This window comes from Embiotoca jacksoni, unplaced genomic scaffold (assembly GCF_022577435.1).
Source record: "Embiotoca jacksoni isolate LCO1_2020_lvr unplaced genomic scaffold, fEmbJac1.0.p SCAF_44, whole genome shotgun sequence".
NCBI classification, from domain to species: Eukaryota; Metazoa; Chordata; class Actinopteri; family Embiotocidae; genus Embiotoca; species Embiotoca jacksoni.
Window position 1 is genome coordinate 660,578 of NW_027185397.1, and position 144,179 is coordinate 804,756.

The window sequence follows — 144,179 nt, forward strand, 5'->3', positions numbered from 1 at the left end:
CGGGGGAGCACCGGCGGGGCACCGGGGGGAGCACCGGGGCACCGGGGCGCTCCCGCCACGCAGAGCCGGCTCTCCACGCGTCCAGATCGGCTGGGCACCCTGGGAAGTCTCCCAGCGGGTCTCTGCTGCTGCTGCTGTCCTGTCTGTACTGTGTTCAGGCTCATTTAGGGGGCGCCAGTGTATAATGAGCACTGAATGAACGGCTGATAATCTGAAGGAAAGGAGAGCTACAGGTCCAGCACTGATGTGGGGAGGTGGTTTATGGCTGTTTTGTTTAATTACAGCGCTCTTTGCACACACAAATGGCCAAATGAGAATAAAATCTTAACACTGAATTGCTACATTAAATGTATTTTTAATTTTTTTTTAAACGTAAGACAAAAAATGATGTGTTGAGAGGCTGTTTTAGTCAGTTTTGCTGTTGTTCACAACGTTTTTGATATATAATACAAATAAAGACCTGACATTTATATATCAAATCATGAATCAGCCAATAAAAGTGTCAGTATCCTGTCCCCAGTGTCAACATGTTTATAACCAGTAGTGTTTTTTTGTCTTCCTGCATTATGACAGATTGAACTCTTCATTTTTTCAAACTAACATTGAAACCAAAACACTGAATAAATGACCTCCAAATAAAATCAATTATTATGTTAAACTAAACACAATTTCTTTCATGCAGATTGAATTTTAACTAAAAAACAATCTGTGATATATCTGTGATCTATTTCTGTCAAATACAGTGACCGACTTCAGTGTCAGAAACAAGGAAGTTCTGATCTTCAAATTCACATTTTTCTAATTCTGAGTGAAACACAAGTAATTCCTACACCTTCAAAAATAAAAGAACATAACGTCCAATTTCAGTGAAAAGATCTGCTGATCTTTTTGTTTGGTTGCAGAGCAAACGAAGCTCCATCATGTCTGTAAATCACTTAGGAGGAGAAAAAAATAAGAGGATAAAAGGACTGATGGTGAGAGGCCACCGAACAAATCAGCTCCTCTTAACTTTCCATTGGTTTAAGTAAAAACATGCTGAATGGTGAATTTTTTTAAAACCAAATATAAAAGTTAAAATATAATATTTAAAGGTCCAATCAGCATTTTAAATAAGAATCTGTTCTGATTGCTTTGGCTCTCCTTTTTCATTAAAAGTCCTCCTTCAGACCTTAAGAGATCATTTACCTCTCATACTGTCTCGTTAGGATGTTTTTTTTTTTTACAGATGGCACAAGACTACAGTGTGTGTTACAGATAAATTTGAGCACAGATCAGCTCCAGCATCCAGTCATGGACTCAGTGATCAGTGGTGCACCCACATTTTTGGGAGGAAAATAAATGCACACACACTACAAACCCAAGACGGATAGAAGACAGTTGTCACAGTTTGCAGAGCGCTGCTGCTTTTCTGGCCTCGCACTCCATGTTTGTGAAAAATCTTACATTTAACTTCTTCTGGGTTTTCATCTAGTTTGGTGAAAATCGTCGTGAGCGCTAAAAAAAAATGTGTTTGTGTGCACACTTCAGTGGAAAATGAAGTGTGCTACAGTGTTTATTACAAAATAAAATGAACATAAAAATGAGGAGGTTTTTGTATTATTTATTTTATTCTTATTTTAAGGCATTTTTATTGATTACTTATTGAAAACAAAAACAAAAAAAAATCTGCCATCAATCCATTTTTGATTCAGATCAATTTCTGCCTTTTACCGTGAAATCAGTTTTCAGTTCTGATGCTGATAATTAGGTTTAAATTTAATTTCAGTTTTTTCCCCATTGAAATCTTGAGAAAGAAAAGACAAGCTGAAAACAACAAAAGATATTTGTCGAGTAAGAAATTTAAGAGAAGAAAGATGTGTGTGTGTGTGTGTGTGTGTGTGTGTGTGTGTGTGCATGCGTGCGTGCGTGCGTGCGTGCGTGCGTGTGTGTGTGTGTGTGTGTGTGTGCGTGCATGTCTGTGTGTGTGCGTGTGTGCGTGTGTGTGTGTGTGTGTGTGTATGTATTTAAAGACAGAAATTCACAGCTGATGCAGCATTGTGTCTGAGTAACATCTGGATAATTCGACAGCTGTATTGTTTCCTGAACAGCACTCCCTTTAGTCCATATTCACATTTTATTTTACAGTTATCTCATATTCACATGCTGAAATAAAGACAGATTTGATGTCTGAAACAAAAATAATGCAGATTTTATCCGACAGTAGAGACGCACAAATGCTTCTACAGTCAGTGATGATACAGTATCATCACTGAGATGATTCAACACATGAAAAGTGCAGCAGATACTGAGAAATATGACTGCTGCAGGTGCACAATTATTATTGTCCTAATGGTGACTATTTTCACGTTAACGTTTAAATCTCAGATCGACACTTTCAGACTTCGCTCGGCTTTCTCGCTGATTTAATCTATGAATAATCTGAACATGGTCTAGATGCTAATGACATTTTACTATTTAAATACAAGCGTATTTGGTGTGTGTGTTTATCTTGTGTTTTTTAACAGGCTATTATTTAGTAAAAACATTTCCATGTTAATATCTTAACATAATAATATTAGAAGACATACTCAGTGTCTCAATCCACCTACTTCCATACTTACACTTGCTACTTTGAGTGCATAAGTGTGCTCACACGTCAAAAGATGCTCTGCCTTCCAGTATCCATACTAACATACCATTTAGCACACCAGAGAAAGGTTTAGTACGTCCCAGTACTCAGTATGTTAAACGCAGTATTCCAAAAGTACCAGGATGTTCTACTACATCCGGTTGTATTCTGCAGTCTGCAGGTCAGCGTGATACTCTGGATGTTCTGACCCACAATCCTCTGCAGCGGGAGATTCGTCACATCGACTGAACCGCAGAGACAGTTGGTGGCGCTGAAGCTCCGCCCACAAAAGGAAGAAGAAGAAGGAGGAGAAGAAGAAGAAGAAGAAGAGTAAGGAGAAGAAGAAGAAGAAGAAGAAGAAGAAGAAGAAGAAGAAGAAGAAGAAGAAGAAGAAGAAGAAGAAGAAGAGTAAGGAGAAGAGTAAGAAGAAGAAGAAGAAGAAGAAGAAGAAGAAGAAGAAGAAGAAGAAGAAGAAGAAGAAGGAGAAGAAGGAGAAGAAGAAGAAGAAGAAGAAGAAGAAGAAGAAGAAGGAGAAGGAGAAGAAGGAGAAGAAGAAGAAGAAGAAGGAGAAGGAGAAGAAGGAGAAGAAGGAGAAGAGTAAGGAGAAGAGTAAGAAGAAGAAGAAGAAGAAGAAGAAGAAGAAGAAGAAGAAGAAGAAGAAGAAGAAGGAGAAGAAGAGTAAGGAGAAGAGTAAGAAGAAGAAGAAGAAGAAGAAGAAGAAGAAGAAGAAGAAGAAGAAGAAGAAGGAGAAGGAGAAGAAGGAGAAGAAGGAGAAGAAGAAGAAGAAGAAGAAGAAGAAGAAGAAGGAGAAGAAGGAGAAGAAGAAGAAGAAGAAGAAGAAGAAGAAGAAGAAGAAGAAGAAGGAGAAGGAGAAGAAGGAGAAGAAGAAGAAGAAGAAGGAGAAGGAGAAGAAGGAGAAGAAGGAGAAGAGTAAGGAGAAGAGTAAGAAGAAGAAGAAGAAGAAGAAGAAGAAGAAGAAGAAGAAGAAGAAGAAGGAGAAGAAGAGTAAGGAGAAGAGTAAGAAGAAGAAGAAGAAGAAGAAGAAGAAGAAGAAGAAGAAGAAGAAGAAGAAGAAGAAGGAGAAGGAGAAGAAGGAGAAGAAGGAGAAGAAGAAGAAGAAGAAGGAGAAGGAGAAGAAGGAGAAGAAGGAGAAGAAGAGTAAGGAGAAGAAAGAGAAGAAGAAGAAGAAGGAGAAGAAAGAGAAGAAGAAGAAGAAGAAGAAGAAGAAGAAGAAGAAGAAGAAGAAGAAGAAGAAGAAGAAGAAGAAGAAGGAGAAGGAGAAGAAGGAGAAGAAGGAGAAGAAGGAGAAGAAGAAGAAGAAGAAGAAGAAGAAGAAGAAGAAGAAGAAGAAGAAGAAGAAGAAGGAGAAGGAGAAGAAGGAGAAGAAGGAGAAGAAGAGTAAGGAGAAGAAAGAGAAGAAGAAGAAGGAGAAAAAAGAGAAGAAGAAGAAGAAGAAGAAGAAGAAGAAGAAGAAGAAGAAGAAGAAGAAGAAGAAGAAGAAGAAGAAGAAGGAGAAGGAGAAGAAGGAGAAGAAGGAGAAGAAGAGTAAGGAGAAGAAAGAGAAGAAGAAGAAGAAGGAGAAGAAAGAGAAGAAGAAGAAGAAGAAGGAGAAGAAGGAGAAGAAGAAGGAGAAGAAGGAGAAGAAGGAGAAGAAGAAGGAGAAGAAGGAGAAGAAGGAGAAGGAGAAGAAGAAGGAGAAGAAGGAGAAGAGTTATTAAAAGGAAGCGTACTCATTCCAAATCACATCATTTTTCTTTTTACTACAGACGGATAGGACAAAGAGGGTCAAAATATTTTCCACAAAGTACCAGGATAGTGTTGTTGGAAAGAAGCCATCAGTTTGTTTATTGAAACAGAACACGTGAAAACACGCTCACTTCTTTAGAAAAGTGAACAAACAAAGCCGGCAGGTATTTTGGTCGATGATGTATTTAAAATGTTGCCGTCATAATTCATAAGTGTGAAAAGATTGAAAACATCCCTGTTAAAATTAGCATGTTGATATACTTGTGAAAAAGGCCACTTAGATACGAAGACCACAGCGGTGGAATATAACAAAATAAAGTACATATATGATCTGATTTCCACTCTTAGTTATCATCTGACGACATTTATCTGCTGTCCCTGGATACAAAATTGGATGTGAATCGGTTCAAACCAGCTCCAACAGTCCTTAAGTCCTTAAAATGACGTCTACACTTTCTTCCCCATTAACAATAAGCAGATCTATGAATATGCAAATATATTTCATTTCTAAAATTCAACTGCTGAACACATGATGTCTCGTACTTTTCACTAAAGTCCATTCTCAGTGTTTGTGCGCTGGAGGCTTCAAGCTTCCACATCACACTCGTCTAAATTGGAGCTTCCAAAGTATTTGGGATGTTAGAAATCATGCTTGTCGTCCCACAATGAGCTCAGAGGAACTTTCAGAAGATGAATGTGAAAACAGTTTTCTTTGAACTCTGCACAATCAAGCTCAAACATTGAACTGTAGGAACAAGAAGAGAAATATATTTTTGAGAGTAGGGGACTTTCAGTGAAGGATTTGAATACTTCTTCCACCACCAGTTGTAGTCCTTTTTGTGTTGAATTGTATGCTCTTTTATTGCACCTTTTCACCTTAAAGCGCTTCACAAATTGCCTCCTGTTCATTCTTTCATACATTAGTAATGACAGAGCTGCAGTTCAAGGTTCCTTTCTGCCATCATGAAAAACTCCAGGTTCAGTGTCTTTCCTTAAGACACTTCGGTATGTTGACGCCAACTTTACGATTAGAGGGAAACCCGCTCCACCATCTGAGCCACCGTTGCTCCATGTTGCCACATCCTGCCACGCAGGACAATGAGGCTCCAATGTTTTTCTTGAGTTGTTTTTTTTCCCCCTAACCCAAAGCATGTTCATATTCAATAACCCCAACCATGTGTTTTAGCTATAACTATCATTTCCCTGTAAGTCACATGGCTCGACGCATGCAGTACGTTTCATTTTCTTTCATTACATGAAAACGTATATCTGTCACGCCTCGACCGGCCAAAGCGTGTCTATTTCACATTGTGCCGTGATACCATGTTGGAAGTTCAGGGTCACTGCAGGAAGCGGCGTCACCTTCAAAATAAAAGGTACAAATTTGTATTCCCATCCAACTTTCAAGCATCCTCTCACAAACTTGCGATTAATGTTTGTCTTTTTAAAAAACTGTAACCACAATGTTTCCCTAATCTTAACCAAGTGTTGTATAGTAAACAACTATACATGATGTAACTGTGGTGTTTTTGGAACCTTAACTGTCAGTTGCCACATCTTGATTTTGGAAGCACTGGGACCTGATACATAATAATAATAATAATAATAATAATAATAATAATAATAATAATAATAATAATAAACTTTATTTATTTATAGCACCTTTCATACAAGAAATGCAGCTCAAAGTGCTTCACAGCAAGATAATTACATCCAGTGTTTCACATGAAACCCGTTCGTACACCACTGAAATTCCCTTTTCACTTACATATCAGTGTTTTTAAGTTTTATCAAAATATATAGTTCAAATATAAAATGAGCAATATGCATTTCAAAGGCGCGGTAGTTCAAGAGCATGGCAGGTGCAGGAGAGCTTCAAGCATTACTAGTTACAGGCTGATGTAAAGAGATATGTGTTGAGCTTTCTTTTAAATGATAATGATACATGCTTGTATTCAGAGTCTTGTCTGATGATGGATATCGACAACAATGCCGAATGGTTCTCGGCTTGTGAAGAGTCAAAAAACAAGCAAGCCAACAGGCTTTATCACAACAGACATTTCACTGCATCAACGACTGGAGGTGAGCTTCAGTAGCTCCAGGCTGCATCACTGCAGTAGTTCACTGGGACACTTCAGGGAACTGTTCGTGCTTGTGAAATCAGGTTGACCTGTCATAACGTCTACTTTGAAAAAGGTCAATCAGAGCTTTGTAAGTGGAAATAACATTGTGCACATCCTTTTCCTGCTGGAGCACAAAAAATAGTGACAATAAACAAAAGCCACAAAATTGGGGACACTTGTGGATGAAACTGATGAAGCTTTACAGGATGTTGCCATTCAAATTACAGAAATAACAACTCAACTTGTCACACCTCATCCATCGACATGACAGGAACTAGGTTAACTGGGCTTCACTGAGTGACTGGTACGACTGCTTCTGTGTCAGCTGAAGATGGCCGACTGTGTGCACCAGCAGGAACGATGGAAAGAAGACGTCCAACCTGGTAAATTAGTACAAAACCTACGAAATGAAAACGGACATTATGAATAGTTGCTGACGTTTCCCTGCTTCGTCTGTCCAACTGAAGCTTCTTTCAGGCCAAATTACCTGAAGAATAAATAGATAGAGACGAACAGGATGATCATCAGCAGCATCATTAATTCACCGTCATCATGTGGGAACAATCTTGTGCCCGTCGATGCCCCGCCATCAATTATACAAGTCTGTTACAGGATCACATTTTTATCATGCATCAACCGGCGTTCCTGAATATTTCCTCACAAAACCCCAAACAACTTTAGAACCAAACTTTATCTTTAATCTTCTTGTTTTTTAATCCAAAATTCTCTGGTAATGATAAGTTAATTCACCTCCCTTTCATCCAGCACATCACCAGGATGACAACAGAAGCTTTTGCGAAACGGATTTGAGCAGACAGAAACTGGCAGCGCTGCGTCCCGTCCCCGCTGTCTTCCTGTCACAGCAGCTCATCAAATATTAGGCGTGTTTTGTGCTTTGGAGAGAAGAAAAAAAAAGCAGCTCGAGAGACTAATGCATTGATCTTCGATGGGTAAACACATCGCAGGACAAAAAGCAGTTATTCACCCAGACGTCAGAGTCCTCCGCGGCCAACATGTTGACAGTTATTGTTTGCAACAAAACTGTTTAATAAATCTCCCTCGGCTTTGATACGCTGAGTCGAATATGTTTTTTTAATACGCTCACACACACACACACACACACACACACACACACACACACACACACACACACACACACACACACACACACACGCACACATGCACAAGTTAAGGGAACACAGAAATATTTCACCTCACAGGTTTACTATGACATTACATCACACCCTCCTCCTCTGCTGTGGATCTTTCTGACATCTTTTTGCTGAGCTGCCTTTTAGCAAGGCATTAACTCACATTCAATGCTACTCGGACATAAATCTGTTGCTGCGGTTTTGTTTACATTTTACATTCCTCCTCTATCAGTGTGGAGGATGGTGAGGAGGATGAATGTTTGCTGTAGAAACTCAGATGAACTTTATCATTGATACTTTTCTCTTTTTTTGTTTTGGACTGACGGTCTGAGTGTGAGATGGAGAAAAGAAAGAAATAATGTCTTGTAAAAAAGTAAAAATATTTCCACATCAGAACAACGTTGTTGTATTTAACGCCACGTTTGAAATAATTCATCTTCTACCTATAGTGAAGTTGAACTTTTGTTTTATCGCCATTTTATTTGACTATTAAACTCAGGATGAGACTAGTGCTCAGCATGTAACATCATCATGCACTGGAATACTTGCACTCATAATAACAATAGTCCATGTGTAGCATGGCCATGAATACAGGTTCAGTCTTTCTGTTCATGTAAAATACCTTAAAGATGCTGCAACCAGAACTCCCTTTTCTCAATAATAATAATAATTATATTTTTCTTATATAACACTTTTCTTTGCAACAATGTTACAATGTCCTTTACAAAAAGTCAGATGAAAGGAGAGTAAGCCCGGAGGACGTGAGCACAAGGAAAGTAATGCAATAAAATAAACAAGACAAAAACGCATTATTTAATAGAATTAATAAGACAATTGAAATAAAGACAAACAAAGAAAATTATGAAAAAAAGAAACATTGTACATAAAAACATATATGAATCTCAAGACTTATGTCTGACTTCAGTGACGATTTCCAAAGCGTAGTGGCTCTAAAAAGCCCGTTTCACCCTTATAGTCAATAACTGCTCCATATGTACATGTGTCACATACCAGCTCAATAAATCATCAGTTTATTTATGATTAAAGCCATTTAAGGCCTTAAAAGTGAGCAATACAACATAAAACCAAACAGTTTCATGCTGGTGCACCTTTAACTAAAAAACTGTAAAAAAGGAGTCCAGAGGGAGTTTAACGAAAAGAAAAGTAGGTTAATGTGTTATTAAGTTGTTTTTAATATTTTTCTGTCTCATTTTGTTGCATGTTTTATGCCTTATGAAGCACCTCGGGGGTCATGTTCTACGTACGTCAATAAATACATGAAATCAAATCAAAACCATTTTCATTTCACAACACACCTCTCCGTGATGGCACAAATATTTAAGATATATATAAATTTGTGCAACATATAACTCCTCTAAAAATGACTGAAATGAAAACAGTCCAAAAAGGGAAATAAGTAAGTGGCTCGCAGATAAAAACACATGATGACTTCAGTCTGAGGAGACATGAACAAAAAGCCAGTGGAATAAACTGAAGCGTGTTCATTGTGATGACTGAGTGAAACAGGGAGTCACTTTGGCCCCAGTCCTTCAATCTCCTGATTATCTATTAGTGACATCATCCTTGTTTGAGTCAACAACGGGACCCTGGCTCTGAACCGAGTTGTTGTTAACACGGTCCAGATGCAACGAAGAAGATCCAAATCCGTAACTGACACGGCGACGGAGGAACAGCAACACTGTGAGCGTCGCAGGCGTGCAGACCTTCCAGCGTCTTTCCAAAGGAGGGCAGAAGAGGAGAAGGAAGAGAGGCGGCGACTCGCTGGGAGAATCAGAGACCAGTTTGTGTGTCACAGAAAGATGGAGAGATATGAGGAAACAATTCCTGTGACAGAGAGGGATGTGAAAGCAGCTCAGGTCAGACGGAGGAGGAAGAACTGAAAGGCAGGAAGGCTTCTGTGTGTCCACCAGGTTTTGGCTCATGTAGACACTAGTTTATATAAATAAAAGTCAATCTGGCTTCTCACTCTCAGTGATATAACAGTGACTCAACCTCCAGCCAGTTCAGGGGAGCTCTTCAAACGAAGTCCTCCTCCGTTACAAGGGATGTAACGCCTTTTTAATGTTTTGGCTCGTGGAATAAAGACAATAAACTGTGTGGTCAAATAACTGCTAAACAAAGAAAGCGAGAATGATAATGTTACTGCCCACCTCCTTTGATTGGCAGCCGGGAAACAGCAAAGAGCATTTACCACCAAAAAAACGGAGGAAAAGCTTCATTCAAGAATTTGACAAAAAAGCATTTTCTTGAAATAAGTAAAAACAGAAGATAGTCCCCAGCAAACACAACATTTCATCCTGTTGACTAACTTTTGCTAAAATGCGAATCACTGAGCCTTTTTTAAGAAATAATAAAACCATATCTTTGTGAAGTGCTTTTAAAGATGCACCTCTTCAGTAGCAACCGTTTGGCTTTGAGCTGCGAGCAACAGACAGAGGAATCAGAACAGAAACTGAGATGGACCCATCGATTGTTGGTTTAGGTCTTCTGTTGACAATAGGAAAATAAAGACCACCTGCCCAATCCGTTCACAAACGCTGTGTTCAATCCACGAGGTAAATTACTTCAAGAAAGAAAAATACACATCACACATCAGATGTCACAAGAGTTGTGTTCTTTGTTGCAGTAAACCAATTTAGTCCCGATGTAAAGCATTTATAAAACAAATTTGAGCTGCATCAGAGCAGCATAAAAACAAGACGACAGCACGGAGACGGACGTCCGCACCACAAATAATCCCACATTTAGCTTTGAGTTAACCAAACGCTTTAATCCTCACGCAGTACGTCGAATTAACTTAACCTTCCCGTCGTCACAGACATCAAACAAACCTGGAAAAAAATGAAAGAAAAGGAGGAAAAAAGAGAAAACACACACACACACACACACACACACACACACACACACACACACACACACACACACACACACACACACACAAGGGAACTAAAAAGAAAAAAAAAAAACTGGGAAGGAATGAATTAATAATGAGCCACTTTTATACCGGATCCAGCGATTATACAAATGGGGGAAACGGCCAAGAAATATTCTGTATGGCATATGGCACTTCAGCTGCCATATGTGCCAGTTTTCACAAAAATTGGCAATGACGTCCATGATGGTCAGTAGTAACTGCCAAAAACACAGCAAGGCCTGAACAGAGGGAGAGAGAGAGGGAGAGGAAGAGAGAGGAAGAGGAGAGGAGGGGGGGGGGGGGGGTAATGCTTCAATAGCTTTGTTGGCCGGCGTGGACTCTTCTCTCCACAGCTTCTGGTGTTCTCACTACAAAGAGAAAGTGACAGAGAGAAAGAAAGAAAGAGTGAAAAGGACAGAAGAGGGGAAGAAAGAGAGACAAAGAGAAACTCAGTGTTCCTATCAAGCAGCCTTTTCTCCTGTTCTCCCTCTGTTCCATTAGTCTGGTCAAGTGTGAACAAAACCACCACGTACTTCAGGGTCTATCCTTTTTAAATTCACTTGTGATCTTCAACTCACGTTGAATAGATAATAAAGGTTATTGTTTATTATTTAACTACTTAGAGAAAGTTTTTGGAGATACAGGAAAACAAATGACGCACTTCCCTGAGTACACTAACAAAGAGGACGCTTACTTGTTTCCTGCAGGAATTTTCTAAACAACACCCTGCTGTTCTGCACTGACGGGAAATGACCTCATCATGTGAACACATCAGCCTCCACAATATCTGCAGCTTTCATTATTTTACCCAGAATTCAGTGTGTTTTTGTGTCCTCTGTTTAACACTCAATAAACACTCTGATTCTTCTGTCCAGCAGCAGTGGAGAACAAACACGTTGTGTTCAGGAACAGCTGCAGCTTCCTCACACGCTTTTAATTTGAAAATCCTTTACATCGGTGGCCCCGCCCCCTTCCTCTACAGAGCCAAGATGGCGACCGTTTAGTGTGGAAAGTGTTCAGAGTTTCACACTTCTTCTTCTCTGGAGTGTTCTGAGTGGGAAAATGTCCTTCGAGTCGTTCAATTTGTGTTTGACTTGTTTAAGTTCTCACAAACTAACCAGTGATTTAGACAAATGCAGACTCTGAAGAGTTTAGGTGCCCCGTTGTTCCAGATCTGCAACAACCAGACAGCAGAGCCAAAAAACAACTTTTCATGTCAACGCATGGAGATATGGTCTCACCTTCTTTTGGGAAATGAGTTACCAAACAAATGTCTCTTGGTGCAAAATGTGCAAATGTCAAGATTTATCAGCTGAAATAGTAAATAGTGTTCAGTACAAGTGCACTAAATCCTCGGCTGGTTAACCTGGAAGAGGACTCGTGTTTTGACCAGCCGAGGTTTAAATAAGACAACACAGCCCACAGAGTCTCTTTTCTAATGGAAGATATTTCAAAGGAGCTTCTGGGATTTACTTTCATTCTTGAGTGTTTCTCTCTGGTCAAACACAAAGTTTGTGGCAGCTACAACTTGTGTACAGTTTAATTTAGTACGGGGAGGTTGTGTTCAGTGTGATTTAGTTTAATTTGGCTGACAGCTTGCTGCTCGATAAACGGTGGCGAGGGCAGGGAAACCACTTTAGTGGAATTCCTCTGAAAGCGAATAAAAAAAAGTAGAGGTTGACTACAGCTCTCCCTTGCTATGATAAACCTTCATTTGAACTTTTCACACAAATTTGACATATTGTACTTTACTTGAGTGTTTCTGTTTGATGCTACTTTAAATTTTTTTTACAGCTTTAGTTCCTTTTCAGATGAATGTTTGACTTAATAGATCATATAAAAACTATTTAAAGATTAAACCCATTGGTTTTCTGACATCTTACAAAAAGCAGGGTGTCGTAGGCTCACAGTTCAAATGTCTGAGTTGTTAACACCAAACGGGGATTTTTCCCTCTAAATGTGTGACATGGTTTCATGTCAATAAGTGTTCAAATGATCCAAATGTCTCAGCAAAGTTCAGGTTCTGAATCAGAACTTTGTGTTTTCTTCTTCCCTTTCCTAACGCTATCGTAACTCTGTCCTCACCCTAATCATCTGACCACCCCTCATATGTATCTGCTATCTCTGGATTTAAAACTGGAAATAAACTAACAGCAGCTCCAACTGCTGCTGGCAAACTGATACTGCACCATTAATAATCTTATTATGGCATATTTAAATAATTTACGACAAAAACCTGTCTTAAAACACCAGCTTTTAATAAATGTCAAAGTGAACAAAGAACATTTATCTGATACAGTGAAATCAGGAGCTGGAACAGAAATACATTATTCACACGTAAAGTTCCCGATGCAATTTATTTATTAACACCGATAAAGAGAAATGTGCTCCAAACGTCAACGATGCTGTTGTGTTAATAAATAAAGTGATGTTGAGGTGTTAATGAATAAAGTGATGTTGAGGTGTTAATAAATAAAGTGATGTTAATAAATAAAGTGATGTTGTGGTGTTAATAAATAAAGTGATGTTGTGGTGTTAATAAATAAAGTGATGTTGTGGTGTTAATAAATAAACTGATGTTGAGGTGTTAATAAATAAAGTGATGTTGAGGTGTTAATAAATAAAGTGATGTTGTGGTGTTAATAAATAAAGTGATGTTGTGGTGTTAATGAATAAAGTGATGTTGTGGTGTTAATAAATAAAGTGATGTTGTGGTGTTAATAAATAAAGTGATGTTGAGGTGTTAATAAATAAAGTGATGTTGAGGTGTTAATAAATAAAGTGATGTTGTGGTGTTAATAAATAAACTGATGTTGAGGTGTTAATAAATAAAGTGATGTTGAGGTGTTAATAAATAAAGTGATGTTGTGGTGTTAATGAATAAAGTGATGTTGTGGTGTTAATAAATAAAGTGATGTTGAGGTGTTAATAAATAAAGTGATGTTGAGGTGTTAATAAATAAAGTGATGTTGTGGTGTTAATAAATAAAGTGATGTTGTGGTGTAATAAATAAACTGATGTTGAGGTGTTAATAAATAAAGTGATGTTGTGGTGTTAATAAATAAACTGATGTTGAGGTGTTAATAAATAAACTGATGTTGAGGTGTTAATAAATAAAGTGATGTTGTGGTGTTAATAAATAAAGTGATGTTGAGGTGTTAATAAATAAAGTGATGTTGTGGTGTTAATAAATAAACTGATGTTGAGGTGTTAATAAATAAAGTGATGTTGTGGTGTTAATAAATAAAGTGATGTTGTGGTGTTAATAAATAAACTGACGTTGAGGTGTTAATAAATAAACTGACGTTGTGGTGTTAATAAATAAACTGACGTTGAGGTGTTAATAAATAAACTGACGTTGAGGTGTTAATAAATAAACTGAAGTTGAGGTGTTAATAAATAAAGTGATGTTGTGGTGTTAATGAATAAAGTGATGTTGTGGTGTTAATAAATAAAGTGATGTTGTGGTGTTAATAAATAAAGTGATGTTGAGGTGTTAATAAATAAAGTGATGTTGTGGTGTTAATAAATAAAGTGATGTTGTGGTGTTAATAAATAAACTGATGTTGAGGTGTTAATAAATAAACTGATGTTGTGGTGTTAATAAATAAACTGATGTTGAGGTGTTAATAAATAAACTGATGTTGAGGTGTTAATAAATAAAGTGATGTTGAGGTGTTAATAAATAAAGTGATGTTGTGGTGTTAATGAATAAAGTGATGTTGTGGTGTTAATAAATAAAGTGATGTTGTGGTGTTAATAAATAAAGTGATGTTGAGGTGTTAATAAATAAAGTGATGTTGAGGTGTTAATAAATAAAGTGATGTTGTGGTGTTAATAAATAAAGTGATGTTGAGGTGTTAATAAATAAAGTGATGCTGAGGTGTTAATAAATAAAGTGATGTTGTGGTGTTAATAAATAAAGTGATGTTGTGGTGTTAATAAATAAAGTGATGTTGTGGTGTTAATAAATAAAGTGATGTTGTGGTGTTAATAAATAAAGTGATGTTGTGGTGTTAATAAATAAACTGATGTTGAGGTGTTAATAAATAAACTGATGTTGTGGTGTTAATAAATAAACTGATGTTGAGGTGTTAATAAATAAAGTGATGCTGAGGTGTTAATAAATAAAGTGATGTTGTGGTGTTAATAAATAAAGTGATGTTGTGGTGTTAATAAATAAAGTGATGTTGTGGTGTTAATAAATAAAGTGATGTTGTGGTGTTAATAAATAAAGTGATGTATGTTAATAAATAAAGTGATGTTGAGGTGTTAATAAATAAACTGATGTGTGTTAATAAATAAAGTGATGTTGTGTGTTAATAAATAAAGTGATGTTGTGTGTTAATAAATTAACTGATTTTTTTGGTGTTAATAAATAAAGTGATGTTGAGGTGTTAATAAATAAAGTGATGTTGAGGTGTTAATAAATAAAGTGATGTTGTGGTGTTAATAAATAAAGTGATGTTGTGGTGTTAATAAATAAATGGATGTTGTGATGTTTATAAATAAAGTGATGTTAATAAATAAAGTGATGTTAATAAATAAACTGCATCGGGTGCGTTGGGTAGGGATAATTGATTTTCCAGTCATTGAATGTTGTGTGTTCTTATAAAGAAAATATTAGCGATTGGTTTATTCTCTCGTTATGTCTGTGGTCTTTCTTTTTAAAGTTGGTTAAGTTTTAAAAATTGTGAACACCAGACATTAAATATTTTCAAAGTATGGAGGCAGGACAGCGTTTCAAAAATAACTAACTCTGACTGCAGATTTAAGCAGAGTTGAACTGAACAGTTACCGTTTTTATCCGCTGGTCACCAGGACAGTAACCTGGTAACCATTACCCTCATTTATCTGGGTGTGATTGGTCAGCGACACGTACAAGCGTGAACACACCCAGGATCTGATCTGCTCAGACCGCATTCGGAGTAGGTCTGGGATGCTAGTGGGAACATTCATTAAGCAGTTTGTATGTGACGTGTCTTCAATGCCACACTGGAAAACCGCCTACTCAGCTGCATCCTGAGTAAGCAATAAAGATAAAAATCAGTTCCCCGTCCTGTTTTTTTCTGACCCGGTGCTTCTACGTGTTACCATCACGTTACATGAGGTTCGTTAGTTTTGGGCTCCGACACTCGTCAGACCGACGGCTGTGGGAGAGCCGCTGCTCCCTCGCGCTAACCCTAACCCTAACCCTAACCCTTATCCACAGCAGGGCAACTTGACAAGCTGGAACAATCAACTAATCCAAACTAATCAGGTCTTGGTGGTTCAGGTTGTGAATTACAAATTGTGTTTAGACATTTACAAACATGAACTACATCATCACTTTCTCTTCCACAGTGGGTAAAGAACAGATGTTTACAAAAACTAGATATTGAAGATTTTCAAGAAAAGGACTTGGCCAGTGGAGAAGTCTTCCTCCTGATCGCTGCTGTTTCAGTCATCAAACAGATCTCTCAAACAGCCCGCGTTGGTGCAGATCATGAAGCTGGTAAATACAGCGCTGACCTTCTGAAGACTTTCTGTCATGTAGACAGAAAACACAGGAAATCCTGTTTGTTCGTGACTTTTGAGCTCAGTTCGAAGAACTAACTGTCCTCTGCTCCAAAGGTGATTATTTTGGGAAATTTTCAAGGCAGGGTGACACACTTTCTGTCTGCACCATAAAAGGCTGCCCGGCCTCTGAACGCAGCCTAGTAATTTGCATCGGTCTTCCAGAATGTTTATAATTCTTGCTGCTCTCTGTTCTGGATGATCAAACAAAGGCCACGCAGGCCAACTTTCCCTTCTGTGGTGTACGTGTTTCCAAAAATAAAGTGACAAAAACATTTCCACCGACTGCGACAGGGACTGGGTTGTGTGTCCCAGAAGAGTGAGGAGGAGCGAGCTGGGGGTCCTTTTCCAAACCTGTGCCACCCCCGCTGCCACCTCCACCCCAGGCAAGCTGCCAGAGCAGCTCAAGGCTCAGAGCTACGCTGAGCCGCCATGGCAAGGCTTAATGTTCCAGGTTCCTCTGCCCTCGGGGCGTCCTCCCATACACAACCCAACACACAAAAACACACTTCAGGGAGGGAGCTGCACGTCTGCCTCTGTCAGGGCAGGCTAACGTCCTCCAAGCTCTTCAAATGGGCCACTCGGCTTTGCTCTCCGTGTCTCACATAACTGGGACAATTCAAACAGACCGAATTCCCCAATTTAAAAAGTTTGATCTGAAAAAACTAATTTAATCCCATTCAGATGTGATTTGAGAGCAAATTCATAGAAATATTGAATTAGCACTTGGAAGTAAAACTATTCATTTCTTTAAACTATGGATGTAAAAAAAAAAAGTTTAATTAATGAACTATTACCTATGTCTGTAGAGAATTACCATCATTTTTCTATTTTTCAGAATAACAGTATTTTGTGAGTCACAAATTGTTTTATGAGGTAAAAATTCTGGCGCAGCTTTTCTTCTGTATGGTGCTGCAATTACTGAACTCTTTAAATAATATTAAAATTCAGAGAATAAATCAGAGATTTCAAATTCAAAAAGAAAAATAGTTTGAAATAAATTTAGAAAAGATCTTTAGTTTGTCTGTTTTTGAGGTTGGTGTATTAAAAAACATTTAGAAGTGCAACACAGGTATGATTTTGAAAAAGTGGAAAATGTTATAAGGTTTTAAGAACCAAAGTCACTTTTTCTATTAAATCTCCTACAAAATTCTGAATGAAAGTTTTGTAACCACGAGAAATCAAAAATAATTGTATAATTTTGCTTCCTTATTTGTTATTTTCTGAATCATTTGAAATGAACTCAGATATTCTAAGTGTGGCCCAGCACTGTTTCACATTGAGTACAGATGTCAAGAAGCAGTGGGAAATGATTCAGTGCTTCGTTTAGGTTTGTGATTTGTGTCTCCTTCCTGTCGTGGTTATTAATGACAGTTATGGAAACAGAAATCCAAACCGGAGAATTTCAAGAAACAAAGACTAAAATCTTTATTTTTCTTTACGTTACTGTGCGTACATGTGTGGTTGAACACAGACTGCAGTGTTGTAGAGTAGGAGGTCTACACACAGTACCAGTCCTGTGTGAGTAAAGCTCGGTCACCACTTTGTTGTTAAACCTCTGTTGGAGGCGTCGGCCCGTTTGGATGTAGCACAGAGCAAAAAAAGGAAATACGTGTGGAGTGAAAATGACAAATGATGTGGGATGCCTTGAGGAGGGCTTGTCGGCAGCTCCAGCACCATACGCCCCGTCTCCACCCCTCCGAACCCGCGGTGGCCCGGGATGGCTGCAGGACCGCCGCACAGAACAGCAAATCAAAGGCAACAGCAGCAAACACACAGACGGGCCCCAACGGGCAACGAGGCGGACGCCGGCAGCAAACAGAGCAGGCCGTGTGTGTGTGTGTGTGTGTGTGTGTGTGTGTGTGTGTGTGTGTGTGTGTGTGTGTGTGTGTGTGTGTGTGTATGCGTGTGTGTGTGTGTGTGTGTGTGTGAGAGAGAGAGGGAGGGCTTCCTTTAAAGCAGCGGGACACAGCTGCTGAGCGGAGGGCATCCTGGGTGTAATCTGTGTGTGGTTGAGGGGGGGGGTGGTGCCCTCTCAGACTCCCTGAACGGGGAGAGCACTCTGGCTCCATAAGTGCATCAAAGTTCCCTTTCAGAGACAAAAACACACAGAGACAGAGAAGAGGAGGGGGGAGGGGGGTCTAGATAGTTGACTGACAGACTAGAAAAATTGAAACAAAACAAAAAGTGAATCCAGTGCAGACTCCCAGGACGATCACCTGGCGGTGGAGTTTTTTTTGGAAGCCGTCCAGTGAGGAATATTCAAAAGAAGAGTTCAAAAAGTTCCCGTTTCTGGGAGCTAACGAGTTGTTTTGACAGTGACATTAAAGAGGCCTCGTGACGAGGACCTCCATCGTGGACATTCATGAGCAGCAGCAAGTGCAAATTAAAGCAGCGCAAACGTACGTGTCCCCAGAGATGTGCAGCACAGATGCAGCGGCGGTGGAAATGACACTTATTTGCCACATTGCAGCTTTGGCTTCAGTTCCAACGGAAAAACTCACGGAAGGAAATGATGTGTGTGAAGAGCAGGAAATAAACTGCAAACGGGTTCATATCCTCAAGATGTACTTAAAATTAGCAAACACTAAAAGTATATTTTTATTTATATCATTTTAAATTATATTTCTAACAGATTCATCAGATGAAATAATGCTGCTTTGTGTTTCTTGCTGCAGCTGTAAAAATGTTAACATTCAGGACCGTTTTTGTTTTTTTACTTGCAGCTTTATGAATAATAATAATAATAATAATAATAATAATAAACAACTTCATTTAACACCTTTCATACAAAAAAATGCAGCTCGAAAATGACAAGGTGTGTCACATAAAAACACATATAAATGAACATTTAGAAATACAGAAAAGAAGTAAAGTGCATAGAATTAAACACAAATAGACTTAAAATATAAAATAAAGCATTAAACATTTGTAGGTAAATCAAGTGCATGAAATCTTCCGGAGTAGTTTGTTAAAGGCTAAAGAAAAGAGGTGTTTTGAGTTTTTTTCCCTTCCCTGTGAGGCTGCAAATATGTTTTACCTCACTTTTATTGAAGTGTATATTTGAGCATTAAGTACTTTTTCAGGTCTTATAATTAATTTTATGACTCCGCGGGGTCCCGAAACCTTCAGGTGAGAAGCCGAATAAAATCTTAACTCACTCCTTTCTTATAAATTGATTTAGTAACATATGGCTGGAAGGATTTGAGTGGTGGCACTAATGAAAAAGAAAATCAATCCTTCGGGACCTGCAGAGGAGCCTCACAGGGAGCCCGGGGGGGGGGGACTTCATGCCGGCAGTCACCAGGGATCCTTTAACTTCTGACCCTGGTCGACATGGATAACCGTGTCTGACCATAATTGCTTTGAAGCCCCCTCTTCTCCAAGACAGGGGAGCCGAGGGAAGGACGGAGGCCTTAATGAGTGACCTCTGGTTTTAACGAAGCGCTGCCATCGCCCCCGGCACCTTATTCCCTCAACTGGCTCAGGGGTCACGCACTCCGGCTACATCGACCTCATTCTTGTCACGTCAGTGCGGAGCAGAAAGCGTCGTCCTGCACACTTTCTACGTGGGGGAGATTTCACAGCAGATTTACCTCATGATCCTCCCTCTGTTCTCCGGGGAATCCCTCTAATTCCCACCGTGATCTCCTTTGTCTTTGTTGCTGCGCGCCGGAGCCTGGCACGCACCCCGAGCCACCAGCTCCCTTTTGTCTTATGTGTTTTTTGGGGGGAAATGGGGCGGAGAGCGCGAGGCTTTCTGGAGCAAAGAATGTGCAACGTGTTAGGAGGCTGCCTGCCAGGTGGGAGGACGACTGTCGGACCCTGCTCCCACTTTTAATTGGTCTCATATTCTTGGCCTTCAACATGCAAAGACGGAAAGCAAGCGAGTAAAAACATCTAAGTGGGGAACTGGATGTGGCACAACTCAATTGGAATCCTGATTGTTTTATACAAGAAATGTAGTTGGCATAAAGTGTTTGGAATTAAACCCGACACAATATCACATAAAATAATTACACAACGCAAGACAGATGTTCAAATCAGAGAGGGAGTCTGTTAATGCAGGACGAGGCAACTCCTGCAGAATAGTTGTTTCACTGCAGGCAGGCAGGCTTTTCTAATTTCATGTGCAAATTAAGCACTCTTCTTTACTCGCAGCAGGGATGAATGAATCTGGTTGTTTAACTCCAGGATTTAGAAAACCGAAGCAGCGCTCAGGTGTAGCCGCTCAAACCGCCGGAGGAAGTTGGAGCGACTTTGGTGAAGCAGCAAATGTTTTACTGCTCAGCCAAGTATGTGAAGTGTTTTGAGAGCGCTGCTAACAGAGCGTCACACACCTCCCCACCCTCTCGAGATTTGAGTGGCGTTTGGTGTTAAGCTAACATGACTTGAGGCTCAGGCACTGCAGCTCAATGTCCGGCTAAATATTGCTGAGATTGGCCCGAGTTTACTGGTATTGTAAGCGCCCATTTAATCCCGCAGCCCTGGACCGCACATCCACGGCACTCATTACTGTCACAGTCCTTTAATATTAGATTAGTGACCCTTTGGAAATAAGAGGCTGACCAGAGAAGGAGGCTGGATTGATTGCCAGGAGGGATGTGCAGGGGTATTTGCCCACCGTCCATCCAAACCTCTTATGTTCGCTCTGGGAAAACGGACGCCGTGGCCTGGACTCGTGTCATCCGATGTGGCCCGTAATCGCATTAAAAGTTCACACAGTAGTCGTAGATGAAAAAACTGTGCTGTGCTGTGGCTGTCCTCGAAGGGATCCCATGTGAGGAGAGACGATGCGGCTCTCTGGTGTACATTACAGGGACATGGCTCCGGGCTGAGATGGAGCCGGCTGGCTGATGGTCCTATAGATGCTCCCAGAGCGCTGTGAAGACACAGAGGGGACTTTAACAGAAGATACAGCTGCCTGCTCAACTGAAAACGGATCTGACAGCATCAAAGTTTGCTTCACTGGATTTGGCTTTCTTACAAATGGCTACGACCTCACAGAGTGCCGAAAAAGCACAATTTAACGACTTTTATACCCCACAAGGCATCAGTGCTTCAGGGTGAATACAAATGAACTAACCTAAACTTGTAGGTGTAAATACAGGATGAAAAATAAATATAACAACAATATTAATAAAGTTAAATCTTTGGATTTACTTTGTGTTATAACACGTCCTCTGACCAGAGAAAGCATCTTTTCTAAAAGCATCGCAGAAGCTTCCTGGTGCTTTGGTGCAATTTTGCATCAAAGCAAAACGTGAGACACTTTGGCCTCTCTGGGCGTGACAGTTTCACGTTTTCCTGTCGTGGACAAAAATGAAACGTACTGCATGCATACAGCCAGGTGATTTACAGGAAAATTGAACTTTTAGAAAAAGCACACGGTTGGGGTTACAACAAAAAAAAGATGCTTGGGGTTAGGAAACAAAAAACAACTCAAGAACAACGTTGTCACCTCCTGGATTCTAACCACTGCCTCCCACATGGCAGTCTAGTTCATGAAACCAGGCCACTCTTCCTACCTCCGAATCCTAAAAGTGTGCTTTGTACTTGGTCACATGATCCTCCGGTTGTTTGATGTCCCTTCAGTCCTCTGTGGAGCTTCACTGAGGTCAACATGTGCACTCACTGACTTAAAGGCTCTTCTAATGTCATAATCAGGTCAAAATGAAATACACTGCACTTTGCAACAATGAACAGATAGCATAGCATATACACATATTACTGATGGGTAAAAATATGGAAAAGGAACTTCTACAATAGCTACAACATATTTGTAAGAGAAACCCATTGAACTGCAGTCTGTATCTGAGTCATCGCCACAACATGTAGAGAATCCAAGTTGAATTCCAGAGAGGAAAAACTGTTTCATGGTGTTGAAGTTGAAAAAACCCCAAAAACTTCCCATTAGAAACAAACAAGATGATTTGTGTCACGCCTTCTCTTCAGTAACTCCACACGCTGGCTGAAAGAAGCTTCAGTTTGTCTTTGTGTTTTCTGTGGTTTGGATCCTTTCTAGGTTACAAGAGTTTATGTTGGATAAATCTTTGTGTTCTCTGTCTTCCAAACAATGGCTGAGTTCACTTGTGCGACCCGGTCAGACATAATCATGAATGCTCTGACACAATACCTGGCATGTTTCCTCTTGCTCATGAGGAGGAGGGAATGTGCAGATGTTACTGATTGCACATTGGAGAACTGCAGGAAGCAGAGATTCAGTCGTGTCTCAGTGGATCTCCGCTCACACTGAGTGACTCTCCTAAACAGCAACCGTCATTCTGTCACAGAAGGGACATTTTTTGTAATCAAATTTAGTCCAGTGAACACATATGTTGCATAACTTTTTGATTGCTATTTTATTTTGTTAAACCAGACAAGAGTGCAGCCTTAGCAGCCCTGTGAATGACAGAGGGAACTGAGGAAACCAGTTTCTGGAGTTTTGAAAGTGAACTGTGGTCCCATGCCTGATAGAGGATTTCAGCTGCTCAACAGTTCAGGGTCTCCTTTGTTGTATTGTTCATGTCCTGATGCTCCAGATGTTTTCAATGTTTGACAGGTCTGGACTGCAGGAGGCCAGTTTATCAGCGGACTCTTCTACTAGAGAACCATGCTGTTGGAATACGTGCAGAATGTGGTTGGACGTTGTTCTGCTGAAATAAACAAGACCTTCCCTGAAAGAGACGTTGTCTGGATGGCAGCATATGTTGCTCCAAAACCTGAATATATCATTCAGCATTAATGCTTCCTTCCAGATGTTCAAGCTACCCATGCCATGTGCACTAATGCATCCTGTACCATCACAGATGCTGGCTTTAGAACTGAGCTGATAACAAGCTGGATGGTCCCTCTCCTCTTTAACCTGGAGGATGCCGTTTTTTGTTTTTGTTTTTTTTCAATTAAATATGGGTCTATGTGATTTGTAAATCATTGCATTCTGTTTTTATTTACATTTTACACAGCATCCCAACTTTTTTGGAAATGGGGTTTTACAATAAAAGTCATATTACAGTTTTAAAAACGACTTCTGAAGTAATATCTGAACTAAATTTGACAAAACACACACATTGTCCGTCTGTTACATTTCAGTTCTGCACTCCATGTTTTTGAAACCTTGGTGCCAGCCGTCATCTCTTCGGCATCAGGCGGAACATCCTCTCTTCAGCCTCACCTCCAAGTCTTTGCTAAGTTCAGGATGTTTCTTGTTTCATTTTTCTGTCTTCTCCAGCTTTCAGTCCTGCTCGGGTGGAGGCCTGCTGGCCTGCTGGCCTTCAAGCCCTCAAGCCCTCGTAGCTAATTTGTGGCGACACTGCACCAAGTCCGTCCGCTGTCGCCAGTCTGTGCTGCGGAAACCCGGGCAGGAAAAGGCGGCGAAAAAGCAAAGTTGATGGGGACGTGGCGGTCGGCTGGCGACGGGGATGAGGCGCGGCACTGAAAATGGCAGCTGTCAAGAGATGTGATGCTGAGGGGGAGCAGGCGAGGTCCCTCCCCTCCCCATCCGCCCCGCCGCCGACGCGGTCTGTCTGAGGACTTTGTCACATGCGTTAGATAGTCCTGGTCGTCACAGTAAATGCAGACCGGCGTGCTTGTCAAGTTGAGTGAGGAGGTACGTCCGTGTGTGAAGTCAAGTGTGACTGCTTAGGTAAATCCATTACAGTGCTGAGAACAGGAGGGGGGGAATGAATTTCTTCATTGATTCAGCCAAAACTGGGGGAGCAGATGATATTAATATTTCATCACATTTAACATCACACTGCAGCTCATAGTTCAGAATACAAATAAATATGTAACAGCACAATAAACTCTGAGACTGCAGACTTGGCCAGAGATTCACTTTTCAAACAGCAGAGGTGTTTTTGACGAAGCGGGAAGGTGACTGCAGGAGGAATCTCTAAACAACATCACAAAATGAAGAAAGTACAAAAAAATGGAAGATTATCCTACAATGCATAGATCAACAAGAATGCAATCCAACCAAAAATAATACTATTAGAAGAACATGCAATGTTTTTAAGTCACGGAAGAAAAAAGGTCACAACTCCACCAAGATTATACAGTCCTCAAAATGTATTTTCTTAATACTAAACATATTTAAACCAACAGAATAATAGAAAATAGTGTGAATATGTGATCATGTAAAAAAGAAACATACACCAGGTCCATTATTAGCTATTGTGGAGCTTCCACTTATGTCAGAGCATCACCATTAGCAGAAGGAGGTAACATTTTTATTTCTTTAGAATAATTTAACATCCTCTTTACCGACATTAGGTTTAATGTAAAAGCACTTCGATCTCAAGTTCTGTTAAATTTCATTTAATGCAAAGTTGTTGTGATTCCACTAAAACACACGGGACTGAAAATATAACTCTTTAAAAAGAGGAAAAGGATTTTACCAAGTTAGAAATATTTTCTGCACACTAATGAGAGAAAGACAATCAGGGTCACCAGACCCACAATACAATCTGACTTCACTCAATAAAATAAAAAAACAACCAGAAGGAACACCAGATTGATAAAGATGATTCTCTGCCTACAGATGTTCAAACAGGTCAATGAAAGGTTATGCATGATCAAACCAAGACTGCGGTATAGTCATGCATGACATCCTCATGTACATGCATTTTACTAATATTAAATTTTAATGCAGCATGTTGTGCAGCGATACATCCACTCAAGCATCTTTTCCCACTGCGAGGTCACGTGAGGTCGATCGCTCTCCTGAGCCACGACCAAACAACAATGTGCCAGCAAGTTCTCTTATGATGCCTGAAAAGTGCAAAGACTCCTGTGACAGGCTGGAAAAAACATCGGCAAGATGAACTGTGAACGCGGCAATTGTTCTTCACTCTCCTGCTCGGAGCGCCCGGGGCGGTTTGAACTGGGACTGGTGGAACGCGGGGGGAGAGGATGTGGGTTGCACGGGAGGTGATGGGGTTGGACGGATTATTTGTTGCCAACTTAAGCGACAGCAAGGCTTTGTGGACTTCCTGCTTCTTTAAAAAGTGTTTTCCCCGGAGGGACAGGGTGCTGTGCGACAATCATTAAGCTGTAACGGGATGGGCCGCAGCAATCAGCCCCCGTCAGTGTTCAGCCGCGTCGCAGCCTGACATGTGAAGCAACAGCTACTGGAGAGCCTCGTCCACTTTGGTTTCACATCAGCGGCTGCGCTCTGGCTGTTCGTTCTCTTTGTCTTTCTTTGTTCCACTCACTGCTCCTCGGCCTCTTATGTACTCACTCTGTTGAACACACTCGGATATGTGTGAACTGACCCTAGTTTTCCATTGACAACTTTTTCTGAACTCCGAGATATTTTTTTTTAACTCTAAACACCACATTTATACCACCAACCTTCAGTTTATTTATAGTTTTGACTTTAAATCTAAAGAGGCAGGAGCTCGATCTTTGCTATCTAAAACAGCATTGACTGCAAAACGTGAAATAGACACGCTTTGGATCTGCCCAGGCATGAAAGTTACACGTTTTCCTGTAGTGGACAAAAATAAAACCTACTGCATATGTAGAGCCATGTAATTTACAGGAAAATGAAATTTATAGCTAAACAAGTTAGGAAACGCTTAGACTAGCCGAAGTGTGGCTATCTCACGTTTCGCTGAAGCGGACAGGCGTGTCTATTTCACGCTTTACCGTATCACTGGGTTGGTATTTGCACACGGGCTATTTTGTTCAGTTCATCTGTCAGAATTCATTTTAAATCCTGGACTCTCCTCTGGGAATTACACGTCTTTCTGAATATCACTTTGATTAGTTCACTGTGATTTTATTCTACTGATTTTAATAATCAGGTGTTTCTCTTCATTTGAAGAAGTGAAACTTTGTGAATACACTTTAATACACAGATAAATAGACTCATCATATACGTGCAGCAGCTGCATGCAACATTGTTCACCAAAAGATCCTGTCAAAAGAGGAAATAAGAAGTTCAGGCACCACAAAGTTGAGCAACTTTATGTTTTGCTTGAGTGTATTTTGCTTTCCCACCACATCTCAAGAACTGCAATGATTAGGTCATCGTTGTCATCAATGTCATTATCACGGTGATCTGTTCTTTGAATTTCTGATGACAGTCTGGGCCTTGTGACTGCTTAATGTGGAAGAAAAGAACAAAAGTCAGGAACTTCTTTTGGGTCGGAAACTCTTTTTAAGAAACCCAAATTTAAAGCCTGATGCTCCGGTAGAAAACTGACTTAAATTCCGTTTTATCATACCAACAGTTAATTTAATCAGAGACAAACATCAAGGAAATGACATTTATTGGAAATAATTATAAAATTAGATTTATCAGAAAAGGTTCAACTCAAAGATTCTGATAATAAACATATTTGAACATAAATCTACAGATTAAAATTTGCATTTGTAAAATATTAGCACAGGTGAAAGTTGAGGTGGCGGAGGGAGCTCAGCAGCAGCTGGTGTTGGAGGGTCAGTCGACTGTTAGGAAGAAGTGTGAGGCTGAAATTGCTGCATGATTGGACATTACAAGTCAGCTGGTGAAGCAGGACGGAAGCAGCTGATGCAAATCATCTAATGTGAGTACCGGTACATCTAATGCTACCGACCTATTCTACTTCCAAGACCCTTATAGATATATTTTACTCTTTTCTGGTGTTTTATTTCCAGAGAACAGACACATGACATCAGCAGGAGTTTGTGACACCACAAACTTCAGAAAGTATTGTGACGCTTTCACAGAATTTATACTGCACCCAGATCTGCTTTATAAAAAAAAAAAAAATAAAATAAAAATCTGGATTTATGCAATATGAGGCCTTTAAATGCAACTGCCAACCCAACAATTACACCACAGGCCTGTAATGAGAAGGTGCAATTATCATAATCTGGATTTGTTTCATGGAGAGCAGCGCCTTGAGCAGAGAAAAGTTTAACGTCTGTCTTGTTCCTGGAAGTTTACAGGAACCGTCGCTGCATTAATAAATGAAGTGTCAATCAAGAGTCACTCATTTTGTAATGGCCTTGAGCAAGACACTGAATTCCCAGTTAACACTCATGCAAGGAGTCTCAACAAAATGCCTCCCTTCCCCCCCATTAAAAAACGTGGTAAATGTAATGTAGTTTTTGCAGAGACAGGCAGCCGTCGGCCTCCGAGACATTTCATCAGAGTGGAAAAAATAACAAAAAGGTGGTGAGAGGAAAAGACTGCTGACATTCATGAGCAGCGCTGTGGACAGGAAGGTGAGCAAACAATCACCAGGAGCAGGTGCCTTTTGATGGACGAAGCTGCCAGCGTGAAGGCTGCATGTCAGCCAAGTAAATAAAACACAGGAGGGGGGGGCAGTAGGAGTGTGAGATGTAGCAACGAGATGGATGCAAACTGATGGTTGGTTTTTTTTTTACACACCAGCGGCAACGTCTGAACCGAGAGAGGAAGCAGGTTTGAAACCACGGTGCTCCAAATCATCATGCTAATAAAATGAAAACAGAAACATACGAGAATCTTTATGAGCTTGTTTGATTTACAGTATTTCAATATAACCCTGTATCGCTGTGCTTTCAAGTTGTTTCAGATGAAAAGCTTCAGTTTGTTTGGTACGGTTGGTTAAAGACATCGTTTTTGGCACATTTTTGTGTATTTGAAAAAAAAAAAGTATGTGTGCTTGGAACATGCTGAGCATGTATAGACAGCAGAGGAGTAGATTGTGCTGCAGGAGTGATGTGAGAACTTGTTTTATTGATTTTGATATGTTTAGATGTGCTCATTTGCCATCTGTATCCTTTACAAACAAACGAGTACTTTTCAGAGCCTCCAAGTGTAACTGTGACTGTAAAGTTTAGGTGAGTGAAATGACTTCGTCTAAACTACAGACTGGATATAAAAGAGTTCGTAGCTTCAGGTCTGTAAAATGGTTCTGATCCAGAAGTGTCTTCAGCTGCAATACCAGCGAGTGCCACTAGAGGTCGGCTCCAAACAGCCTCCGGCTCCATAGACTCCCATTCAACTTCTCTCATCAAATCCAAAGTGAATAAAATGTGTCCATCAGTTATCTCGGTGTTGTTAGCTAAAGTCACTCCTTCTTATTAGTTTTCTGGAGGTCCATCTGAAAATAATCCCTCATTCATTAGAAAAGAAGATTCAAGAAGACCTGTTTTTGGGGGCGTGTCTGTTTGATTGACAGGCCTGTGGTACAGTCAGGTTACAGCTATCGGTGGGCGGGACGTAGTATCGTCAGGTTTCCAATCAGATCAGTCAGTGACTTTGATATCTCCTTCCATGAGAGTGTTTCTTCAATTTTGTGTGGAAAAATTTCACCGCAACAACTCACAGATGAGGAAACAAGATGGGAGCACGGTTACGATAAGAAATGCTAAAAAAGGCAGAATACCTAATATTTAATATTTTATTGGAACGGACGCGTTTCAGCCATCAGCCATGATGACGAATGCTCTGCGTGTGCTAGTATTCTGCTGTTTTTGCATTATTTCTTCAAATTTCGTCCAAACCTTCACTCGACAATAAAATGAATTGAGTTTGATGGTCAAAGATTTGTGGCCAGATCTGAAGAATTCCTACACTAATTATAAAAAAATGTCACACAAATCTTTGTGATGACATGCAGTTGTTCAACATGCCTCCCATTCACCCGCTCACACACACATTCACCCGCTCACACACACTTTCACCCGCTCACACACACTTTCACCCGCTCACACACACTTTCACCCACTCACACACACTTTCACCCACTCACACACACATTCACCCGCTCACACACACATTCACCCGCTCACACACACTTTCACCCGCTCACACACACTTTCACCCGCTCACACACACATTCACCCGCTCACACACACTTTCACCCGCTCACACACACATTCACCCGCTCACACACACTTTCACCCGCTCACACACACTTTCACCCGCTCACACACACATTCACCCGCTCACACACACTTTCACCCGCTCACACACACATTCACCCGCTCACACACACTTTCACCCGCTCACACACACATTCACCCGCTCACACACACTTTCACCCGCTCACACACACTTTCACCCGCTCACACACACATTCACCCGCTCACACACACATTCACCCGCTCACACACACATCCTCCCACCGAGGGCAGCGTGTTGACAGGACACCTGCTGACAGCTCCACCGAAGCTCTCCTGCGCTGTCGGGTTGAACGTGTGTGAAACATCCACCTTTTAGAATTTGTAGCTTCTTTGCAGCAACATCCACATTTGAAGCATCGTCTGTTGTCATGGGAACAACTTTGTGTTCTATCAGAATCAGATTTATCGGACAAATTCCTTCAAAGTCTTCACTATATATTTTAAATGAGTCTGGAAACAAACAACGGTTCCTTGACTAGTTGACACAGGTAATTATGATTGATAAAAATATCTTCCAGACTCAGTGGGATTTATTGTATGGACATCACCGATGTCTGTCACTGTCGCTTCTGTTGCTAAAAACCGTCACACAGCAACATGGACGTGATCAGAATCGAAAGACTTTCGTGAAAAAACATCCCATCATGTTCAGACCTGGACACTAGAGACTTTAATGGAGGTTTTCAGTGTCCCATCCCAACTGCTGAACATCAGGAAATGTTCCTGCTTTGATATTAATCGGTTCAGCCTAATGTTTCCCCAAATTAATCCACATGCCCTCACACAGGCTTTCAAAGCCTCCCATGATACTCCACGCCAAACAAATCCTCCACGTCTCCGCAGCGCAGTAAAAGAAGTTGATAAGGTAATTCTGAGACGACCTCATCACCTGTTTTCCCCTCATCCAGCCTCCCCGATGCGCCGTCTGAGACTGTATTAATCCCGACTTCCCTCTAATCCAATTAAATATGGGAGCAGAGGTGCTGTCATTGCCAAACATGTTTCTGCAGAAGCCAGCTGAAAAAAAAAAGCCTCGAGACAGATCAAGGCAAAGAAGATCCTTAATTTGTTAATCACTGAACTCTGCTGTCACTGATAGGGGGAACGAGCACATCTTCATACACGGACCCTGATATGAGCGGCGAGTCAAGCGTGAAACACAAAGGGGGAATCAAGAACAATTACCAGGAGATGACGAGAGGATCAGGCGTGGATTCATTTCATTATCTGGACAACGCCTCGCTGCCTGTCTTCCTCTAAACGCCAACGTCTGCCTCTAAGGAGCTCCGAGTCGGAGAGGATGTGCGCTTTAACTAAGGCCTGTTGTGAGGGGAGGTAGAGGAGGGTGAACCCACAGGAAGCTGCTTCAAAGATACCTCTTAAAGACGTACATTTACAGTCTGATGCATCGATCCTGTGGTAAAAGGACAGCTATGGTTTTAATCAGACCTGTAACTGGCAATAGTGCCATTTACCGTGAACCTTTTTCATAACTGCCTCAACAGAGAACTCACAGCTGATGAGGAAGTTACTGGCCGTAAAACGACCTCCTCATGGTGAAAATTGTGATAGTAAAGAGTCAGAATCTTCAGTCCTGGTTGAACACAATGAATATAAACTAAATAAAACAAGGTTTCAGTGTGGTGTCTCCGTCCTGATTGACAGGTTTAGATTACCTGGAGCCGACGCTGCTTAAAGTGCCATGTACACGTTACTATGACAACACCGGAAGTTAACCTGCGCGAGTTTCCTCCCGTTCATTTTGTATTGTCGAGTATTTTTTCTCTTCGGCGTAGTTGAATTACATCTTACTTGGTGTCATTTCGAGTTAGTGAAGTAAAACTGGTTGTTACGTTGCCTTGTTATATTCATGTAGATGAAAAAGTTGTTTTGTAATTCACATATCACAATGTGACCAGGACGTTTTTCTACAGAGCACCAGAAAGTGCGAGACGACGGGCAAAACCTTATTAAGTAGTTCTACTTAGATTAACAGGCTTAATACTGCTCTCATTTGTTTCATGTTACATCAGCAAAATAAACGTGAATATGGACATCAGTAAGAAATGTGGACTCTTTTATGAGTAGGTACTCAGTAGGTAAATGTGTTAAACATGACATTTTTTAACAAAAAGAAGTATGTTCGAAGATACCCATGTGATCTGTCAAACTCAGATAACTGTAGTTGATTTGAAGCATTGCAGCTTGACTTGTAAACCGGTGATGAAGATGTGTGACTGGATTTGGGCTTTCCCTGAAAATATGTTCAACAAGATCAAATCTTCCATCGTCAAAATGTCCCCACAGAGTCAGATAAAGACGGCGATGTGTGGTGAAACGACGCCTGAGCGTTACGTCTTCAGTCATCTTTCACTCAGCCAACCTGCAAACTTCCAGCAGCAACTGATGAAGGTGATGTGGAGCAGCTGAGTTTTCCTGTTAGTATGGAATGAAAAATGGCTTGTTAAAAACAACTCAAGATGGTCACTGTGTGCATAATTATCTCTCTCTCTCACACACACACACACACACACACACACACACACACACACACACACACACACACACACACACACGCACACACACACAAGTGGCTCTTGTGTGTTTTGACACTTGGCCTCAAGTCATGATTGATAGATGCTGTTTACTTCTGGGCAAGGTACTCAATTTCAACTTAAGATGCCATTAGTGACAAACAATGCTTTCTCAAAGGAGGAAAAACAAGCTAAAATAACAGTTATTAAGGTAATTATGAGTTATAGATGCTATTAGGGCTCAATGGATCTCTGTTATTGTGACTAATACTTCTTTGGTTGCTTTTCTTGAGGTGCCTTGATTTTCTGACGCCTCTCCAATTATCGATAACGAGTTTTTTTTCTCCTGATGAAGAATCATAAACACGTAGCAGTTCTGAACTTCAAGGACCTTCGAGAGGGCAAAGCTGCACGTCTCCTTCCTGCAGGACAGGAAGTACGCTGATTTACAGAGAGCAGGAAGCTGAAAACGTCATAGGTGGAGCTCCGAAACCTTTTTTCTGAACATATCAAACCCTCCTCTGTATCACAGCCACATGTGGAACAGTCCTCAATTAAACCAGGAGAGTAACGTGGTGGTGATTGGCCTCGGTGCAAATCATTTTCCCGGGCCCCACCCACGCCCGAAATACCAGCACATCCTGTGTGTGCACCCACAACCAGAGACACACAATGCAGCTCCCGTCCTGCACACCAGCCTGTGAGCCGATCAAGGTGCTGTCCGTGGTGCTGATCAAGGCCGACCCACACGCCCACTTTATCAGCGCCAGTCTAACAACCCTCCCTGGACCCAAACCACCACAACCTCCTCAAACGACCAGATATCTGAATATCTGTCGATAAGCAGAGAACAAAAAGCCATCGAAGCACAACAGCTTTTGACCTGATGGCCCCTGATCACATTAGCTATCAATCACGTTGATTAAATTCCTCTTTCAAAGTGGCCATATATGTGAAGAGGGAACGACCATCCTTTAACAAAGGAGGAGGATTAAGAGAACATCTCTCCTCATCCTACGATTCCTCAATGCTCTGAGAATAATGTATTGTAATTAATGGTCACGGCTATTTGCATGTGAAGGAGGTTATTCAACCATGCTGGTTCTGGTCGTTATGTATCTGTGCTGTTTATGAGGTTGGGAACACTTGAATGAGTGAGGAAACATTTGTTTGGGTCCACAGCGATGAGTCCTCTGAACAGGAAGTTACCAGTTTCCCCTTGTTCCCAGTGTTGGTGCTAAGCTAAGCTAGACACATGCTGGACATTTCTCTGTCCTGAACACAGAGAAGCTGAAACTGGACATCAGACATGGAACAAGAAAACATCTGCTCTCCAAAAATAATCTGCATTCAGCTGTTCGTGTCTGAAACCGCAGCCGTTCTTTCATCTGAATCAGAGCAGTAAATACTCACAACTCTCAGTAGTATTGTCTTTGTAGTTTTCTCTTTGAATATTAAGGCAGTTCTGGTGGAAGGTTGATAACATCAAGAGTTATTTACTTTTAATTGTTTAATTGCGTTAAAGTAATTCACCAGTTCAGTGGATTTTTTCTTGGTCGGAGGTGTTTTGACTTTAACAAACCATTTTATTTCCACATTATAGACCAACTATATCAGTTTTCTTGTGTGACTGTTTAATCTTCCCTCGTGTTTTTTTCCCTGTGAAATCATTTTACCTAAGACATCTGCATCTGAATTATTTATTCACAGGGGTCAAAGGTCATGACTGCTGTTTCAGATTCTTCTTTGTTGAACCCCAAATAATTGAGCTGACCTCTCTTTAGAAGATGTTCATTAGTTTAGTTTGAATCTCCTCATTTAATCCAAATTAAAAGGCTTACAGACTTCTTTCTCAACTATCAGAAATACTTGTTGGTTCTTGTACTTTTGCTGTTTGTCATGGTTTTATCTGCTGATTAGCTTCCACACCTCGCTGCTTACATAAATTAGCGTTGTTGTTTTAACTGTCACTTTTGATTTCTGCCTCCAGCCTTAAAAGCTCCGTGACAAATTGATGCGCTGCAACTATTTTCTCAATTCACTGGATTCTCATGTGCGCTTGCGTTCCCCCAGCGATGGTAAATACATGCTTATTGTCTTTTTTGTTTTGTTTTCTTTGTTTGGAGGAACCCCGTGCAGGATACACCAAGTTAGCTAGCATATACTGAAACCAAATGATGTGCAAAAGAATTAAAATTCTAATTAAAATCTAATTAGACTTTGATTTGCCAGATAATTATACTCGTGTGTTGCTGTTCTCTGGACTATTCAGACTTGATGAGGTGTGTTATGGTAATTACCTCGCTGATATGGAGTTGTGTGACAGCGTCGTTTTTACAATGAAGCAAAACAAAAGAAAATAGATATAGATTGTTGGTGTAATCCGTGTTGTAGAAGCTCCGGAGTGATTATTTTTGCTCTCATACTTAATGAAGTGATAGTATTTCATGAAAGCAGAGAGAAATAAGAGCTTAAAATTATCAGGATTTTTTATAATAATGCATTCCAATTAAACAAAAAAAAAAGATCTTATAGGACATGTAATGGCATTAAAACAGGATGAACCCTTTCTAAGGTACAGAAACTGAGCAAAATATCAAAAGAAAACATAGTATAGACGTATAGACATAATGTCATCTTTAATGTTGTTAGATAGTATAAATGCACACTATTTTTTAAAATGTTGCTGTGTGTTTAGAGCTGTTGTGTTAACATGTCCATTAATAACACCCTGCGTTTAGGATCACGTACTATTTATTCTTACTTTTAGTACGTACTGCAACTCCCCGTAAAAAGTACGTACTGTTGCATGTAGTATGTGTACAACTGGGTCATACTACTTCATCATAAAGATGTGTCTTGACCTTTGAGCCTCTTGGTCACATCTGTTGTGATTCATAGTGCGACATATGAAAGAAAAAGAAAAAGGATGCGATTTGGAACGAGTACGCTTCCTTTTACTGCCTCTTCTTCTTCTTCCTTTTGTGGGCGGAGCTTTAGCGCCAACAACTGTCTCAGCAACTCGGTCGATGTGACGTATCTCCCGCTGCAGAGGATTGTGGGTCAGAACATCCAGAGCATCATGTTGACCTGCAGACTGCAGAATACAACCGGATGTGTTAGTGTTAGTGTGGTAGTATGTTAGTATGGTAGTATGTTAGTATGGTAGTACGTTAGTATGGTAGTATGTTAGTATGGTAGTATGTTAGTGTGGTAGTCTGGTATTACGTTAGTATGGTAGTACGTTAGTGTGGTAGTATGTTAGTATGTTAGTATGGTAGTGTGGTAGTATGGTAGTATGTTAGTATGGTAGTACGTTAGTGTGGTAGTATGTTAGTATGTTAGTATGTTAGTATGGTAGTATGGTAGTATGTTAGTATGGTAGTATGTTAGTATGTTAGTATGTTAGTACGTTAGTGTGGTAGTTTGTTAGTATGTTAGTATGGTAGTATGTTAGTATGTTAGTATGTTAGTATGGTAATATAGTAATATGGTAGTATGGTAGTATGGTAGTATGGATACTAGAACGCAGGGACAGACTAACACATGCAAAACATGCTGCTGAAATATCAGAATCGCTTGTTGTTGCATCATGGGATTTAAACACTGTTTAAACCCTGTGTGCTTTTAAATGTTGTATGAAATAAAAAAAAATTATTGATTATTTCAGTACATTTTGTCATTTTTACACAGTTTCTATGTAAATTCATTAAGGGAAGTCACTAATTTTAGAACAAGGGACTTGACTTACTTGTGACTCAGTGAACGAGTCGATGACTTTTTCCAACCGCTGCAATTAAACGTAGTTCAGTATGTTGTGACACGATTACAGTGAAAAATGCTTACGGAAAAAAATAGGTGTTGATTTCATAAAAAGAACAAACGGCAACACCTCTGAATGATCGTGGACTTCAGACTGGATTTACTGCACACGGCTCTCACTGATGATGCCAGCTGTTGTGACATACCTGCAAATGTAAAACCAGAAACTGCAGTAAATATATAAAACCAGTTAATTCTGCCTGTACTGAGGACATGTGTTGCAGAAGATACAGGTAAACCAGGTAGAGCTCAGGAGCAGCTGTGACATCACAGCACAGCCAGTGAAATACACTGTGTTCAAACAGCAGACATGACGAAATAAGACCAAACCTACAGTTTCCTGGAAAACACCAGCTGATGAAAGGCGTCATTAACGTAACCTGAGGGGATGTTAGTCAGACACACCGGACTCATTACTCACGGAGAGTCAACAGATACAAATGTAAAAACATTTTCATTATCTGCCTTGAAGACTTGGTTTTGGACTGCTCCTTGGCCACATGTTCACATTGCATTCGGTTAAATGGTGCTGTGGAGCTCGGTGGGCGGAGCCTGGCTTTGGTTTCGTGCATACAGCTCCGTGCTGCACTGCCAGATTTCAGGTTTCAGCTCCCGCTGTAGATCAATGTGTAGAGCAGTGCACTAAGTCGTCCAGGTTTGGGGATTTAAATCGCACAATGAGCCATCCATGCTGAAGATGGAGGCACCTGTGGTTCTGAATAGAAAGGGAAATTTAATTAAATGTTAAACAGAGAATTCCCAGTGCTCCGGCACTGTTACACATCCTATCTGGGAGGCTCAGTGCTGCTCGCACACCTTCAAAATGTACGACAAGAAACCAAAGATCAGCTGCTCAGCTGTATTAAACTGCAGTTAATCATATTAGACTGGTATGTTACCAGTTGGCTTTAAGGAATTGATCAAGAGTTCGACACACCTGTGTCTATTTGTATAGTTATTCAATTTTGTATTCAGCAATACATAAATGGATGAGCAATAATTTTCTAAAATCAAACGACGATTAAACAGAAATCCTCCCAATCGGCCCCAAAACAAAGAGAGAAATCTTGGTAAGTAATCTGGTGCAACTGACTGTGAGGATCAAATCAGAGGTAACAAGTCTTTTTGTTATCTTAGACTCAGATCAAAGTCTCAAGTCCCACATTAACAATGACGAAAACGTCTTTCTTCCATCTTAGAAACAGCCGTCTGTTTATAAATCAGACAAATGCTGAAAAAGCCGATTTGTGCCTTCATTTTTTCAGTGATGCACTTTTTACTGGCCTTCAAAAGAAAACAACAGAGAGACTTCAGCTCATCCAGAACTCTGCAGCTCGAGTGTTTAACCAGAACCAAGAGGAGAGAACATCAGTCCAGTTCTGGCTGCTGTGTAACACACAGGACGGACTTTAAGCTCCTCCTCCTCCTCACGTACGAAGCTCTTCGTGGGCTCGGACCGAGTTACATCTCCAACTCTCTGGTGAACTGTGAGCCTTCAGGAACACGGAGATCATCTGCTGCTGGTTTACTGGAGGTTCAGCAGGTTCTGTCGGTTCTGCTCAGAATCTGTGGAACAAACTAGCTGCAGATATCAGACAGGAAAGTTCAGTAAACACCTTTAAATGAACATATCTGTCTACTTTAGCCTTTAACTATTTACTCCTGAAGATCTCCTGCACTTTGAACTGTCTTTGAAATGCATGTTGCCTTATTTCATTTTTAGATTTTTTTTTTTCTATATTTTTAAATGTTCCTTTTGATCTGTTTTTATGTGAAACACTGCATGTCATTTTCTTGCTGTGAATCACTTTGAACTGCATGTCTTGAATGAAAGGTGCTAAATAAAGTTTATTATTATTGTTATTATTATTATGTACAGTATGATGATTTTCACCCTCTTTGAACATGAGAGCTATAAGAGAAGGAATGAAGATATGAACTGGATGAAACACACAACACATAAAACAGCTTATGAAGACACTTCACCCTTCATCACAAATACTTTGACAGGAACTTCTTTGTCCTGAAACATGTTTGATGTCACACGTGGCAGACCTCACATCTGCAGCCTCGTCCTCTCCACCAGACGTTCTGTTTCCTCTCGTCTCTCTGTGTTGGGAGAGTTTTGGATGCTTTGTTTGCCACATGTTCATACTGTTTGAGATGAAGTGTGCTGCTGTCATCGTTCGAGCTGAGCTGATTTCAATGAGAAGCTCTCAACCAACTATATTTAAAAACCACACAAAGTCAGGCATGACAACATTCATCTTCCCCTTTTCTCATGATAGCATAATTTCCCCAAATTCTTGTGGATTTGAATTTGGGGAAATTATGCTATCATGAGAAAAGGGGAAGATGAATGTTGTCATGCCTGACTTTGTGTGGTTTTTAAATATAGTGTAAAAGCTTGGACATAATTGAACCGTTTCTTTTAGTATCCGGGATTCTTTTTGTGTGTTAAATGCTACTGTGCAACAGGAAGTATCATTGTTTGCAAGTCAAATATGGTTTTAACAGCAACACAAATGCATTTTTCACGAAGAATGTTAATTCTGTCTCACCCTTGTTTTGGAACAAGCTTCTGAAAAAAAAAAAATCCCTCACATGTTTTTGAGATATATATTATAAATAATTTCAGTGGAACATAAAGAAAATACTTACTTTTTGTAACTTTCATACCAAACGTGAATTCCAGCATTAGTTGTCCAGAACGCTGTTTTGAACTACGAAGAGAAAACGTAATTATTTGTGCTTTGTGAATATTTTAATGTGTCATTATCATGTAGCCTGAATCAGAGGTTGATACAGATGTTGTTGGGTGTGCGCAGAGTGTGTGCGCAATGGGAACTCCAGCATTGCCTCAGTAAAACAGCTGGTTCCATCTCAGGCATGCGCACTGGACTGGAAACTGAAGATGCCTTTGAGTGATGTCGAAATATTAGAATTCCAATTTGGGTAAACGTTTATAACACAACAATATGGGGTACTTTTTTTTTTAAAGAATATATTTTGCTGGGTGATGTGTTCAGAACCCAGTGGGTGTTAAGACTTTAAATAAGTTTGTCAGAATGACTGCAGTAAATTCGGCCTGGAGCTTTGCGTAATCCGAGCCATGAAGGTGCACCTGAAGGCAGCCTAACTTTTCGCCTTGGTGTGTACTTCAGCAGAGATAAGTTTGCTCCTCGGAGTGATTCGGGTTATCTGCTAAACAGTGAGGACGAGCCAGGGGGCCGGGCTGGTTTATACGGAGGATGTGAGTGAACGAGCCGTGACTCAGGACGATGTAGAAATCACCGCTGATGACGTCGGCGCGTGCTTTCCTTTATTTTGCAGGTCGATCGGTTAACTTGTGTTGTTGTGGAGGAGTTGGGCATGTAGCTGCTGTCTCCTACCAAACCGTCTCTGCACTCTTGTCAACAGTTCAACAGTGTTTCGTTTTGACCTCGTACCGGTTCGTTTGAGGCCGTAAATGATGGAAAAGTTGTATCGTCATTTCCCCGCGGAGGAGAAGCGTCCTCCCGGGAAGAGTCGGTGGACTTCGGCGGCGGCTGCTGTGCTCCTGCTGGGGCTGTTGGCCTCGTCCTGCTGGGCGGAGGAAGCGTCCTGTCACGCAGCCTACGACCTCTACTTCGTTCTCGACAAGTAAGTAAAAAGAAACGAGCTGAGGAAGTTCCTCCAGAGACGGTAACATGATGAGTTCAACTGGTGTTTGTTCCGACCTGCTGCTGTGGCCTGCGGAGGAGGACGAGATGCTGCTGGAGAGTTTTGGGGAGTTTGGTGCGCTTTGGTGCGCGCGTCACCGTTTCCTGTGATAACTTCTGATTCCAGTTATTCCTTCTGAACATTTTCTACGCAGCCTAGTGTTTGAGGAAACGGGTGACACCATTGAAGTCAGATGTGGTACTTAATTCGGCCTCGTGGTGACCCGCGGTGTCACAGCATCCAATGACGGTCAATAGAAAAGCTGCAGGAGTCTGTTGGGCTCCTTCCTGCTTCATCATTACATCATTGATTCAGGCCTGCACAGCCCTGACCACAACCCAACCTGCACCTGTTGATGGGACGTTGAGCTGCTGCTCAGCTTTCATTGTTTCAACATGGGAGGAGATGGAAATAAATATCTGCCTGAACAGTGAAGCAGGGTTCATTAAAAATGTAATCTCTGTAATCAATGTTACATCCCATTTTTTAATACTCTCAATCCAAGGAGGTCAACTTGTGGGAATTTCAACACTGTCACATATTCCTTGAACATATGTGACCATTTAATCCTCGAACATTCCCAAAAACAAACCGTGAAGTGTATGACACGTCCTCCAATGTTGCGCGTGAGTCATGCAAACAAAACAAAAAGAACTGTATCAGCATTAGAAACAGATTTTGGGACTGCATCGCTCCCCGAGTCTTCAGACATCATGCAGATCCTTCACAGCCACATTCAGTCAAGTCAGCAGAGCTCTGCAGTGCTGCAGCAGCGTCATGCAAAAATACCTCCAGTATATCACACAGAGTTTACAGCCTTGACAGCAACTGTTTTTAATCCTGTCCCCCCCGGCCTGGAGCGGTGCCATCGCTCAGGACCGGGGAGCTGAACCACTGCTCCCCTGACCCATTTTCAAAGCACCCCGCCCTCATCTAAATTACTAAATTACAGGATGATGACCAAGATTATTGGCACAAGTTTCACGAAGTGCAACGATCTTAGTTTGATCTGCATTTTTGTGTGCATTTGCAAGTTGTGTGTTCGGTTTGGTTCAGATATAAAAGTTTATATATGAAATGTATATCTGGTGTTCGGCACTTTACCAGTTTGCCAGAATGTTGAATGAGTGGTGAGTTTACTTTATCCCTGCAGATAAAATATCTCTACTGTTGGACTTCCTGATGGGACTGATAAGTGTAAATTCTTCATGCCAGCAGTTTGTGCTGAAAGATTTGCTGCAAGCAGTCATCAACATCTCAGTGCAAATAAATGTCTGTTTTCTTGTACTCTAACTACAGACTGGATATAAAACTACAGACTGGATATAAAAGTGTTCGTAGCTTCAGGTCTGAAAAACGGTTCTGATCCAGAAGTGTCTTCAGCTTCAATACCAGCGAGTGCCACTAGAGGTCGGCTCCAAAAAGCCTCCGGCTCCATAGACTCCCATTCAACTTCTCTCATCAAATCCAAAGTGAATAAAATGTGTCCATCAGTTATCTCGGTGTTGTTAGCTAAAGTCACTCCTTCTTATTAGTTTTCTGGAGGTCCATCTGAAAATAATCCCTCATTCATTAGAAAAGAAGATTCAAGAAGACCTGTTTTTGGGGGCGTGTCTGTTTGATTGACAGGCCTGTGGTGCAGTCAGGTTACAGCTATCGGTGGGCGGGACGTAGTATCGTCAGGTTTCCGATCAGGTCGGTCAGATCCACCGCTGGCTCCTCCCCCAGCTCGTCCAAATATGGTCACTTCCTGCTCCGAACCGCTCTGAACTAGTAAAGATGGTGACGGACAGAATCTGAACTGGAGGATTCACAACGTTCACAAACCAACGATGACATCACTGATGGATGATGACATCACTGCTGGTTGATGACATCACTGCTGGTTGATGACATCACTGATGGTTGATTGTAACACGAAGATATGATGTTTCTATCTGAGGTTAAAGGTCAGGGAAGTTTTTGCTGTTTGGTTTGTTGCTCTTTCCAAGGACACCTCCTGTGAAGTGATACTTCTAATGTCACTGTAAGCTTTATTTATTTAGGTTTTACTGATAGTCGAGTTCTGAGTCTGTGATCCAGGTCTGGAGGTGGCAGGTGGAGTCACCTCAGGACAGTAAACGAGTGAAGTCTTTCACTTTTCAACCCCATATTTATTCTGCTAACTCAAGTATGTAACTGACAACTACTGGGCCAGAATAAAATCCTCTAGCTTCATATAATTTAATATCAAAGTAGCAGCCAGTAAGACACTGGTATTGATCAGGTAGTCTCACTAGATGAACTGACAAATAAAAAAAACCTCGTATTTTGTAAAAGAAATACCTCCATATCGATATCTGTAAGAATTTAATGAGAAGATCATTCCTGATAAATTAGAAAACTCCCCATAAACAGGTCGATTTATCAACTCTGAGCCTCCACATGTAAATGAGAGAGCCAGTAAATCTTTCCACTGAGATCGTGCAGATGTAGTCAGGAACACTTAACCACAATTAAGCGCTGCTAATTGCCGCTGATACTCGGGTTATTGTCAAAGGTTGGTGGAAGTTTCCTTTCCGCTGTGTGACCTTGTCTTTGGGCAGCGGGGGAGGAGGAAGAGGAGCCATGAAAGATGAGCCCCCTAATGGTCAAACTCTTCTGTTTTATGTTCTCCGCACATACAGAGAATTGTAATTATTGGTTTAATTACCTCTTTGTCGTTACATCAAGGGCACATTTTACACGCTGTGTTCATTGTAGTAGGATTTGACTTATTGAGGGGCGAGAGGGGCCGAGGGGCCACAGGTTGACTCCCACCTCACACCGATGTGTCCTTGTGACAAAATGTATGCTTCGTCTTCTGCAATCACCTCGTCCTCATTAGTTTTAATGAGTCTGAAGACAGTGGAAGAAGTACTAATACCGTATGCCATCTTTCTCGGTGTTGTTAGCTAAAGTCACTCCTTCTTATTAGTTTTCTGGAGGTCCATCTGAAAATAATCCCTCATTCATTAGAAAAGAAGATTCAAGAAGACCTGTTTTTGGGGGCGTGTCTGTTTGATTGACAGGTCTGTGGTGCAGTCAGGCTACAGCTATCGGTGGGCGGGACGTAGTATCGTCAGGTTTCCGATCAGATCGGTCAGATCCACCGCTGGCTCCTCCCCCAGCTCGGGGGGGGGGGGGGGCGTTTCTGTTTGATTGACAGGGAGTTCCCCCAGCAGCCTGGGCCTATAACAGCATACCTGCAGGATGGTTCAGGGTCACTCCAAACTAAAAGCTTTTAAAAAGGAAACTATTAGCCGAATCTTAAAAGTAGAGGGCGTGTCTGTCTCCTGATCCAGAACGGGTTCATGGAGCTGGTTCCTGAGATGGGACTGAATCATGAAGTCAGCAAAGCACTTTGTTTGGATGGTAGAGTACTATGAGGTCTTTGAGATATAAATCTTTGTCATTAAGGGATTCGTAAATAAAGACAAGGACTTTAAGTTTTATTCCCATTGAACCTATTTTATAGGGAGCCAGTGAAGAGAAGCTAACATGGGAGAAATACGAGCTCCTGTCAAATCTCTCTGCAGAATTTCGGATCAGCGGGAGGCTTTGAGTTTTGAGAGCTCGCATGTGTTACTAAACTGAACAAATGAACTTGAACTGACTCGTAGTTTGTTTCCTGAACCTCTTTCTAATGACATCCTGCTCATAAAATAAATCCCTATAGTGATTCTTCTATTCCTATTTTGGAAACAAACTCTTATCGGCCAACTAGATTTGTAGAGAGAGAAAGCTCCTGTGAACATTTGAGGGATCTAACAGCTGAGGTGGCTGCTATAGTACACAGACTTAACAGTGCAATCATCCAGCATGTGGCTGGTGTTAATGTCCAACTGTGGTTATGGTACAAAGCACAAATAGTGTACAGTATTTTACTCCCCAGCACACAATCTGCTGCCACCGATGAGCTGCGAGCTGACTGTTGTTTTCTTCTCTCAGGTCTGGAAGCGTCGCCACCGACTGGTTCGAGATTTACTCCTTTGTGAAGAATCTTACTGACCGATTTGTGAGGCAAGTATGAAGTTACTCGTGTCAAAGTCGTGTATTGTCTTTGGAAATTTGAAAAAATAATGTGGGTTTCATAATCCTTATATATTGAAAGACCTGCACGGAGTGAAGGTTTGCAAGGAGGAAATGCTGCTAACAACATGGATTCAGATAGAAATGTTTGTCGTAAATCGATAAAATCACAAGTACCAGAATTTATTTTACAAAGTCCTCTCTACAACAACTGATCGCAGGAAATTGAAACAAAGATTTATGAGTTGGGAAAACAGAAGAACACTTTCTGCTGCATCCCTTTATTTTACATCTGCTTGATATCAGCACGGCGGTTTTCTGGGATAAATGTCCACACCGTCATTTTCGGCCTGCTGCACAGATTTAAAGGACTTCCCATCTGTTTTTCAAACTATCATTTTGCAAAATCCACGACATCCTTTTTGCTCATAATTCATTAAAAAAACCAAAAACCAAAACGTTAGAAAGCGGCTTGAAGCGTTCAGCTTGCATAACGTTTGAGTCAAACTGCGCCTGCCAGCACAGTACAGACGGCGGCGACCCAGCCAGAATGAAGTGGTTGGTTGAAGAAAATAGCAAAGGCACCAGGTGGGAGTGGGTGGCAGAGAGGAGCAGTCTTCTGGGCTGTGAGAATGGCCATTTGCACCGGGGGGGTCCGGCTCCACACTTATCCCGCTTCCACCGGCGAGCGGCTGACAGGCAGACAATGTACAGTAAAGCAAAAGAACACTGGAAGGCGACGAGGACAATCTGCTAAACAATGCTCGCTCACCAAGAGCACTTCTGTTCCGCCATGTGGAGCAAACTGGACTCCTTCATCACCCCCCTCCCCCTCCTTCTCTTCCTCCTCCTCCTCCTCCTCGAAGAGAAAAAAAAATCCCACCACCACCCTCTGATTTGTCCTTGGCACCAGCGCCTCTTTATCCCAAGTCTTCCTTAGTGATAGAAAATATCTCCATGTACATAAGCTCTCCTGAAAAGCTAAAGTTTGACGTGAAGTCGCCACCCACCACTTCTCCCTCCGTGGTGAGTTTTTAGTCCACATATGACTGTGGAAGTTGCAGACAGGATGTGGATGTATACGGCTGCTACCGCTCCCTTTGCCAAATCTGCCCGTGTGGCTTAAAGATTGCGCTATGTTTGCGGGGGAGGATCGCGACTGGGCCATGTGTCATGTGGGTGAGAAATATCAGCACCTCTCCTTATGCTGCGAAGGCTTCGGATCTCTGAAGGAAACACTTGTGCGCTTAATTATCTGAAGTTTAACTCGCTCTGTGGGACGGCATCCGCTGAGGTGGGAAGTAACTAAAGTACATTTACTGGAGTACTTGCTGTACTCGAGTATTGATTCATCTGGTACTTCGTTTTTATTTTTTATTTTTATGATCTCCCATTTTCCCCTCAGATTGTGTCGAGCTGATTGGAAACCAATAATAACAAAGTTATAATTACACATTACTTCCTAACTGGGTGTTAAAAGGTTGGTCATGTTGCATTGTTCCCTCAGAGTGTTTAATGTGGATCAGTCATCATTTTATTAAACTACCGATGTTAGTCTTCAATTGAAAAACAGCCTCGTGGATATTATCTGAAGAGTTTATCGAATTTTTAATTAACATGTAGGAGCATTTCATCTGAATGCTAAAAGCACAACATTATTTGAAAGTGTTTGAAAAGATGTGAAAAACTTCATCCTCCTTTATGAAGTTAAAGTGGAGCAGCAGTAACGACGCGTGTTGGAGAAGTTTTAATCATCACGTACATGGATTTGGTTAAAAGGAAATTTATTAATTCAAATGTTTTACTTTTTATTTTTGATACGAAACTCAGATATTGTATTGGCAATGACATCAGAAATATTCAATTAATATTCATCGTCGCAAATTGTGGATCTTGTGAATTTCTGTCTGGTTGTATTTGCACTTTTTCGTTCCCGTGTGGAAGATGATTTGGCTGAATTAGAGGCGCTTTGAAAGAGTTTTCAGATGTATTCTCACATCCTCGTCTCTGTTTCTACTAACTGAAGCTGGATATTTACCCAGAAACCAGCTGTGTTTGTTAAAATAATCAGTTAATATTTGTGAGCTGGATATTTCTGAGTGCTCTGATGTGACTGAAGGTTACTGAATGTAAACATCAGAGAAGACTAAACTTCAGAGACACATCAGAGCTTCTGGTGACAGTTAACGCCCTTAAAGACACAGGTCCAAAACATACAGTGTGTGTGTGTGTGTGTGTGTGTGTGTGTGTGTGTGTGTGTGTGTGTGTGTGTGTGTGTGTGTGTGTTTATGTATGCCTCCTCACCACAACATGCTTCCTGTCTGAATAATCACTTCCTCGAGCCCACAGAAGCTGCTTTAAGTCATCCACTAATATTAGTTGACATTAAGACAGCGCCTTCTGTTTGCTTCATTATTTATGTGTTTTTTAATTTTTTTTTAACTGAACTGAACTCATGTGAAATCTTTATATGAACCTGTCAGTCACAGCGAGTAGTTTTCATGTTTGTCTGAGGGGGAGGCGGTTTGAAAAACAGCTCAATGGACAGAAGTGATGCTTTTATGCACTAAGTAAATAAAAATGCTAAAAATAATGTCAGAAACTGATTCTGCTGCTCTAAAACAGGATCCAGCTCTGCGTGGGACGTTGTGAAGAAATGCCGTGTTTTCTATTAACTTTTGTTTTTCTCTTCAGCCCGAGAATGAGAGTCTCCTTCATCGTTTTCTCAGCACAAGCAGAAGTCCTGCTGCCTCTGACCGGAAACAGGTACTGACCTCTGAACTTTGACCTCACGCTCAACTCATGACACTCAAACATAAAACGTCTTCACAGGTTTTACATTTTGTGTTAAAAGCAGCCATGAGATTACAAATGGTTTAAACCTTCTTCAGGTGTTTGTGGTGGTCAGAGATCAGCAGAGTTTTATGGTTTTATTTATCTGAGTTCTGAACTGGGATCATTTGCAGATAATTAATTTGCAGGGTTAACATAAACATAAACAGATCATCATGTCAGATTCTCACCAACATTTCCTGTAAAACATGACACATATGATTAGATGAATATTTAAACAACATCTCGTATATATTTCCTCATGCTGATATATTTGTCTGTTACATAATTCGGACTTTGTCTTCATGATGAACTCAGAGCAGCAACAAAGAATAGAAAATGAAAAATGGACCCCAGAGAATCAGATCTGTTTAAAATGAACTGATGTTTATGAAAGAAACATGTTTCAGGTCATCATAAGGTCATCTTTCTTTCTTTCTTTCTTTCTTTCTTTCTTTCTTTCTTTCTTTCTTTCTTTCTTTCTTTCTTTCTTTTATGTGTTTTAGGTGCCATTTATCAAAATATTCTATTTTCGACGTGGTCTGATATTTCACGTTTTTCCACTACTGCGTCAGGAAAATGTAAATTCCTGACGAGCTTTGACTACAAGATGATGAATTCAAAGACTGGGTGATAAAAATAGCTGACAGAACAGCTGAATGTAAAGTACTATAGATCTGTAAATACAGGAGAGGGAACCGTTCGCTGCCACGCCAGCGATAAGAAACATGCTCCCATTTGATAAATATTTTGCTCAAGAGTCAGTGTGTTTCTAAGGGTGATAATAATTGTGCAGAATATTTAATTCGTGAAAAGCTTTGTACCAAAAACACCTATGAGCTTAAAAATTCATGGGGAACAGAAAAGTGAACAGAAAGGGTAATGCTAGAAATATAAAACAAAAGTCAGGCGCCTCAACATCTGAACCTTCTGTTCAGTATAATGTTTGCATGGTGACATGAGGTCGAGGTCAGAGGTCAAATCTCCACTCAGGCTCTATATCCTGAAAAAGACTGAGATTCAGTGAATAAACAACTCTTCTTCTCTCGTTAACATGTTTTCTTGCGTTGATTCATCAGCGCGGTCGTGACTGCAGATTTAAAGCACATCAAGAAGCTTCAGTACAGAAAGTGATTATCAATGAAGTTTAACTTCCTGTTTTTCAAGAACCAAAACGTTCAACCAGAGCGCAGAGAAATAAACATATCTGGAAATGTTATGATATATTTTTAGCACTGTGAAGACCAAGTGGATGACCTTTAATCTGATGTGTGTTTTAAGATACGAGATCGAAGAAGGTCTGAAGCGCCTGCGAGCTGTTAATCCAGCAGGTGAAACATACATGCACGAAGGAATCAAAGAGGTCAGTTCACCCTCTCCAATAATTAAAGACATTTGATCGTGAACAATGTTTGCGATATCTGGACCAATGTTTGTCCTCGCTGTGACCCCGAAGGCTTCAGTTCAGATCCAGAAACAGTCGACCAAGTCGTCGAGCATCATCCTGGCTCTGACGGACGGGAAGCTGGTGGTCTACGTGCACGAGCTCACCGTGAAGGAGGTGAGCTTCACTCTGACTTTCATATTTATTCATTTAATCACTGAACTCTGTCCGGCATGTATTCACTTTCATAGCGTCTTATTTTGATCTCTTTCCATTCAACCTGTTGCACATCATCCACACTTTCATTTTGAACCGCAGGCCGATGAAGCAAGGAAATACGGCGCTCGCGTTTACTGTGTGGGCATCAAGGACTTTGACGAGCAGCAGGTAAGAGAGCTCCTGTTTTAATCTGCAGCAGCTGAATGTGTGCTCGGTGATTAGGCTTTCTGTGTAACACACGTCTTCATGTTGGAAGAGTGACAAGAAAGGTAAACAACATCAGTGTTATCACCTGAGTGGGGAAGACGTGCGGAGTGATGTTCCACCTGCAAACTCTCCCTTTGTGTTCCCGCAACGGACAACAGAGGCTTCAGCTTAAATTCATGTCACTAACAATGGATTAAAAAATACTAACTGACTCACGGCAGAGAAAAAGCATTTCATCTGCATATTTAGTTTGAAATCCTCTTTTTTTGTTTGTTGCTAAAATAAGGTGGAGTCCTGTGAATCCAGGGGAGTTCTGGAGTTTGCAGGACTGCAGTTTCTGTATATTATTATAGTTTCAGGTCTCTCGCTGTCTGCAGTGATTCACAGATATACTTTGGCTGTTTTATTGAAGATATGTTTGGCATTATTTATTTATGAATTACAGAGAGAGATATGACATGCAACAAAGACAAGAGAAAGTGCATATTTGAACCAATCGCTGGTATTTTTTGCACTCGATTGGCTGTGAAAATGTATTTTACACTCCTCATGATACAACAGTATATGATAAATAAGTGAAAAAGGGAACAGACACTAAAACAAAACAGAAGAATTACAGAAAAAGTGTCCCTCATCATGTATTTCTCCTTAAAGTGCATATTTATTAATTTCTTAAGACATGAGAAGTGAATTCTTTGGTGTTGTATGATTTGTTTTCTCTGTTAATGACATTGTGTTTTAATTAAGTTACTCTCTTAGAAGTGGAACAAGTGAGTAAATAGACTTTACATGTGCACAGACCAGCGGGGTCATGTGACCATCAGTAGATTCTGTTAAACACAATGTATTGGGGCTGTAACTATTAATAATAATAATTAGAAACTGTGGAGAAGAAGCATCGTTTTTTTTGGCTGTGAAATCTTTAATTGGCCAACGACACCGTTCACATTGTTTTTATTGTCTTCAGTATTTGTCTCCTCCTCAACATTTAATCTGAGCTCGGATAATAATAACAATGATGATGATGATGATGATGATGATGTCAGGCTGTCCGAGCTTCAGCTCCTCAAGTCACTTTACTGTCCCTCCTCCAACATGGTCCCCGGTAACCATTGGTAACCCTTGGTAACCATTGGTAACCATCCCGTGATGAGTGCTTATTAAGTCAAAAACAAAGACAATGTTGCTCCCAGTTTGTGGCGCAGTGATATTTTTTTTTTTTTTTTTTTTGAATAGTTGAGGAAAGTGTTTGCCACAGTCATGCCATCTGCTCCGTCTCCTCCTGCCTGTGATATGAAAGGAAAAGACAGTGCTCAGTCATAAAGAGGAAAAGAGGAAAGCAGTGTTAAACCAGCAGCACGCCTTGTTTACTCCACTCTCTCATCGTACCAACAGCTTGCTGAAATTGCGGACACCAAAGACCATGTGTTTCCTGTCAAAGATGGCTTCCACGCTCTCAAAGGCATCGTCAACTCGGTAAGTTTGTGACTCCGTGTTTCCCTCTGAGTGTGTTGATCCGTTGGTTTGTGTCTGTGTGTGTGTGTGTCTGTGTGTGTGTGTGTCTGTGTGTGTGTGTGTGTGTGTGTGTGTGTGTGTGTGTGTGTGTGTGTGTGTGTGTGTCTGTGTGTGTGTGTGTGGTCGATGCGGGAGATTAACAGGTGAGTTCCAGCTGAATGTCTCATCTCAACATCTGGACATGTCGGTGTCCACTAAGGTGGTAAAGTCGTGCAGATTATTGGTAAATTGGAGTAAATGGCCGGACGAGTTGTTTCTTTTGGCTTCGTTAAAGTTTGTCACGAATGAAAGCTCAGTGAAGTTGCTGCATGGAAAATGTCTGTGGAAATAATGGCTCGTTGTGGAGAAAATGTCTCCGCAGCAAATTACACGCTGGAACGGGAACAGCTTTACGAACAGTTAGTGTCCGGATGACATCCTGTTCACTCTGTTTTAATGTGTTCAGCATCTAAACTTTTCTTTTCCTAATTATAGTTGTGACTGAATGCCGGCATCATACAGCGATCACATCCTGTCAGAGTGACGTTACTATCAGAGTCGGAGCCCTTTTAACTGTGTTTATATGAAGTTTCCCGTGCAGCCTCGTCCTCCGCTGCCAACCACTTACTGATACTTTCCATTTGCTGTCAGCAGAGGTGGGGTTGTATGGCACCGTCATTCAGCAGAGCTCTCTGACCCGGGCCGGACTTACATCTGTGTCAGAGCCGACAAGGCCAGCAGTGTTCAGAGAAAAGAGAGCAGAAGGAGATGGAGGGACACGAAGCCAAAGGGCGGGACTCGTTTGTAGTTAGGAGGGAGTGTGAAGGAAGATTGATGAGGCTGTCTGCTACAGGAGGATCATGTAAAACCTGCGGCTCTCAATCTTTGCAAAACATGAAATGGGAACGATGCCTGGCTGCAAAAAGAAAATGGGAAAAATGGAGATTTGTCATGTCAATCTATTTGAACAAAAAAATGTATTGATAACAAATATACTATGTATGCAATTGCAGAAATTATACGACCTCCAAGTATCTTCTCGAGTCTTTTAAACTGAATCTAGGTTATCTATATTCCATATATTTTGTGCAAAATGAGTAAATAAATATGCGAGTCATTGAAAACAAGTGTAATACCAAGAATTAAGTGTGTCTAAAGCCTCTTAAAGATGCACACAGTCTTTGCCGTTAACGTCACATATGTGTTATTGCACGCTTTCAACACACCAATTATTCCCCAAACTGTTGGAGTGGCTGCGTGAGGAAGCCCAGGACAACAACAGAAAGCCGAGGCGCTGAGCGCGGTGACGCTTCCAGCATCCAAATGAAACCCGGAGCATTCCTCTCTGATTAGTAATACTGGATTCCTGACTACTTGGCCTCCTTTCTTCTCTGTTGGATTTGGAGGATTTGAGATCATCTGTGCAGCCTCTTGCTGCAGGATCCTCGCTGCCGCTGTGATCGAATGACAAAACTCACAGAAAGAGAAGTTGGCTTTTCTGGACCGTGTCGGGACGTTTATTCTTCCTCTTTGTTGTCTGAGCTGCAGGCCCTTTTGGGAAAACCCCAAATTGCAATTGCACGGCATCGTTATCATTAACTTCCCTCAGCTACTGAACACAGCTGAATTTAACAGCCTGTGCAGATATTTGGATGTTAAATAACGAGACAGAAAGTTCCCTCCCTCGTCAACGTTCCCACTTAATTATTTCCACTAAGGGAATAAAAGCATCCTCATCCTCTCCGGCAGTTACAACACTGGCTGAGACATTTGGACGACTGCCTCCGTCCCGTAAATCATATTTGTCACTCGATCCCGGATAAATTAATGAACTGAACCAAACAAAGGATCTGATCTCAGTGTTCAAAGCTTCTATTTAAATATCTCAAACACTGAGGATGTAGTTTGTAGCTCTTCTAACCCTAATAAATCACTTCTCGCCTTAAAAACTTCTGTATTTTTGCTGTAAGAGTGAGAGGCAGTTTTCCTCTCAGGGGGAGAACCTCGTCTTTCCCGGGGTCTTCCCACCATCTCCAGCTCAAACAGGCAAACACTCAGTTTTGTTTTATTTCCCTTTTTTCTTATTTCCTGTGCGCTGCCAAGGAAGTAATTAGACGGGGAGAATAGTGGCTCAGAGGAGCAGCAGCAGATCCGTTTCCTCCCAGCTGTCATCGTCAGCCCTCGCCCCTTTTAACAGTTCCATATCAAATCATCATATTTAATAAGGCTGCTGTAAACACTTCCATCTCCCAGTCCTCAGATTGAAGCTTCGCCCAACATCAAATGAAAGGTTCAAGTGTCCCATATTCCTCTTAATATGCTTCTTTCTTACTCGCTGTGTTCTGGGATTTGCATAGTTTGTCCTCTGTTGATTTATTGAATCGCAGCGGATCGTGCGGCTCCATGACAGTGGGCTCACACGGCCCTCTTTATATGATAATGCAGGATCCCGGAGGTTTTTAATAGAACTGAGGAACAGTAATAGTCTTGCCTTTCCCCATAAAGGCTGACACAGCTGCTGTTGTACCTCCTGTTCTCCTCGCCGCTGACACTCGGCGCTCTCCGTTAGCCGCCAGGCCGCGGTCGGCAGCGAGACGTCTCTCAGGTGTTGCTCCCTAATCTGTTTTCTAAACTTGACAGAGCTGATAACGGCGGGGTCTTGATGTATTTATTCTCGGCCCTCCAGCAGTAATGTACCCATTTCATTTATTTTTCCTCACCCTGCAGATATTAAAGCGATCGTGCACGGAGATCCTGAGCGTGGAGCCGTCCAGTGTCTGTGTGAACGGTAAGAGATCCTCCTGCTGAAGATTCATCCTTTTTTTTTTTTTCCTGCATGCTTACTGAACTTCTGCCATCTTTCCAAGAGATATTGGAGATACTGTATTTGTCAGATTCAAGCAGTGGAGAGTCTGCTCACAGAGGAGGAGTAGATCCATGTTGGCAGCGTAAAAATCACATGACGGAGCACCAAACTCTCCACCGAACATAAGAAAACTGAAATCATCTCAGCTTTTTGCAGTTTTTTGCCCTAAAGTCGAACTGTTTATGGTTCCTCATCTCCACAGAGTCCTTCGACATCGTCCTCCGAGGGAACGGCTTCGCCCTCGGACGCAGCAACGAGGGCGTCGTCTGCAGCTTCATAGTCGACCAGCAAACCTTCAGTAAGTAGTGGATACGGGTGGAGGCTGGTCACATCTCTGAACCGCAGAGGTCAAAGTTCAAACCGCGGCACGAAATGCTCCTCCGGCACCGCTCACAGGAAAAAAGACAAATCAAATCAAAATGGAATTTAAAAAAAAAAAAATTTATGTACTTTATTTTACTAAAGAAACAAAAAACATTTACCCAAGATGCAACATTATGAAACATGCGGTTGATCAGACATTACAATGATGGAAATGCATGTCAGTTCATTCATTAAGGAGCCAGTAGTCATCTCTTTGGGTTACATGCACCATTTTTTTTTCCCAGTATTTCACAAATTTATCAACCTGCAGATTTAATAAAAAAATTACCCATTCTCTCCATATCTTGAATGTTAGTCGTGATATCTATCCAGTCAGACTTTGTTGGAGGTTCAGGCTGTTGCCTGTTTTGATGTTACAGCCTTCTTACTAGCTGCTAGCAATATCTTTAGAAGATATTTGTCTTGCGCTAACCGGTGAGCTGGAATAATAATACAATAAATCTCAGAGAAAGAAGAGTGCAGTTCCTCACTGAAAACATGCTGTGATGCCTGTATGACCTGGACGGCTCCAAAATATATGGACATGGTTTCCTCCAACACAGACCGCTTCCTAACTCACCCGTCTGTTTACGATGGTTCACTGCAGCCAGATCTTCAGGTGGAGTTCACACTTCATATGAATGAAGAAAGACTTGAAACACACACTCCCGTCGAAACTGCACACATTTTCTGGCAAACTGATTTTACTCTGCAGACTTTTTGTAGCGTCTTAATTAAAAACAAATATAAAAAAATGCTTGTGCTGTTAAAAATACCAGACAGGAAAGTCCAAAATCATAAAAAGTAACATTAAAAAAGCTGTTAAGAACACACACACACACACACACACACACACACACACACACACACACACACACACACACACACACACACACACACACACACACACACACACACAAAATCAAGAGCTAAAGTTGCTCTGTGAAGGTATATGAATATAAAAAGGATGTTATTTTATAGAAACATGATTTATTTGCTTGACAACAAAATCTTCTCTTTTTATTTTCGTAAACTTCCACATCTCTCAGTCGAAAGATGAGAAAAACATGATTAATTGGACTTTGAGTAAAACCAGTTTTTCCCTGACGGTGTAAACACAGTCTGGGCTGGAAGCACATCTGGGCCACCGAAACTCTGCAAATTGTCCTCCATGAATTTATACGTTGCATCCTGTGATCTGATCAAAGGTTTCCCTGGAGACACTAACTTGCTAACTCAGCAGTAACAGACCCTCCACCCTCTTTACCCCCGTTGACCCGGTCTGCGAAGGCGTCGTCGTTTCTAATCAGGAACTTTGGTCACTGAACATCTCAGCAGTCAGGAAGTCCTGTTGTTCAGCTCGCTGTAATGTGAATCATCCAGAGGTTGAAGGCGGTAAACGGAGCGCGGTCCGGACATGTCTGTTATCTCCCAGCAGCGTCTTATCGATACGCTCTGAATACAAAGGAAAGGAGGCTATGTAGGTCACCGTGCGCCTTATTTTGAGCTCGCAGTCTGTTCCGTTCAGAAATCCTTTTTCAGGAAGGAAACGGGATTTGGCATCGAGAGCCAATCTTTTAAAGCTCTCATTTGGCCGTGGGATCTGTGGGATCGGCGACTGCCAATGACAACACTTCCATCCCTGACAAGTTATTTTTGATTTTCAACATTTCAACTAGACTAAAATACTTGAGCATATTTTTTTTCCTCTTTTAAAAAAGAACCTCATCTGAAATTAGGAAGTGGCCATTAGCAGATGTCTTCCTGTTAGTCCTTTCTCAGTTTAGGCTGTCTCACATTCGCCCACTTGGGGCTATTTATTCCCTCATTGGCTTTTGCATGTGTTCAGTGCAGACCTTTTTAACAGTGGGGCACCTCCATAATTATGGACAAGCGTCATGGCAACTATGGAGCTCACACAGCTCATATGTGAAACAGATGCTTCGATCGTCTCCGTCACCGAAACCGTCGGAGCCTCTTTGAGACAAACAGAAAAAATATCAGTAATCTGACTGACCTCCACGACTGAAGACGGGTCAGACCTTTATCAAAGTGTTCTGATCAACACACACACACACACACACACACACACACACACACACACACACACACACACACACACACACACACACACACACAGAGATTATAATCCAATCTGTGATCTATTTATTTTTTTTTATCCTCATGCAGAATTACATTTCTGAAATATTAAAAATAAGACTATTTATTTTACGTTCCTGAATTCAACAGAAACGTGTACATAAAAAAGAAATGAAGTTTACAATATAAGTGGTATTTAATTCATTAAACTGAGTGCTTGTGCTCATGAAACAAAAAAAGTTATTTCCAAATTAAGTTGCTAATGATGTTTGAAAATGATTTCTAACGCAAGAACTTATAATATATTTTTATTTCATATGAACAAATGTTTCAGGGTTTAGTTGTGATGACAAAGATGTGATGCTCAGTCTGTTTTAAAGATTTTAAGGCACACATGAGAATAAAATACATTTACACGGTTTTTATGCTGATTTAATTCATATCTTGGCGTGTTTCTAAAGCAGCGTTTATGGAGAATAAATTCTGCCTCAGGATCATTCAGTGTGCCTTTTATTGCAGTTACCACGTCTGTCCACAGGGGCCGCTGTTGTGCAAATTGCATAGGCTCGTTTTACAGAAAAGAAAATATAAAATGACAACAACTAATAGAATATAAACTCAGATGCAGACACACACTGGAAATATACACCGTTATAATAACTACAGTTTATGCAATCTGTTTTATTTATCGTATGATATAATCTGTGAGGTTAATGTCAATCTTTTTTGAAATGTTTTTGCAGATCACAAGCCGAGCACTGTGCGTAATGATTATCTGCTGTGTCCTGCCCCGAAGCTGCATGAAGTTGGACAGTAAGTAGCGAGTGGGATTTTTGTTGGAGGGAAGAGCTGGCAGAATATTTCAGTGTTGCATATGGTGCAAATATTGACTTTATAATTAAATATTGGTATATCACTGTCACATATTTCTTAATTATGTGGCAGGTTTCTCAATTACCAGAACACAGTAAAAACTAAAAAGCTGTTCTACTTCCTTATCACCTTTCATTTTTTTCTTTTACCTGATTCAAATCATTTTATGAATTAATTTAAATACCATTTAATATGTTAAATGAACATGTCACTAGTGTCTCTTGACGAGGGTTTTCTAGCGTGACCTGATCAGAGGTTCAGTCTGCAGGAGTTTTGGAGGATCTATTGGCAAAACATGAAATATAATATTCATTATTGTATTTTCTTTTGGGTAAAATCACCTGAATCTAAAGATTCTTGTGGTTTTGTTACCTTTAAATGAGCCCCTTTAGGGAGCGGGTCCTCTTCCTGGGAGCAGCCATGTTGCACTGCCATGTTTTCTACAGTAGCCCAGATGGGACAAACCAAACACTGCTTATAGAGCGAGACTTGTGAATTGATCTGCGAGTTTCACAGCCTGCATAGATTCTCTTACACATTTGGAAGGAGAAAGGGAAGCAAGGGATGTTCAGGGTGGTTGCAATCTGAAACTTCACCAATAGATGCCGCTAAATCCTCCTTTAAAATTTGGACTTACGTTTTTTTGTTTGGACGAAAACTTAAAAGCGAACGTCTTTTTCTTACTTGCAGTCGAATTCCACGGTTTCCTACATCTGTTTCAAGGTTGAATCTACAGTGAATACTGAGTTTTAACCAAGTCTTGTTGTGAAGGAAGGAGAAAAGAAGGGAGCACACTTCACATGTTATAATTTTACAGTAACACAAAACTACCATGTAATCTGCAGTTATTGAATATTTAAGTAGTTTTTTTAGAAGTTATTATTAAAGTCCTTTAGAGCCGCTTGAAACAAAATTGGCCAGTGAGTGTAAGAACTGTTCTGTTTTTGTTTTGTAAAAAAAAAAAAAAATGAGCACAAGAAATTAAACTACATCCTAGTAAAAACAATATGGTAGTGAAAACCAGATTTAAATCATTGCCATAAATCAGAAAAAATATTGCTAATAAATAAACATAAAAATGTAACTTTCTCGAGTAAAGGACTGAAAATATTCACAGCATGCATGAAAATTCTAGCAACATTTCCAGGAAGTATGTTTTCCAAAACAACCCATATGTAGCTCATCTGCTGAGGATTTAAGTTTAGCTCTCTGCATGATGAAGGCATCACATCGCATCTATAAATGGGACCATCGAAATACATATAATATGTTATCAAATGAATAGTTCTGTTTCCAATAATAGTGAAGGAAAGAAAAAGAATAAATCTAGAAGTTTATCTTTCAGTCGGCTCAGTGAATCCTGTCAGATTATTCATCTTTGACTCTGACGGTTTTCTTTCTGTTTTTCTTTCTGCGTCTCTGAGCGGCTTTCCTGCGTTCAGTTCTGCTGTTGGTTTGTTTCCTTTTTTTGATTTAAATTACCGTGTCTCTCTTAAGTTTAGCAAAGATGTTTCTCGCCTCTTGGTTTGTCTTGGTTTTACGTGCATGGTATTTTTTCCTGCTTGTTGTTTTTTATGTCTGTTTTAGTGCGAATAAGCAACGACTAAGTCTATAAATCAGCTGTATGTTAAAAGTCTAGTGTGAAGACGCAGTAAACAGAAAAACACTCCATACATCCATCTCGCGAAGACTGAAGTAAAAACAGTGTAAATATGTGTTTATTCCAGGCTGCATCACTATTGTTTGATTTAACGGCATCTCTTATAATCCCAAACCGTAACAGATGATCGCTAAGGCATTCTAGATGGAACAACAGATTTTAATGTCCTTGCTGACTTCAATCCAATCAAAAATGTATGATTATGAATGCCGCCGGCTCCTGAAGGTCTTCCAGCTCTAAAAGAGATTATGTATCATATGATGCTGTAACTACTGCAAATCAACTCGAACCTCACGTCAGTGCGTCTTCTCATGATAACATATTTTTGTAGCCACGAGCTGCAGAAGGAGGCATGTGTATATGTGCATGTGATTTCTATTAAAACTAAATAATCTTTTATACAGAAGTGAAACCGCGGCCGAAACAACAAGGAGGAATCACTTTGAATCATTTGTAGACCTATAACAAGTAGAAACTACATCATATTACATGTTGTATGATATTCAGTTCTAACTCTATTTTCCCATTGAGGAGGTGGAGCGATATTTGTAGTGATGGGCAGGATGTGATGTCATAGTGATTTGACCAATCAGATCTCTGGGTCGGAACTACTGGTTGTAGAATTTGGTAGAAATAGCATTAAATCCCATTAATAGTCTTGCTGCCGCTTTTTGGATCAACTGGAGGTTTTTCAGAAAGTCACTGAAACATCCTGAGAATAAACAACCATCCAGCAGGGTTTCAATCCTTCATGGATGATTTCATAACTAAAGCCAGAGATGTTTAAAAGAAGGAACTGAAAATACGGTTTGAATCACTGATTTACGTTTAAAGTTTTTTCTGCACAATAACCTGACATAAAGTCAAAGCATTCCTAACCAACCAGATAAATCCTCCTTTGTGCTTTTATTCAGATATTTTCTCCTGAATAGAAACCAGGAAATCCAAACAGAATCTGATGTCTTTCAACCAGCTTGTGGAGGTTTGGGTAAAAAGAGGAACTTGAGTGACTACATGTGTAAACCTCAGGCCGATGGAACGTGCCCACCATTTGCAAAAGGCCTGCTTAATTAACTCTTGGCTGCCGACGGTGACCCATTAAGTAGTTAGCTGGTACGGGCGGTGAGTAAACACATCTGCTGGAGGGGCTTTAAAAGGATGTGCGACAGATGCAGCCGTTCCCTCTTCCGCGCTCTCCATTTAAATAATTCACCATGCGCCGCCTATCCCTGCACCCGGACCACCTGCATGGAGCGCCGGCGCTCGGGAAACTTCCGTCTCCATCCATCTGTCTGCTTGTGCTCCATCACGGCGGCCGGCGCTCCTCCAGCGGCTCCACCCAGCCGGAGGAGAGTTGCCGTTTCACTGCACATTCCTGCGGCCTCTTTCCTCTTTTATAACCGTGTTTTCTTACACATGGGGCCTCCTCAGCGCATGAATCTCTGCTTTAGGCCAGGTCACATATTTCAGATACGGCGGTTATTGGAGTGGAGATGCTCATCTGCAGCCCCCCCCCCCCCCTCCCCCACCCACACACACACACACACACACACACCTCGTCCCACCGGGGTCCCGCCGCACACGGCTCCACATCCGTCCTCGGTGTCCAGGAACCACCGTGTCCTCCGTCGGTCATCGAGCTGTACAGGAGCACTCACGGCGGAGGCATCATCTGCGCTGACAGCTGTGGCATCAGGCCTGAAACGCTGGCATCTGCTCCCCCCACCCCTCGCCCCCTCCAGCCCCCCACCCCACCAGTATATCCCCATTAGGAGACCCAGCGCACCCTGCTGGGGCGCCGATCGGGAGGTTAAGTGGCTACGCTCTTGCAGCAGCATGTCCTCACCTGGTGTTTTCACAATAATGATGGAGGGCAGAAAATAACTGAGGTGGGGGGGCGACACCTGCTTTACAAAGCAGGTACAATAGCTAATGTTAATGCTGGTTAATAATTAAGCAGGTTGTCCCGGAGCTTCTGCGTGGCTCCATCTGCTCCAGAGGGGGATGAGGATGTTTATGACAGAGATGTCCTGTCGTCTGATTGTCCTCCATGTTGTGGCGCTGACATGCTGCGTGTGCATGGATCTGTCACGTGATTGAAACGTGCGATGAGCTGGAACCACCGCTGGAGTGGAGCTCAGCCTCGGACACGTCAGGACCAGTTTATTTACTGATTGCGCTGTTTTTTTGAGAGTGCACGTTTCACTCTGGATACACAACTTCTCATCTGGTGTGCAGGCTTCACGAGGCGTTCCTCAGAACTTCTGCCACGCAAACTCCTGCCGAGCGATGACTCCCGGATGCCGAGTGACAGGCCTCACATATGCTCCGCCCTCAATTATTCAGCTTCCTCAATTTTCACGTGTTTAAGAGAAGTTTGAAAGCCATTAGCGTCACCGTCGTCAGGCGCTCCAGCCGCGTGGCTTCACCAAAGCTTAGCGTCACAGCGGGACTACTTTCTGACAGGTCGTAACGAGCCGGGGGACGAACTTTCCACGACGTGGAGCCGGAGACGCACGGCGAGGAGAAGCCTTCTGCATTCAACTGGTGTCCTCGGGAGCCCGTCTCTCTCTCGGCCTACATTTTGACTGATCCCTCGGCCCGGTGACGATCTGCCCTCTCATCTCTCATTTATTCAAACATAAGCGCCGACCCACCGAGCAGCTGCATCTCGCTCCTCCGTGTCACTCACTGGCTTTTACCCCACAAAGTTAAATGACAGCCGAAGATGCTCTGAATTATTCATCCAGCTTTTTTAAAAGTCACTCAGTTGCCTTTTGTGATTCTTTTGAACCCTTTTCCCCCCATCGTAATCTTATTTTTGTCTGCACATCACCAAAGATGCACACGTTTGTTTGTAGGACTAAAAAAACAAAAGCAACTGAAGTTTTCTGTTATAAATTGAGGTTTTTTATTTTTTTTTAATTTAGCAATTAAACTAAAATATCGTGTAAAATGACCATCACAAGGTTTGTCTGCCTGTCAGACCCACAGACTGGATATAAAAGAGTTCGTAGCTTCAGGTCTGTAAAATGGTTCTGATCCAGAAGTGTCTTCAGCTTCAATACCAGCGAGTGCCACTAGAGGTCGGCTCCAAAAAGCCTCCGGCTCCATAGACTCCCATTCAACTTCTCTCATCAAATCCAAAGTGAATAAAATGTGTCCATCAGTTATCTCGGTGTTGTTAGCTAAAGTCACTCCTTCTTATTAGTTTTCTGGAGGTCCATCTGAAAATAATCCCTCATTCATTAGAAAAGAAGATTCAAGAAGACCTGTTTTTGGGGGCGTGTCTGTTTGATTGACAGGTCTGTGGTGCAGTCAGGTTACAGCTATCGGTGGGCGGGACGTAGTATCGTCAGGTTTCCAATCAGATCGGTCAGATCCACCGCTGGCTCCTCCCCCAGCTCGTCCAAATATGGTCACTTCCTGCTCCAAACCGCTCCGAACTAACAAAGATGGTGACGGACAGAATCTGAACTGGAGGCATATATATATATATATATATATATAAATATATATATAATATATATATATATATTTATATATATATATATACATATACATTTCTATGTATATATATGACTTATGCTGCGGTGTCGGAGCAGATTCTGGCTGCTCAACAGGAACTTTGTAAATTAGCCGTCGGTGTCTCTGCGAGCAAGAAGAGATGCCGTGCTCACTATGGTTGGGTTGTGGTGCGTTAAGGATGTCCAGCGTTGTCAGGCGAGCAGGGGAGGGGGGCGAGGGGGGGTGGGGAGTGGGGGAGGAAGTGGATTCGTCAGTGCAACTCGCCTGGGAGCTTTCCTCCTTCACACGGCCGAGTCCGCGCCTCCAGCTTGATTAACAACCTGCCCACCATTATCAGGAATGGAGGGTGTCATCTGAATTAGCCCCCCCGCCCCCACTCTGCACCAGTACCTAGTTAACATGCACAAACCCAGAAGAGCGTCAGCGAGCTGCTGAGGCTCACAGTGTCTCAGCAATCGGACACAAAGAGACGTTTCTGATGGAAGTAACTGATGCCGTGTTCCAGATGACGTTCTTCACTTCGTACACGAACACACTCCTCTTACATACTGGTGTTGTGCAGGAGTTTACACATTGCTGCTCTGCACTGACAGGAAATTACCTCACCATGTGAACACATCAGCCTCCACAATATCTGCAGCTTTAAATTCTTCTGTCCAGCAGCAGCAGTGGAAAAGAGCGCTTTTAATTTGAAAATGCTTCACATCGTGGCCCCGCCCCTTCCTCTACGGAGCCAAGATGGCGACCGTTTAAGTATCCAGAGTTTCACACTTCTTCTCTGGAGCGTTCGTTCTGAGTGATTCATCCTGGAACTTGTAGTGTTCTGATGTTTCTGTACTGACAGTGAGAACACCGATGCACTCAGAGTAGAGAGTTAGAACAAGTACAACATCTGGAACACAAGTACAACATTTAAAACACATCTGGAGTCTCACTTGAATTTGAGAAGGAAGTTTGTGTTTTTTTTGTTTTTTATTGTACTTATATTTGCGTTGTCTCGTGTAGGTTACAGCTGTCATTCTTTCAATCTTTTCTGACGTTGGGTTTTTACAGATTTGTTTTGAATCCAGGCAGGAATTATAATTTATTCAGCCTTTGACTTCTTTAGTTGAGCCTATATATTGTTTGTTTGTGTTTTCTGTTTCCAGTCTGTTGCTTTAAGAGAGCCGATAATATCCAATGTACATACAGGTTAAATGAAGAAGTAATCTTGTTCGTAAGGACGTTACCTGATTTAAAGAAGCTTCTTAAATGTGAAGGATCAGCACCACATAGAGTATCTAATGAATCAAAGATCAAATAAAAGCAATTGTATTAAATACAAAATTAATTAAGAAGAAGCATGAAGAAGTTGGGTTCGGTGTCAAAGTGCATCCGGTTTTAAAGCTCCATGAATCGTAGTTCAGATATGTAGTGTGGTAAAAAAGGTAAAGGTGCAAAGAAGTCAGTTCAGAATATTTGGAATGAACTGCATAGTAATGGACACATGGTCGGGTTGCTCATCTGTTCAGAACCACAGGAGAATTAGTGGCCCGAGGCAGCGCCGGGGGCCTCATCCGCAGCAAAGAGAGCGGTCCTGTTATTATTCCTGGGCAGCGCTGTGAATGCAGCCTCCCCTGGACGCCAGCGTGATCCCACAGCCGGCCGCTCACACACAACGCCACTCTTTCTTCTCTGCTGGGTTGGAGGGAGGATTGTTGGAGGGAGGATTTCAGGCGTTTCATTCGTTCCATATCCCGAATTCTCATTAAACCTGCCGTAATTGGATTGGGCATAATAGACATATGGAAATTGCGGTGCCGTTCATCATTAGGGTTTTTAATTGCGCCCATTTTTGCCTCTGCATTTTTTTCCCTCTAAATAAGTCATAGGAGTTCACGAGCCTTGTTACCTCGAGTCAAGTTACTTCATCCACACACACTGACGGCTGTGATAATGAGAGATGCCCCCCCACCCCCCTCACCCCACCCCCCGAGTTTCACAAGTTATTTTACTCCTATTGTGTTCTTTATTGAGCATCGTGCTAATGTGACCGATCCACTCGTTTCCTTTTTTAGGTGAAACAAAATAATTTCTCTCTGAATTCTGCAGCTGGAAATCACAGCTGGATCTCTGAGGAAGATTTTAATGTTCCATTTTACAATAACACTTGCAGTATATATGTAGTCAGATTCACTTTTAAACATGATGTAAATGTTTGATTATTTAATTATCCCTCATGTTTGGGTTTTATGGAGTTGTTGAAAAACACAGAACCTTCCTTATTCTTCATCAGTTTTTTTATGTCCTTCTGTGTCCACCGATGTTGGACAGTGATGTCATGCCAATCCAAAAGACAAAGTAGTCTGCAGATAATTTGTTGTAAAACACCCACAAACTGCAAAGCTGTAGGAGCATCTAATGTCCATTATTTCACTTGTATATAACTTAATCAGACATGTTATCGTGACACTAATTAAACTTTTGTCTCCGCAGGACGATGGATGTTCTCATCAGCCTCAACAATGGGAAGTCCTTCATCTCCAGCGCCTACACCATCACCGCGTCCACATGCGTGAGTCTCAACTACCTTCATTTTCTGAAGGACCTCTGACCTTCTTTATTTTATTATAATAATACGCTTTATTTCACAACATGAAGCTGCTCCGGATTTATTTTCTCAGATTGTGGTTTGAGTACGTGATGCTCACAGCTCTCCTGCTACATTTAAGCAGAAGTCCTTCGTCCGCTTCTCCGTGTTTCTCACGTGAAATTCCTCCAAACAGACTCCATGGTTTCACACGGTCTTTGTGCCTATTATTGGAATGAGAAATTGAATTTTCTGATGTTGAAAAAAGTCAGATTCTTGATGCAAACTCAGATAAAATAAGTGTAGCCCGTTTTATGTCATAATAATAGTAATAATAATCTGATTGAAGGGTTGTGCATGTTGCTCTTGTTCTGCATTTTGTCTTTGCTTTCTATCAAACCTGTGATGTTCGGTGGTTTCTCCTGCAGTCCAATGGGCTGGTGGTGGTGATCGTCTTCCTGGTGCTGCTGCTCCTCGTGGCTCTGGCCCTCATGTGGTGGTTCTTTCCTCTCTGCTGCAAAGTGGTGAGTTTTATTGCACCACTTATGACCAACACATTCATCTTTGGTCAAACAGAGCTGATCATTTGTTCAGACTGGGTTTGTGTGGAGATGGCTGCTGGCTCTGGGCTGAAACCCTCCAAAATGTTGCCTGCAATCCAAAACAATGAAAAAGTGTTCACCTGCTGCCTTTTCTAAAGGATCTGAAGATGACAGCAGTGAGAAACCTTCTTCTCTGGAGGTTTTCTTTCTGTTCTCTGACAGCTGCAAACATCCTGTTGTTGCAAACGCAGCCTCTTCCTCTTCAAGTCTTCCTGAAAGTTCAACTGAAATCTGTTTTGAAATCAGACATAAGTTGGGTGAGCGGTGATGAGCAGCAGGTCAGGGCCGGTTCAGTGCTGAAGGGAAGTGGAGCTGAACATCTGCTCAACCTTGTTCAGCCGCAGCGGTTTAGCATCACCACCGAGGAAGAGCCTCAAACAGGAAGTGGAGAAGCCACATGCTGCCGACGATGGAGTCACGTGATCAAGTTCTCCGAAGCGTTAAAATCATTTTATACAAACAGACCGTTAAAAACAAAACAAGGGAAAGGATGTGAGTGACAGATTGCATGAAAGTCAAAATCTAAATCTGTGTTTGTGGAAGACTTATAAGAAGCCTACCTGGGGACTGAAGTGATTAATAATAATCACAGTCAATTCTCTGCTTTAATCACACTAGAGTCTACTTCAAGTACTTTTACTGACCTCCTCAGTCACTGTTTCAGTTCAGCTTCACTTTGTTTTTGTTACATCTTCTTCTTCTTATCGTCTTCGTCTTCTTATTATTAATTGGAGAATGATAACTTCCTTTTTATCTTTACAAAAACAGGAAAGAGCAAAGACTTCTGCATGTCATCCATCACTTGTACTTTAGAACGTGAGGCACCAAACACATTGACCTGAGGAATACAATGACCAGTGGACATCCAGGGAGACATTCAAATGAAGCTCAATAAACTCTAATTATAAGTGAATAGAACATGAAGCTCCCCCTACTACAGTGACTACATGTTAGAACATAGAAGAATTCACAAAAAAAGTACATCATTCAGACAAAACATGAAAAAAAAAGTTACTGAGACTTTTTTGATGATGCCCACAAATATTACTAAACCAGTATTAATGAGTTATTTGACATCTGATTTTCCAACTTTAGGCCTCAGGTCAATAGAAAAAATGAGGAAAACAGCACAGACCAAACTGTCCTGTGTAAAATAATTCTGAATTAATGAACCTACAATCTCCCAATTAATTTCTGAGCTGTTCTTTACTGTTTCCCTTTCAACAATGTTCATGGAGGAATTTTTTTGCATTTTCATCCAGAGTTGAAACTTTATTTTCATTCTGGATATTCATGAAAAGCTCCATTTTTAAATTCCCAGCCTGCCTAACCTGCTTTGGAAGAAGTCTCACCCACTTAACCGTTTACAAAAATCCACAGCAGATTATCGTTCGGGGCGACGAGAGAGGGGATGCAGATGGTGCACACCCATCTCTCTTTCTCTGCCTCTTTTTTAATTTTTTTTTTATTGAGATCTGATAAATTCACTCCCTACCCCCACACCTCCGCTCCCCGCTCCCCCACTCCGCCCCCTTAAATGATATACGTCACCTGGCTTTGTGGACCTGAAGGGATCCCATCCAGGATGAGATGGAAGCATATTTTGGAAAACCAACAAAGGCATTAAAATGTAAACCCCCTGCAGCATGTCTGGCCGCGGACGTGTTTGTCTTGGTGGAGAGAGCTGCTGTTGCCTGCCATCGAGGGACGCAGCAGAGGAGGAGGGCCATGTGTGGCTTGTTAATATTTAAACCCCCAGTCTGCCAGGTTTCAGCAGTCGGGATGAGGCCACACACACACACACACACACACACACACACACACACACACACACACACACACACACACACACACACACACACACACACACACACAAAACCCAGCCTCTTTCCCACAATCCCTCTCTCCCACATGGACCGATGCCAGCAGAGAGGTCATACAAGCTGTGGAGTGGTAATTTCTTTGTTTATGATTTGTTTGGAAATTAAACTCGGAACGGCGTCGCCTTTAGTTCAAATCACAGGATTCAGAGTTGGAGACGTAGTTTTGAATCACGTCAACACTTTATCCGAATTACCAACGATTCTCTGCTGAACCGGATGCACTCTCGGACCGATTTCAACCTGATCGGTGCTTCGTTTGTTAATAATCTCAAATTATTTCATGTTATTTTATATGACAAGTTTCCAGCGACGCTGCTGCACTAATACGTAACTTTTGTCTTCATTTCTGTTCTCTTCAAACTGATTTTTATTGCCTACTAACAGGTTAGTTTCTCCATAGTGAGAAGCGCAAATCATTTTTAAACTTCCAAATATGCTACCTGCCACCGATCCATCACGATAAACCTCCCGAAACAGCTTGACACAACACGGTTTGAGCTGGAGGTCGGGAACGAACGGATTATCAGGTCCAGTTGGACAATTACGGAGACAGCCATATGGGGACGCCGCCTGTGATTGGTCCGATTCCCCTCCGGTGTCGTGGCTGCAGCGGCGAGCCGCCGGGGCTGATGTCAGATGGCAAACTGTCCTGCAGTTTAGTTTTTAATTATGCCGCCGTGTTGCAGGGCTCTCCTCCTCACATCTGTCCATCAGGTAGCTGGGAGAGAGCAGCGCAGCCCCGTCATCTGTGGAAGGGTTTAGGCCTATTTATCCCACAACATGTGCAGGAAATCTGCTGCATAATTACTTAATAAAAAGAGATAATCCTGCAAACGTAAGGTGCCGCTGAAATAATGTTAATCAGCGTATGGAGAGGCTACCAGTAGACCTTCACTGGATTTGCTGACAGCCAGTTGTGTGTCAAAGAGCAATTAATTAACCCTAATTGATTATTTTTCATTATTCTAATGACAACAGTATGCAGAGATTGCGATGGTGTCTCTGAGCCCAGCAGCTGTTGGGACCTATGATATGCCATAATTACATTGCTCCTTTTTCGCCTCCAAAACCACTTTAGCAAATGCACAAGCAGCGATGACGCTGTAGTATATCTGTGATGACTGATGAACAAAGGTCAGTTTTCCACTTTAAAGCACACCTCAAGTCCAGATATGTCCTCAGAGGGATTGTATGTTCAGTATTTCTGTGTAGAGCGGAGGTCGGTGGTTCTGTAAGAGGGGCGGCCGTGAGATGATCTCAGAGCAGCATCAGGAACATCTGGGTGGAGAAGTGAACAGGAAACTCTCCTTTCTTCCTTATCAACGTCTGCTGATGAGCTTTGAAGCAAAAACCTCATTTTCATTATCATTCAATTTTGAATAAATGTCCCAGAAATGCCATCAATCAGGAAAAATGCCCCCATCAGAAGTCCTCAGTGTGATGTGATGTTTTTAGATTGATGGACATGCAATGGTTTACAGCAGATCAGAAAAAAAGAACAAAGCAATACCAGCGAGTGCCACTAGAGGTCGGCTCCAAAAAGCCTCCGGCTCCATAGACTCCCATTCAACTTCTCTCATCAAATCCAAAGTGAATCAAATGTGTCCATCAGTTATCTCGGTGTTGTTAGCTAAAGTCACTCCTTCTTATTAGTTTTCTGGAGGTCCATCTGAAAATAATCCCTCATTCATTAGAAAAGAAGATTCAAGAAGACCTGTTTTTGGGGGCGTGTCTGTTTGATTGACAGGCCTGTGGTGCAGTCAGGTTACAGCTATCGGTGGGCGGGACGTAGTATCGTCAGGTTTCCGATCAGATCGGTCAGATCCACCGCTGGCTCCTCCCCCAGCTCGTCCAAATATGGTCACTTCCTGCTCCAAACCGCTCCGAACTAGCAAGATGGTGACGGACAGAATCTGAACTGGAGGATTCATAACGTTCACAAACCAACGATGACATCACTGATGGTTGATGACATCACTGATGGTTGCTGATTGGTCCTGACGTTGCTAGCAACCCAAACATTAACAGCGCTGCAGCCGGCTGAATCTTTACGGCTTACGTTTTTTTTTTTTTGCTGTTTTGTTTTTTAAACCCTGATAAATTGATTGATAAATTCAGCGGCAGAAATTCCGCAATGACCAATCAGCAGCCTTCGATGTTTTTGCTTCACATTGTTTGTGAGAATTACTAAGTTCTGTTGTTGTCATGAGACCTTTAATTTAGAGAAATGCTGGTGTATGCCTTTTAAAAATCAACAAATATATTACAAACATCATACTGTTTAACGTGTAAACTGCATCACAGTTGTGCCTCAGCAGCAGCCACAGCCCTCCTCTCAAACACAGGACAACAACATGCATCCTTCCAGCCTCCATGTTTTGACCGATGTGTGAGTGGCAGCGGTGTCTTCAGCGATCCTGCAGTAAAAAGTTGGACATCAGTATGTGCAGCGTCTGACTGACACCTGACAAATGTCCCTGTCAGGCTTCTCTTTGCTTTGCCATGCACATCTGAAAAACCCCAGTGAAGGCATCTTGTCCTTGAGTGGTTTCGCATTGTGGACAACCTGCTCCTCAGGTGCCATGTCATCCGGTGTTGTCGTGAACAATGCTGCCGGGCCGGTCACTCTGCAGCCGGAGAGGTGTGTCACGGCCGCGTCTGGCTTTTTCTTCTACTTTTTCTGTGTGTGTTTGCCGCCACTCATCCTCCCTGCAGACAGCGCTTGGAGCCGAGCCCGAGCCTCCTCCTCTGTATCTCATTGGAGCTAATTAACTCCTTAGGACTTTATGATTGGGGGGATTGCTTGGGAGCACTGAACCCCATCCAATTAATTAAGAGCTAAACGGGCAGCCGCGCTCGCCCCAAAGACTTCCCTGTCAACAAGTTGATTTTCATCTTTTCTTTATTTTGCACGGGGGGCCCCTGATGTTGGTTTACAAGCAGGATCCTTGTAATCAGTAGTCAGCAGCGCGACGGGGCCCCGTGTTGCAGCTACAAAACAGCCTGGCAGCGCCGGCGTCTCCACCGTGAGACGAGCTCGGGGACGTCTCTGTTTGACTCAGTCACCTGTCACGAACGGCCTCCGTCAGCCTCGTCTCAGCCTGTGTGTGTGTGTGTGTGTGTGTGTGTGTGTGTGTGTGTGTGTGTGTGTGTGTGTGTGTGTGTGTGTGTGTGTGTGTGTGTGTGTGTGTGCGTCTCCTGATTGACTGTGCTGACACTCTTTTGCTTTTTCTGTTTATCCAGGTCATCAAAGACCCGCCGCCGCCTCCCCCCCCCCTCCCGCCCTCCACCACCTGTGAGTACACCATAATAACAGGATGACGATATTGTTTCCATGTTCAAAAATAGTCACAGTTCATTAGAAAAGAGGGAAATAAAAAACACAAGTCACAGAACAAATACTTTATTTTCAATACAACCACATTGACATTGACATGAATATGAATATCATTAAGTGCATCATATAGGACAGATGTCACAAACAAAATGTCACTATAACCAGTGATCTTTAGAGGTGCTCTGGTCTGTGTTCTTCTGACTACGTTGTTATTGGGAGTCGTTGCATCCTGAAGGACGTAAACCGTCTTCATTTAGAAACTATGAGAGCATCCTTTGACCAATCAGCACTGACCACCATATGTAAACAACAGAGCCCCTCCCCCTTTGTCAACAGAGTGCGACCTCATGTCTGTGACCTGTGTAGATGATCTTTTCTTTAATTTTAGAAATCGTTCTTGCTGCAGTTTCAATTCCTCAATAACTGCCAGTGTTGCTACGACTGTTCATGTCACTTCATCACCACCACGCTAGACTTCAATGCCATCACACTTGGCCACGCCCACTGGTCACTGATTGGTCCACCATTCAGACTGGTTGGGCAGAACTTCCTGTGAACAGAGTTTCAGACTATAATCAGTGATGACTGAAGCTGAGTGACAGGTGGGCGGAGCCAGAGAGGCAGTTTGACCTAATTGCACAGTTGTTTAGCTGTATATGTTTTGTAGGTATATATATATATATATATATATATATATATATGTCTATTTATGTTTGTTTCTGTGTTCGTACATTGAGAGAGAGGTTACAACCACATGTGTAAACATGAGGCCAATAAAGCTGATTCTGATTTAAATGGATATGCTAAGCTAGGCTAATTCTGGCTCCAGCTCTGTAGTTGTTCTCTGAAAGCGCAGATATCAGAGTGAAACTTAAAACTAGAAGAGATACGTTTTTTTTCTTCTTTCATTCCTAGAAAATGATTTAATCAAATCATAAAAATCTGATTCATATCTCTGTAATCACAAAATGCATACATTTTTTTAATAAGTGTTCTGAAAGGATTAATTTGAAGAGGAAATATAAGAAAGCGATATTTAAAGACATACTAGTTATTTTAGTTGATTATTTTCTTGAAATTCCCCGAACACACACAGTCGAGTTTTTATTGAAGGAAATACTGTTCATTCAAATCTTGAAATGCTTCATTGTATTTAAGGAAATGACCTTCCCTTTGTGATGGAAGTAAAGTTGATCAATGTTGTCATAAAGAGAAACAGATTTAGCATCTGGCTCCAGCTGCAGTTAATAGTTTCATACCGGACATCGATCAGGGTTTCCTCATTTTCCTCCCACCTGTCTGTCTCAGGAGCCCGAGCCGCTATCCAAGAAGAAATGGCCGACTGTGGACGCCTCATACTATGGAGGACGAGGAGCTGGAGGGATCAGCCGTATGGAGGTCAGAACACAAACATGTTGCTTTCATTTAAAAAAAAAAAAAAAGGAGCAGCCAAACTCTTATTTTTCAGATTTAACCTGAAAAATACAAAAAAAGAAGTGAAATCCCACAACGGTAACCACGTAAACCTTCCTCATCAGAGGAAACCTGCTGACGCTCTGGGTTTTCCGAGAGGTTAGAAGTTTGTGGAGTTACACAGGCATGAGGAGGAGGAGGAGGAGGAGGAGGAGGAGGAGGAGGAGGAAGAGGAGGAGGAACCGACGGAGTGACCGGCCGGACCGCCGTCCTCGTCAGTGTGCTGATGCCTCTGACATGACAGGCCCTGCCATCTCATCCTTGGCTGTCCGGCTCTGATTGGATCAAGTGGTTGCCAGGATGAAAGATTGAGGGCTGCTGTCAGCTCGACCCCCCTCCCCCTCCCTCCCCCCCCAACCCCACCCCTCCCCGTCCCTCCCTCTCAACTCCCAAACCTCGGCAGCTCTCCTTTGTTATCCGCCTCCTCCGAAGGGACTCCAGGTTTAAAGGCATGCTCCTCCCCTCCTCCCCCTGCCCCCTCGCTGCCGTGCACCCCCCCCCCCCCCCCATCCCCAACGCTTCCCAGCCCCGAGGAAGTTGGTGGCATCGCAGGGATTTCCCAGCATCCTCTGGGAGCTCCTACCTCTTGACTTTTTTCCCCCCACGAGTGTCCCGCCCGTCTTCCTCCTGCAGCAGGTTGATTCCCGTCGACAGGCCCGTCTCCACATCTGAAGCTTTCCCCCCCGCCGATGCCGTGCGAGGTGCTTGTTAAGATCAACCTGTCCTCTCCTCTGCATCCACATTTAAGACATCACGCTGAGAAACAACCACCTCCACTGCTCTGCTGCTGCCAATATTTCCACCCCGCACCGAGGCGGCGGAGGTGACAACAGATCTTTTATTCATCTCCTTTCTTGATGATGCGGCAGGCCGGCGATGCATCCCGGAGATGATTCTGAAAAGCTGTTCTATATTGTCACGGCTTAACCTACAGCTTGAAAACTGTGTCGCTAATTAATCACCTCTCCCCATTCATGTTACGGTGGATTTTTTTTTTTTATCTCCTCCTTGCAACAGATGTGATGAATTCAATTAAAAAGCAGGACAGCTTAACGGACACGCAGGCTTTCATTCACACGCTCACACTCACACAATAACTCATTACACCACATGTATATGTGGTTATTAATAAAATAATGAAACTGGTTCAAACCTTATGGATATGCAGTGATGGAGTTGTTCTCTGGCTGCAGGTGTGTTTGGTCTTCCTGCTGCTGAACGCCTGTTAAAAATGTTATTTTGTGATTTATGGATTTTTCCAACTCGTGTTAATTAATGATTGTTTACATCATCGTTTAATTCCACTGATTTTACTCACTATGATGTATTTACTTATGCTGCATCAGGGGTGTTGTGCTATTTGTTGAAGTACAGCAGCGTGCATATGAGGCGCGTGCACGAGCGCAAATACATAAACACAACAGCCACCACATTACATACAGGAAGGGTTGAGTTTGTATTACAGTAACTTTGACAGCGCAAATGTCAGCGGATCATGTCAATGAATTATTCTCAAATGTAATTAGAACAAGTTTGACCATTTGTTTAGTTTTTATTGGCTCTCTTGGATGAAACCCTTTAAATCTTGAAACGCTCAAAACATGTAAATGAATCTCAACCAGATCAAGAAAAATGTGGACATTTCATTTCCTCACTTGAAGAAGAAAAGTGTTGGAGCTCTGTTGCATTGCGCTCCGGCCACATTACACAACTGCCTGCCATATTACTCAACCTGTGGAAACCTCTTTGGCACTGAACAATGTTAGTCTGAGAAAATAAATAAAAAGGCCCCGTCCTCATGATTCCTGCGTATCGGGCCCATAAAGCATGCTCAGTCCGTCTCCAGCCATGCCAGTTCAGGACATCTGTTGGCTGAGCTGGCTGACTTCCTCCGCCTCCACCCATGAAGGGGAAAACATAATTTAATCACACTGCTCCTCCACACGCTCCACATGTTATTCTGCAGGGTTTGTGATGATGAAAAATGTATTCATTGTTTTATTACACCAGCTCTTCTTCGAACCGTTATGTCCAGAACTTAAAGCGCAATACCATCTGTGGCCACTAGGCCATAATCCTGAGGCTTTACTTTGTAAAGATGATTTAAATCAACACTGCAATCCAAATATTTTCATATTCTGCCCAACTAATCAGGTGTTTGACTGATAATTCATTAACTTCTGTGTTTCTGGTCACCTATCCAGGTGCGCTGGGGGGAGAAGGGCTCAACTGAAGAGGGGGCACGACTGGAGAAGGCCAAGAATGCCAAAGTGTCCATACCAGAGGATGTAGAGGAACCAATGATCAAACGTCCCAACCCGAAGCGCGCCACCTCCAACCGCCAGGCCGAGAACAAGTGGTACACTCCCATCAAGGTGAGTGATGAATGAATGTTTTATTTTTTTATTTTTTTGACTGTAGTTGCAACTACTTAATGATGTTTATTATATATTACTGTATATGATGTAAACAAAAATAATGAGGTCAAAAGGTCCATTTACTTGTGTTTCATCCACAGATTGGATATAAAAGTGTTCATAGCTTCCAGGTCTGAATAATGAGGCAAATGCAGAAGTGCTTCAGCTGCAATACCAGCGAGTGCCACTAGAGGTCGGCTCCAAAAAGCCTCCGGCTCCATAGACTCCCATTCAACTTCTCTCATCAAATCCAAAGTGAATAAAATGTGTCCATCAGTTATCTCGGTGTTGTTAGCTAAAGTCACTCCTTCTTATTAGTTTTCTGGAGGTCCATCTGAAAATAATCCCTCATTCATTAGAAAAGAAGATTCAAGAAGACCTGTTTTTGGGGGCGTGTCTGTTTGATTGACAGGCCTGTGGTGCAGTCAGGTTACAGCTATTGGTGGGCGGGACGTAGTATCGTCAGGTTTCCAATCAGATCGGTCAGATCCACCGCTGGCTCCTCCCCCAGCTCGTCCAAATATGGTCACTTCCTGCTCCAAACCGCTCCGAACTAGTAAAGATGGTGACGGACAGAATCTGAACTGGAGGATTCATAATGTTCACAAACCAACGATGACATCACTGATGGATGATGACATCACTGATGGTTGATGACATCAATGATGGTTGCCGTTTGGTTTCTAGACTCTCATTGTCTTCATCGTGTAAATGAAGATGGTCAGGTTTCTTCACGTTACCAAAATATAGAATTTAAGTCAAGTGATAAACATGGCAAATATGGAAGTGGATTTGTTGACCTCGAAGGTAAGGCCTCAAGGTCACTTGATGATACATGAGACTTCTCCAGTAATATTTATTTTAATGTTTTGTTACAAAGGTCAAACCATGACTTTGAGTGCAGTTTCCTGTGAGGATGTTTATTTAAAACAAAAAAAGATTTTGCAAATAATGTGAACTAACATGTTGCAAAACTACATCTTTGTGTTTCCTCAGGGTCGTCTGGATGCTGTGTGGGCTCTGTTGCGGCGGCAGTACAACCGAGTGTCCCTCATGCGTCCCAACTCGGCAGACAAAGTAAGTCCATTAAAGATATATCCCTGACTTCCTGTTGACCGTGAAACAAACGAACGGCTTCCATCACCGACACTTTGTTCTCAGTGGAGAATTTATCTGCAGAAAATACAAACCATCATATACAGAGGCATTTAAGATTGTGGTTGCCGACAGTATTAATGGAGACTGTGTGAATGGGCGCCAGTGTTGTGTTGGTTTTAGTTGTGCAAACCTGCAGCCTGAGTGGAATGACTCAGTCTCATCACAGGACATCACTGCTGTTCATAGTAGTCAGGGACTAAAATAGAAAATATCCTGCATCACTCAGCAGTGTGGACGATCTTCTTCTTTTTTTATTTTACTGTTTAAGGTTCCTGTAACTGCTCTGTAAAATCCCTTATCCCCAGGATGACTTCCTTTGAGGTTTGTTTTATCCCATCAACTCTTTAGAGAAGTTATTGTTTGTGTTGTACTGGAGCTGTGGCGGCTGTGTGTAATCTGCCTGTCAGAGGAGGAAGCTGTGTGTTGTAGCTGTGAGCTGCAGCTGCAGAGACTCAGCGGAGGAAGCGTAACAGAGACGTCCTAATATGGTCAAACTCTGGACCTTTTCTCAACCTCCGTCAGAGAACAGGAAACATATGAACTCCACAAACTGACACACTGAAACCCGACGCCCCGCGGGCGGTTAAAGGAGCACGCTGCTCGCAAACCGCCACCGAGGCCGAGTTAACCAGATGTTTTGATGTGTTTTAAGTTTCTAACACCAAGTCATCCAACAAACCGCGACACCTGCTGTGCACACGGAGCCATATTCCTAATCTCAAAAGGAGTTGTATAGATTAGACAAGTGGAAAAATTCAGAAAGCTGTCATTTGTTTTTGTCATCGGCCTCTTTTAATTTAGTCTCTATGCGGTTTTGTAACTTTAGAAATCCCTCGTGTCCCACATGAACTCTGACTACTTCTCTTTTTTTATCGATACAGTAAAACCACATTAGTATCTAAAAATGAAGCACAAATCTTAAAGGTAAACGAGAGCTAACGTTTTTGGAGCACTTCTCATTTCCCAGTAAAATGTTGCACAAGCTGTGACGGCATCATCTGCGTACCTGATGCCTCTTATTTACTGAGGTGGACACTTCTGCTCATCATCACAGAGGTCTGACAACAGCAACCGTCCGAGTTTATAATGATGTCACACTGTAAATCTCAAGTGGAAAAACAAGGAAAAACATGGAAGCAAGCTGAGCCGGTGAGCCAGCTGTGAGTCTGCCAGCTCCTCCTCAGAGTCACACTGCTGTTTAGAAAATCTCAGAAAGCCCAAAAATGGACAGTTAAGAATAGATGTTATCAAATCTCATCGTCTGAATTCCAGTAAAATGTGATGTTTTGATTTATATTTAACAAAACATTGGAGCTATTGTGGTTCAAGTTCAGCTAAATCAGGTTGAATATGAGCAATTTGGGGCCTCCAGATTATTTATAACTGTATTATTAATGACTATAAATCAGCATATAGTTAGGACCTGCTTACCAACTAAATAAAATATGTAATTTAAATGTTTTCATATTGTGGAGCAATTCACTCTCAAAATATAAAACCCGATTTCACCAAATGGGTCATTTAATAGATCTACAACAAGTAGAAACTACATTATATTACATATTATATAATATTCTATTCTAATTCTATTTTCCCATTGAGGAGGTGGAGTGATATTTCTAGTGATGAGCAGGATGTGATGTCATGATGATTTGTTCCAAATGTTCAGTTGACCAATCAGATCTCTGGGGGCGGAGCTGCTGGTTGTATAAACTAGTAACTAAAGTGCTGTAATTACATGTAAAAATTACAACTTGAACTGAATCAGTGCAGACGAGGACTCCTGAAGTTTAATGTGAGCTGGTTTTCCTGTTTTAGTGAGTTGTTTAGACAAAGTTGTTAAATGTCCTGTTGCTGTTTGTGTTCTGTTCAAAGCTGTCAGGTTTTCATTAGATGACCAAACCTGCATATTTTCCTGCAGTACGCTCATAGTTACGACTGCTGTTTGCATGAAATGACAACAATTCCCCTGCAAATATTATCCATCCAGCTGTCAGCAGAAAGAGTCTGAATGTGGAAACGGCTGCAGCTGTGTGAAACGATAGATGTTCCCTCGCGAGGCGTCACCTCAGTCGCTCTGTTTGGAGGTAGAAAACCGAGAGTGAAGTAAACAAGTTGTGTCAAAGCACTCGGCCTGCAGCCGAGTCTCGTCATTCTCATGCCGGTCGCCGCGCCAACCGCAGCTTTAAAGTCTGTGATCAAGATGGGACGCAGGAGAGAATCAAACCCACGAAGACTGTGTGTGTTTGAAGTGACTTCACTGAACTGCAGTGGACACGGAGTCCAAACTGGATCTCAGTGAAAGCACAATTCATTTTTAAACGAATGCTGACGAGTTTCAACCCTCCGGTGTCTTACAGGTGAATTTGAGAGCAGCGTTCGCAGCATCACTGTTTTCTTTTGATTTAATCCAGATTTATTTCAACCCTGATTCTTACTGCAAAGATTAAAATAACTGTATAAAAGTGTTTGTAGCTTCCAGGTCTTAAAAATGGTTCCGATCCAGAAGTGTGTTCAGCTGCAATACCAGCGAGTGCCACTAGAGGTCGGCTCCAAAAAGCCTCCGGCTCCATAGACTCCCATTCAACTTCTCTCATCAAATCCAAAGTGAATAAAATGTGTCCATCAGTTATCTCGGTGTTGTTAGCTAAAGTCACTCCTTCTTATTAGTTTTCTGGAGGTCCATCTGAAAATAATCCCTCATTCATTAGAAAAGAAGATTCAAGAAGACCTGTTTTTGGGGGCGTGTCTGTTTGATTGACAGGCCTGTGGTGCAGTCAGGTTACAGCTATCGGTGGGCGGGACGTAGTATCGTCAGGTTTCCGATCAGATCGGACAGATCCACCGCTGGCTCCTCCCCCAGCTCGTCCAAATATGGTCACTTCCTGCTCCAAACCGCTCAGAACGAGTAAAGATGGTGACGGACAGAATCTGAACTGGAGGATTCATAACGTTCACAAACCAACGATGATGTCACTGCTTGGTCACTACAGTAGAAACACTTTTGTAATGATGGTTTGACCTAGTTGGCATAAAAATGTCAAACAATTTTAAAATCAACACAACAAAAATGAACTGATTACTGTTACCATGGTTACATGCGTATCAAATATAGCCTGGGTTACATGGAAACTGTCCATCTGCTACCAAACTCTACAATAATTTACTATACATGTACACAATCATCTTTAAACTGTGGCGGTGGAGAATAAATCTGAGCTGTCTGATGATGTAAGACTGACAGTTCTGTCAGCAGGTCCCCCCTCCCCCCATGGTTCTGTAGTTATGTTGCCATGACATCACACATCCATCTATTAGACCCTCACTGTGTTTTGGTTTCGGAGAGCTGATGTTGAGTCACTAGCTGCTGCTGCTGCTGCTGTTGGCCTTTTCACTGAGAACAGACTCATCAGTGAAGGACTCTGAAGGGTCCGATGGCAGGTGAGGTGCAGGTGGAGGAGTGGGCAGCGAGACTGTGGAGAGGAGAGGAGCAGCAGAGTGAGGGGGAGATGGGAGGGGGGGGTCTTTGATGGCGGACAGGAAACCCCCAGGGTCATGAATATTTCAGCCGGGTTACAAGGACTCGTACAGGTGTAAGGAAGCAGGTTGTCGCAGACATCTGTTCAGCATGGGGACCTGGGTGTCCATGCCACCCCCCAAACCCCCCTCACTGAGCAGTATCCTTCCCTGACCCCCCCCACCCCACCCCTCCGTCAGTGCTGCCGCCCGCAGCCAGACTGCTGGATTGTCAGCAGATGCAGAAGAGAGAGAGAAAATGAGAGTGAAAGAGTTTTTTTTTTTTTTTTTTTTTTGTGGTCTCACATTTAGCGCCCGAGGGCCTTCAACACCAAAGGTAGAGCGGGGGTGGACACAGCTGCAGTGCCGAACTTGCCCCAGGCACAAATAAAGAGATCTAATGTGGTTTGACTGTGTTGTCGGTGAGACCGGGGAGCCGGGGAGGCACTTCAGAGCCAACTTAGCACAGCAACATCTGCCGCCAAGTTCTGCCGGGGAGCGACTGGGGACAGCAGGTAGGGAAGGTGGCGGGGGAGGGTGGGGGGTGGAGGGTGGGGGGTTATTCTGGAGCTCACTCCGGCTCCGTTTGAAGAGGCCTGCACGCATGTGAGGCTCTTTCCTTTTTCCCCTTCACTCCCTCCACCCCCACCTTCACGTTATCGGTATTGTTTTCTGAACGCAGCTGTCCAGAATGTCCCAACAAGGTTCTCGATGAATGATGCATCACGAGACATTCAACCCTCCGCGTCCTACCCAACGAGACCAGGACACATTCAACCCTCCGCGTCCTACAGAACGAGACCAGGACACATTCAACCCTCCGCGTCCTACAGAATGAGACCAGGACACATTCAACCCTCCGCGTCCTACAGAACGAGACCAGGACACATTCAACCCTCCGCGTCCTACCCAACGAGACCAGGACACATTCAACCCTCCGCGTCCTACAGAACGAGACCAGGACACATTCAACCCTCCGCGTCCTACAGAACGAGACCAGGACACATTCAACTCTCCGCGTCCTACAGAATGAGACCAGGACACATTCAACCCTCCGCGTCCTACAGAATGAGACCAGGACACATTCAACCCTCCGCGTCCTACAGAACGAGACCAGGACACATTCAACCCTCCGCGTCCTACAGAACGAGACCAGGACACATTCAACCCTCCGCGTCCTACAGAACGAGGCCAGGACACATTCAACCCTCCGCGTCCTACAGAACGAGACCAGGACACATTCAACCCTCCGCGTCCTACAGAACGAAACCAGGACACATTCAACCCTCCGCGTCCTACAGAACGAGACCAGGACACATTCAACCCTCCGCGTCCTACAGAACGAGACCAGGACACATTCAACCCTCCGCGTCCTACAGAACGAGACCAGGACACATTCAACCCTCCGCGTCCTACCCAACGAGACCAGGACACATTCAACCCTCCGCGTCCTACAGAACGAGACCAGGACACATTCAACCCTCCGCGTCCTACAGAATGAGACCAGGACACATTCAACCCTCCGCGTCCTACAGAACGAGACCAGGACACATTCAACCCTCTGCGTCCTACAGAACGAGACCAGGACACATTCAACCCTCTGCGTCCTACAGAACGAGACCAGGACACATTCAACCCTCTGCGTCCTACAGAATGAGACCAGGACACTAACACAGGGAGTGAGGCTGTTTCAGTGGCTGTGAGTCTGCTGCGTGGATTTCCGGTTGGATTTTGAGTCGTTCCTTTCTTCTGCTCCTCACCAGGTGGGCTGACAGTGCTGCGTGTGCGTGTGCGTGTGCGTGTGCGTGCGTGTATAGAGGTTAATCGTATTATCTCACGGACATCCAGACTATTGCTAAAGAATATTTGTCATTGCGTTTATATAAAATATAGTTTTAGTGTTTTTTTGTATTTTCTTAAATCTTGAAATTGAAGATTGGAAGTAGAAATGAGGTGATGGTTGCTGATCTGAAGGGTGAAAAGAGGACGCAGAAGGGAAACAAGCATCCTGGAAGTTTCTCAAGATCTCAAAAAAACTCTCCAAACGTTCATCCTCCCTTTAAAAGAAAATGGAGACTGGAGACTTTTTTTTTTCCCCTCTGGTTCTTTTCTTGTTTCAATCCATTTTAATATCTTACTATTACTTCTCTTAAATTGAAGGCCACGTCAGCTAAGTTGTTTATTTAAAACAAATATTGAGTAGATGTTTACAGCTACATAATCTTCTGCAAAAGTAAAATGTGCATCAGAAGAAAGACTGTAATTATCTGTATGACTGAACTATAATGAAATGAATGGAGGAGAATGAAGGATGTAAAGCTGCAGCTCTCTGATAGTGCAATGATTTATTGATGGGTTCATGAATGGAAAATTTAATTTTGAATGTCTTTAAAAAAAATACAGTCACTGTTTGCAGCCTGTGCAGATTTGCTGCCTTTCTCTTATTTTGGTGGTTAAATTGCTTCACTTTGAGTTTAGATCATTGCAATTTGAAGACAACACTTTTTCATTATTTTATGACGTTTGAAAGAATGAAAAACAATAATTGAATTAATAATAAATATTAGGGACAGCAAAGTATTCCAATGACAAAGAAATCCTTCTGTAAGCGGTACAAAGTGAAACAGGAAGTGATGACGGAAGGGAAGACCTTTTATACGGAGAGCAGATTGATGAGAAGACAATCTGTGCTGTCGACTGAATAAAAGTGAGACGGTTGAGATTCCCGCTCTGAAAAGCCTCCTCAAATCCGCGCTGAAGAACACGTGTGATGTCGTCCTCCTCGGCCGGTTCTTCTCCTCCTCATCCGGTATCGTCTCTCAGTGTCTCAGGACTCAATGTAGACGCTGCGAGGTTATTGTTTGCATGGAAGTAGAGCCAAGTGAAACATTCGACTGGAAATTGGATGAAGATATTTGCTTTTCAGTTTCAATATTTGACTGGCATGAAGGTGTGACATGTAGCCTTTTTTTTTTTACATCAGTAAGTCATCAGTAATTACTGCATTCATTTTGAGACATGAGTATAATTACTGTAAACAAACAAGCCCATGGCCGAGAGGCTTGGCAGCCTCCTTCTGGCCTCTACGCTGCATTTTTTACATTGTGAGCCACCGGGTCACATTTTGTGGGAAATGTTCTTCCAATGCAAATGAAGCTCAAGTTTCTCCGAGAGTTTCACTCAATGGCAGATGGTGGAAGGAGTGAACGAGTGGTGGAGGAAAAAAAAAATCATTTTCCAATATGTTTACTATCTTCGGAGAAGCCACAGAGGAAAGCTTTGATCGTCTCATGATCTCTGGAACAACAACCAGGAGGTTCTGCACATTCTTTAAGAACAGTGCTCTGATTTTTGTTGTAGTTTAATTTCTATCATTGATTCAGCACCGATTAAAGTCCTGCTGACAGCATTCATTTCTATTCAGTCAGTGTCATATTTGTGATGCATCTGTTGCTTTGATGGTTAAAGTAATTTATCAGTAAAGAAATGTGAAAGTAGGGAATTTTGAAAACCTTTTTTTTTGTTTTTTAGCATGCTTCCAAAGACCCGTTTTTTAAATTGATAACATCGTTGTCAGGTTGAAGCAGCGTTGCACAAACCGCTGAAAGATAAACGGTCCAGTGACAACGCGGTTCTCATAAAATACAACTGAAATGAAAATAACGGCGTCACTGTGAGGGACAAGTTTTGGTAATCTTAATACAGCTGAAAACTTCACAGACATGAACTAAAACCACCGGATCACTCGTAACAAGTCCATTTTATGGTAAACGTAGGAGATCTCCAGTAATGTGCACATATTCAGACTGTATTGTAGTAATGTAGTGTGATTGTTGTGATCAAAAATATTTGATTTTGCAGCGAATTTTCTCAAAAATTGCAACGTAATTTGCAGAGTTTTGGGAATTTTTTTTTAAATTGCATGCCGAGAAAGAAAAAAATATTTTAAGCACGACCTGATTAAGGAATAAATATGTAATCACTTCCTTTGATAATAATCCTGCTGCACATCACAGAAATATTTCTAATATTCCTTTATTTTATTCAAATTGAATTATTGATAAACCATTAAAGAGAAAGCTAAAAGGTCCTAAAAGGTCCTAAAAGCTGCGTATGTTTCCAGAACAGAGCGTCTGTGACTGGAATATAGAAACAAGGACTACATCAGCTGTCAAAATAAGAGCTTTAGATGCTGTTTAATTCATGTTCATTCAACACATAGACCTGCTGGATGAAACAAACAAAGAGACGTCTCTGACAACTGGACGTGTGGAGAAAACTCATTTAACATCCAGTAATATGGAATCACTTCCTTTGATCACAAACATTTAATCACATCATTTTAGAGAGTTTTATCTGGTGATGAAAACAGGAGCAGAACCTTTCTGATTGTACATGGAGTTATTTTTGTTCATAAAGTGAGTTTTGCTGGAAAATATTTACTTTATGTCGTTAATACGTTCAGCACAGATTCTGCTGATGATGTTTTTGCGTAAAAATGCTGGAATTTCCGTTCATTATTGTGATTGCAAGATCCCGATGTTCTAGATGGACTTCTCAATGCTCTGAACATACAGCACTACTGATAGGAATATTTAATTTGGAGAAACTAAAGTAATACCATTTGTGACGTAGAGCATGGTGTCATCTGCAAAATGATAATTTATCAAAGATATACCGGCTTATTTATGATACTGATGTTCAGCTGATGACAGTCAAAGATGTCTCATTGTTCCACCAGCAGAAACAGATGACATTTAAAACAACACAAAGATGTTTTTGTCACATAGAAAAGCTCCATGTAGGGACGTCTGCCCAAAACTGGTATTGATCTGTCGACACGGAAACAAAGTGGGTGAACAGTGATACTCTGCAGCAGTGAATGATGTGGACGCTGGACCGTAGCCACTCCATAGGATCAGCAGCGAACTGGCTGCCATATTGGATGCACTGGTGTATCAGTATGTGCTGGGCAAGCTGGTCACATGGAAGTAATCCAGGAGAGGAAGTGGCTGTCTCACTATAGCAATCGAACTGGCTGGTTCAGGCTTGAAGAAACACAATGACCCATTTAGATTAAAAAAAGAAAGGGAAAAAAAAAAAGCGCCTGTCACCACCAGAAAAGATGACGTTGAAAAATGTAGCAGAGAAAGGTTCCTTCAGCAGACTGTTTGTTCAGTCTTACACATACAGGACGCGTTCAGCAGCTTCTTTCTTTGCATCTTTTGTCGCCTGATCTCCGAATGTAAAGCGGAGCAAACAAAAAAAAAGCAAACAGATGCACACGCACTCATCCTCTCACGCATCCGCTGCTTTTATCTTGTTGCATTACAACGCCACACTGAATATGGTGCGAACATCTTTCTGGAAACTAATAAAAGCCGACAAACTGTATTGTTCAGTGTTAAAGTAAACGCCTGATGAGACCCGATACCCGACGCCGAGGAACGTTTCCCTCCACAGACGTTAACGGGAGGATTCGCTACCTAAACGTCTGACAGCGTTCTCACATGCTACTAAAACACGTCTAAAGAAAGAGTTGACATTAATGCAGAATAAACATGGAAGTGATGCATGTGGGAGGACGCGTACATGTTGACATCAGTCAGGATGTTTACCATCACACCGCCGAAACAAATGCAACACTTCATTTCCCAATAAAAGCCTTTAATCGAAAGTAAACAACCTGGCAAATGACATTAAGTTGAAACAAGCCTCCAGATCAGAGAGCATGAGATTTCCCAATTAACTGGGCTAATTGGAATTAAACCAGAGCTTCACAAATAATGAGGCGTTGGGAGAGGAGACGAGGCAAAAAAAACAAAGCTCCCGAATAACAGCCACGCTCGACATTTAACCCCCAGTCAGCGCTACGTTCATCTCTGCACTCCAACTGGGAGGAATTTATTTGGTGGCGTTTCGCTGCTGTTTCTTTGTTCCACTGCGTACGAGTTGAGGAGGAGGAGGAGGAGAAGGAGGAGGAGGAGGAGGAGGAGAAGGAGGAGGAGGAGGAGGAGAAGGAGAAGGAGGAGGAGGAGGAGGAGAAGGAGAAGGAGAAGGAGGAGGAGGAGGAGGAGGAGGAGAAGGACAACAGGCGACGTCACTGCCAACTCCGTGAAATCCAACTGATCTGGGAAACTTGCATCAGCGTTTAGTCACCGGGGAAGTCCTTCTTATTCTTCAGAGTTCGTTGGCTCTGCTCGGCCTTCGAAGAAATGTATTCAAAATGAATGTGATCGTTTGACTTTTTATTTTATTTCGAGGAATGTTTCTATTTGCTGCTTCGTCATCAGTTTAATATTTTTTATTTATTCCAAACAAAAATCCTTCGTTGCTGCTAAAACTAGAAAATACGCTGAGATTTAAAACTGTAGAAACAAAAGCTTTGGTGGCGAGATGTTCTGCAGATGAGTTCGGACTCTCAGCTGTAAAGATTTAAAACAAAATTAATTTGTTTATAATTCAAAAATTAATCCAAACAATTGTACACGGCAGAAAAAAAATCTGACCGACATGACAAAACAAGAAAAACCTCATTTCAACAGTTTTCCAGCTTTTTCTATGTTGTTGTTTCTCATAGAATAAAATGCACTTTACACTAAACTAGCAAAATTGTATTATTTAAATATATATATACATATATATATATATATATATATATATTTTTTTTTTTTTAAATGAAGATAAACTCTGCCAGTAAGATGAGAGTTTTTATATCTTCAAATAAAATCAACAGTCAGGTGTGATTTTCTTGCTTCCTCATTGTGTTGCATCTCAAAATACTAAAAGTCATTGAATAAAAACATAAAAAAAAGAAATGGAAACTGTTTGGGGAATAAGATATTGAACCCGGCAGATTTTTTTTTTCTCAAATTTTCAGTATGACACTACAAGCTGCGTTCAGACACACGATGTTGCTGCACTCGTAGTTTTTTTCCTTTTATTTGTATCTTTAAAAAAAAAAGGCGATTGATGTTTTTATTTTTTTCTCGGAGCTCTTCACGCAGCAGCGAGTGCAGCGGCGGCGGGCTGCAGCGAGCCCTGGGCCTCATTAGTCCTATCAGTGGACGGCCTTGTTAGCCTTAACAAGTAGCCAGCTGACAGCTCCATTCACTGCAACCCTCCCTCCCCCCTTTCCTCTCCCCCCTCTCCTCCCCCCACCAGAGAAGTGACAGATTTAACGATGGCGGAGAGCGCCGCCGATTTACGAGGCGCGCCCGTGCTCTCTTAACCAGATTAGTTCTTTTTACATTAACCGAGGAAAAGTAGGGCAGATGTCTGTATGACTGGTTGTAAATTTGATAATGACCACCATGTTAATCCCCCCCTCCCCCTCCACCCCCCTCTCCCTCCCCGTCCCTGTCCACGACCTGGCTGGTAACAAGATCACCGACGAAGGGAGTGTGTGTGTGTGTGTGTGTGTGAGTGTGTGTGTGTGTGTGTGTGAGTGTGAGTGTGTGTGTGTGTGTGTGTGTGTGTGTGTGTGTGTGAGTGTGTGTGTGTGTGTGTGTGTGTGTGTGTGTGTGAGAGTGTTTCTTGGACCAATAAAAAGGAAGCTAATTGTTGTTGGTGGCGTCTGGTTGGAGCTGTAAAGTGAAAAGAGGCCTAACGTGGGAAAAAGAGAGGAATGATGAGAAAATGACTCGTCACAAATCTGTTCAAAACCATTCAGGTTTTATTAATAACAAAAAAAAGAAGTCCTGTAAGAACTATTTCAAACATTTTAAATTAAAAATCCTTTCATTTATTTAACTTAAATTCTTAACACAACACAATAGTGTTAAAAGGGTTTAAAAGAGCAGCGGTTTGATAAGTGCATAAATATATATATATATTTATTTATACGCATATATGTATATACATATATGTACATACTGTACGTATATAAACACATATCAATACTCGTGTTTTTATAGTCCAGGATTAAAGTGTGTCTGTGAGGTCATTAAAACATATTAAGACAAATCTGACAGAACAGATTATTTTCTGTTGTGTTGTTTTATTATTATTATTATTATTATTATTATTATCATCATTACTATGATGATGATAATGATGAAGATGTTAGAGATGGATTTCCAATAACAAAAAAAAAAAAAAAAAAAAGCAGTTTCTCGAGCAGCGTGTCGCCAAAAACAGGAAAAAAAAAAAAAAAAAAAAAAAAAAACGAGACCAAAACAAAGGTTTGTTGGATATTTTAATATTCCTCCAGATTTAATGTGAAGATCGGGCCTCTGACCTTTGACCTCTCCTCGCTGCCTTTGGATTAGCTCTTGTTTTTCTGTTTCCTTTAAATCTGGTTGTGCAGTGAAATCCACTCTGAAGTGTTCTGTGATTGGATCCAGTGTTTCCGGTGTTGTTGATGGAGGTGTTGTTTTGTGGGACGGTCCGGCACCCTTGTGTCTGGGTGGGGAGGTGGAGGTGGAGGTGGGGAGGGGGGGGGGGTCCCCCTCTCTTCCTCTCCATTAGCTGATCGGTGTTGTTGTATTTGGGTGGCCGGGGCTGGTACCTGCACCCCCCTCCCCCTCCCCCTCCCCCTCCCCCTCCTCTGCATGATACAATGTGAACTGATGTCCTGCCGGTGCCTTTTTTCCCAGAAGCCCTCAGACTGGTAGGGGCGGCGGCGGCGGCGCCGAGCCGTTTCTTCATCACCTATTAAAATCAAAGCGGCGTGTTGGGAGGAGACCGCTGGGATCTGGGCTTTAATTAAATTACATTATTGTTAACGTCAGCTTCGCCGAGGCCAGCGTTGTCGCGTGCACTTTGCCCTCCTCCTCCTCCTCCTCCTCCTCCTCCTCCTCAGCTCACCTCCTGACAGACATATAGAGGGGGGGGGGGATCACGCATACATGCAGTGATGTATTCTAATGCTCGCCTCCTCTGCTGCCATCCATTTGAATTGTTAAAAGCACAGAAGCAGGGAGTCATGTTATGCAGGGAATATGTTCACAGTGAATATTCAATTAGCCTCTTCGTACTTTGTATACATAAATGCAACCTTGTGACAGCGGCGGCTAATATGTAGTGAAAGGCCCTCGCATGGAGCCGGTGTAATATGATCCACTCTAAAATGTTTGTGTTTGATAACAGACGTAGTTTATGAATAAACATGTAAACATGTGCCTCTGAGCCTCGCATGCTAATTCTCACTCCGAAGGTACGACACGACACTCCGGAAGTTCATTCTCTTCTTCTTCTTCTTCTTCTTCTTCTTCTTCTTCTTCTTCTTCTTCTTCTTCTTTCATCGGGGAGCTTTTCCACCATTGATGACGTATCCGTGCTGTCAATCATTGTCTTCATTCTCATTATTTGGATCTGAGAACAACCTGAATGTCTCTGTTGTGAACGGAGCGCTGAACTGTCACTAATGTGGCTCCTATTCATGACCGCAAACTCCCCGGAAACCTCCTCCTTTCTCCTCTCTTCTCCTCCTCCTCTCCTCCTCTCCCCCTCTCTCCTCCTCTCTCCTCCTCTCCCCCTCTCTCCTCCTCTCTTCTCCTCCTCCTCTCTCCTCTCTCCTCCTCTCCCCCTCTCTCCTCCTCTCTCCTCCTCTCCCCCTCTCTCCTCCTCTCTTCTCCTCCTCCTCTCTCCTCCTTTCTCCTCCCCCTCTCTCCTCCTCTCCTCCTCTCCCCCTCTCTCCTCCTCTCTCCTCCTCTCCCCCTCTCTTCTCCTCCTCCTCTCTCCTCTCTCCTCCTCTCCTCCTCTCCCCCTCTCTCCTCCTCTCTCCTTCTCTCTCCTCTCTCCTCCTCCTCTCTCCTCTCTCCTCCTCTCTCCTCCTCTCTCCTCTCTCCTCCTCCTCTCTCCTCCTCTCTCCTCTCTCCTCCTCTCTCCTCCTCATCCTGTTGCTCTGCTATCATCTACCAGAGATGATTCAACACGTCTTTAAGTGCTGAAAGCAGCTTTGAAGAACTTTCTCTGTAAAAACAGACTTTTATAAAACAGTAATAATTTGAAGAATTTACTTTTTAAATTATTAGATTATTTAGATTTTATTGATCACAATATGGCAAATCTATGCAAAATCTCACATTTACTAATCAAACTGATGTAGTACGATGTAAAACATGGATTAAAGTCTTCACACATGAAGAGTGTATGTTGTAGAAGTTTTACTTGTTCAGATACAAAAAAAAAACTCTAGAAATATCAGAAATATTAGATACCAACTTCATGATCGACTTAATTGACGAGCAGTCAGCTAACAGAAATGAGAAATGAAATGTTGCTGCTAAAACTGACCAGAAGCATCTTTTTTTTTTTCTTTGTGCTTATTGGATGTTTTTAAAACTTCACTCCACAGAAACCGAACTTTCAGACAACGTCAGCTTTTTCCGGGTTCGGTGGATCATTGAAAGCGTTTCCTGTCAAAAGTAAAAACAGCCCGTTGGAGTTAAAGATCAACTGACTGACAGAAATAAACAGAAACAGACGATTGTGATTAAAATGAAAGAAAATGCACTTTTTTTCCAGTCACTATTGTAATAGATCTGACAAAACTAGGATATCGGTCGGAGACACGTCGTGCCGACGTCCCACATGTGGTCCTTCTTTTTTCTTTTCTTTTGGTAACAATGCTAATTGTGTCTCTCCGGATGTAAACTTTTGGCTCCCAGTGACCATTTAAGTGAATTAGCGGCGTCCCTGTCAGCGCTGTGAAGGGGTCGCTCCTCATCCAATTACCGGCTCCACCTCGTTAACTCCTTCAACGCCACGTCTCTGCCACTTTTTAACATGAGCTTAATTATGCTAATGAGCTCAAGCGTTTCCTCTTTCATCGTAAACTGCGGGCTCAACGGCTATTCAAAGACATTTTAATTCACATCTGACCTTTTAATTAATTTTGTGTTAAATGGCTTCGCATGAGAGGAAAGAGAGGTTTGACTGGTCAGAGGTGTAAATGACTTTTTTAAATTTAAATGGATGTTATATTGATGTATTTAAAGTATTTTCTCGTAACGACTTGTGGCTGATTTAAAAAAGACTCGATCTGAAATTTGTGCTTCAGCAGTCATTTTATTTACTGAAAACTGTCTCCTGTGATTCACACAGATGTCTTCTTGAAGCTCGTCTTGCTGTCAGTCCGGGGGTTGAAGTCTTCGTACATTCTCACAACTGCAGCCTGAACGTCCCATGAATAAATTACTGCGTTTCATAATTGATTGAGAGAAAAGATGCAGATGTGACAATAGTTGGCAAAAACAGCTCAGCGGCTAATTGAAGACAGTGTTGAAGGGCTTCCAGATGTAGTTGTCACTGCTTTCTTCTGCTCCCTCGTGAAACACTCTTTCTTTTTTTTTCCTTGGCTCACCTCTCAGTCTCCTTCGTCTCACCTCATCTTCACCACCGCAAGATGCCGGTTTTACCACATATTTCATCAGTATGTCATTCATCATGATAATAGATGTATCTGATGGTAATGACAATAGTTTATAAAACAGCTTATTAACCTTAATGACAGTGTGATCTTTTACAATTGATAGGATGTCTCCCGCTTCAATTATACTGACTAATGATGATACAGATTTAATTAATGTTTAAGTGCTCTAATGGCTCTTTTCATGGCCGTACAGCAGCTCAGCAGCTTCACTGGCCTTTTCTTTCTCTGTTTCTTGTTTATTTATATCACTGCCACAAAAGGAGATATTCAGCCGGGCGGACGAGACAGAAGAAACGTGTTAGAGCTTGAAAGGTGCACAAAAAAATACAAGATTTACAGTATGGAAAAAAAAAAGGAAGATAAACCGGACAAAAAGATGGAGAGAGAAAAAAAAAAGAAAAGCAGCAATAGGTACATTTAACCAGAACAAACTGTGATAATAAACCTTCACGTGATCAATTATTTAATTCATCTTGAAGCTGTCTTTGTTGACGAGCTCCCAAAACAAAAGATAAAGCCGTCATAGAAGAGCAGAAACCAAACCAGAAGAAGAATGTGTGTCGCTGAGCTGCTCTGTGGTCCGTCTGTCTGTGTGTCTGCGTCTCAGAGAAACGCTCCTTCAATCCCACTGTTGGGGTGCACAGATGCACATTCAGTCCTGTGTTCTCTGCAGTCTTAATAGTGTTAACCCGTCAGCTGTCCACAAACCGAGGACACAAGCGTCTCCAGTGTTTTCGCCACTAAGCCGGATTTTCACTCGTTCTCGCCGAACAAGTCGCCAACACAACTTCCACTTTCTCCTGCTCGTCTTCCACTAAATCTTCCTCCTCCTTCTTTGTCTGCTTCTACTGAAAGAGTTTTTACTAAATCTACATTCAAGTGTACATATATTTTTTCGTCATTTTATAACACTTGAAAAATAAATCAGCCAGAAGTAGAAAAATGTTTTAGTTTGGCAGCAGCTTATTGGTTTAAATGCTGATAGTTTTTGACCTAATCGTCATTTTTGTTTTACTCCACGAGCATCTTTATGATCCTCTACTTTGTCCTGACGACTCTGACGAAGCACCTGACCTCTAGCTTCTAGTTGTTCTGTGTTTTCCAGTGTCTTCCTCTTTTTTTTCTACTTTTTTCACGTCTTTTTTCGTCCTCAAAAAACTGGTGAAGACCTGAAAGTGGAAATCAAATGATTTGCTCATTCTTTGATCAAATATTTCCTCATTCGAAAGAGAAATTCTGTTCATCTTGATGTGTTACGACAACATTTCCACGTATCGGTGTGTATTTTCTGCCTCGCAGGACGAACATCTTTCTGCATCTCTCTTCTCGTCTGTTTTACAAGACTAAACTTTGCTTCACCAAAAATCCTTCGCCTACTTCCTCTCATTTCATTTCCTGTCAACTTGCAGCCTCTCCCCCGGCCTCCTCGCCCTCCAGACCCTCCGTCCTCCCTCCTCTTTCCCCAGCCTGCCTCTCTCCTTCTCCCCCGCTCTACATCTCCTCCTTCCGTCTCTCTCGCCGCCTTTGTCTGCTGCCTCGGTGTCTGACTTTGTCCTCCTCTCCGTCTTTCACACTCCCTCTCCGTCTCCATCGCTCTCTGTCCGTTCACATCGAGACGTGGGGCGCTGGCTGCCTCTGACAGTGCTCCTAATTAAGACGTAAAACTGTGGGCAGCAGGTTTCTGAAGGTTACACTGTCTGTACCGCAGGAAGTGATAAAGAATGGAGTCACTGATGACATGTGACGTTTTCACCGGGGATGATGCAAACCGCTGCTAATGAAGCCGGAGCTGCTGAGGAGCCGAGAGGACAGGGGGCCTCTGTGTGTCTCTGTGTCTCTGTGTCTCTGTGTGTGTGTGTCTCTGTGTGTGTGTGTGTGTGTGTCTCTGTGTGTGTGTGTGTGTGTGTGTGTGTGTGTGCGCGCGCAGGACTTTGCTCCAGAGGCCTCTGGGATTTCAGGGCAGAATATTTGAGTCAATTAGACAGGTCAAGTAGGCGAGTTCCTGCGCTGCACTCGGACTTGGTACAGTGTACGATCGTCCTGCTGTCTGCTGCTCGTATGACGTAAGATCCTCCCTCAGGCCGGGCCATCATCAGGCGTTTATTGATATGATAATAATTTGTCATCACATTTGATAGAATTTCGTTATCAAGAATAATCATTGAAATAAACTCATCAAAAATATCATTTAAAGTGCATGTAGGTGAAGAGTAGTTTTGTTTTTTGAGCTTTTAGAGTCGTAAATTAAAAAAAAAAAGTTTCCCATAAATTCTTAAACATGAAACTTTTTGTCTCATTCTTTGGACTTTATCATCTAAAACTTTTCCATGAAGCAGGTCTGTTGTTGACAAATTGTCCATAAAAATTAAAAAAATTAAAAAAAAAAAATTCTGGATTTAATTACAGAAAAACTGTCTCTCCACAAAACAGAAGGATTCAGAAAGATTCAGTTTCACACACTTACTGTCGTCATTTTTATATTCAGTATTAGTTTGTTTTTTATGAAGATAAATGAATAAATAATGAAATAATATCCGTTCCTGACCAAATGAACAGTTGAGTCACAATTGTTTCAAACAGATAAAGATGAAATTATTCTATATCCAAACGCATCCCCGTCCAGATGCTACATGGGGTCGGGTCCCATCACCGCTGCAGCGCTCCAGTCTGCTGGCATCCAATCAACACCGGAGCATCTGCACTGAGTGCATGAAACCTGGATGCTGTGAGATATAAAAGCTGAAGCAGGAGTCAAGCTTCATCTTCCCACAGCGACATGGAAGTGAAACTGAACTGAAAAGTGAATGCATAAAACATGACAGCTGGCGTTTTCCCTCAAACAAAATCATCTCGACACGCTGTGTTGAAAAGCGCATAATGAAAGAGTGCAGGATGCGGCGCTGCTGATTTGCATGCGTGTCGCCCCAACAGTCCAGCTTGACTCCCCAAAAAACTTGGAAACTTGCAATGAAATGCTTTCGGCCAGTTAGTGTAACATCATATGTGGCTCTTTCTGCTGAAATATCCTCTTGAGACTTTCAGTATGCACATAGTGATGAATTTCATGGCCACCAACCTCGCCATTAGGAAAACAGCAGTGATATTAGCCTTTTTAATGCTGCGCAGTAGAAGAACGGAGCCGCTCGACGCTGCTGAATAATTACACGTAGAGTGTTTGAGATGAGGCTTCAGGCAACTGTGAATGTCTGTAGTCTCCAACATATGCAAATAAATTAACATAATGCAGATCGCGCTCCGGTTTGTGCTCATGGCAGCAGCAGAAGTTGATACGAGTGTTGACCCACTGCAGAGCCTGAAAACTGCTTCATTAACCGGCGTGTGTGCAGATTTAACTCGTGAAAAGAGCAGCGGCACAAACTTCTTCTTCACATGTGCAACTTGACATTTGGTGGTTTTGAGTTGCCAACAAAACACTGACTGATAGAACAGCAGCTCAGCACGAATAACTGATACTGACTTATTTTTATGGAGAAAAGTTTCTAAATTAATAAACCTTTTTCCAAAGTTAACCAAAACTCCAGCAAGCATATGTTATTTTGAATTTAATATGAATTTAATTACTTTTGTTTTTTTAATTAATTTATAATTTTGTCTATAAAAGACAACACGTTTACATTGCAATTTCCCAAATTGTGCAAACGGCAGATTTGTATCTTTTCTGCCTGACAAATGATTGAAATTAGAAATGAGAAGTTAGAATTTGTTGTTATTCTACAGGATACAGTGAGATTAATGCTTCTCGTGATCAGTGCATTTAAAAAAAACAACAGCAACCACAAGACACATCCAGAATACAGACAAAAAAAACAAAAAACAAAAAACAAAACACAAAAAAGCACCAAAGTGGAGAGCAAAGAGCCGCCATCTTGGATTTCTGGTCCTAAATGAACACAACAGGTTGTCTGATGTCTGATTAATTCATCGATTCAATGTGATTACGACTTTCTAACACGATTAAAACTACGTTTACATTCTTAAACTCTTGTTTCTATCAGGCAGATTTAGAGTTTCTTTGTTATCAGCGCTGAAAAACTTCCCGTGGAAGAAGTTGAACTGTGCTGCCTCCCACTCGTCTGTTTCACTCTTTGGAAAGAGAAACATCGCTTTAAATATTCCCCACAATGCACCAGTCAAAGTCATCCAAATGCTTTCCTCCTTCACTACTCAAACACCCATCTGCGCACTTTTAAAGAGAGAAAAGGGACGTCAGACATGTTGCAGAGTGATAACTGTCTTGTTTTTTGATGTAAAGTGGAGATGATAAAGGCTCCGTCACCTGAGAAATCACATGTTGCTCCGTCGATGTACGTTATTATTCATCTGGACGGGATCCGAGCGCGATGAGTGACAGACGTGAAGCAATAATACGTCCTGCGGAAAAATATTCAGGTTTGACCTTTTCGATGTAAACAAAACGTGTCTGTTCTCACTGAACATGGAGGCTTGTTTTCTGCGTGTACAATCTAGAATTAAAACCTCGTTTAGTGAACGCTGATATCTGAACAGGTCACCTCACACATTTCTTCCTCTTCTCTCTTGCAAACAATGCTGATTCCACAGAGTCAGAAAATGGTTCTCAGTTTATTCATTTGAAAGTGGAGCGATTTGAATTTCTTGCGCAACGTAAGTTTAAAGCGTGGTGTGGTGTAGTCAGAATAAAGACATCCAGTTGGACTTCACTGGTGGATTCCCGCAGCACAGTTCTCCACCCGCTGCTCCTAAGCTGCTAAATCTCAAACACGACAGCAGTGCTGCAGCTCGACAATCCTCTCGAGTTCATTGGTGTGAGCATCTGAGCCCAATGTGAACTCAGGCCCAAATGTGACACACTGGCTCTGGCCATATGCAAGCTTTTCACCCCTCCTCTCCGCTCGTACTGGTGTTGTGAGTACACGAGTCATGACTGTTGGCTGTGGCAACACTCTGACTCACATAACCCCTCACAAAAGATCGGGCCAAGCTCCTTCAGCCCGGGCCAAGCCAGGCTGTCTCTGCATCGCACTCTAATTGATTTGATGGACTCGTGTGCCGTTCACACCCCTTCCCCAAACAAACAGTCCGCCCAGCATCCGTCTCCATTGAGACAAAGAGGCAGAGCCCTCCCTCCTCCTGTAAGGCGGCGCAGTGCGAGCGCCTGAGACGGAGGCCGGCCTGCCAAACCTGCTAATTTCACTGCCGGGCCTCGGGGGAGCTTTGAGCGTGCAAATCAGGGCTCTCACCCATCGTTGTGAAAAACTCCAGGTCAACCAGAGTCGACTCAAGTTCACAGCCTCCTCTTTTTTTTCTCGGTGATCTTCGCCACGAGCGCTGACTAAAGGACGGTCGTGAGAACTGTAGCGCAGCTGAAAAAAGAAGACGACAGTTGTTTCCATCTGGACTGATTTAGGTGTAACACACTGAAAGACCTCCTCAAAGTAGGAACCATGTGGCTTTATTGAGATGCTCTCCCTAATTTTACACCGTGTAACTCAACACTTCTGTCTCATTGGGTGAGGTGGAAGGAGATTAAAGGCCTTCGACGGGCTGTTGGCTAATATTTAAAAATAAAGAGGAAGAAATAACGGAAAATAGTCAGAAAATAAACCAGATGAAACCATTTTTGAAATGCGGCTCATTATGAACGATGCTTGAGACCAACAGCAGATTAACTTCAGTTTAGATGGAAGGAACTGAAACTAAAAGTTGGATGTTGAGGAAAAAAAAAAAACTGAACGGATGCCGTTTAATAATAAACTGGAGGGTGTGCTTTAACGACCGCATCGCTGTCGATCCAGGAATCACATTAAAACACCCTCGAGTGTAATACTGTGATCATACAACAAGTCACCAACTAAATAAAACATGGAATCTAAATGTTTTCATATTCTGGAGAAATTCACTCTAAAATATCAAACGTTTTGTTCGTGTGATCTCCGTTTCCATGGCAACAAACTGGGTATGACTCAGAACTAGAAAACAATCAGTCGCCTCAGTAGACTCTCATGTAACGTAGGTAATGTTTCCTACTCCAGGAAGTAGTCCGACCCTTAGCAACCGCCTAGCAACAGAGAGGATTTCTAGTCTCCAACTGAATAAATACAGAAAAATAAACTAAACTAAACTGCTCAGCTAGCTCAGTCTGGTTGGAACAAAGATATCTGACAAACAAAGATATCTGACGAACAAAGATATCTGACGAACAAAGATATCTGACAAACAAAGATATCTGACGAACAAAGATATCTGATGAACAAAGATATCCATGGACTCGTGTTTTTAACGTTTTGGCACCGTGTCTTTTTTGTGTTCCGGATGTGTTTGAACACTTTGATTGGATTTGTAAATGATGCCTGATGACGCTGAAGTGTAACACGTGTGTTAACTGTTAACGAAGGAGATTCTCGCGGTGTTGATCAGCTCGTGTCGTGGTTTGTGCTCGTTCCTTCAGAGAGGAAGAGCTCATAACACGATGAAGGTCACCGGCGAGTGCTGAAGCTCGGCGTGACGACCACCCCGGCACACCGAGCAGGGAACAATGAGCAAACGAGGCATGTTGGCGATAGAAGACAGGAAGTAGAGATATTTGAATCCGTTGTTTTCCATCCTTTTTATTCTGTGATCGTTCCTCTTGAGTGAGACTTTGAGAAAGCTGAGTTAAACACGGCATGATGAAAAAAACAGTTTCTTTCTGCAGGAAGTTCTCCACAATTCAGTTCCCTTTATAACCTGTAAAAATGAACATCCAGCAGCAGCTCTGTGGAAACTTGTTGCCGCTTCTGCCTCCTTGTTTTGTGGCTGCGGCTCCAAACAGACTGAAGTTAGACAGTCGGAATCTAAGAGGAACATTAAGAGTCATTTTCCTTCTCAAACTTTGATGGAGACCAAACTAAACGTAAAAGGAGAATGAATAACGTGGCGGCCGGCACGATAAATCAGCAGTGATTTTTCTGTTATGTAGTTGTGCAGTTGTTCCACCGAATGATCAAAAATAAATGTAATACTATTTTTTTATTATCCATGTATTTATCATAAATATTTGGGCAGGTAGTCATACTGGGATTCATTCTTGAGGCATTAATAACCTTTATTTAATTGAGGATAAATTGACTAACACATACTATTACATACAAAATATTTAATCATACAGGTTTTTAGTTAAATTTTTAAAGTTAAATATTTAAAATCACTTAATAAAACATGATATCCACATTTTAAAGAGTGAGTTTTTGAAACCTGTTTTAATGATCTTTATTTTGACAAGATTCCTCTGAAAGAAGATTAATAGTAACTTCATTATTTCCTGGCCATAATCAGCCGCTGCAGGATTTCACAGAATTTGTTTGTGGTTGTTGTGATCTAAAACGTTTGATTTTTTTGGGGGAGATTTTCTCAAAAATTGCAATGTAATTTTTTGAGTTTTGAGTGTTTTGCGTTAAAATTTTGGGAATTAGGAAAAATTGCAAAAGGAGAAAAATGCTGCACATCACTGAAATATTTGAGTTCTAATCTTTATTTATGCATTTATTGATTGAACTTAGAGAACCGTGGAGATCAAAGCTCCTGAAAGCTCCTGAAAGGTCCTAAAAGCTCCTAAAAGGTCCTAAAAGGTCCTAACAGCTGCGTATGTTTCCAGAACAGAGCGTCTGTGACTGGAATATAGAAACAAGGACTACATCAGCTGTCAAAATAAGAGCTTTAGATGCTGTTTAATTCATGTTCATTCAACACATAGACCTGCTGGATGAAACCAACAAAGAGACGTCTCTGACAACTGGACGTGTGGAGAAAACTCATTTAACATCCAGTAATATGGAATCACTTCCTTTGATCACAAACATTTAATCATCATTTTAATGTGAAGAACACATTTCCCACAAACCCCGTCACTTCCTGTTTCTCCTCTCGTTCCTGTTCCTCCGGTGAACAGAGTTTTATTTGGAGATGAAAACAGGAGCAGAGACTTTCTGGTTGAAATGAGGAGTTCTTGTTGTTAATGAAGAGAGTTTTGTTTGAAAAGATTTACTTTATGTTTTAATACTTTTAGCACAGATTAAATTTTTGCAGAAAAATCGCAGGAATTTATAAAAACTCCGAGCTCCCGCAAATATTACTTGAATTTGCGTTAATTATTGCAATTGCAAGATTTCCTGGAGGGACTGATTAATAGTAACACCTCATTATTGCCTGGTCTTAACATATACAGTTGATCCAAAATATGTCCCACAACTCGATATTAAATCATTCAGATTCAGAAATCTCACAGTGGAACCAAACGATTCGTTTATTAAGTTTAGTTTTCTGGCATCAGAACACGTAATCATGTTTTGATTTGTATTCATGTGTCCTGCCTGTTTGAGGTGTGTGTGTGTGTGTGTGTGTGTGTGTGTGTGTGTGTGTGTGTGTGTGTGTGTGTGTGTTGCAGCTCATGTCTTGTGTGCTCAGGTCACATTAACCCAGTTCTCACACTTTGTAGCCCAGTTTCCAAAAGGACGGAGAGAAAAGGCGTCGCTGCAGCCAGCGTGGCTTCAGGCTCCGCCACGCTGTTATATTTCCAGCATCACTGGCCGATGATCACATTATTTACTGCTCGTATTAACATGCGGCTTGATAAGCATATTTTCCTCAGTAGAGCTAACAAGATGCTTTATCGCCGAGCCGCTCCACCCGCCGCCGCTCGCTCTCCGTTTCCACCCGGTTACTTTACAGCCTCATAAATTACAACTTTCCTCCAGCTGAGATTTAAAGCTGGACTTTTTTGCTGTAAAATCAGATTTAACTTTTCACATGAAGGCAGGTTTTGGTTGTGAGTTACGGATCCAGAACCTTCAGTGTAAATCAGCCACAAGCTTTGCTAAATAAGCAGAACACCTTTGGAATATATACAGCACAATAACACACAGTTAACAAGCAAAGATACTAATAAAAAAGTCATGAGAAGCATCTGTCAAATGAAATCATGTGTTTCAAAGTTTCAATTTGGTCTATTTTTTTTTTTGTTGAAAAAATGTAATGTAATGATGGAGAACTCATCTGTGAGTTAAAATGCACATTTAAGATCAATAAAACCAAATAGATGATATTAACACACATCTTAAAATTGTATATTTTGGGGAAGAAACAGTAGAAGAAGAACAGGTGTCATCATGACTATCAGAAGGAAAAATAATCAAGAGGAAAGCTTTAAAAAGTCCAAATAACAAAATGCTGAAAAGTGTTGAAGTAACTTTTCTGTCTGTCGAACACGAACACGAACACTCCAGATGTCCACCGACCGCTGACGATGAAATAAACCTCAGTCGTCAGAGAAACTAATAATAACTGAGTCATCAGCCCACAACGCAATTATCGCCTTTGTGTCTGTGATTAGAAACAATTTCCCATTAATGCTTTTGTTCTACCTTTTTTTTTTTTTTTTAATTGTAGTTAATCATGTCAACTGCAGGAAGGCGCTGCATGTTTTTGGCGTTTCATTAGCTGCAAATCTGCATCTTTAATTAGTTGATGAACTGTTAGAAGAGAAAGGAGGGCTATGATCTGTCGCTCGCTAATGAAGGATTAATCATTCAGTAATGGTGAGAATATGAGAGGTTGCTTTTGTGGTTCCATTTTTTTAAAGAAAAACAACCAAAAATGTAAATATTTATTGCAAACCAAGTCAAATAATACGTAATATTTCAAAATTAAATTGATGAAAATGAATTTTTCTTCTTTCCACACACGTTCAGGACACGGTCGACCCAACCAGCCTCCCCTTCACCTCCAACGGGCACCGCGCCAAAACCGTTTCTTCCTGCATTAGTCTCATAGGGGACTTTAATATGTGGCACCCTGTAGGAGGGGAGCCGCCCTGGCACGTGCACAACACACACACACACACACACACACACACACACACACACACACACACACACACACACACCGCCCCATCTTGACAGCTCACTCCAATTACTGGCCCTCCCTGTCTCATGGCCCGCATCTCCGCTCAGAGCAGATCACATGTGACCCCGTCCAGCATGCCGCTGGTGGAGGGGGGAGAGGGGGACCCATGCAGGGAGCAGGAGCACCGACACACACACACACACACACACACACACACACACACACACCGACACACACACACACACCGACACACACACACCGACACACACACACACACCGACACACACACACACACCGACACACACACACCGACACACACACTGAAGGGACACTTTCCAAAAATCGAGGCCAATTTCTGGAGTTCGATTCCAAAACGAGATCTTCAACACTTGAAAATATATCTGCTCACTCCGACAGAAACACGACTGGCATCAAAGTAAAGCACATTGCTGCTAATGAGTCATCGTAAGACCTTTGTTTACAAATCGGCCTGCGAAGATTGAATCATCTGTGGTTTTAAAATATTGACAGATTAATTTAAGGCACCAGGGTGTCGCCAGAATGGATATTTAACATATTTGTGTTTGGAAAGAAACTTTGGTGTTTCCTCTGAGACTCAAACGAGTGAGATGTTCGTGGTTGTCTGAAGCTGAAGACGCTCACATAAAGGCTTATTGTACAAAACCATCTATTAATTATGTAAATCATCGTCTCAGTCATCCTGGTTTGGTCCAAATATTTTGGCGTCATTGTTTGTTCACAGCAGAAATGTGAATGTTGATTCCTCCAACATGCGTTTACTGTGAAAACAATACAATCCTGTAAAAGTCAAAGTCGAACATGTCGAACATTGACCGCCTTTACTTGATTAGAAACTTATTTTAAATGCATTTTTCTCTCCTTTTTATTCTTCTTGTTTTTTAACGTCTATTTTTGCAGTGTTTTAGGGAAGAAGCTGATTTTTCAGCATCAACAACGTGCAACAGAAATTAAAACATATTGACCTTCACACTTAATTTAAAAATGGGAAAAAGAGAAATTACACTGTGAATGAAACTGTTGATTAAAGCGTTGTTGTTGTTGTTACGCTGCTGACTTTCAAACATTTAGCAGTTTTCATCTGAAGTCCAGAATGTAGAAGATATTTTGTTGGTTTGTTTGTCACGCGGCACATTTTTCACTATTTTAAATCTGCTGAAGAATCGAATGCTGATGCTGTCGATCCATTTTATCCTCATCGGTTGTTCTGTTTCACCAAAGTATCTAAACTCTCTGAAGTTGAAGAAACAGCGACGTCGTTTCCTCTCGGCATGAACCGGAGACAAACATTAACCGGCTGCACATACTTTATTTAAGCATTAAAAGATGCTTGTTGATGCGGCGGCCTGCAGACGTGATGTGAGCTTATGTTCTGGGTTCGGTCGGGAGTGTTTGTGGCGTCTCCGCCGGCTTCTCTACGAGGACGGCCGCGGCGATGACACTTAATTTAAAAGTACAGATGAGCCCAGCGGCTGCGTGCGGACGCTGATACGCTGTGGCACCCAGAGGAAAAATTAACAAATGGCCCCCGCTTTATTTTTGGTTTGTGTTGGGAGTCGGTGTTCGGAGCATGTTGAGCTTTCGGGACGTTGAACAGCTGCGTGTCCGCTGAAAAACGGACTGTTTTTGGTTGTTGTGGGTTTTTTTGCAGAATCTGGTGCTGCTGCAGTTTCCATCAACTCAACTCAGTGTTATGAAGAATTTTACTCCTAAGTTGCAGATTGACTCTGTTTTCTGTTCCCAACTTGCACTTGAAAAACTTGTATCTATATATTGCTGTTTTGCTCGTTTTAAAATGCCGTGCTATAATTTCCGTTCCAATCTGCCCACCTTTCTGCTTTCCACTCAGATTTGAATGTTGCGTGCATTTTTAGAAACGGCACAGAAGGCTGAAAAAAGGCTCAAACACAAAGTACCGTGACCGCTTCGAAGTATTTCAACTTTTCATCAAAAGAACACGGTGCTCCCGACAGGTTTTCAGTCGCCTCTTGGCACCGCCGCAAGGTGTGACTCCTTCTTCCTACAAGCATCTGTTTAGCACTACGAGCTAAAAAAGCGAGCGGCGGACACAGGAGCGGTTTTGTGAATGCGTTGCACAACAAATGGTGCGGCGGGTGGGATCACGTGGAAACGGAGGGAAAGATCAGGGTGACGAAATGAGACGTGGAAACGGGAGTCTGTCACCTCGCGGGTCCCGAAGCGGCCCATCAGCTGCTTCTGGTGTCGTACAGAAGCAGCATTGTAGCCGGAGAAGGTGGCGTCCACGGAGCGCCTCGTCGCTGACAGACAGAGCGTCTCCGTCAGCCCGTCAGCTGTGAACCCAGTTGTCTGACTGAAGTGGGTTGAATTGGACGCGGCCTGTCTAAATCACTTCAGTACATATCAACCCAAGAACAATCTCTCCTCTGTCTGATCCTGCTGGCGCCGCTCCACACCGATCCTCCCACGGTCTCCCTCTCTTATGATTATTTTATCATTTAAAATTCTTTATGCCGCATTGCCGTGGCACCGGCCCCGCTAGAGCAGAGCGGCGCGTTGGCCATACAGTACATTCACACTACAGTTATTTGGACGGCGCTCCGGTGTGGCTCTGTCCTGGTCCCTCAGTTGGATTCTGCTCGTCCATTAGTGCCATCTGTGCCTTCATGCGCCGTCTGTGAGGGCCCCGTCGACGCCAAAACGATTGGCATTTCTCTGGAACAACCAGAGGGACGGTGCCCAGAGCTTTTAGCTGCCAATGATGTGCACTTACTCTGACAAAACCAGAGAGGAAGAAGGGGGGAGGAGGGGGGGGGGGGGTGAGACGGAGGCCCAGGCAGGAAACAGCTGCACCTACAGTACTGCAGGAGATACGGCTTCTCCCTGCAACAACGGAGCTGCAGCAGCGAAACAGGAAACAAGCTGCTGACCAACCAGATTGTGTTTCATCTTCACCATGTTATGATGTTAACATACATACATGCGGCCGTCACACTGAACCCACGCAGAGTTACAGTCTGCAACGCAGATCCGTGGCTTCAGTTCAGACTCCACGTTGATAAATGTCGGACGTATTTCAGCAACGAATTTACAACAACAACATTTAAATCGTGTGCACGATTTAATTCCTACTTGTGCAAGATATGATTTTATATATATAGAGAGACAGCAGAGCACATCGGTCTGTCTCCTCTCAGGAGGAACTGCAGCTGCTTCAACTGTCAGTTGATCATCTATAAAGTCAATAGCATCCTCAAAGTGAGCAAATTGCTAACAATGTCAACCACAAGCTCTCAACATCATCGTTATTGCCTTTTACTAACAATAATCCCTGAGGCAGGTGCAGTGAACTTCATACTGGGCTGTTCTTATCTCGTGTGCACGATTTAAATGTATTTCATGAACGTACATCGGCGTGCTGTTGGTTAAACTTAGCTGGGAAAAATAAGCTTCAGCAAAATTTGGAGGATTCTTTAATTCAAAAATACTGAATAACTTCAGTACATCAGCGCAGCTCAGGGAAGACGAGAAATGGACTGTAGATGTAAAGAATATCCAAACAGATGTGACATCACTGAGGGAACCTGGAGATGTTTTCCAGCTGAGAGCCCTGAAACGTGTCTCGGCTCTCTTATGAGAGCTCGATGCAGAAACACCATTATAACAATGTGAATCATTGCAGACAGACAGAATAGGATCTCAACATAGAAAACATAACAAACTGAACAAGTTCAGCCGTCTTGTAATTCAGTTGTTTTGTGATTGTTTTGGACATTTCCAGGTCCCTCAGTATTTTATTCCAGCAAGAAGTTGATCAGGTTTTGGTTTTACGTGATGTTCAGTGTATATTCCTCATGATTTGTTTTTAGTATTTGGACAGGCATGATATGACGTCACGCTTTTTACTTGTACATTAGTAGCCTTTGCTTTTTGCCAACATAAGTAGTAATTATGTTTTAAACCTTTTTGCTCCGACCGAAGACCCCCAGTGTCTCAGACGGTCCTCGGTGAGATTGTGCATATTATTCGCTCACTGAAGCTCTGCGTTGGTTTTGATTACGTTTATTTTTCAGGGTTCCTTAACACGACTCGAAGAACAAGAAGTCAAGTGAAGTGAAGTCACTTTGATTTTATAGCACATTTAAACAGAACATGTGTTGACCAAAGTGCTGCTCACGTAAAGACCAAATAGAAACAGTCAGACAGTTGAAATCAACCACACCATCAAGAATAAATGAGGAACAAAACAAAATTAGAAAATAATATGAAGCCAAAACAACACTCAAGGGTTTACATGATTAATGCAGACAAAAGTTAAATTGAAATTGAAATTGAAATTGGACTTAATCTGGAAATGCCAGCAGGAATAAAGATGTTTTCTGTAAATATTTGTTCCCTCAGAAAGTCCAGTCAGCTCTGAGAGCGAGTCTGAATCTAGGAACAGATAAAAGCTGCTGGTCAGATCAACTAAGCAGAACAACCAGGGCTGTCTGATTTTAAGACTTATGAACAAGCAATAAAAATGTTATATTAGTTTTATACCAAACAGACGATGTGAAGATGAAATGAGCTGCAGCATCCCGGACCGTTCGGGTTGTCTGTCTGTCCGTCCCGCTCTCATAAACGTGAATCTCTGGAACTCATTCAAGAGTTCCTTTTAAAATCGGCACAAACAGATGAACAAAAGGATTAACTGATTGGATTTGAGGGGGCGGGGGGGTCAAAGGTCAAGGTCACGTCAACCTCACATTGACCAATTCTGCCGAGGGCAAAAACATTCACTTGGACTCAATAAATAAAGGGAGGACATCATCAGCACACAGAAGAGACTTCAGTTGAGATCAATCAATAAGCAGGTCTATAGACATCTGTCTGTAGAGGACTGGGCAGAAGTACCGGAGGAGACAAAACGAGAGTCACAACTACATCCGGGATGGTAACTTCAAAAATATCTGTGGTCAGAAAAAGTTGCATCGCAGATTTCACGAACATAAAAATTGCCATATGTTAGAAGAAGATCTCGTACGTGACCGCGTTCATGAGCAGAACCTGAAACCAGCTGCTTGAGATTCAAAGAGTCAATGAGGTTGAAAAGTTATTCTCCGTTGGTTTAAAATGACAACACACGTGAATATTAAAACCACAGAGATTTAAAATGTTCTACTTGAATTTGATATTGGGCTTTCTGGGACTACAGTTTTCATAACATACAGTACATGACCCAACATATGTGAAAATTCAACCGTGAGTGATGTCATCAACCATCAGTGATGTCATCAACCACCAGTGATGTCATCGTTGGTTTGTGAACGTTATGAATCCTCCAGTTCAGATTCTGTCCGTCACCATCTTTACTAGTTCGGAGCAGTTCAGAGCAGGAAGTGACCATATTTGGACGAGCTGGGGGAGGAGCCAGCGGTGGATCAGACCGATCTAATTGGAAACCTGACGATACTACGTCCCGCCCACCGATAGCTGTAACCTGACTGCACCGCAGGCCTGTCAATCAAACAGACACGCCCCCAAAAACAGGTCTTCTTGAATCTTCTTTTCTAATGAATGAGGGATTATTTTCAGATGGACCTCCAGAAAACTAATAAGAAGGAGTGACTTTAGCTAACAACACCGAGATAACTGATGGACACATTTGATTCACTTTGGATTTGATGAGAGAAGTTGAATGGGAGTCTATGGAGCCGGAGGCTTTTTGGAGCCGACCTCTAGTGGCACTCGCTGGTATTGCTTTGCTCTTTTTTTCTGAACCATTGAATGCATCAGACTCATTTTTCAGACCTGAAGCTACGAACTCTTCTATGTACAGTTTGAGTGTTTCTGTCTGGGTCAGTTCTTCACGGTTTGTCCGATGCTCCTGAATGAAGTGAAAACTTTAGTTTACAGCGATATTTGATGCAAACGTTGGTTTGTGTTTGTTTCTCTCCTGTTTCAACGTGACAGTCCCCCAAAGCTCAAAGTCAGGTCCATAAACAAATGTTTTTCTGTGTTTGTTGTGAGGAGCTTCACTGGTCTGCACAGAGCCCTGACCTCAAACCCGTCCAACACCTTCGGGTTTAATAGAACACCAACTGTGAGCTAAACTGTAACCCAGCATCCATGTTGCATCTCACCGATGCGTTTAAAGCCGAATGGGAACAAATCTCTGCAGCCGTGTTCCCAAATCTGCAGGAAAGAGTGAAACTGGACGAGTGGAGGCTGTTAGAGAAGCACAAACTGAAAATGCGTGCAATCATCATCTGTCCATATATTTGGACCGATGTGTGTTTTTAGTAAAGCATAACGTAAATTCATGGATTATACACAGAATGTAAAACAGCCCGGTGCACCTGTGTAAATAATATAAACATATATATTACAAATATTAAACTTTTCACAGTTTTTGAAAAAAATATTTTCCAGCATGCATGACGGCTTTTCCAGCATCTTCCAAGATATCTGCTAAACTTCACAGTCGTGAAGGGAGTAACTGTTTTTTTTTCTCCCTCCGATGTACCTTATGTGCTCGTATAATCTTTATTCATCTCTTTACAATCAGTAGAAATGCCCGAGTTGTCAGCGAGCATCATGCTTTTGGCCGAGTCTCAGGTGGCTCTGATTTCCCAGCAGGCCAGATGGCAGCGCTGTGTGGGCAGTGTGTGTGTGTGTGTGTGTGTGTGTGTGTGTGTGTGTGTGTGTGGACGAGGGGCTGTGAGAAGAGGGCCAGCAGCCTCGTGGAGGGAGGATTGCTCACACTCTGGCTCTCTCCTCTGTCCCGGTGCAGCTGTGCTTCTCTCTGCAACTTGAACTTTTAATGTGTTCAATATGTGGCCGAGGACACGGGAGTGAAACAGAACACATGTCTGGTGGCGGAGGCTCGGCAGGCGGCGACGTGGAGGGGAGGATGACACCGTGTGGAGTTGTTTTTTAACTTGCTCAAGTCTGTTGCTTCTGTCAGACTGGAGCACTTTGAATTCGTTAAAGGAAGAGTTCACACTTTTTTTTTCTAATACTTGCTTCGGCGATGATAAATATAGTAAAGTCTTGAGGGAGTCAGTGACTTCTACGTTTTCTTTTTCTTTATTTCTATGTCACAATATAAAGCCTGTATTTTCCTTCAGAAAGTTGCTTATTTGTATGTACTTATTTTAAATGGTCACATGGTTTCAAATGACCATTGAAACCATGGTCATTGGTGTTTTCAACGAGCAGATTCAAGCTTCAGTTCCTGTAATTTTGGCTTTTAATTTATCAGATTATGAGAAAACACATTGAGAGATTTTGAGTGTTGAATATGGAGATAAACACACATGCCGGTGTTTTTTTAAGCAGTTCTTGTTTTCGGTTGAGGCTTCGTTGCAGTCAAGTTTTTTTGTTTTTCCAGCTGCTTTCTCGGCCACGTCTCCCTCAGCAGAATATTTAGTGACCCCCTGACCCGCTACATGGTTACTGTCTCAGTGTAGTCATATATATATCAATCCATATATAGCCATCTGACCGAGTGTGTCATCTCAACTTAAAGCCAAGGAGCTCCATTTCCTTGAATCACGTCACAGGTCTAAGTTTTGTAAGAAAGGAGTGCATGAAGCTGTGGCCAACGTTTTTGGCGGATAGGGCGAATAGATAATCAGAAGGTGTGTCACAGCCAACCTCAGTCCTAGCCAATCAGATCAGTTCCTCTCATCATCTTTAAAACAGCTGTGGTGCAGCGTATTGTCAGTTTCTAATGACTGATGAAGGAGGAGACCGTCACCATCACTCAAACTTCACACAGGAGGAAACTGACATACTTGTCTGGAGGTTCCTGCTCGTAATCAGCCAATTTATGGCATTACAAGTCGGCCTCCACAGGCTGGTGTTAAAACAGCTTGTGAAGAAGTAACTAATATTATAGATAACTTTTCACCTGGTATTGGGAGAACAGCTGCCCAGTGTAGGAAGAGGTTTAATGATATATGTCAAAGAACCAAAGAAAATGCTGCATCTTATCGACGTCAAAGACTGGAATTAGTTAAACATCAAAGGGAACAAAAAACACTCGTCAATACAGTGAAACCAGGAGCTGGAATCATGTTGAGGAGTGAACAGAAGTGAATGATTCACACTTAAAGATCCAGATGCAATTTACTTATTAACAACACTGATGAAGAGCAATGTGCTCCAAACATCACTGACGTTGTGGTGTTAATAAATAAAGTGATGTTGTTAATAAATAAAGTGATGTTGTTAATAAACAAAGTGATGGTGTTAATAAATAAACTGATGGTGTTAATAAATAAAGTGCATTGGGAGCTTTGAGGGTGAATCATTTACTTTCCAGTCATTAAAGCTGCTGTGTGTAACCTGCTTTAACCTTTCTCACACGGCTGCTAGATTACTAAACGCCTTTATGTGTGATTTAATTAATTAATAGGTAATCCGAGTGCCTTTTAGATTTTATGACTGACGCTGGGTGCTCGTGTCATGACGTGGACCAACTGCCTGATTCACATCCACCTGAATATGTCTGTCACTATATGTTTTTTTTAATGCGGCTTTGAATCCAGGTTTAGGATCTTAAACATATTCAATGATGGTAGATGATCTGTGATTGTTAAACTCAAAACTTGTTTTACCTGGTCAGGAGAAACGGAGCAGCAGCATCCAGATGTGATTACTGTCGTAACAGATGTAAGATGATCAGCAGTACATGAGGACTGTCTGAGCACGAATATGCTGTTCAACTCATTAACATTTCATCAGAACCACAGACGAGTGTTGGAATAACGACTGTTGAGTGTTGCTGTTGGATTAAGTAAGCCCTAGATTAACTAAGCTACTGTATAGCTGCAAAGCTCTAATGTGGAAAAAAGTCTGTTCTGGTAATAAAATCTTTCAAAGCCTGAAGCTTATCACTGCAAAATAAGCATCTTGCAACTGGATTACAACTCTCATGCTTGCAAGTGTTCTCACACTCCAGTCCAGATGGGAGATTCGTTCTGTAACCTAAATTGGTTCTTCTTTTGTGCATCTTTTTTGTCTTTGATGTTGTAAATGTGACAAACTATACAATCAATTAATACACCAAGCCAATACAAACATTTGGAAAGGAGCTGCTTCTCCATCAGCTGTGTTTATTTCCTGTTATCAGTGGTGGAGACTCGTCTCCAACTTGTTCTGAGCAGGCGACATGAACAGGCAAACATGAGTCCTGGTTTTGTTTAGTTTATAAATCACAGATGATTACTCAATTATTGACTTAATTATTGAAGGAAAGTCAGAAATATGGACGTTTAGACGTGAAGGAGCGTAACTTTCAGGGTTTGAGTTTTACTTCACATCAAATCCCAGCAACCACCAGAACGACCCACAGGTTGTGTTCGTGTGACCATGTTCTGACGTGAAGGTGAATCAGCAGTTTGATCTCCGTCCTCCATCGGATAGAAAACATGAGCCTCCATTTCTCTGGTGAAATAAAAAAGGTGTCCAGCAGCAACCTTTACAAACATTTCAGGTTCAGCTGCATCCACTTGTGTCAGAGAGACGTTGGTAAGTGCATACTTCAGATCATGTGTTTAGAACTAAGCTTTCAGTAACCTAATCCTTTTAAACAGGTGCGTTCAGTTGAAACAATATAGTTGACTGTGGAAATAATTGCAGTGTAAACACAGTGGAGTTTATCATTAAAGCCAGGAAGCTCGCTGGTGTTATGTGACATCTTTCAAACAACCTTAAAGCCTTTGTTGAAGTCCAGAAATGGAAACGTGGACCTTAAATATTCCAGTTTGTGACATCAGACAAAAGGTGCAGACGTTGTTACCTCTACAGGAGATGGAAAATATGAGTGTCGTCGGGTTTTGGGTGTTTCAGTCCATTGGTAGTTGGATCTTAAAAGCATTGTTGTGAACGCAACTAATAGAAACACAAATATTCCTCAATAGATTATCTTTCCAAACAGACATTAATTTGCAATCTTTCTGTTTTGTTGTCGTGTTTTATAGCAAGAAAAAAAAAATCACAAAAATGTGAGCGTTTAGTTTTAAGTCTATCCAGCATCAGTCTCACTGAAGCAGCAGAGATCTTCTGAGAGTTGCAGCTGTGGGGGACTCGAGCTGCTCAGGGTGTGAACACTGAGATGAGACACACACACACACACACACACACACACACACACACACACACACACACACACACACACACACACACACACACACACACACACACACTCAGACACACACACACACTCTCAGACACACACTCAGACACACACACACACACACACACACACACACACTCAGACACACACACACACACACACACACACACACACACACACACTCTCAGACACACACACACACACACACACACACACTCTCAGACACACACTCAGACACACACACACACACACACACACACACACTCTCGGACACACACACACACACTCTCAGACACACACACACACACACACACACCCATCAGTTCACTTCTGGAGCTCTGCCTCAAGTTACAAGCCAACAGTCCCAGTGACAAACATGTTGTCTGAGGACTGGGTAAACGTGGCCCTCTGCAGCTCCTGTCAACACGCTGCGAGGCCGCGAACACGCCGCCGTCGTCGGTGGCCGCGGCTCCGATCACGTCTAAAACACTTCCAGGAAGTTTATTTCAGCTGCTCAGAGCAGAATTCCTTTAACACTTCTACACAAAAAAATAAACAATGCACAGATCTTTTAATATTTGGCTCTCCAACATTTTGAGCTCATTGGAAATATTTCCATTAGTGGTGCATTAAACAGCCAGCGAATTGACGAGAAAATAGATAGCTTTAAGAACTGATCAGTTGGAATAGTTTGTCAAATAAAATCTCATCTCATCATATGCTGAATCTTTATTTACACTAATAATTGGATAAAGTCAACAAATTAATTTCACTATCTGAAGTTAAAGCTGAAGTGTGAGCAGTAATTTATAGTCTGACTTTTTAATTGATTAGAAGTCTATTCATTGAAAAAGTAAAAATATTGATAACATTAATTAAAGCCTATATTTCATCCCTCTGCTGCATCTTTCTGCTTCCAGATGATATATTAAGAATGGATGCTGCTGTAATCAATTTTTTTATGATATCATATATATATATATATATATATATATATATATATATATATATATTTCCATTAATTTCAATAAAAAGTCAGTGGGGTGTCTGTAATGAACCTTATTAATCCCAATCTTCATCTGCGGTTGATGCCCCCCCTCCTGTCTCTTCACCTCTGCATCTCCCCACCTGACTCATCTCCCCGTCTCCACGCAGTCACGCTGCCGTCCGACTGATGTGATTTCACTGACATGCCATGCTGACGTATCCAGACTATTGTTGTGGCGCTCCGGGTGGCCCAGGTGGGCCTCCGTCCCTCCAACATGGCCCAGTTACAAGGCGGCGTTCCCTGCCAAGTCAGGCCCCGTTCATCTGGGACCAGGGGAGCTGGAATGGGTTGGAGCGTATTGTGCTGCACCTGCTTCGCCCTCGCATCAGATCCCCCTGCTTCGCCTGCCATTCTGCCACCGCGGAGAGCACTTCTTCCCTCGCCGAGCCCCCGCGCCGTAAAACCCCGAAAATCCACTGAACTTAGCCGCTCTGATGGCCGTGGCCAAAACAGCATCTGATGTGCCTTATTTGTTGACTGTGTGAGATTAGTTGCAGAGGGTACACGTCGAGGGGCTTACCATGCAGAGATGGAGCGCAGCCCCCACCCCTCCACCAAACACCCACCAGCCTTGCCAAATAATGAGGAATGGAAGATTCTCCAGCTTTTCTAAAGCCCTCGTCACAGTCGGCCCGTGTACGCTTCTGCTCCGGAGCCAGCCTGCACAGCAGATACAGTCGGAGCGGCGGCAGCACAGGAACTGGCTGCAGGAGCTCCACATTCACCGGCGGCTCCGAGCCGGCCGGCGGCCCCGAGCCGCCGCCCCTCATCTCGGTCCGTAACACCTCGACAGGACGCGCCACCTGAACTGTGTGTGGAAGAATGTGCTTTTGTTTCCTCTGAGAGAAGGAAGCACATGTGCTGCTCAAATGTGAGCACGTATGCAAATTTGGTTGAGCAAATGAATCGGTTCGTCTCAAATTAAATGCTATTTTAAAACAATTGAAAAGGTTTGGGTGACCTCTGACCCTGAAACCACAGTTTAAACCTACATTTCTTCCGCCACTTGGCAAATCATCATCTTCTGCAGTTGGATTCTCCAGCTGCAGATTCATCATGCAGAAATCCAGATATCATTAAGGGCCAAAGCTGTGCTGTTTATGAATGTTGGATGTATGAAAACACACAAAACAAAACCACAAATGGGTTGAAAATGGGTTTTGAATGACGACACCTGAACTGAGATCAGAGCAGCAAACTGTCTCTGTGGATGTGAAGTCACCTCCGGAGCTCCGGAGGAGCCGTGCAGAGAGATGCAATTTAAATTGTGCGCTTGAATTATGAAATTGAGGCCATGAGATACTAAATCAATATCGTTGTTATTCCCTTTTACTCACAATAATCCGTTACATCCCTGAACCCAGTTAACGAGTCGTGGCCACGACATGCTAAATGGTGCGCGTGCTTTATTGATGTTGTCTCTCCGGAGTCACCTGTTGGGACGAGACAGGCCGAGAACAGCAGTGTGTGGACACTTGAACAAATACTTGTACTTGTTCAAACACTTGTGAGCTCCTGGACATGAATCAGAGTCCCAGAGAAGAGAAGCCCAGTTTACGTTCACATTCACACTCTGAAGGTTTACATCAACGGGATTCTTCTCGTCACTCTTATTGTACTTTATCTGCAGTGATCAGATTTATTTTCTACCTTTTGCTCTATTAGTTATTAAAGCCTTCGTATTTTGTATGATTATTGTGGACTGATGACATAATGGAAAGCTGTAGTCTCTGTTGTTTTTATGATACCATCTTATCCAGGATGCACCACTAAGAGTCTTTTCTCACTTCCTGCCACGAGCTTCTTTCTCCATCTGAAGGCAGCTTCTGTACGTGTGCGCTTTAGTAACACAGGTAGAAGTTGGGCCATGCACCTGCAGCGCCAACGAACTGCTTCTCCTGCAGAAATGTTCTTGTTTTAACCTTTCACCTTTAACCTTTCACCTTTCACCTGCGTGGTGACACGGATGCTCACGCTGTCGGATCTCAGTCACTGAAACACAACTGACGGCTTTTGTTTTGGAGTTTGTATCCGTGTTTCTGCTCCCATCTCAGAGGACATGTCTACTGGACATTATTTATGGTATTAACGGGTCATTGCACCCAAACGAGAAGGAAACACATTCTACTTTAAAGCATGTCTGAGGAACTACGTTGAGCCAAGAAATGTTTTGTAGTAAGAAAAGTGGACAGTAAGTCTGTAGAAACCCTCATTTCATTGCTCACCTGCATGAATAGATGTAACCAGAAGTAAATGAGGAAATGTCTGGTCTTGTGATTTGGGTGAACTCATCCTTTAACAGTAATCCTGTTGTTATATCTGTTGCTGGCTGCTCTCTAAAATATGCAGCAGGATTTACAGACGAGCTTTAATGAATAAAGTAGAAAGAATTGGTGTTATGATGTCAGAATGAGGTTACAGGAAGCAGACAGAGAGACACGGAGGTGTGTGTGTGTGTGTGTGTGTGTGTGTGTGTGTGTGTGTGTGTGTGTGTGTGTGTGTGTGTGTGTGTGTGTGTGTGTGTGTGTGAGAAGGCCGACGGGCTGCTGGGGATTCGCTGTGTGAGAGCTCCCTCTTGGTGCCAGTCGGCCTACTGTTAGTGAACAGGCTGCTGCAAGGAGAGGCTACACACACACACACACACACCACACACACACACACACACACACACACGCACCACACACACACACACACACACACACACACACACACACACACACACACACACAGGAGCCCTACTTCTCTCAGATCTGTGTGGTTTTTGTAACAGAGATGTGCAGCAGGTCACCAGTTGATGTTTCGTTTGATTGTCGTTGGAACAAAATGTTCAGATGAATGTTGAATTGTGTCGTTTTATTTGTCCTGAATATGTTTCAATAGATTTATCAGTGAGCTCCAGTATTTTTAAATATTTGTGTGCTGATTATTTATGATGAATATTGTTTCCTTACATTTGTTTTATTGGTTTATTTTGTTTTGTTTGGGAAGACCTTTTTTTTAACTTTATTTTTTTCTACTCTTGATGATGTATTCATTTTCATATACATACATTTATTTTAAATTTTAATAAGAAAAGGACATTTTCAGTCAAATTTTCATGTAAAAAAATCTGAACAGAAATATCAACAGATATGAAAAAATATCCTTTTTACTTGAAAACCTGCAGTGAAATATGAAGTAGATTGTAAAAGTTTGAATGTGTTTCTTTGTGTGTCTCTCAGGGCCGGTGTATTAATTTCAGCCGTGTGCAGCATCAGTAGAAGCGACTGTGTGAAGACCACCGAGCTGGTCGCCGTGGACGACAGAAGAGCTTCAGGTTTTTCTTTGAAGATGTGTAATCCTGCAGCTGAAACCACTATCTGTTCCCTCTGTGCACAAAGTTTCCCCCTCGGTTGGGTTCTTCACGCCGAGGCCTCTGAAGCACACGCCTTGAAATGTTTATATTCTTATTCTTTAACTTATTTACCACCTTTTCCTCACACCAAATCTTTTTTTATTTTTTTATTAAAAAGAAGTCAGAGCAGCCGTCCCGGCGCCCCAGAACTCAGCACTCAGACTCGGTTAGCTTTTCATGCGCACCAAAGGCTTAACATATTCTGACCATATTGTGCCTTCTGTGAAAAACCTAATTTCATGGACACAGACGGAAGCTATCTAAAAAAAAATATTAAAAAAAAACCATGGAGGAAGGGGCTGTTTGCCTTTGGCGTGGAAGTCGGAATAATCCCAGTGGGCCTCACAAGTGCAGAAGTCCGTTGCCTTTTGGCAATGTCTCATCACGACTCCTCTCCAACTTCAGCAGCGCTTCGTGCCCGCCGGCCGCCCTTTGACTGGCTGATCCTGTCATTTTAACACTGAGAAGTGCACACGCATGACAAATTGTAGACAGGATGCCCCAAGGTATTGGAAGGCACCAAGACTTTGCCCTTTAGTTAGTTTATTTTTTATTTTTTTGAAGACACCTTCCTTTCATTATGCACTCGGGATAAAGGAAATTAATAGAGCGTTATTGGACCGCGGGACAGCCTCCTGACCACCACGAGCTCCAGCTAGTTTTGAGGGATTGATGCCTTGAAGACCTTGACATGGCGCTTGGTGTTTTTTGCCCCTGTTTTCAGTGCAGTCTGCTCTCTGCTCAGTAAGGCGTAGCACATCACAACCCATAAACAGGCCTATCAGTTAGGACTTTTCAGATATAGATACGCCGCCCGACGCTGCGCCTCAATCCTCCGAGGGCTCCCGGCCTACGTCACGACCCGCTAGTTCTCCCGGTACCAGAATATCAAAGTTTAATTAAAATAATTAAAAGCAACAGCAAGCAGCAGCCTGTGAAGACCTGGCTGTCTCTGTTTTATGCCTTTTGACATTGAATGACCTATTACTGCGTTATTCACAGCAAAAAAGAGGACACGGCGCCACAGTGACGGTGCGCCGCGTCCAAAACGCAAACCCAAAGTAGCGGATGCGACGGACGGATAAGTATTGTTCATTTGCAGAAATGATGTCCCCCCCTCCTCCCACCCCGACTCCCTCAACCCAAAAAGCAGGGGATATATATTTATATATATTGTGGATTTCTCAAGCGCGCTGTCATGACGCCAATCCCAAATGATGTTAGTGTGAGCGGAAACACTGTGGGGGAGGAAAGGGGGCAGCAGCTGAAGAAAAAGGCTCGAATGATCCAGTCACTTCGGATACCGTACTTCAGATGCAAAATGGATATTCGAGTCGAAACCTGACAAAGCGTGCCGGCTTTGACGGGAAGCGGTATAGACAATGACCAGTGGCTGGGTCAGTGGGATGTCTCTGTGCAAGCAGGGAAGCTTATCAAATGACACTAAAAATAAGTTCAACAACCATCAAGTTTGAGGAGGAATGGGTGAGTGTCTCGCATTCGGTGGGCGCAGGAGTGCAGGAGACGGGCAGCGAGCATCACGGCCGGCTAATTATTCCTTTGTTTGCTCTCCGTCCCGATTGGGGGGCACGTAAATAATTCCACATGAAATCCTCGGGGTCCGCTGGTATTTATGTCCGACTTAAACGCTTTTAGCCTCTTGCATAATTTTGCAGGCTGACATTTAATAGGCTCATCAGGCTCTTTCTGGACGCGCCGTGAACGAGCAAATTTTTAGCACTTAGATGGCGTCTTCTTTATGTTGCAACCGAGAGCACGGGAATGTTATTAACCCGAACTAATGAGATATTTACATACCAGTCACAACACCACGCGCCCCGCCAGTAACGCTCACTGTGTCCCTTGAACACATCATCATCACGCTATAGAGTCCATTTTCTAACCGATTGTTGTACATTTAAAAAAAAAGTTTGTTTTTTTGTAAATTTATGCCTTCGATGAAAATAAGTATTTTTGTATTTCTGCACAAATGAAGTTATTTTAATGTCATTTAAACACCAAAAATCAACTTTTAAAAATTGTAAACCATTTAGTCACATCAGCCAACTTCTTTTTGTTTTCATCAGTTTCAATATAAGTTTTAAAGAAGGTTTCAGCTTCAGTTTGATTTGCATGCACTGTGTTCTGCTATCAGCTCTTTTAATGTGCACAATTTTTTAATGTATCATTTTATTATCTTCAATTTTTTATCTTTTTTTTTTCTACTTTTTTATATTCACGCAGCACCTTGAAGCTCAGGTTGGAGTCACACAAGCTGCACATGTGTGATTCGCAACCAAAATCCCAAACGCTTTTTTTTTTTTTTTTTTTTTTTTTTTTTTTTTTTTCTTTTCTTTTCTTTTCTTTCTGGGTTTTACACTGTTTTTATTTTTAGTCAGACAATCTTTGTTATTGTTTTACACTGCAATCTGTTGTGTCAAATATACATTCAACAAAAAGCGAGCAGTGTTTTGGGGTTGTGTTTTTTTCTCTCTCTTTCTAACACGTGTGTGCTGGTAGGGGTGGACACGCTAAAGGCGATCTTTAATTGGGCCCTTACAGATTTATAGGGCCCGACAGGGAACGTGATTATACAGAGTGTGTGTGGACAGAACAGTGGACAGTGTGCAGCCTCCACCCCTGTGAAGTCAGTCACCGGAGGCACCACACACACACACACACACACACACACACACACACACACACACACACACACACACACACACACACACACAATATCCCTTCAAGGTCTCCGACGCCCCAAAAATGAGGTCTTGCATTTAGTAAAAATATGCGCTCGTACACCTTCTGCTTTATCCACATTTGCATGCTGTGACAAGATGCCAGCTGAGGTATGTGTGTGTGTGTGTGTGTGTGTGTGTGTGTGTGTGTGTGTGTGTGTGTGTGTGTGTGTGTGTGTGTGTGTGTGTGTATCTCCACACTGTATATAAAAAAACAACCTTTGCCATGTTGAACAATAGACAGGAAAGTGATTTCTCCTTGTTGTCATAAAAAAAAACACTTTTCTTCAGGTTGTGATGTCGTTTCTGGGAATAAAATGTTCCAAAAATCATCTCGGTGCAGACACACAAATGTGTTTTGAAATACAGTCATGTAAAGTTGTTACTTTGAGGAATAAACTGTGTGTGCAACAATAGAGATTTCTTCTGATCATGATCAAACCTGCTTTGTCAACACAACTAGACCTTTTCCTCGACTTACAGTACTGAACAGAAGTTTAACTTTTACTGAAACTGCTTTTTTTTCCTGCGAACTAAAGAAGCTCCATCAATTTCACTTATGTCTAATATTTACAACCTGATCACAGGAATGTATATGTAACGTTTTGCAGGTATTTAAAAGCAGGAGAGGTTTGAAAGAAACTGCAATTTTTATCTAAAATAAAAGTACAGCAGTAGTCAGAGAAATATATATCAATTATTCAGCAACAGCATCTGCTCATCAGAGTGTTATAAATATTATTCCTGCTGAATACATCAACCTAACAGCAGTCACCAGCTTACATGTGAACATCCATACAAGAACTTTAAGCAGTGTAGAATTATTGTCCATAGAAATCACAAATAAACAAGAATAAAAGTGTAACATATCAAATAAAAACAGCCAGTTTCTGACAATTGTAACATTTTTATCTAATATAAAATCATAACATTAACCTCGTTCACTTTCATGTTGTTGAGACAAAATAAAAGTTTGGAAGTTTTTGGGGGATTGTGATGCAAATCTGCTTTTATTTTCTGATGTTTCAAACAATCATCAAAAAAAACTACAAACACATATTAAAAGATCATAAAAAATGTGTCTCTACAGACACACTCAGAGTTAGCAGATGTACTGATGAGCAATACAAAGTCATCGACTCATCGTTTCCTGTCTAGTTCACTGAAGTCTTGGTTACAGATTTATTTTCTCAAAAACACGAAAGCTGCATGAAAGAAAAAAAAACGACTAAAACTGCGCTCACTAAATGTTTGAAAGCTCTAACTGCTGACTGGTTAAAATAGAAGAAGTGTAACTACGTCCTCTGAGTGTCACAGACAGGATGACTCCACACTCACTAAATCCTGTCTTTAAGCGCATCACTGACCGGTTCACAGAGACATTAGGATTCAGCATTACACAAACAGCTGTATCTGCTGTGTTCGCTGTGCTGAGATCAGCAGCTACAGATTTGACTGTGTTGTTTTAAAAACAGCAGGTTGCACAAAACACACGGTGGAAATCTGAATTCAGTATTTAACATGCAAAAGTTGAAGTTTCTCGACTGAAGTCCGGCGCAGGACGACAGTTCCTCCGGCCCACGGGTCTGTTGTATGGATCTGGCAACACTACTGGTTGATGTGAGAGCTGGCCTTTAACCTGAACCCTCCGACAACACAGCAACCAATCAGGGCCGACCCTGCACAGGCATTTAGTCTCTCCTAGTACTGCACATATATTCCTTCAAATATTTATATTTAAACAGATCAAGTAATTATTAAATAAAACCAATTTAAATAAAGAAAAAATGATAAAATGAAAAAGCAAACAGGCATAAATTAATAGCGCACTATTAGAATAAAGTTACGTGAAAGTTACACATTTTGAAAGCGTGAAACTTACATGTGCGTAAATGTCATGTGACCAAAGCGCCACAACTGAGGCGACTAAATACATTTTTTGGTCGTGTTATTCACAGACTGCGATGCAGGAAGATAAGATTCGAACCCAGGAAGTGACAACGTTTTTGTTTAGTTGTTTTTTGTTTCAAGAACCACTAGTTTAGTCTATAAGTTTAATTTTCCTGTAACTCACACGGCTCTACGCATGCCGTCGGTTTCATGTTCGTCCACTAAAGGAAAACGTGTAACTTTCACGCCTAGACAGCACAGAGCGTGTGTATTTCACATTCTGCTGTGTAAGTTCAAATACACTTGTGCCCAACTGAAAGTCTTGCATCTCAGATGTCCATTTATTATGTACAGAATTTGGAAGTGGAAAATATTTTACAACAAATTTAAAAACCAGAAAACACAAATATCATCTGCTACATATCTACATATATCAAATAATAAGACTGAAGCAATGCCATGAAAATGGGAACTTCACAATAAGGACATTTTTCCTGCATTTAATAGTATATTTGCATGATAGTTGTGGTAATGTTAGACTTGAACTGGTTCCACTTCTCCCCTGTGAATCTTCTGTCCCTGAGAGCTGCTGCTGTTTGAGTTTGAGTGAGTTCATGTGTTTCTCAGAGGATCACTGGAGGCTGTGAATGTGGAGTCCTCTTATTTCTAGAATGGCTGATGTTTTTTTCACTAATGAACTTCACTCCAAATGTCCTATCTCACTGTTGATGCTCTGTTGTTATTAATGGCCCGTGCTGCACCCTTCCACCAGGTTTCATGATAACCGGGCCGATGCTTCTGGAATTGTGCTGACAAACAGACAAACACTGAAAACAAGGTGTTTAAAATGAATATGGATGTAAATGTGATGCAGAACATGTTTATGTATTTCAGAGCTGCACGAAGTCGTCGTATCTGAATTGAATTTGAATGTAATAAGAAGCATTTTGAGGGCGGCGCAGTGGTCAGCACGGTCGCCTCACAGCAAAATGGTTCTGGGTTCGAATCCGGGCCTTCCTGTGTGAGTCTGCAGGTTCTCCGTGTGCCTGCGTGGGTTCTCTCGGTTCTCCAGCTTCCTCCCACCATCCAGAAACATGAACCTCAGGTTTGTAAAACAAACCATATTTTTTAAGATCTGCAGTTCAAATCCAGGATTGAACCTCACGGCCTGACTGATCAGATCTGATTCTGAACCAGTGGAGCTCTCTGAGCCACATCAGCGCTCACACGGAGAGGACATGGAAATAGACCGGTCGCCTTCCTACAGTACATTGTCCACATTTTGCTATTTTAAATATTTCTCATTTTTCAATGCAAAGAAAACCTTTCAAAATCAGGCGGCTTGTATAGCAAAGATGTGGACTTTTAATTACTTGGAAAATGTTTCTTTCTTCATACTTCATCTTAATATGTCTGATGAATTTTCCGTAGTTATAAAACTAAGCAATAACACAGAAATGTGGAACTGAGTACGAAAAGAGACAAAGAGCGGTTAGTGAAGACAAGTTGACTGCCTGCAAAAACATCTAATGCAAAATAAATGACATGAGAAGTTAAACAAAAAGAAACTAAAATCAATTTAAAGACAAAAAAATATAAATTAAAACAAAACATTTAAGAACCACAGAGATGCTCAGTTTATCTCCCAGAAAGTATTTACATAGTTTCAGTGTTTTTTTTGTTAAAAAAAAAATCACTCATTTGTTTAATTGCCATGACTTCATACTGGAGTGTGTTCATATACCACGCTGCCATTCAAGCTTATACATCATGCAATATGTAAATGTGCTCAGTACATATAACTCACTGTCGTACGAGAACAAACAAAATAGTTTGGAGATGAAAAGACATCTGAGAGAAGAATAAAGCAGCTGAATTACCCAAAAGATGTCGTGTGTTTAAAGAAGCTTAGACGCTGCAAATATTCTTTATTTTAGCAGGAAAGAAATTAACAAATAAGATACAAAAGACAAACTCGATGATCTGTAGAAAAGAAATGAATTTAAACGATTATTTTCTGACTAAAGTTGGTGAAACTCGCATCTCTGCACGGTGAGCGTCGCTGCAGCAGTTATGATTTTTGGGAGGAAAATACTTCACTGTTGTATTTGTGATGATCCGAAACCTAACATCCCGCTTGGAATAAAAGTGGCACACGAGGACAACAGCACCCGAAGGTCTTTGCATTCTTCTATTTTTATATTAACGCTCACAGCCAAGAAAACACCGAGCAAACTCCTAAATCCATCCTGAGCTGTGCCACAAGGTTCTGTTTTCGCAATTTGATGGAGGGGGCTTAGCTGCCATAAAATCTCAACCTCCACTTCCCCTGATAAAGTTTCTCTGGCAGCCAGTGAATGGACTTAAGCAGCTGTTGCCCCCCGAAAAGCCCGTCTGGCTTCCCAGGTTATCCCGATTTGCACAGTTGTCTCTGAAATTTGGGTAACTGTGGGATCAAATGCTGCGACGCTGTGCAGCCGCTAACCTTTGAAAGCCGGAGCCCAGACCCTGTCGGATCCAGAGGCCAGCCCGTCCGCCCTAAGAACAGCTTGTTAGAGTTGACACTTGATTTTATGCATTGTATTTCTGAGAGCATTACAACTAAATCCCCTTCTCAGGCGATGCGGAGGGCTGCTGTTCAGCGACGGCGATGGAAATGCAGGTGGGGGGATTAGGAGAGCTCGACGGTTTGGGATTTCAGAGCTTTATCTTGATGCTCTTTTCTGTGAGCTCGCTGTGAATTTTAAAGCCCGGTATACTATACTGTATATGCTGATAAAGATTTAGGACGCCTGTAAGATGATTAGACTGTGTGTCAGTGATGGTGTACACTTATTTCAAGAGAGAACATATAAGTCCAAACATAAAACTTGATCAGAATTAACCAGGAGACAATAAAATGTCTTATTTTACAAAGGCTTAAAGTCAACTAACTTAAGTAGACAGTAAAGATAATGGAGTTTTGATGTGTTTTTACTGCCTTTATTTTACAGTTAAAGCTTGGCTGGTTAAGATTTCACATAAAAAAGGTTTTACTTACAAAATATGACGCGTTGACTGAACAACAACAGGGCTGCACACTAAACCTCCAACATTGTGGTGCCAAACAGAACGAGGCAAATTCTTTTTTTGTAAACTTTTTTTTAATTTTTTTTTTTAATTTTTAGATGTTAGGTCATTTATTGGCTACACACCATTTAAGGAAACAGGCTTCTTTTATCCCCCCCCCAAAAAAAAAAAAGTTTGTAGCATGATTTTTTTTTTTTTACATTTTAATAGTATATTCATTTTTAAAAATACCTGTTATAACAGTCTGCATATGTCAAATCTGCACTACTATACAAAAAATACACAATATCCCACAAAAGTGTCTAAAGTTCCACTTCTACCAGCTGCAACATCAAAATACTGCTTGAATGAATCAGTAATAATTATAAAACAAAATACTGTTTCATAATCTCGTGAAGAAATGGCTCATTAGGCATTATGAGCATTTAGTTGGTCATATTTATGTAAATGACTTATATCTCCTACATTATTGATGAAGCATGTTTCATTCTGCCATAACTTGAACTAAGTATAGTGAAGTCAGGTAAAATGGACCAAGTAATGGCGGAGCCTCATAACTGTTTAAATGTTCACAGCCAATCACAATAATTGATCTTGTACTGTTGCTACAACACTGCAACCAGTGTTAAACACTCGACCCCGCCCACACACGTAAGGATAGTTTTGATTGGTCTGAGGTCGCTCGTGTGGGCGGGGTCGAGTGTTTAATGATGTCAGAAGAAATCATGTTGTCAGAGACTGACAGCAAATTTCATTCATCGCTAATAAGGATGATACAGAAATTATTATCAAGCTTACCAAACAAAGCCAAATATTGTTTCACACTGTTTCTACAGACTCAAATAAAACTTCAAATAAAAACGTTGGAATTAAATGAGACGTATATATATATATATATATATACATACAGGAAATAGTGGCCTCAACATACATAATACAAACATTTGATGTTGGAACATTTTCATGGTCTGAGATGTGATGAGGGTTTCTGTGTTCAGAGAAGTAGACAGTACAAAGATCCTGCAACGTTGGTGATCAGAAAATAATTGATCTTTCTAGATCGCACTCTGGCAGTGGAGAGGAGATTATCTAAATGACAAAAATATCCAGTTTTTTCTCTTTCTTTTGTAAATGCTTGTGTGAAAAACTGTATTTCAATTGATGTCCTACACAATACGAGGTTGCAGATTTCTGCACTTTGTTTCCGTCTCCCACCTAATAAAATCCTCTTTTCACAACAGCCTGCGTTTGCACCTAAATCTGGGCTGTGCTCACTGATGCTCCTGCTAGGTATGAAATAATGATGGCACAATATGTGTGTTGAAGCTCCACGGGGGCATATGTTGAGTCAGACGGCCGGGCGAGATCACCTGTCCGGCCGGAGGGGTCGGCCGGCCGTCTGGAGACTGCTAATGATAAACCTCCAACATACTGGCTGTCAGCTCATGGCAGACCTCCTCTGAGCCGCAGATCCACGCAGGCAGACGCGGTCATTTCTGCTCCCCGTCTGAACCCACACTGACCCGGTACTCGCGCTGACGGACGGCCCTCTGAGCCAATCGCGTGGGGCCGTGCGAGCCTGGGCTGACCCGGTGGGGGCGGAGCCGGGTCGACTCACCTTGCCAGCAGCGCTCTGTGCTGCGCTTTAATGAAGGCAGAGGGGAACATTGGCTGGAGGTGTTTGTATGTAATCATGTCACATTTCCAGAGAGGCATGAGCTGAAGAGGCAGCAGATCGCCTCTGACTTCTCCAGCAGATGTTTGGAAATGGTGTTAATGTAGTGGATTATGTCTGAGGGTGAGAAGCTCTGATACTAATGAGAACTGAGGTAACTTTGGTGAATCCTGCTTTTGTTTTGCTACAAAAACAAATAAATATGTTTTATAGGAGGTATGTGGTGCTGCTGCTGTAAGAACATCACTTTTCCCTGAAGTCCATCATGTCTGTCGCCTGCGTGGTGTGTTGTGTTTTGTGGTTTCGTCATCCCCTCTCTTTCTACACACCTGCTCACCTCTCTGATGACCAGTCCCTGCGGGTTCATCGCGCAATCCCCGGTTTGTCAATGTACCGTGATTCAAGCCATTGAGTTGCTGAGACCTGTTCCCTGTCTCCACGATTATCTGCCTGCTTCACCAGTCTACTCCTTCTGCCAACCACCATCCCTCAGCCTCTGTCCAGCCAGCCTTCACACTCTGCTCCCGCTCCTCCACAGCCGCTGACTTTCACTCATTTCTGTCGGGAACAACCACAGACTGGATATAAAAGAGTTCGTAGTTTCAGCTCTGTAAAATGGTTCCGATCCAAAAGTGTCTTCAGCTGTAATACCAGCGAGTGCCACTAGAGGTCGGCTCCAAAAAGCCTCCGGCTCCATAGACTCCCATTCAACTTCTCTCATCAAATCCAAAGTGAATCAAATGTGTCCATCAGTTATCTCGGTGTTGTTAGCTAAAGTCACTCCTTCTTATTAGTTTTCTGGAGGTCCATCTGAAAATAATCCCTCATTCATTAGAAAAGAAGATTCAAGAAGACCTGTTTTTGGGGGCGTGTCTGTTTGATTGACAGGTCTGTGGTGCAGTCAGGTTACAGCTATCGGTGGGCGGGACGTAGTATCGTCAGGTTTCCGATCAGATCGGTCAGATCCGCCGCTGGCTCCTCCCCCAGCTCGTCCAAATATGGTCACTTCCTGCTCCGAACTAGCAAGATGGTGACGGACAGAATCTGAACCGGAGGCTTCATAACGTTCACAAACCAACGATGACATCACTGATGGTTGATGACATCACTGATGGTTGCTACTCGGTGACACGCCACTCAGCCACGTCCGCCAGTAAGCTCGCTGTCCTCAGAGCCTCTCCTCTCACTTCCCTTCCCGTCTCAGACCTGCTGTCCTACCTGCATGTCCTGTTTCTACATTTTGGGTTTAGTCTTCATACGTGAAAATTGTGGTTGTATTTCTGACAGTGTACAAGACATGAAATGAATATTTTATTGAAGTCATTGGCCTGGGCTGATTGCTTCATTGTGTATCAGAAAACAAGTGGTATTTAGCATCTACTGATAGCATGTGAGGTGTTTAAGGAACATCCGTTCATTGTAGCTACAGAAAATAACCTGGGTTTCACTCTCCCTCTCTTAATTGCATGGAAACTGTACAGTGTAATAAAATTGGATTTTTCTTAAATTGGATTTTATAAAATTGGTTTTGAAAAAAGTATTATTCAGGAACTGGTGTGGAAGTTAAGGTATCGGTACCAGTATCGAAAACTGTTTAATGATACCCAGCCCTCAACACAGTGACCTTGACCTTTGACCAACAGGATCTACCAACTCATCTTTGAATCTCAGTGAATGTGTCTTTAAATTTCAAGAAATTCCGTGAAGGCGTTCTTGAGATATCGTAACATCTCTAAAACATGCAGTCATACCTCTGGTTGTCGTGGGTGCAAATACAAAGAACAAACTTGTTATTAACAGTACTTTGAATACAGCAGTTTGTATTTTGCTGTGTAAAGAGAAAACTAAAGAAAAGACCCTGATGTTGTTCTGGCCTAGTGCAGATTACCAGCCAGCAAAGCAGACAACTGAGATGTGTTCAGGATGTGCATCACTTTTAAAATGAGATAAGAGCTTAGCTTTATCTTAGCTTGTCCTGAGGTTCTCTAACTGTCAGAATTTTGTATAAATGCTTTGATGATGGTGAACAGACGGTTTTCAGCATCACACCCTCGCAGGAAAATATACGAGCCGACCAGTCACAGGTCTTCCTGTCTGCATTTGGTACATCTGTAGCCAGCACAATGATGTTGAGGTACATTTTTTAAGGAGTTTCACATCAGCAGCTACATTTATTGGCCACGAGTCCCTTAGCTGGCCTTCCGACCAATCAGCCCTCCCTGAAATCGCAGCTCTCTAATTAATTTGAATGGAGCCAGTCAGTCGACACAGCAGGGAAAACCAACACAAGAGGCCCCGACAAAACAAAACCACAGAGTTAAACCTGGCTCAGCTTCCGCTGCAGCAAAGTGCAAAGTTATCCAGCAAAGAGGTGAGAAGGCAAATTACATTGATTCAAGAGAAAAGCAGCAACCCACAGTGACGTCAAAAACAGGTCTTCTTGAATCTTCTTTTCTAATGAATGAGGGATTATTTTCAGATGGACCTCCAGAAAACTAATAAGAAGGAGTGACTTTAGCTAACAACACCGAGATAACTGATGGACACATTTTATTCACTTTGGATTTGACGAAAAATTCACATTTGGGTTTTGCGAAAGAGACGAATTCATTCTTGAGGGCTGTTTCCGTCTCTCTTCCTGTCTCTGCATCTTCCTCTTCCTGTCTCTGCATCTTCCTCTTCCTCCCTCTGCAGACGGGTTCTTGTCGGAGCGTCCACTCCCAGTGCCAGTCCCTAATCTGGGCCGGCCTGCAGGAGGGAGGGCAGATCTGAAACGTTGTTTACAACCTCAGCTGCTGCGCTCGCTGGGCCGAACAAACACAGCCCTCCCACACGGCCGGTGCCAGTTCTCTCCGCGGCTGGCATCGTTTAACATTACGATATTTTTGCGGTGTTTGCCCGCGGATGATGAGGCTCTCATTGCTATGCATGTGCCAGATGAATCATAAACCTATACCATATGCCATCGCAATTTGCTGATGGGCCCAAGCTGTTTTGGTGGATATAAAATCCAGGGATTATGGAAGCTTGATCCTCCGTGAATGAGGGGAGAAAAGGACACGGAGACGGAGAGAGCAAAGGGGGAAAAGGTGGAGGGTGATGCCTCCTCTCTGCTTTTCGATTGGCCCACAGGTTGGCGACTGTGAAAAAGGTAGTGGGCGGGGCTGCTGATTGACGCCTCCCAAATTGTCTAATCTAGCGAAGGCTGTGAGGTATTAACTCAACCTGGTGGTTTGTGAGAGCAAACAAACAATTTGGTGTGCACACAGACAGCAACATGTTTGTCACCTTGTCCCCAGTGTCATATGGTGGTAATTGAAGTAGTTGTCAAAAACAAAGGGACCAAAGCCTTCTGGGAATTAGTTGTTGTCATTTTTTCTCTCAGAAAGCGAGAGTATTACATTCGGGCCAATGATCATCTCTGTTCATGTAAAGCTCTTATTTCAGAGGAAGCGTGTTTATTGACAAAAGTCGAGGAATTCCACAGCGGAGCAAGATCATTTTGATTGTTAACCAAAAGCAGGAATTAAAAGCTCAGTTTGCATTAGTGAGAGTGAATGTTTTTGTTTTTCATCTCACTTTTCCTGTGTTTTTAACAAACATATCTGCATTCAACCTGAGGGGTATTTCTATAGTATGTGCTCATAATGTAAAGAAGTTATTTTGAGGGTAAATACTAATGTCGCTGATATTTAGTTGCAGCATAACTTTGAATTGAATAAAGATTTAAAATATGCAGCAGGTATTCAGTTTTTGGCAAAACCACAATCCAAAGATGATGACACTGTGTTTCAGTCATGAAGCAGTGTTGCACAGTTTGGTGTTTCACATTCAAATCAAATAATTCACCACGTTGTATTTTTTACATAATTATTATTTCTGTAGAAGCCGACAGCATCCATTAACAGTTTAATTTCTTGGTTTGTAGACAATTAAACATCCAAGAGAATTTTTATGTCAGACTTCCTGTTTTTTTTCTCCAATGAAGATTTTTTTTTCATTGCTTTGGATTTGAAACAGGTTTCAGGATGAAAGTGTTTTTTCCATTTCGCAGGAGTTCTGTGTCTTTTTGAGCACGAAGGCCTGCAGTGACTTTACATTCAACACTTTATGGACCTTTTTCTTCTTGATTTATAGAGCACTTTTTGTACATTTTGGTGGAGTTCAAAGTGCTTCACAGATGATTGACAGGCCAATAATAAGACAGACAGGTGTCTACCTGAAAAATAAAATACAATTTGAGAACAAATTCAAAACACAATTCAAAACCAATTAAAAGGAAATTAAACGATTTAAAAACCACTTTGAGACAAAATGCAGACGGTGGAGATAATAGAAATGAAGAAGATAGATTAAAAGCGAAAATGACAATAAGAACGGTAAAATAGTGAGATAAGAACTTGAAACTAAAATTGAGTGTAAAAGATGCAGAGAATACATTAAAAATATTAAAAGTTACAATTAATCAGAAGGATAAACATGAGATAGGATGGGTAAGAGGAATTAAAAGATTAATTCAATTCAAAAATTGCTGATAAAAACAAAACTTTGCCGACATCATAAAAGGTTTGTAAGTAAATGTTTTAGTTTATTACTTTTCCGAGTCACATTTAGATCATTATGAAACAGAAATCACAGTAAGCAACTTGCAACATTTGCATTGTAATGAATTCACAACCTTTTAGCCAAGTTGAAATATCAGGCTGGGTCGAGTTTTAAAATACACACCAAAGGAGACTAAATATTCTGCGAGACTTTTTAATTTGTATATTAATATTGTGTGTATATGTACACATTGCAAGTCAGTCAGTGGTCAACAACAGGCCGACTGTTTACACCGGAGACTCTGCTGATGTGAAAGGTCAAAAACAAACTGATAAACATGCAAAGAGGCTTAATTCATTTTCAGGTTTTGATTCAAATAAATGTTTGGCTTATGGACTAAGAAGTCGTGTCACGCTACGGACCGTCGAGGGAGGCTTAAGGATTATGTTTCACATCTGAGCCGTGTTAATAAAAAAAACCTCTCCCAGTCCAACTTTCTGTTTAACTTCACTGCACTTTTAAAGGTCACCTGAACTTAAACCTTTGGTACTTTCAAAGGTTTAATGTATCATTTCTTAAGTAATTGCACGATAGACTTCGGAGTAGCAGCGGCGAGGGACTGCACTAACCACCATAACTCAAACTAACAGCATGTATAGGCGATTACCTCGTACTTTTTAATTGAGTGGGTTCAGAGAAGCTCTAACTTCCGAGTTTTACGAGTGGAGGGTCCTTTAACGGCGCGGCCACAGTAATTTGATAATCATTTTCATTTGGTAGAATGCTGGCGATCAATCTGATGGATGAGTTCATCAATCCTCATAACGCAGTCGTGTAGGCCGCGGAACCGGAGTGTAAGTCGAGAGGCCATGAATCGTCCCTTTATGAATCACACTCCAACTAAAACTTGATTAGTGAGCTATTGCAGCAGGGAAATACAGCCGCACTTGATATTCATTAAGATAAGGTGTTAGTGCCAGCATTACATGGTTTGTGACAATAAATTTCCCATTTGCATGAAAATGGGCTCCGATATTTAAATGGCAAAAATACAGTCTAGCTCATTGTAGCACAGTTTGGCAGTGAGGGGTGAAATAATTTATTCATGAGGCTGGCAGGATGTCGGGTGCCACCATCTGAAGTGTGTGGTGAAGAGCACGGATACTTCCTCGGTGAATTTCACTTTGTTTTGCAGTATGTATTATTTCTATGGATGGAGTTCCACATTCAAATCAACATTTTAGGATTTTTACTTGTCTCAAAATCCACAAAAAGAGCCTTAAATCAACAGGGCATGGTCACAGATCAACAACTTAACAATCGACCAATCGACTGCCAGTTTCAGAGCAAAAAACGCCCAAAACAAATTACAGCGCTGATCCCAGTTTGATCACGTACACGATAATTCCCTCCAACTCCACCGGCCTCCTTTGTTTTGCTTCAGCTGAGTCCTGTCGACAAACAATCGCTGAATGAATCATATTTGTACCTTCCTATTTGAGATTATCCTCATGATGATTATCCTGTTTTGCAGAATTGTACACAGAGAAAAAAATTATTGAATAAAATGATAAAAAGGACAAGGAGAGAGAAAGTAATAAAGGAGAATGAACCCCTCAAAGACCTCTGATTTATTCAGCAATCCTGATTTCAAATCATTTGAAAAATGCACTTAATAATTATCCACACATATCTATCTTTTGTTGTGAAAATTCCCATTAGGGTTTTACTAAATCAGCAGTTATTCCAGGGACAACAGCGAATGTGCAGATGCAGGTGACACTTCTAAAAGTAAACGGGATATCAGCTGTTTAAAGGAACAGATATACGTTTGGAGAATACATTTATCATATTTCGTTCTGAGACTCAAATAAAAGACTGACAGTAATCTGATGTTTGGATCTTAAATATGGAGTTGGAGTCAGTTTGCATAGCTTAGCGTGAAGAGGGATTTAAGGCTTGTGAAATCTGCCAATCAAAGACTTCATGTTCAAACCTCATGTACATCAAAAGAAATGTAAAAGTAATTGTGATTTTAAGGCGAGTAATGAGCCGAAACTATTTCCTTGTGTTCTCTCTTTTCTTTAAGGTTTTCATGAGCATTTCCTGTTTTACTTTGGTAACTCTCCTTCTGTTGTCTTCACTTCCTGTCCTCTGGTCTTCCCACCTGTGTCTGCTTTTCTCCCCTGATTGTTTCCAGCTGTGTTCAATCACGTCCTGACCTCTTGTGTATGAAGTCTGTGTGCTCCCTATCTCCTAAATAATAATAATCTGTACGTTTTGGTGTTTTTACCCTGGTGGACTCTGTTTTTGACTTTTTCTTTTGGTACCTCTGTCTGTGAATCTGCTGCCTGGCTTCTGGACCCTGGACGGTCTTTTTGACTGTTTTTGGATTTCCCTTGGATGTATTTCGTTTGGTCATCTACATCTTCCTCACTAAAGTGTTTTCTTTATGTTATTTGTGTTTCTGGTTGTGATTTTGAGACCCCAGATTCTGACAAACATGACAATGGGTAGGTATTCAAAGTATTTCCTACGTTACTTTTTGTGTATTTAAAAAAACAAGTAGTTTGTTACTGAATGAGCTTTAGACGTGTTTTTCCTTTGAACACACGAGTGCTTGCTGTTTGCACCTGTTTCATGTTAGTGCTAACCTAGGCTGCTCCAGATTTATGAATGCATAGACATGAGTGGTTATACTTTGCTTTTTAATAAACTAGACAATAGACTTTGTTTTTGATTAAATTTGTGAATATTTACAATTAATATTTAAAACTTTTTTTGTTTTGATTGAACTTTTCTTTCATTTGTCTTTCATCCTAATTTGTTCAGGTTGACCAAAAACTAAAACTGGCTTCCACAGAATATCTCTGCATCCCCTGTATGTCTCACACTCAGTCCCTGTGATTATTTTCCCCGGCCTGTATAGTACAGTACATCCCTCCTCCTCCTCCTCATTGACTCGCATTCCTTTCAAATCCTTTTCGGACAATTGGCTGGGACAGCCTCAATCATCTCGCCCGCCTGGACCGATGGAAGAGAATGACATTAAGATAAAGTGAGAGTGGCCCCCGGGGGACTCGTGTAGCTCCATCCATCTCCAGCTCTACATTCCCTTGACGTCTTCTCACCTGAGGAAGCCCCTGGGCGCAGGTTGACCTCCTCCACAAGCCTGCACTGCTACGTGTTTCACCACCAGATCTTCAACCCCATCTCTGCTGGAAAGAAACACGGTCACTGATATCAAGTCCAAGATCTGACGGCGGCAGCATCTCCTAGTCCACGCAGAGACTGTCGGTACCACAGTAACTGCAGACGGCAAGTAATTCACAGTAAGTCTGAAACCGTGATGTTATTATGAAAAAGAAAAAGAACTTCACCTACTTAACAACCTCATAAAGCGTCTTTTTTGCAAACCTGCTGCTTTTCGGCTCCAAACAGGAGAATCTTTACTTCAGAAGCGACAAACCTCATGATAACACAATGCACTGTGTCATACAGGGGACTGGCTTTGCATAGAGATTGGAGTTGAGCTGCTCTTCGATGTTGAAAGAAGACGTTTGACTCTCATCAGGACGTCACACTGTGGAGGTCTTGTGTCCAGAGTGAGCTGGAGGGGTTTTATATTCATCTCAGTGCCTGAGCCTGTCATGGAGGAACACATTTGGTTTCATGTACAGTTTAACAGTGTTATGTATTTACTGAATTTGCCGCTGACGCATATTCTGCCTGAGTGGGTTTTATCCAGTAGGATCAGTGAAAAGGCCAAAGTCTTGATTGCATTAAGAGGCTGTCTGTCCCCTCAGAGAGTTGAAATATGAGGTGTCTCCTGGGGAATGAAGCAACAACATACAGTATGCATTCATAGCACACATGCATCTAATCCTGTATATTTTACTTGCGTGTAGATATTGTTGTAATCTCCAATAGCGTGACCGAATGTACGCGACCGCCAAACAGACACTAGGGGATGAATGACTGTCAGGTCACTGGTGTTGTCATGAGGGGAAAATTCAATTCTGTTGGGGAATTGGTGGACATATTACACCGCTTAACTCTTGCATTTTGTAAAGCAGGGGTTGATCGTAGTCACGCTAGAGCAGCTCGGCAGCTTATCGTCTATTCTCAATACTGTCGTCCCTGGAAAACATACAGAAAATATATTCCCATGCAGAAAATTTGATCATATTTAGACCCTTTACAATTCCAGTAAAATCTGCATAAAACGCTTCATCAAAACGGACCCAAAGTAAACAAAGCTGTTCTTGAACCATTTGTAGTACAAGCAAGTTTGGTCTCTATTGATAGGAAACACTCTGAAGTTTTATCCCCAACAGTCAGAGTCACTTTAGGTGTTACTGACCAAGTTATACGAGTTTGAACACAATAAAGTAGAAGATTTTTTGATCTCGCCTGAATAATTTTTTTTTTTTTATAAAAAAGTGCCTGTAGATGATGCTGTGCGGTATTAGTTGGACAACACAATGGGGCCACAGTATAACGTCTGATGTCGTCCAGATTTCAAAACTGATAACAGTAATACAGAAAATGAATAGTTGACGCAGGTTGACTGAGGTTGTGTCCAGGTCTTTGTAAAGAAAATGACAGAGTGATTTGGAGACAAGTGGTGTGGTGAAAAATTAACATAGAACAAGAACAAAACAAACCGTTTACAATAACGCATGATAAAGTTTGTAAAAGGTCCATCTGGCATTGTTTTCATGATAAAAATTTTAAAATCCAGATAATCAAACAAATTTCTGTCCATACGCGAGAGGCGAGAGTGGCGGATTACTATCTTTACGCAGCCAAAGAGTCAGGAAGCCGGGAGAGTCGCCCCCGGAAGCCACATTGATTTCATTAGCTATACAAAGCGGCAATCATCACCAACAAAACTTATGATTGGCTGCAGTTGTAACCAACAGAAGAGGGGGTGGGACATCTGCTCCACACGTGCTCCGATTGGCTTCTGGAAAGAGGAATTAAAAGGTCCTACTGGCTCAGTGAGGTGTCATGGACAAGAATATAACTTCTACATGAAGTCATGATGTTGCACACCTCGGTACAGTAGGTGGCGGCATGCACCTTAAACGTTGGTTTGTAGCCCGCCAGAAAAACAAAGTTAAGTCAATACTGAAATCGTTTGTTTGTTCAGTGGTGATCTGACAAAGCTGCTTCCTGAACCTGCTGTGGTTGTTAGATCTTAAAATGTTCGGGGCCTTAAAGCTCCGACGGCCCGCGGACGGTCTGCTAAAGGCTTAAAATATTTATAGAACATGTCTTGATATGAAACTGAAGAGGAGCGACTCCTCTGTTGCAGGTACATGCTGCTTTTGTACCTTCACATAGGTAGTATCTTTACTTATTGGTAATAATTCATATTAATTATCAAATGAAATGCTTTATAGACTGTATTCCATTTTCGTAAACACCCATTGTAACTCAATACAAGCGATGTAATAAGCTAAAAGACGGTTCATTGAAGAGAAACGTGTGTGGTGGAATAAATAGGTTTTAAAATGCAGATGAATGATTAAAAACACTGTATTATTGTGAAGTTTGTGGTGGTAAAGGGAAGTACTATTTAAGTACTTCTACAGCTGACATGGATCACTTGATTGACTTGTGGCGAGTGTGAAGTTTGTTAATAAAGAAGGATGAAGTAGGTGTGTAAGATTATGTAAACTACTAGATTATAACCAGCAGGATACTCATTATGCAAATTGTCTGGAACAGCTGGAGACATTTCTGCTCCAAGTGTGTTGGACAGTTGTTTAAGTTTCTACTTGCACTTGCTCAGCCAAAACATGTCGTTTAGCATTCAATAGCAAGGTGAAGATAGCCAATGTTTAACCAACCCAGGCTGCAGCAGAGCCTTTATTTCATGATGTTGGATCTGGAAACCCATAAGATTTACCAGATAGCACTACAAGCAACCACGTCAATACTCAGAGTTAACGAGGGACATCTTCAGACGCTCGCTTGCCACATTGTTCCTCACAGCTTCACGGTTTTTTCTGTGATTATTATCTGGAAAACCTATTTGCATTAACATTTGCACAGGTGGACCAATCAGGGTCCAGTGGGGGTGAATAAGGCTGATGATGGTGAAATTGTTCTTTTCTGAATGTAGCTGCAGCAGCGCTGGTTAAAGTTGGTTAAAGGCTGCTGCGATTGTAAGACCAGACTATCACACAAGATATCAGTGTTAGCTGCTGATTAGAACCTGGTTAACCAGCATTTTGTTGCGGTTTTAGGTGAAACCAAATAGTTTCCGGTCGCTCCCAAGTTGCTGTTGTTTTTTAAAATAATGTGTGTGTGTGTGTGTGTTTGTGTACGTCTAAGAGAGAGTGGTAAATTGGAGTTTTTCTGGCTTGTGTTGTTTATTCCAGTTAAAGAGAATTACTGTTGTAAATTTAGAGTTCCTGAAAGAAAGAAAAGTATTATTTCTTGGACAGCATTTCTAATTAATTTGTTTAATTTTATAAAAGTAAAAAAACAAATTCAGTATTTCTAACACATATCTCAATGTGAGTGATGTTTGGTCATTTCTTTTCCTAAAGGTTTTAAACATGAGACAGATATTAGTGACAGTTTTGTTTGAGGGTTGATAGACTTTTTTCATTGTAATGGTTTAAATGCTGAAATATTTGTGTAGGGTGTGTAGATGTGATGGAGTCCAGCCCGTCTCCCGGAGCTTGGTTTCAGACCAGCTCTTTCCCCACTAGTGAGGTGATGCTCCACGTCCCTGGAGATCGTTTTTATGGCCCGTGGCTCTGCTTGCCATCAGGTGGGTGTTGACCTCCACCAGGGCTGTCCTTCATCACCGGTCCTGTTTGTGACCTTCATGGACAGGATTTCTAGGCACAGCCGGGGGGAGGAGAATGACGGGTTTGGTGGTTTCGGACAAACAAAGACATAAAACGCCAAAACATCGCATTGCAAATTGATCACAAATCCAGTCAATATTTTATTTTGAAAGATTCTTTTCAGGTTTGATAAAGTGCCACAAGTTGTCAACTCATCCCTGCAGTTATTCCACAAAGCAACTCCCATTGGAGGTTTTTTAAATATAGTTCCTCTCAGGTTTTGTGTACTGTCTCAGTTGGAACAACCTTTGGATACTAGCAGGCAATGATTCATTTTTTACTTTGAACATAATTTGAATTGTTTTGAAATCCACCAGATGCTTAAATCTGAGTGCTTTTAGTTGAATGAAGAATGCATCTGTTGGCTCTCTGTCACGGGTTTGATTGACAATTCATATTGCTCTTTTTTGGATGATGATGATTGGGTGAGAGTTTGTTTTGTATGTGTTCCCCCACACTTCCACACAATAGCTGATGAATGAGAGAGTCAGGCAACAGTAGGGAGGTTTTATTCCATCCATCCATCATCTCGACCCGCTTTTTCCTGAACAGGGCCACGGGGGGGCGGAGCCTGTCCCAGCTCACTGAGGGCGAAGGCAGGGTTCACCTGGACAGATCGCCAGCCTATCACAGGTTAGGGGTTAGGGTTCAGTATTGTAATTGATTTTGATATTTTGGCTTTAGTATAGTTTATGTGTGGCTTCCAATGTAATTTGTTGTCAATTAATACTCAGAGAAATGTCATTTCTGAAACTTGTTCAACTTCTACGTCACTTATCATGTTCTTTCTAAGTTTGTGGTTAAATTTCCAAAGATTATACATTTAGATTTTGCTTAAATTCAATGTTAGTTTGTTTTTGTCAAACCAAAAATTAATTTTGTTTAATTCCTTTTCTACTGTATTCAAGAGTCGCTATCTTGTATAAAATATTTTTTCCAATATTTGAGACAACTGTGAAGGAGAAAAACAGGTCTGTAGTTAGAGAGCTTATGATTGTATCCTGTTTTGTACATTGGAAAGACTTTTGCTAATTTCATTTTAAGTGGGAATACCCTGCCTCAGGTGTTGAGCCGTCCAGTTTGATGTTTATTTTGCAGTTTGACTTCCATGTTGCCTGTATATTGTTTTGCTTCTTAAGTGTAGGTGTTATGTCAGACCCTTTAAATCTCCATCCCTGTTTTCAAAGCTCCTGTTTTTTCCTTCCTGTTGATGAATCGGATGATGTAAGCTGGTATTGCGTTTTTATTTCTGCTGGGGAGGGTGTGACAAGCCTCGACGTCACTGCTGTCAACATAAAACTTGTTTCCTCTCAGGAAACTGATGACCTGCTGCTCCAGCGACTTCCTCCCGGCTGCTCCGGTGTGCTCTCCCTTCTCCATGTAATATGATCTTTCTGTATTTTTCTGCGTTCTCTCTCCCGAGTGATTGAACTTCCTCCATCAGCCCCAAAATCTTCTCTTGATCGGCGACTTTGTTTTATCTCTCTGCCGACAAGAGGTCCACAGATCTCTTGATTTCTTCAACCTCTTCTGAAAGGTTAATGGCTTTCTTTGGTGCCATTTCCCTCCGAGTCTCTGGCAGCTCGTCAGCGAACCAGGTCTCTCATGTTCATACTTCTTAACTTGAAGGAAAAAGGATTTTGTTACCGGCTGCAAATCCCATGAAAACACCAGAATTTACAAAGCAAAAGTCCATCTCTCCAAAATTGTGGACTTCACTACACTGTGGATGGTACTATAGATTACAATAAGCTTTGATAACATCACATACTGTATATCTGTTAGCCTTTATAACCAGGCAAAGGTATAGTGTACAATGTATAGACACACAGGCAGATACAGTAGGATCTAGGAATTATTTATTTAGTTTTTTTTTTCTGTGACAAGAACAAAAATATAGAAAATCACTGTTTTGATTATGACATGCAATTAAATTAGCAGTGTTGATGCTGTTGGCTAAAACGTGTAGTAAAATAGTAGTCTTTAAAATCATGTCTTAATGTCAATATATCAGATTTCTTCATGTACACACAGTTGTAGGAGGCCTCAGGGAAGGATCAAATTAAACTTCCTTTATCAAATGCAAAATATGATTAATAAATTCTGCTAAATTATGTGTACAATGTGTAAATACTAATATGTGTGCACACAAAAGTGTTTTGAAATGTACTGGTTGCATTTATAAACATGTAGATAATGAAGAACTATAAAATCAAAGCTTAAATGTAACACTTCGAGCTCCTATAAGAGGATTCCTCAGTCATCTCGTGTCTTTAAGGCTGTGCACATTAATTACAAACCTCACTCAGAGGTTCTCGAACACACCCAGTTTTAACACAGCGTGTCATTAATAAGGAGGGGAGAGTGACATGTGAAGGTCTCACATTGTGACTAATTGAAAAGGCATCAATCATCCGGGGCCGTTTTACTTGCCTCAGCACCTGCTACTGTATGGAGGAGGTCACACTTTGAACAGGATCAAGACAACTTAATCTAGATAAATTAACACTGCAGACTGTGCCAGTAGGATGTCTGCCATGTCCCTGATCCCATCGTGCTCTTTCACACAGTTTCATCTGATGGGATCTGCTCCATCTTGTTTCCTGCTCCTCCCGGAATATTGTGGAAGATTGTCCAACGGTTTTCTTTATTTTTACTCCCTTTTCAATGTACGTTTTTAACTTTTCAAAAAATACAGATACTCTTTTAAAATGTCAAAAAGTGTTGCTTGTATCACATTTAAAATGAACATATATTTTCCAAAACAATAATGTTTCTCACTTTCAACATTTGATATGTTGTCTTTGCTCTATTTTTAATTAAATATGGGTTCACGTGATATGCAAACACTGACTATATAAACGTGTTCGTAGCTTCCAGGTCTGTAAAATGGTTCTGATCCAGAAGTGTCTTCAGCTGCAATACCAGCGAGTACCACTAGAGGTCGGCTCCAAAAAGCCTCCGGCTCCATAGACTCCCATTCAACTTCTCTCATCAAATCCAAAGTGAATAAAATGTGTCCATCAGTTATCTCGGTGTTGTTAGCTAAAGTCACTCCTTCTTATTAGTTTTCTGGAGGTCCATCTGAAAATAATCCCTCATTCATTAGAAAAGAAGATTCAAGAACACCTGTTTTTGGGGGCGTGTCTGTTTGATTGACAGGCCTGTGGTGCAGTCAGGTTACAGCTATCGGTGGGCGGGACGTAGTATCGTCAGGTTTCCAATGAGATCGGTCAGATTAAAAGTGCTTGTAAAACCTTTTGACCTTGAAATGATCAGGTCATGTGGATAAATTCTGGGAAACTAAAGAGAAATAGCAGCAGCTCCAGAGACAGGATGACAGATCATCAATAACTCACTGCTCTGCACTCACTTCTGTGTTTTTCCTTTCTATATTAGTCATGTATTTTTCATCCTCGTGTCCCAGCGCCTTAGGATAGGTCACTCCTGAGCAGAGCTCCTCGGTGGCTGCAGCTGAACAGATGTCTGGAATGGCAGATCAACACAACTTAGGCCCCACATATGCTGCACAATCAAGGAGTGGGAGTGATTTATTCATAGCAGTGAATAATGTAAACACACTTTTTGGGTGAGCCGGGTCTGGTTTGGGTGTGTGTGATTCAGTTCGACTTACGACAAACTGATGTTAGTGTCACAGGAAATATCAGTCAGGCTTCACGGGGAGGTTAACTATGGATGAGTGTGCAGATGGAGGCGACACGAGTCCCTCTGTAGTTATCAAAGTTCTGTGTTCAGCAGAGCTTCATAACCTCTGAAACAGGCCTGCAGGTCTGAAACAAAGCAGAATCAGGAAATAGAAATACGTCTTCTTTATGATCTTTATAGTCTTCTGTTGTTCATGGGGAGTCAACAGTGATGTCGGTTTGAGAAGGGGGAGATAAATGTTGGATTGAAGACTGGTGGCTGATGTTCAGATGGGAGAGCAGGTTACCCACTAATCATAAGGTTGGCAGTTTGATCCCCAGGCCCTCGTGTCCACATGCCGAAGTGTCCTTGGGCAAGACACTGAAGCCCGAGTTGCTCCCGATGGCAGGTGAGCTCCTTCTATGGCAGCTCTGTGTGCGAGTGGGCGAATGGGAGGCAAACTGTGAGGTGCTTTGAGACCGCTGTGGTGATAAAGCGTTGTATAAGTACAGACCATTTACCATTCAAGCCTGAGACCAAACTGAGTCCTGCTCAGACACTTCTCTCAATCTTTCCTGCCACGAGAAAGACTCTAGAAATCCTCCAACTACTAATCAGGCCCTCCAGGATTTTACTCCACGAGTATTTTTGTGATTGTTCCGATCAACATTTTTTTTTTTTTTTGTCGGCAGCTTTTCTCAAATTTTTGTATTTAATTTGTGGAGTTTTAAGTGAGTTTTTTTTGTGTAAAATTGCAGCAAGTAAAAAAACTTGCAGGTTGAAAAAAAAAAGAACTACCTGATAAAGTAATACATCTGTACTCGTCCTGTGATAATAATCATGCTGCACATCACAGAAATATTTTAGTTCTCATCTTTTTTTTATGTATTTATTGAACTTAGAGACCTGTGGAGATCAAAGCACTTAAAAGGTCCTAAAAGGTCCTAAAAGCTGCGTATGTCTCCAGAACAGACCATCTGTGACTGGAATATAGAAACAAGGATGACATCAGCTGTCAAAATAAGAGCTTTAGATGCTGTTTAATTCATGTTCATTCAACACATAGACCTGCTGGATGAAACAAACAAAGAGACGTCTCTGACAACTGGACGTGTGGAGAAAACTCATTTAACATCCAGTAATATGGAATCACTTCCTTTGATCACAAACATTTAATCATCATTTTAATGTGAAGACAGTAAAAACACGTCTTGTTTTTTGGTGATGAAAACAGGAGCTGGGACTTTGTTTGATAATGAGGAGTTATTTTTGTTAATAAAGTGATTTTTGTTTAAAAAAAAAAAAAAAAAAGTACTTTATGTTGTTAACACTTTCAGCACAGCTTCTGTTGATGACATTTTTTGCAGGAAAATCACAGGAATTAAAAAAAATTGCAAGCTCATGGAAATATTGCTCTGCTTGGACATTGTTCTTTAGATCTTCTCTCTTTTCTGCCACTAAAAAGACTCCAACTGCTAAATGATGGCGTGAGTCCAAAACAAGTGGAGTTATTTTAACAAGTGATTTTATATTTCCTTCAGTCTGTTTGTCATGCTATACCAGGTTCAAACCTGAATGATTTTTAGACCAATTAAAACCAATTAGATATTAATAATATTTTGTGTAGCAAATTTAGAAAACATGAATGAAATTGTTATGAAGGGATTCAACAGTCACAAAGCTGTAAACATCCCAGGAGGTGGGTCTGGGTGTGTCTAACTGAAGAGGCAAGGCAGGTTTATTTGTAGAGCACATTTCAACAACATTCAAAGTGCTTCACATAAAAACATCAAAAGCATCGAAACATCAGGCAAAAGAAAAGGACACGTTAAAAACAGTGATTAAAACATAAAAGAAATAAAACAGGCCAAAAATTGGATTAAAGTTACAGAAATGCAAAACATTAATCAAGATCCTCAAATGTGATTGAATGAAACGCAGCAGCTGAGGGTCGCTGCAGACTGCAGGTTTCTGGGAGTTTAGATATGCAAAGTTATCGACCTCAAACGGAGAATTTTGATAAACAGAAAGGAAAAATCTGCCCAGAAACATAGTGACGGGCTGAAATGGCAGGACCTTCCTGTGACGGTAAATACTGAGTTTAAGTGAGCCAGGCTGTCCGTGCTGCCCGATCTAGTCCACAATTGCTTTGTTCAAACTACCTGTGTAATAGGATGGAAATCCTTGATGGAGGTAATCGGCACTGAATGAGTTAATTATGTCTCTCCCCCCCTCTTGTGAGGAAGATTGTGATGGTGAATTAGATATCTAAAATGACCAGTGTGATTGTAATGACAGCTCTCTGTAAGAATCATTTCATCTGCCTACATTACTTTGGAAGATGTGATTAATCAGGCGCAGCGTCCTTCACATTCCTCCCTCTCATTCGCACATATACCGATCTGCTGACATTTACTTAAGTTTGGGCTAATGTATTAATTCCAAAGATAATTATTCAATATACTTTTGTCACTGTTGATATAGCTCAGTGTCACCTCGTGTGCTCGGCTCTGAGACTTTCTATATGACTTTGCCAGATGGGAAACGGGCTCCTGCAGAAATCTGCTTCTTTGAAGAAGTCCATATGTGAGAAGCAGCGCAGAGAGAAAACCAGACGGGAGACAAATGGTTTCTGGAACACACACATGCAGAGTAGGACTGACGTCTACGCTAACCTTTTCACCAAGGAGGGAATCATCTCTATTAGGACCACACAAAGAAATGTAGCAGCACAGCGAGACATGTTCAAGTAACAGAACGTATTAACAAACAGGTTGTTCAACACATATTCATCCTGAGCACAGGAGCCTCCTGGTGAAATGAAGGGTCTGTGATGACTGCAGAAGGATGACAATGAGGAGATCGTGTTTTCAAGCACTGAGAGGATTTAGTAATTGGATTGTTAATTCAAAATTAGTTTTAATGTAAAATCACATGCAAACTTCACACCACCCGCAAAACAATGTCAAAGCTGATCTACTGACGACGTGCAGTGAAGATCGTGTTTATTTCCTACTTGAACGTGTCAAATACTGGGAGGGGGAATGTAAATAGATGTGATGATATTTCCTAAACCTGACAGTATGAACAGGAGAAGTGATCGGAGTGTATTTTAGTACAACTGAAGGTATTAATCAGATGAACATCAGGAGAGACGGCTGCTCTTATTGTGAAGGAGACGCAGGAAACCAAAGAATACGTAGAGAACGAGGTTGTACACCCGTTAAACATTTCTGATGTCAGAGGCAGAAATGATTCAGACATGTCGTCTGTCCAGAGATGATATTTCTGAGTTATTGAATGAACTGACTGATGATTGACAGCCAACAGCGTGCTGTAGGTATCTCTGCTGGGATATCTGTCCTGTTCTTCAGGTGAGCTGTCCGTGGTCCTGAATTCACAGGTCGCTTCATAAAGTTCCCACTGAATGAAACCAGGTCAGCTGCTCATCACAAAGATCTGGACCTGCTGCTCAGTGTTTGTTGGAGGATCTCATCCTCCGTCCTCTTTTATTTGACCACGTTTTGTTAAGAAGCCTTTTTTCTTCGCCTAATATCTTGTCATGTTCTCTTAATTTGATCTATCGATCTTTTTGTTTCTCCCACACTATTGACTTCCTCGCTGATAATCTCCCACGTAGTGTTTTGTTCATGTTATATTTATATTTCTTAATTTGAGTGGGATCAAATTTTATTTTCCTTTTGCGGTCATTCTGTGTTTGTTCTTTTAGATTGAATCAGTTTAAAACGAGCAAACGTGAATTCAAATAGAACGATTTGCACTTGATGTTAAAGACGCAATTACTCGTACATTTTTTGAATAAACATGCAATTTAGTACCTTTTATCAGACATCTTAGTAAATCAGGTCCTTTCTGTTAAGAACTCTGCACAGCATCTTTCCAGACAGAAAAAGGAGGCTCGTGCTCAAACTGAGTGGAACTTCTACACATGGATGCAACTTCGGGTCAATTTGTCAAACATTGAAGTCATCGGCTTACATGTTCATCTGTCAAATAACACGCTCAACCTTTCAGCATGTTGGATTGCCAAAACATCTGGCTGAACTCCAGCTGCTCAAACACAATCCCCATTCCTGTAGCATTCTTCCTCTCAGTCCGGTGATCGTCAGCGTTACGGCGGATCCTCCGGGGAGCGTGAGAGCAACAGGTGTGGCTGTGAAGGCCTGTGAGAGAAAACCCTGTCGAGGTTTCTGTTTCCCTTCAAAGTCTCATTAGATGAAATTGTAAAAAAAAAAAAAGATTCCCGGAATCTTAAACTCCCGTTGAGAATTGAAAAGAAGAACATCAAGTGTTTCCTTAAGAAATATGATCTTCGTGATATTGTCTCTGCGATGCAGGACACGATTCATCAACTGACGGTTAACAGATGTTTGGTGATATAATTTCCTCTGCAGTGTCTCATTCCTCTGTTGTCATCACTCCATCATCCAGATGAGCATTATTAAAGGTACTTTTTAGTTTTAGTTCCCAGAGTCCAGTCTGTGTTTGATTATACTCGGTGCTGTTTATTTTTGTTTTATTTTATGGCCTAAAACGTATGCTAGCCAGTGTGAGGGAGAAACTACATAGTGACCTTTAACTGGTTACATGTAATTAAAACACAAAACAAATGTAATTGTAAGAGTTACTAAGAAAAAGTATGTTATTAAATCACAGTTACTATTCAAGGTGTTGGTGATCCCAAAGGGTTTACAAACGTAGAATATAACATCTATTCTCTTGCTGTGCTTCTTTATCATGTGTCTACGTTGAGACGGGCTTCATTCATTTGACAGTATGTGCTCAGATTTGAAGCCTTGTTGGTTCCCTTGTTTGAATTGGCACCGCCTCTCGCCTGCCAATCACATCATTGTGGACTGCTCTAAGCGACCGCACCAAGGCGGCTGTTGGATAAGATATTCAGGAAAGTCATTGGGAAGCCAGTGAACAGCTGATGGTTCTATCATCACTCAGCACGGAGATGACTCGGCTCTTTTTAACGTTCACTGTGACGTCGGTCGACAACGTGAAAAAGATGCTGGGACAATTCTGCCCTCCCAAAATATCATCAGGGACATGACCCCCAGCAAACAGCTCCTGGTGGAGGTCCCGAGTCTGATCCAAGAAACAGAAGTGATATAATCAGGCAAGAGTGAAAGAGCAGCGTGACATCCTTGAGTCTGGAGACGCTCTGAGCGTGAACACAACAGAGATGGAGATCCGTTGAGTTCCACCCGGTCGTTTCATATGTGCCTCGGGCGTACGTGAAGAGTTACTTGTTTTCTTCAGTTTTCATGTCGTGATTCAAAGCTCGCCACCAGCTGCTGACAGACTGAGAGAGTTGTGTTACTGCAGTCTGTTAAATATCTGATATATATCTGATGTTTATACGCTCGTACACTGAACCCTTGTAGCGTAGTGACTCGCAGTGGCTTTCAATTTTGTTGTGCAATTAGTAAGTTTATCTCTGACATACTTTAATAGCTGGGGGTGGGAGACCAACTCTATCCACCTAATTATTCATTTTTAAATTGACACGCTGATTCCTGAGCCAACATTTCATTTATTATTTACACTGAGGTATTGTGGTAAAAGCCAGCTAGGACCTCGCCGGTTAGCCTGGTAGCATCGTGAACAAAGTGAAAACAGAGAGTGATTACTTTGTTTAAATAGTGGATGACATGAAACACTGTAGAACTGCTGCTGCTTTTATTCTGAAGGATCCAGCTCGTCTGAGACAGGAAGTGTTCGTGTCGTTGTTGTTTCTGGCCAATAAGCTGTTTCTGTGTGTCTGACTGTGTCTGCTGTGATAGAAAACGCCGGCTACGTGCTCCGTCGTGTTTTGGATGCTGTGTTTGAGTGCATGTCATCTGATGATGGTTCATATTGAGGGATTTGTGCTCACCGGATCAGGCAGGAACATCTCGTCCACTTGTTTGTGGCGCTGCTTTTTTCTTTTTGGGAATTAAAGTCTCTAAATAAGCCATTTCAGAATAATGATAACGTTGAATCACATTTAAAACAAACAACAGAGACGTAACCCACTAAAGTCATGTTAGCGCTGCCGGTTCACGCTGTTGACAGAAATCCAACTCTGGCAGAGTAACAGACCATTTCTCCCTCAGCAGCTCGTTACTGACTGCTTTTCATCTCCTTTTAATTTACATTCCCAAATAAGAGATATTGAAGTGTATTTCACTCATTTATAAACACTGTGTGTGCATCAGTTTCATTAATGAAGAGTTCAGAGTTTATAAGCCGCAAATTAAAAACACTCCTCCTCCTCCTGCTCCTCCTCCTGCTCCTCCTC

At 41.7% G+C, this 144,179-nt stretch overlaps 1 protein-coding gene across 1 annotated transcript; it reads left to right on the top strand.

Moving 5' to 3' along the window:
* Nucleotides 1-38,559: 38,559 nt before the first annotated feature.
* Nucleotides 38,560-116,369, top strand: antxr2a (ANTXR cell adhesion molecule 2a). Its single transcript, XM_069169360.1, is given in 18 exon segments — nt 38,560-39,002; nt 43,032-43,103; nt 45,807-45,878; nt 47,226-47,307; nt 47,401-47,505; nt 47,647-47,715; nt 49,150-49,230; nt 51,976-52,036; nt 52,317-52,412; nt 55,321-55,390; nt 63,114-63,192; nt 63,636-63,731; nt 68,936-68,959; nt 68,961-68,987; nt 70,338-70,427; nt 72,707-72,877; nt 73,916-73,996; nt 113,263-116,369. Coding segments are annotated over 18 exon segments (1,488 nt in total). The 5' UTR covers nt 38,560-38,829; the 3' UTR covers nt 113,302-116,369.
* The last annotated feature ends 27,810 nt before the right edge of the window (nt 116,370-144,179 follow it).